Source organism: Schistocerca gregaria, chromosome 1, assembly GCF_023897955.1.
Source record: "Schistocerca gregaria isolate iqSchGreg1 chromosome 1, iqSchGreg1.2, whole genome shotgun sequence".
Lineage (NCBI taxonomy): Eukaryota > Metazoa > Arthropoda > Insecta > Orthoptera > Acrididae > Schistocerca > Schistocerca gregaria.
The window spans coordinates 314284245-314428423 of record NC_064920.1 but is presented as its reverse complement, the minus strand read 5'-3'; the positions used below and the strand labels follow the sequence as shown (position 1 = coordinate 314428423).

The 144179-nt window shown below is 42.4% G+C and overlaps 1 protein-coding gene across 1 annotated transcript; it reads left to right on the top strand.

Moving 5' to 3' along the window:
- Window positions 1-25814: 25814 nt before the first annotated feature.
- On the top strand, window positions 25815-128838 carry LOC126343224 (uncharacterized). Its single transcript, XM_050001921.1, has 9 exons — window positions 25815-25919; window positions 39763-40178; window positions 57982-58101; window positions 68415-68497; window positions 68577-68613; window positions 75631-75684; window positions 91652-91737; window positions 118882-119038; window positions 126401-128838. Exons 2-9 carry the CDS (start codon window positions 39806-39808, stop codon window positions 126625-126627), a joined length of 1137 nt encoding a protein of 378 aa, XP_049857878.1. The 5' UTR covers window positions 25815-25919; window positions 39763-39805; the 3' UTR covers window positions 126628-128838.
- Window positions 128839-144179: the final 15341 nt, after the last annotated feature.

Genomic DNA, 144179 nt, shown 5'->3' with positions numbered 1-144179 from the left:
ATCGTTTGTGACTAATCATGAAATTGTTGCGTTGGTAATGTGTATTGTTAAAGGTAGGTGCATGAGGTAGAAGATGTAACATAATCAGCTAGAATAACACATTAACTCTTAACTAAATACCATTGTAAATCTTACTGTTTTTTACCCATACAGGAACAATACAGGCTAAGTGCCCTTGCTTTATGCAAGTTATATTTAACACACTATTTGAGTAGAATGCAGAGTCCCCTCAGGACGATTAACATCTGCATCACTCTAACTGGGACATACTGACTGGGAAAGAGTTCATGCTTTCCACTCAGGGAAGAGTAGCAGGCTGAATTGCAGCGTATGACACGAGTTTGCCGTTGCACTAATTTGTAGTGGATACCTTTGGTGTTGGATGTGGGTTGCAGTAAATACTGGGAGATGAAGAAGCTTGCATAGGATGGGGTAGCACGGAGAGCTGCATCAAACCAGTCTCAGGACTGAAGACCACAACAACAACAACCTTTGGTGGCTATACCTCTTGCGGACCAGCAACGCGCGCAGATATAAATGCTAGTGTAGATGGTCTGCATTCACTCAGGCCATAAGAGTTGTTGACTAGGAGGACAGCAGTTTGGATGTAAGCCCACAGTGTTACCTGGAACGGAAGCAGACGAGGCGTCTGCTGGAAGGCAGCTTTGTGCGTGCGATTTCTCGAGTCACTATACCCAGCATGCTGCGACTTGCACCACCACCCCTAGCGCTATCAGGCGCCAGCGCAGGGGACTGCGTTGACCTTCACTTGGCCTCTTTATAAACCTCCACTCTCGACTGGCAGACAGGATACGTACCCAGCGCCCACAGTCGCTACCGTGTGTGCCAGAAGTCGTGCGCCAGGTGCGCAGTTGCCAAAGGCCTCTGCGTTGCCTGTTCAAATGCGACATCTCCACAGATCATACAATCAACTACCAATTATAACTATGTCATGCGTCGAAACCTTCCTCAAAATATTGGTATTTTTCGACTTTGTGCCTGTCTCGTGGAACCGCTGTTTCTGTAAAGTCTCTTTACCAGAGAGGCTTGTGGTGCGAATGTGGTGGCGTGAGACAGACAGCGACGGGAGTCTTGAGTGGCAGCGGCACGAGGAAGGTGGCGAGCAGAGTCCTGTGCTGGGACGAGCCCAAGTATTTGCCGGAAAACGACTTGGTCATATCTGCAGTGATAACGTGGTCTAGTTGTAGTTGACAGCCGTCGCTTGGAAAGATGTAATTTGGAAATGATCTCTCCTTTTGCTTGCAAGAGCGATTCGGTTGCAAAATACTGCTGTTGCCTAAACGACGTCGGCAGGTAAAGCAACAACTGGAGGTATGTAGAGCCATCACTATACTGTCACAGTGGCCTGGTCGCATTTACGACGAGTGCTGGATAATTTCACTTGAAGTTGAGTAACTTTATTATTGAGAAGTCGTACTTGCCCACCTGAGAGTTTTAGTTGCTCATCTTCCAAAATTTTAAGTGAATTTGCCCTTGGGGGGTGCCATTACTTCCACTGTTCAGTGACAGGTCATTTGTTTGTTTTCACTAATCACGTTGCAAAGTTGTCATTGAGTTTGCTTTGTTGGTAGAGGGGGGGGTGGGGGTGGGGGGACATTATCCTCTAAGCACGAGTGGGGCCTGGGGTACCTGGTTTATGTTTCAGGTCTATTCACACCAATTTAATGATGTGTAATATACTGCCAGCAAGTGTGTGCAAAACTGACGTGCGAAATAAAATAAGACTGCAAGATTACAGCTTTCTAAATCCACTGAGGTAGCAGTGGATGAATTATAATGCAACAGATTTGTTCTTGAGTTAGGTAATAACCTTCTGCAAATGAACAGTTCATGTCTCTTAATTTGAAGTTTATCTGATGGAGTTTTGCACCTGAACTTGTTTTGAAATTATGTGGTACTCCTGTGCAGTAAATTACCAAATTTTAACAAGTGTTCTTGTGTGTGCCCCATGTGCAGAGTACCACATAAGGTGATCCTTGAACCAGGTACCATGGACAGAATAACGCATAATGTGATTCCTGTTCCAGGCGCCCTGAAAACATTAACTTGCGGCCCTGTCATAGCAAAAAGTAGAACTAAACTGAATTGTGCAGTGATATGTGGTGTACTGTCATTTAATACAGTCGGCCAGCAAGTCATTCCTTGTGGAGTAATAAACAACTCGTTTATGAAGCTCGGCAGTGCGAGATGCTATCCATTTGCCTCGTGCCTAATGAGGCAAATGTCGATGGTACAGCCTCCCCCCTAGAGGGCAGCCGGCAAGGGCAACAGTGGACCGTCACTACGCCAGCCGGATCGAGCTCAACGTTATGGCGTGGACCTCAAGTGGCTTCGGATGCAGTCGCCTTCCACGGGAAGCAGCTCCATCCCTTTCCGCCGAACGAACTGTCCTAGGCCGGCCGGTGTGGCCGAGCGGTTCTAGGCGCTTCAGTCTGGAACCGCGCGACCACTACGGTCGCAGGTTCGAATCCTGCTTCGGGCATGGATGTGTGTGATGTCCTTAGGTTAGTAGTTCTAAGTTCTAGGCGACTGATGACCTCAGATGTTAAGTCCCATAGTGCTCAGAGCCATTCTAACCATTTGAACTGTCCTAACTCCGCACGTTATCTTCTGCCAGCGCCATGTGTCGGTGTTGTGTGATGATATATGACGCCGTATTATATGTACTATGGCATATCCCTCTTACGTGATATGTGTTAATGGAGAATTCAGTTATTTACATGTAATCTTATTTTTCGCTGTGTAAATCGTGTAAAATTTTGTGTTTAATGTTATATTCGTTTTGATTTCAATTAGTCTTTCGCATTTTTGGACCCTCATTTTGTCGCCAGAGACTTCGCATTTTACAAATGATATATTGATTCATTTCATTACTCAAAGTAAATTTTTTATGTAATTACATAGGATTTTGCTGGAATTCATTTTTTGGGCAAACTTTTCTTCATGACATTTTCCTTTTGGTAGCTTGATGTTGTTTCACCTAAAATAGTTTATTGAACATTTACAATCATTTGAGAGGTGTCCCTATGGCTCATTAAGCGACCGTTTGGTCACCATGTTAAACATACTTTGTAATTACTTTTACTGGTACTGTCTCATTCAATTCCACACACGTTCTGTAACCTTGGTGCTCACATTTTAATTAGTATAGTTTAAAACTATGAGAATTTCCATTGAATTGCTGTGATGTGCTATAATCCCATATGTGGCTGTGTAATTTTTAGTATGAAGATTTTGTTACGAAGAGTTAGACTATTCATGTACTATGGAATATGTGCATGGTGATTCAGCTGCCCACTACATGATCTGTTCGTGATATCCGACCTTTCTTGGTCTCTCTTGATTGAGCTACTACACTACCAGCATACACGGATACTTCGCTAAAATAAGTAATTTAAACGTGCCTGTGAGGGTAATGAAAGGAAACAAGTTTTGTAAACATTACGCTAAAATACTACATTGACAATTCGATTCAGACTTAACCCTTAGAAGCACATCAGTTTCTTAGTGAGAGGGCGTGACGAATGCAACGACGTAACTGTTTATTTCACGCTGTTAAAATTCACAAAACTGTTAGGTAAAATTTTTTACAAACGTCAGTTTCACTAATTTTACGTTCTCAAGAAAGCCGATAACGAGATACGGCCATTCAATGAAGACCAAGGAAAGGTCGAATGTGTGAAATAATTCGTGTAGTCGTAAATCTTTTACAGTGGTATGAAGGAATGCCATGAACAACACACTAGAAGTTCGGACTACGTGGGTGCTGAGTGTGGGAATGGGAGTACATCTGAAGGTCAATTTTGTACTCATTCTTGAATAACTCGGAAACTACTGGCTCTGGCGACAATATATACCAGTACTAAATTTACTACAAAAAGGTCTGGTTCATTTTTTCTGTAGGCCTGACTATTAACGCCTAGAAAACGAGAGAATATTAAAATCTTGTTTGTGGTTTTTGAAGGCCAGATACAACATTGTGGGCTGCATAAAGCAACATCGGTAGGAGCAACTGAATCATCCTGTTGGAAGTATTGAGTGCTGTTGCTGACGAGGTAACGCTATCGAACTGCGTGTCTTACGATCTGGCCGACCAATAGGGAGGCTTGGAGGCTGTCAAGTGGGGGTGGAATCGCGGCCAGCTGCTGGGAACGGACACGCTGCTCGTTCTCTTTTGCTGGCAACTTCCGAACCGTTCAGACGCCCTCCTCTCCTGCTCTCTTGGGCGCTAGCCCATTCAGTCCCGGCGGCTTCTCTATGCCTGCCTGTTTACGGCATGAAACTTTCATGCACATAAAAAATGTGGAATTCTTCACGGGTGCCTACAGCTTTCACCTCCCGGCCAATCCTGACTCATTAACAGTGCTGTTGCTGGTGAACCATCACTTAATTTGCATGAGCGTGCGTTTTTTCGTCTTCAATGCTGTCAGAATGTGTTGTTGCGCAGGAACGTTTGTGCCATGGGACTGTTTTGAACTAGATCCTGTGGCAATGTATGTGGTTATGTTACTGCCTAATTTTTGATTGTATGCAAAGTAAAATTTGCACCAACTGTTGAATGTTAGGGGGTGATGGATCGACCCACATGACTAAGTCATTACAGCAACAAATAAACTTCTCTGGTAACGAACGATAGGGGGGTGGAGGCACAAAAATTTACTTAATCTTGCCGTGCTGCAAATAGTCTGAATAGGATAACGTAGGTACAAATGTTAATTGCCTGGTTAGGTGTAAGAGAAGGCCCTAATCTTTCCAGGTAAAATAAATTCATAAATGAATAAATAATCCGGATCGGTAGCTGACGAAATGTGTCAGGCAGTAGCAGGCCTGGCGCTTCTTTCTAATTAATCACGTTAACTGAATCAGTAGCATGATAGGCGGTTTTTGTTCTCTAGAATGTAGCGTATAAAGTGAGGTGACAAAACCCTTGGGATATGCCTCCTAATGTCGTGCCCGACCTCCTCCTGTCCTGCGTAGTGCTTCATCGGTAGGGGCAGCTGAAATCACCCTGAAGGTGAACCATCACTTAGTCTGCATGAGCGTGACTTAGCAAGGAAGTCCCATGCAGAAACAGTGAGCCATGCTGCCTCTATAGCCGACCATAATAGCGAAAGTGTTGACTGTGTAGGATGTTGTGCACGAACTGACGTCTCGATTATGTCCCAGAAATGTCCAATAAAATTCATTTCAGGCGATCTGGGTGGACAAATCATTCACATGAATTATCCAGAACGTCCTTTAAACCAATAGCAAGCAGTTGTGGCCCAGTGAAGTGGCACATTGTCATCCATAAAAATTGCATCGTTGTTTGGCAATGGTCTCCAAGTAGCCGAACATAACCATTTCCAGTCAACAATCGGTTCAGTCTGACCAGAGGACGAAGTCCACACCACATAAGACAGCCCACATCATTACTGAGCTACCACCAGCTTGCACAAAGCCTTGTTGACAACCTGGATGCCTAGCTTCGTGCGGTCTGAGCCACACATGAAAACTGTCATCAGCTCTTACCAAATGAAATCTGGTTGTGTTGCTGTCCAGATCACGGTTTTCCACTCGTCTAGGGTCCAACCGACAAGAGAGACGCTGCAGACGGTGTCGTGCTTTTTTTCAAAGGCAATCGCGTCTGTCGTCTGTTTCCCTAGACCAGCGCTTCCCAGCTGTGGGTCGCGACCCATTAGTGGGTCACCGGACAATAACTAAGTAAAATATTTTATCGACTGAAACTATGAAATCTTATTCCAAATATTAAATTTTATAATCTGAACAGTTATACACAGAACCATTCTAAGGAACAAACTGCGGCTTTATAATGTGCTCTGGGCGAAACGAGAACAGCGCAAGTGTAGGACTCATCGGTAATTGCGATAATGCAAGACCACTTTATCTTCACTTGTGACAATGCGACTCATGACTGTGAGAGCACGTTTTGTTTCTTTGTTGGTATAGTTTGTGCATGCGTGTTTATACAGGGTGTTTCAAAAATGACCGGTATATTTGAAATGGCAATAAAAACTAAACGAGCAGCGATAGAAATACACCGTTTGTTGCAATATGCTTGGGACAACAGTACATTTTCAGGCGGACAAACTTTCGAAATTACAGTAGTTACAATTTTCAACAACAGATGGCGCTGCAAGTGATGTGAAAGATATAGAAGACAACGCAGTCTGTGGGTGCGCCATTCTGTACGTCGTCTTTCTGCTGTAAGCATGTGCTGTTCACAACGTGCAAGTGTGCTGTGGGCAACATGGTTTATTCCTTCGAACAGAGGATTTTTCTGATGTTGGAATTCCACCACCTAGAACACAGTGTTGTTGCAACAAGACGATGTTTTCAACGGAGGTTTAATGTAACCAAAGAACCGAAAAGCGATACAACAAAGGATCTGTTTGAAAAATTCAACGGACTGGGAACGTAACAGATGAACGTGCTGGAAAGGTAGGGCGACCGCGTACGGCAACCACAGAGGGCAACGCGCAGCTAGTGCAGCAGGTGATCCAACAGCGGCCTCGGGTTTCCGTTCGCTGTGTTGCAGCTGCGGTCCAAATGACGCCAACGTCCAAGTATCGTCTCATGAGCCAGAGTTTACACCTCTATCCATACAAAATTCAAACGCGGCAACCCCTCAGTGCCACTACCATTGCTGCACGAGAGACATTCGCTAACGATATAGTGCACAGGATTGATGACGGCGATATGCATGTGGGCAGCATTTGGTTTACTGACGAAGCTTATTTTTACCTGGACGGCTTCGTCAATAAACAGAACTGGCGCATATGGGGAACCGAAAAGCCCCATGTTGCAGTCCCATCGTCCCTGCATCCTCAAAAAGTACTGGTCTGGGCCGCCATTTCTTCCAAAGGAATCATTGGCCCATTTTTCAGATCCGAAACGATTACTGCATCACGCTATCTGGACATTCTTCGTGAATTTGTGGCGGTACAAACTGCCTTAGACGACACTGCGAACACCTCGTGGTTTATGCAAGATGGTGCCCGGCCACATCGCACGGCCGACGTCTTTAATTTCCTGAATGAATATTTCGATGATCGTGTAATTGCTTTGGGCTATCCGAAACGTAAAGGAGGCGGCGTGGATTGGCCTCCCTATTCGTCAGACATGAACCCCTGTGACTTCTGTCTGTGGGGACACTTGAAAGACCAGGTGTACCGCCAGAATCCAGAAAGAATTGAACAGCTGAAGCAGTACATCTCATCTGCATGTGAAGCCATTCCGCCAGACACGTTGTCAAAAGTTTCGGGTAATTTCATTCAGAGACTACGCCATATTATTGCTACGCATGGTGGATATGTGGAAAATATCGTACTATAGAGTTTCCCAGACTGCAGCGCCATCTGTTGTTGACAATTGTAACTACTGTAATTTCGAAAGTTTGTCTGCCTGAAAATGTACTGTTGTCCCAAGCATATTGCAACAAACGGTGTATTTCTATCGCTGCTCGTTTAGTATGTACTGCCGTTTCAAATATACCGGTCATTTTTGAAACACCCTGTATTAGCGGCTTGTATCATTTTATTGCACTAAGCACGTGTGTATTAAAATACGATCGTGCCTTAAAAGACATACTTACGTAATTACAACTAACCTTCCACATCCAGTACCAGCGCTTCATGTAATACACCTAAAGGTGACTGTGTTACTGCAGTTAGTGAACTGAACTCCTTCCAGAAGAAGGCAATATTTTGCTTTCGTATATACAACGATGATTATTTGAAATATGCATTTGGGTTTTCTATCACAGATCAAGAGCCGCTTCTTGAGCGTGTTTTGTGCTTTGAAGTACTCGCTAACGAGAGTATGAAACCCTAAAAACTGTGAAGATATTTATCAAAGAAATATCCAGAATACGTACGTAAGTCAATCTATTTTTTTCCAAAACAAAGAACGAGATTTTTTGAAGTCAAAATCAGTTATCACAAAATCGACTTCTTGGGAACAAAATAAGCAAGCTACAATCGCTTCGCATGGACTTTCATTATTGATAGCCAAAATGGGAACAGCTCACTCCGTAGGAGAGGACATTATTTTACCAGCGGTCAAAATAATTTCTGATTCTTTATGTAGCGAAAAGCACACAAAACTAATTGACGAAATACATCTATCAAACACAACGGTAAAGAGAAGCATCGATGAAATGTTAGAGATTATAAAACAGTCCATAATAACAGTTTCCCAGCAAAGTGACTACATTTCACTTCAGTTTGATGGAAGCACAGGTATATCAGGCGAGGCTGTTCTTTTAGCTTTTGTTAGGTTTGAATTTGATGGGAGTATAGAAGAAGAAATGCTCTTTCGTAAACGTTTGCCAATGACAGTAGCAGGGGAAGAAATTTTTAAGTGTCTTGATGGCTTTATGGTAGAAAGTAAAATAGAGTGGACAAAATGTGTTGCACTGACGACTGATAGTGCCCGTGTCATGTCTGGCGTATAGTCAGGTTTGATTGCCAAAGTTAGGGCAGTTTCCCTTTCTGTTCAATGGACTCACTGTAGCCTGCACCGAGAGGCCATTGTATGTAATGGTTTGCCTGAAAGCCTAAAGAAAATCATCAATGACGCAGTGAAAATTGTGAATCTCATTAACACAAGATCTAAAAAATCAAGATTGTTTGCCAGACTATGGGATGAGATGGGCAGTGAGCACAAAACACTTCTCCTGCATTGTGAAGTGCGCTGGTTGTCAAGAGGGAATAGTGCTATCAAGATTATTTGAGCTTCGAGATGAGCTGAGAATCTTCCTATTGGAGCACAAAAGAGATGCGAAACTACTGAGAAGTTTCTTCCACATGTTAAACGAAAACTGCCTAATACGTCTTTCGTATTTGGATGATTTATCGCTGCAAGAGAAGGTTGTCCAAATGTTCTATGTTCAAGATGGAATAGAAGAAACTATTAAAAAACTTGAAAGTTAGTCCAGTAATGTGAAAGAGAGCTGTTTTGGTCCCACACAGCGAACTCAAAAGAATCTGATGTTCCACGTTAATCCAACTGATAGTTGTTTGCTTATTCAAGAGTGTTACTTAACATTGATTTCTAGTTGTAGGAATACTTTCCAAGAATTCCTGACGAACTGCTATGGATAAGACACCCGTTTGAAGACGATGGTGGTGAGGTCCCACCCTCCGAGGAGCGTAGGGGGCGATGCGGGAGACACGCACCGCCGTGCTAGGCAAGGTCCTAGCAGAGGTGGTTTGGCATTGCCTTCCTCCAACCGTAATAGGGATGAATGATGATGATGAAGACGACACAAAAACACCCAGTCATCTTGAGGCACAGAAAATCCCTGGTACCGCCGGGATTCAAACCCGAGTCCCCGTGAGCGAGAAGCGACAACGCTACCGCATGACCACGAGCTGCGGACCGTTTGAAGAGGACAACCTTAAAAAGTTAGAACTATCGGCATCTGCGGAAGACACCCTAATAGAACTATCGTGTGATTCTTCTTTGAAATCTTTATTTCAAGAATTAACAGTAGGCGCTTCAGTCTGGAACCGCGCGACTGCTACGGTCGCAGGTTCGAATCCTGCCTCGGGTATGGCTGTGTGTGATGTCCTTAGGTTACTTAGGTTTAAGTAGTTCTAAGTTCTAGGAGACTGATGACTTCAGATGTTAAGTCCCCTAGTGCTCAGAGCCATTTGTATCACTTTTGAATTAACCCTAATCCCATTTTGGATCAAATTAAAAGGAGAGTATCGAGTGCTTGCAAAAATAGCTTTGAAGGAACTAATGGCATTATTTACTTATGTGAAAGTGCATTTTCTACCTTGTTTAAAAAAAAAAACAAATGTAGAAACACACTTTGCTTAGAAAACGATATACGATTAAAACGCCGGCCGAGTGGCCGTGCGGTTCTAGGCGCTTCAGTCTGGAATCGTGTCACCGCTACGGTCGAAGATTCGAATCCTGCCTCAGTCATGGATGTGTGTAATGTCTTTAGGTTAGTTAGGTTTAATTAGTTCTACGTTCCAGGGGACTGATGACCTAAGAAGTTAAGTCGCATAGTGCTCAGAGCCATTTTAACCATTTGAACGATTAAAACTAATGAGCTTCAATCCAGATGTAGGAAGTGTCAATAACATGAAGACTAAACAATAACACAAATCTCATTAAGTTCAGATTTAATTAACATGAAGTAAAATTCTTATGGTCCAATATATAGTTTCATTTCATTACGCTCCCTTCACCTTTTTCAAAATTATTACTCAGCGCCGGCCGCGGTGGTCTAGCGGTTCTAGGCGCTCAGTCCGGAACCGCGGGACTGCTACGGTCGCAGGTTCGAATCCTGCCTCGGGCACGGATGTGTGTGATGTCCTTACGTTAGTTAGGTTTAAGTTGTTCTAAGTTCTATGGGACTGATGACCACAGATGATAAGTCCCATAGCTCAGAGCCATTTGAACCATTTTATTACTCAGCAAAGCATTTTTTCATGTAATAAAAGTTCAGTTTCATATTATATGTAATTTTTATATTACTATTAGTACTGCGTAGTGACTGTAGTGGTGGAATATACATAGGTATATACTGGGTCGCGAAAATGTTTCCAGAAAAATTGTGGGTGCTATTGCAAAAAAGTTTTGAAGTCACTGCCCTATACTATTAACGCCACATTTCGCCGCACTGTCCTGATGGATACGTTCGTCCTATGTCCCATACTGATTTCTGCGGTTATTTCAGGCAGTGTTACTTGTCTGTTAGCACTAACAACCCTAATCAAACACCACTGTTCTCGGTCATTAAGTGATCGCCGTCGGCCCTTCGTTGTCCGTGGTGTGAGGTAATGCCTGAAATTAGGTATTCTTGGTATTCTTAGCGCATTGTGGACCCTGTGGATTTCGGAATACTGAATTCCCTAACGATTTCAGAAGTGGAATGTCCCATGCATCTAGCTCATACAAAAATTCCGCATTCAAAGTACGTTAATTCCCACCATACAACCATAATCACCCCGGGAACGTGTTCACATGAATCATCTGATTACAAATGACAGCCCACCCAACGATCTTTTGTACCCTGTGCACGCGGTATTACCAGCATCTGCATAAGTGCATATCGTTATCCCATGACTTATGTCACCTCAGTGAACATAATGTAGGGCTTAATTATCAAGGAGCTTTTGTGCTGAGATTACCCAGTCCTAATTATAATCCATCTTCTGTACTATATCTCTGTGTAGGTAGAAGGCAGGACAGCACAGCGGTGGTCATGGGATATCTTTAGAAGGCCTGAAGGTCAGATCAGCGTCTAAGGAACCAGTCGCTCGCAAGCCATTTTATAAGTTTTATAAGTTCTTTTCGCCATTGTCCTTTAGGTGGGATCGCAGTTTCTTTGTTTGGGGGGTTTAACGTTTCCTCGCCTGGACTGACGTGGTTCGACAGCCGCTCTCGCAATTCCGAGAGGACGAGATTTTTCCGTAGAGCCTCTTCACGCTGCTATTACCCACCCACCCGGTGGGCGGAGTCGTTCAGTGTGCAGGCAGTAAAAGCGTACGACTCTGATTCTCCGATGCCTTGCAAAAATCAGATCGCTTAGTAACGCGCGAAGCGCAAAACGCCACCATTAGGACCGGGTCTGTAGTTTGCCGGTACCTCTCTGGGGCGCTATCAAAACACAGCCCACGTGGAGTGTAGGTGCAGAAGTAAGGATGAGTTACAACTGGTCCGCGTTCGGAAACTGTGAGAACGCTGGATTACTATTCCATTGACATTGACAATTTCCTGGAAAATATCGCACTATTTTTCATGATGAGTACACAAATTTTGTGGTAAAGTTGCCCGTTGGAAGACCTTGAGGAGTTCGTTTAGATTTCCTTACAAGAAGTTTTTGGCAGGAACGTGAGATCAGAAGTGAAGAGCGTAAGAGGGGGATTACATTACTTATTTTTGTCCTGTGATAATTTACTTGCGATTAGAGAGAACTGGGACAGAGTCTTCTAAAGAGAACATTCAGACAGGAGTCTTGTTGAAGAGATATGAAGGTGGCAGCCTTCTTCAGAGACACTTGTGGACAGCAGATGGCAAAAGCTGATGCGTCACATACTTGGCGGGCCATCACCAGCAGCACTTCTTGTTTACGAATCATTGCGACAAACAAGTAACACTCGCGACGGAATAGGCGCCTTTTGACTCCGTGATATTAATGTGTCACTCTCTGTGCTAGACCTCTTGGCCATTGCTTTGTTGTAGGATTTTCTCGCACGTTTATCCAACACACTATCATATTGATGCAATCATCAAATTAGTAAAATTTCGCTTGTAAATTCTATTAGATTCTGAGTGAAGCTTTGATACCAGAATAATGTCGATTGTTTTATGAGCCATAAGTTAACGTGATTATTTCATGAACTCTTGTTAGGCATGTATTTCTTCCCAGAGAGAGAGATAGAGAGAGAGAGGGAGAGGGGGCTGGGGAATTTCATTACTTATTTTTGTCCAGTGATAATTTACTTGCGACTAAATTCTCATTGTTTTTGAAATCCGTATGTCCCCAATGCTTCTCTTACATTTCTTAATTTCAAACCAGACCCACAGCTACTCATCATGTCAGAGCTATCCTCTCCTTCCATTTCCCTAGGCTTCCATCAGTTCCATTCATTTTGAATCGTAGTGGGGTGGCTTGCATATTGAACTACATACTCAGTGCATATGAAAGGCTCATTTAGTGCAATGTATCATAACTCCAGTGGCATCTTGCAATGTTTTGACCCAAATTCTATCATTCTGAACGTTCTTTTAGTTTAGCTACTCCACATATTCCGTTTATCGTCGATTCTATAGAAAAACCTCTGATTTCTTACCAGTCCCCCTAATTTTCTACATGCGTCTGTAACATCACATCTGAAACACGTTGATTTTATTTCTTCCTTTTCTTACAGTCCGCAGTTCACTACTAAACCAACATTATCAACGATTTCTTTCTCGAATGGAGACCTATGCTCGAAGCTGAATTTAATTCCTAGTTCGTCCTTGCAGACTGTCAAGACGGGTCATACTAAACATTCTACTATCGTGTTTTCTTACGATGTTTTACATCGAGGCGTGTACTCTGTTGCTTACACACCGTTCATACTCGCATCGTTTGGCACTAACGGCTATGTTAATACCTGTGTGCATGTTTCCATTTGAGATTTCTGTCTGGAGGTGATAATTCATGAAATCACAGACGTAATAAATTATTGTTTGACAGCTGTAGCTAAAAACAACCATGTTTAACAAACGGAAATGTTAGAAATAAGGTGATGTTGCTCTCGTAAAACCCTTCACGGCAGAGAGTGCAGGGCGTCTACGGTTTATATCAAATTACTCGTTAAAGCTGTCCTCACCTGGGAAGTGTCTCTCATCGCGAAGCGCACCACACGCGTTGTCGATCCTGGTTGCTGCTCCTCTTTAAACGACCTGCTACGTCTCTCGGAACATAACATGCGTTAGCTGCATTTGGCCTCGAGAATCACGCACTTTCCTTACGAAAATGAATGCTTGTAAAATAGTTGTGTGAACACTCTTAGAGCTTGCAGAGGAAGAGTAAAAAAAAATGGCGAAGAAGATTCTGGACTCGTCTACGGCTTGAACAGCGATTTGCTGGGAGAGGCGCGCTACATAACGTTATACGGCAGTGTGAGATGCGTACTACTGTAAGTTACTCGTTAAACCAATTGTGTCTCCATCTCATTTTTGCTTTTAAATCGAATACAATGGAAATGTACTGTCTAATATCAGTCTGTGCATTCATAATATCCATATCTCGCTGTTCTACTGACTACCATTCGCTCTGAAGTAATGTAATTCATATAGGTTTCAAACTCAGGATTGGTTTCGTAGTTACATTCGAATGGAAAAGGAGGAATTTTTCTTAGCTCCTCACCATATTTGAGAAAAAAAATATTTGCTGGGAACATACAAATGTGAGGCAGACCGTACAACCTAGAGATATACATTATCTTCAGAATGTTTCGTAACAGTACGAACTTCCAGTGTGTAACTTGTGTTTAGTTTTTTACGTACAATGACAGTCATGTTAAAATTTCTGGCCTAGGGGGAAACTTTCCAGACAGTAGCCAATGCAACAAGATTTGCAGCATATACATTGCTTGTAATAAATAACATCAACTATGGCAGATAATATTTCTATTAAAGTAATAAGAAAGACGCAGAATCTTTTAGAAAAGAAAAGATGAAAAAAATTGGAAGTAGCTTAATGCAAATCTACTACTTTTCTCTCTGAAGTTCACAGCACTATCAGCTACACTTTACTTAGCGCCTCCGTTAGTGAAACGTGGAATTCCACACTATGACGTGATAAGCTCTTCGTCCAAGTACGTTCCACGTCCCGTGAGGATGTGGCTTTGGGGATCACGAGAATAAAACAAATTACTGCGCATCTGGAGGCCACTTTCTCCGTCGATCCACAAACAAATGCAACTGTTTAATGACTAGGTAACATTGGTAACAAGTACTCTCTCATCTTGTTTCATGCTGGCAGCTACGGAGAACGGGATCTAGCCTTCGTAGGAGAGGCAGAAGCGCGCAGCACAAGAAAGCTGGCCCAGTAATGAGGAAATTGCGACTCAGTCGCTCACACGCTAATAATTACAGCAGATAAAAGAAGACAAAGACCTCTACCATGTTAAACCGACCAGCCTCTGCTTGAAATATTGGTGGACATAGCCCCCACGATAAATTAGGCAAATAAAATTAGGGACTCATTCTAACTGATTAATATATTTTTCATCTTAAAACAGGTAATCGACTGAATTCTTCCTTTGTCAGCAATAACTGCCATCAAAATAGGAGGCGCTCTTTACATAACTAAACGTGCAGCAACGTATCGACTTATTATTACCAAGTACGCAGCTCGTGGTCGTGCGGTAGCGTTCCCGCTTCCCACGCCCGGGTTCCTGAGTTCGATTCCTGGGTGGGGGGGGGGGGGGGGGGGGGGTCAGGAATTTTCTCTGACTCGTGATGACTGGGTGTTGTGTGATGTCCTTAGTCCTTAGATTAGTTAGGCTTAAGTAATTCTAAGTTCTAGGGAACTGATGACCATAGAAGTTAAGTCCCATAGTGCTCACAGCCATTTGAACCATTTATTATTACTAAAGTATCTTCTGACACCAGGACCAGACCCAAGCTTGTCATTGCTGAAATTGACTTTTAAGTACCAGCCGTCTAATAAGGAGTGTCAACACTACAGAGCTTATACTGACGGCGGTTGAATTTTATTAATGGCCGACGCTAAGTTCGTAATGTCTCTTGACAAAGCCCATGTGAGAAATTCAACACGCAGTTCCAAGCTGAATGAACGGGAAAAGTGTTGCATAAACACTTAAATGGGTATAAAGATGAACGTCTATTTGCCCCGGATGGTATAACCATAAAACGAACATCACCTTTAAGGCTGTACACATCATCCTTCCCACATATTTTTACAAAATTATGTAAAAAATATTTAGATTTGTTTACCAAAGAGGGAGAGTATTATAGCCTGAACAATTTCCTTACCCGAAGTTTCCTACAGGATTAAAACTAATAATATTAATGATAAGATTCGTTAATGACATAGCCAGCATCTCGAATAATATGAACTGGAATGAAGCTCAGAACATGAATCTGGAGTAAACAAAGGCGAAAGTATTGAGAAGTAGCAGAAACGAGATTAGGAATAAATGTGTATCATACAGTAGATACAGTTAGTTAGTTAGTTAGTTACATGTTAGATCTTTTAACGGAGTCTTTTGTCGAAATTTTATGGAACGAGTCACTTCACAGGATGCGTGTGCATGATTAGTGTTAACGTTAATTATGACATTTTAGGCCTATTGGTGCCAGTAAACGTAAAAACTAGTGAGTACTTTGTTGAATATTTAACGTCTTGTTGAGCCACTGACAGCTTTAATAATTGGCAATAAGGGTGATTTTTCCCATGTTTCTGTTAAGCATTATTCTCATATAGTGACGGGTCATTTATGACGAAATTCATCAGTGATTATAAGCAATGTGATGGTGCAGTTGAAATGTCAAACTGCTTGAAGAAGTCCACGGTAGAGGGTACTTCAGCTTTTATCATTTAATTATTGGGTCTCCTTCTCGTTCCATTGGCATATGAGAAGCGGCAAGAATGACTGCTTAAACGCCTCTGTGCGTTCTATTAGTAGTTTACTATGCGTTCTGTAGCTAGTTTAATGTTCCCATGATCTACAGCAATGATTGTACGGTACTTAGCATACTCCTAGATTCCTCACTTAAAGGTGGTTCTTGAAACTCCCTAAGAAAACTTACACATGACAGTTCGCTTCAATTCTCAAACGTCTGGCAGTTAACAACAAACCTGTAGAAGTTCGTGTTGCTCCTCTGTGTATATACACTCCTGGAATTTGAAATAAGAACACCGTGAATTCATTGTCCCAGGAAGGGGAAACTTTATTGACACATTCCTGGGGTCAGATACATCACATGACCACACTGACAGAACCACAGGCACATAGAGACAGGCAACAGAGCATGCACAATGTCGGCACTAGTACAGTGTATATCCACCTTTCGCAGCAATGTAGGCTGCTATTCTCCCATAGAGACGATCGTAGAGATGCTGGATGTAGTCCTGTGGAACGGCTTGCCATGCCATTTCCACCTGGCGCCTTAGTTGGACCAGCGTTCGTGTTGGACGTGCAGACCGCGTGAGACGACGCTTCATCCAGTCCCAAACATGCTCAATGGGGGACAGATCCGGAGATCTTGCTGGACAGGGTAGTTGACTTACACCTTCTAGAGCACGTTGGGTGGCACGGGATACATGCGGACGTGCATTGTCCTCTTGGAACAGCAAGTTCCCTTGCCGGTCTAGGAATGGTAGAACGATGGGTTCGATGACGGTTTGGATGTACCGTGCACTATTCAGTGTCCCCTCGACGATCACCAGAGGTGTACGGCCAGTGCAGGAGATCGCTCCCCACACCATGATGCCGGGTGTTGGCCCTGTGTGCCTCGGTCGTATGCAGTCGTGATTGTGGCGCTCAGCTGCACGGCGCCAAACACGCATACGACCATCATTGGCACCAAGGCAGAAGCGAGTCTCATCGCTGAAGACGACACGTTTCCATTCGTCCCTCCATTCACGCCTGTCGCGACACCACTGGAGGCGGGCTGCACGATGTTGGGGCGTGAGCGGAAGACGGCCTAACGGTGTGCGGGACCGTAGCCCAGCTTCATGGAGACGGTTGCGAATGGCCCTCGCCGATACCCCAGGAGCAACAGTGTCCCTAATTTGCTGGGAAGTGGCGGTGCGGTCCCCTACGGCACTGCGTAGGATCCTACGGTCTTGGCGTGCATCCGTTCGTCGCTTCGGTCCGGTCCCAGGTCGACGGGCACGTGCACCTTCCGCCGACCACTGGCGACAACATCGATGTACTGTGGAGACCTCACGCCCCACGTGTTGAGCAATTCGGCGGTACGTCCACCCGGCCTTTCGCATGCCCACTATACGCCCTCGCTCAAAGTCCGTCAACTGCACATTCGTTTCACGTCCACGCTGTCGCGGCATGCTACCAGTGTTAGACTGCGATGGAGCTCCGTATGCCACGGCAAACTGGCTGACACTGACGGCGGCGGTGCACAAATGCTGCGCAGCTAGCGCCATTCGACGGCCAACACCGCGGTTCCTGGTGTGTCCGCTGTGCCGTGCGTGTGATCATTGCTTGTACAGCCCTCTCGCAGTGTCCGGAGCAAGTATGGTAGGTCTGACACACCGGTGTCAATATGTTCTTTTTTCCATTTCCAGGAGTGTATTTAGTAGCCACTCTTTATTTCGTATGGATCCCACAGACATCAGCAATATTCTACAATGGGCAGCACGAGTGTTCTGTAAGCAATCTCTTTCGTAGACTGATTCATTTTACAAGGATCTTAGCAATGAACCGCCGCGCGGAGTGGCCGCGCGGCTAGCGCCGCCATGTCACGATTGCACTTGCCCATCCCACCGGAGGTTCGAGTCCTCCCTCGGGCATTGGTGTGTGTGTGTTGTTCTTAGCGTAAGTTAGCTGAAGTAGTTTGTAAGTCTAGGGACCGATGACTTCAGGAGTTTGTTCCCTTAGGAATTCACACACATTTGAACATTTTTACCAATGAACCTACATCAGATCTACAGTGTGCAGGGTGCCCCAGGAGGAATGGACAGTATTCACGGATTTGACAGGAACGATCATTCGAAGCAAAAATGTCTAGTAAACATGGGCCATAAATCGCATACCTTAAGAGATATGATCACTGCTTCATTTTCATTACTGTGAAGCAAATGTCTTCTGCTGCAAACTTTCCGTATCTCTAGCGGACATGGGCTCTAAAATGCTTACTTTAAAGGCTATGAGCACGTGTTCATTAGAAGAGAGGTGTTTGACAGTAACAAAGATGAACAAGTGCTTATAGTTCTTAACTTAAGGTAAACATTTTAGAGCTCATGTTTGTTAGACATTTTTACTCCGAATGACCATTCCAGTCATCTCTGAACATTCCTCTTGGGACACTCTGTATCATGACTGAAATGAGGGATAACTCAACTGAAAATTCTATACAGAATCTTACCACGGTACTATTGAGCTCTGGATATTTGCTAAATTCTGAGAGGTGTTCAATTAGTAATGCAACACATATATCTGAAAATAGATTGGTTTAATTCAGGATTCCAATACACTCTAGTTTTCGAAACTCTTTTGGCTACAAAACTCAGCCTCCGATGAATGAGGCGGCCTCACACCATCTTACCGAAAGGCCCTGTATGTCCGCTTGGTACCACTCCACTGGTCGAAGTCAGAGCTGACGTCTCGCTGCATCAATAACCTTCCCATAACACATATACTGTTTCATGGACAGCGCAATCTTCATTGGGCCAAACAGATGGAGGTCGGAAAAGTGCGACATCCGGGCTGTGAACTGGATGAGGCAGAACAGTCCAATGAAGTTTTGCGATCACCTTCTGGGTTCACAGACTTGTGTGCGGCCTCGCGTTGTCATGGAGAAGGAGAAGTTCGTTTGCATTTTTGTGGATACAAACACGCTGCCGTCACTTTTTCAGTTTACACTTCAAAGTCGATCGTTGCACCACGAGGGAGCACATCAAACAGAATAATACGTTCAGACTACCAGAACACGGTCGCCATGATTTTACCGGCTGAGGGTGCGGATTTGAACTTTCTACGTAGATGTAGAGTAGGCTGAAGTTCAAGACATTAGTCAGGAAGAATCAATACGCAAAGAAGTGGGACACGGAAGTTCTAAGGAATGATGAGATACTTTTGAAGTTCTCTAACTCTATAGATACAGTAATAAGGAATAGCGCAGTAGGCAGTACAGATGAAGAGGAATGGACATCTCTAAAAAGGGCCATCACAGAAGTTGGGAAGGAAAACATAGGTACAAAGAAGGTAGCTGCGAAGAAACCATGGGTAACAGAAGAAATACTTCAGTTGATTGATGAAAGGAGCGAGTACAAACATGTTCCGGGAAAATCAGGAATACAGAAATACAAGTCGCTGAGGAATGAAATAAATAGGAAGTGCTGGGAAGCTAAAACGAAATGGCTGCAGGAAAAATGTGAAGACATCGAAAAAGATATGAAGGACAGACTCAGCATACAGGAAAGTCAAAACAACCTTTGGTGACATTAAGAGCAACGGTGGTAACATTAAGCGTGCAACGGGAATTCCACTGTTAAATGCAGAGGAGAGAGCAGATAGATGGAAAGAATACATTGAAAGCCTCTATGAGGGTGAAGATTTGTCTGATGTGATAGAAGGAGAAACAGGAGTCGATTTAGAAGAGATAGGGGATCCAGTATTAGAATCGGAATTTAAAAGAGCTTTGGAGGACTTACGGTCAAATAAGCCAGAAGGGATAGATAACATTCCAACAGAACTTCTAAAATCACTAGGGGAAGTGGCAACAAAACGACTATTCACGTTGGTGTGTAGAATATATGAGTCTGGCGACCATCTGACTTTCGGAAAAGCATCATCCACACAATTCCGAAGACGGCAAGAGCTGACAAGTGCGAGAATTTTCGCACAATCAGCTTAACAGCTCACGCATCGAAGCTGCTTACAAAAATAATATACAGAAGAATGGAAAAGAAAATTGAGAATGCACTAGGTGACGATCAGTTTGGCTTTAGGAAAAGTAAAGGCACGAGAGAGGCAATTCTGACGTTACGGCTAATAATGGAAGCAAGGCTAAAGAAAAATCAAGACACGTTCATAGGATTTGTCGACCTGGAAAAAGCGTTCGACAATATAAAATTGTGCAAGCTGTTCGAGTTACTGAAAAAAGTAGGGGTAAGCTATAGGGAGAGACGGGTCATATACAATATGTACAACAACCAAGAGGGAATAATAAGAGTGGACGATCAAGAACGAAGTGCTCGTATTAAGAAGGGTGTAAGACAAGGCTGTAGCCTTTCGCCCCTACTCTTCAATCTGTACATCGAGGAAGCAATGATGGAAATAAAAGATAGGTTCAGGAGTGGAATTAAAATACAAGGTGAAAGGATATCAATGATACGATTCGCTGATGACATTGCTATCCTGAGTGAAAGTGAAGAAGAATTAAATGATCTGCTGAACGAAATGAACAGTCTAATGAGTACACAGTATGGTTTGAGAGTAAATCGGAGAAAGACGAAGGTAATGAGAAGTAGTAGAAATGAGAACAGCGAGAAACTTAACATCAGAATTGATGGTCACGAAGTCAATGAACTTAAGGAATTCTGCTACCTAGGCAGTAAAATAACCAATGACGGACGGAGCAAGGAAGACGTCAAAAGCAGACTCGCTATGGCAAAAAAGGAATTTCTGGCCAAGAGAAGTCTACTAATATCAAATACCGGCCTTAATTTGATGAAGAGATTTCTGAGGATGTAGGTCTGGAGTACAGCACTGTATGGTAGTGAAACATGGACTGTGGGAAAACCGGAACAGAAGAGAATCGAAGCATTTGAGATGTGGTGCTATAGACGAATGTTGAAAATTAGGCGGACTGATAAGGTAAGGAATGAGGAGGTTGTACGCAGAATCGGAGAGGAAAGGAATATGTGGAAAACACTGATAAGGAGAAGGGACAGGATGATAGGACATCTGCTAAGACATGAGGGAATGACTTCCATGGTACTAGAGGGAACTGTAGAGGGCAAAAACTGTAGAGGAAAACAGAGATTGGAATACGTCAAGCATATAATTGAGGACGTAGGTTGCAAGTGCTACTCTGAGATGAAGCGGTTAGCGCAGGAAAGGAATTCGTGGTGGGCCGCATCAAACCAGTCAGTAGACTGATTGTTGTTGTTGTTGTTGTTGTTGGTGTGGTCTTCAGTCCTGAGACTGGTTTGATGCAGCTCTCCATGCTACTCTATCCTGTGCAAGCTTCTTCATCTCCCAGTACCTACTACAACCTACATCCTTCTGAATCTGCTTAGTGTACTCATCTCTCGGTCTCCCTCTACGATTTTTACCCTCCACACTGCCCTCCAATGCTAAATTTGTGATCCCTTGATGCCTCAAAACATGTCCTACCAACCGATCCCTTCTTCTAGTCAAGTTGTGCCACAAACTTCTCTTCTCCCCAATCCTATTCAATACCTCCTCATATTTTCAGAAATGGCTTCCTGACACATAAATCTATATTCGATGTTAACAAATTTCTCTTCTTCAGAAACGCTTTCCTTGCCATTGCCAGTCTACATTTTATATCCTCTCTACTTCGACCATCATCAGTTATTTTACTTCCTAAATAGCAAAACTCCTTTACTACTTTAAGTGTCTCATTTCCTAATCTAATTCCTTCAGCATCACCCGACTACATTCCATTATCCTCGTTTTGCTTTTGTTGATGTTCATCTTATATCCTCCTTTCAAGACACTGTCCATTCCGTTCAACTGCTCTTCCAAGTCCTTTGCCGTCTCTGACAGAATTACAATGTCATCGGCGAACCTCAAAGTTTTTACTTCGTCTCCATGAATTTTAATACCTACTCCAAATTTTTCTTTTGTTTCCTTTACTGCTTGCTCAATATACAGATTGAATAACATCGGGGAGAGGCTACAACCCTGTCTCACTCCTTTCCCAACCACTGCTTCCCTTTCATGCCCCTCGACTCTTATGACTGCCATCTGGTTTCTGTACAAATTGTAAATAGCCTTTCGCTGCCTGTATTTTACCCCTGCCACCTTTAGAATTTGAAAAAGAGTATTCCAGTCAACATTGTCAAAAGCTTTCTCTAAGTCTACAAATGCTAGAAACGTAGGTTTGCCTTTTCTTAATCTTTCTTCCAAGATAAGTCGTAAGGTCAGTATTGCCTCACGTGTTCCAACATTTCTACGGAATCCAAACTGATCCTCCCCGAGGTCCGCATCTACCAGTTTTTCCATTCGTCTGTAAAGAATTCGCGTTAGTATTTTGCAGCTGTGACTTATTAAACTGATAGTTCGGTAATTTTCACATCTGTCAGCACCTGCTTTCTTTGGGATTGGAATTATTATATTCTTCTTGAAGTCTGAGGGTATTTGGCCTGTCTCATACATCTTGCTCACCAGCTGGTAGAGTTTCGTCATGACTGGCTCTCCCAAGGCCGTCAGTAGTTCTAATGGAATGTTGTCTACTCCGGGGGCCTTGTTCCGACTCAGGTCTTTCAGTGCTCTGTCAAACTCTTCACGCAATATCGTATCACCCATTTCGTCTTCATCTACATCCTCTTCCATTTCCATAATATTGTCCTCAAGTACATCACCCTTGTATAAACCTTCTATATACTCCTTCCACCTTTCTGCCTTCCCTTTTTTGCTTAGAACTGGGTTGCCATCTGAGCTCTTGATATTCATACACGTGGTTCTCTTCTCTCCAAAGGTCTCTTTAATTTTCCTGTAGGCAGTATCTATCTTACCCCTAGTGAGATAAGCCTCTACATCCTTACATTTATCCTCTAGCCATCCCTGTTTAGCCATTTTGCACTTCCTCTCGATCTCATTTTTGAGACGTTTGTATTCCTTTTTGCCTGCTTCATTTACTGCATTTTTATATTTTATCCTTTCATCAATTAAATTCAATATTTCTTCTGTTACCCAAGGATTCCTAGCAGCCCTCGTCTTTTTACCTACTTTATCCTCTGCTGCCTTCACTACTTCATCCCTCAGAGCTACCCATTCTTCTTCTACTGTATTTCTTTCCCCTATTCCTGTCAATTGTTCCCTTATGCTCTCCCTGAAACTCTGTACAACCTCTGGTTCTTTCAGTTTATCCAGGTCCCATCTCCTTAATTTCCCACATTTTTGCGGTTTCTTCAGTTTTAATCTACATGTCATAACCAATAGATTGTGGTCAGAGTCCACATCTGCCCCTGGAAATGTCTTACAACTTAAAACCTGGTTCCTAAATCTCTGTCTTACCATTATATAATCTATCTGATACCTTTTAGTATCTCCAGGGTTCTTCCACGTATACAACCTTCTTTCATGATTCTTAAACCAAGTGTTACCTATGACTAAGCTGTGCTCTGTACAAAATTCTACTAGGCGGCTTCCTCTTTCATTTCTTAGCCCCAATCCATATTCACCTACTATGTTTCCTTCTCTCCCTTTTCCTACACTCGAATTCCAGTCACCCATTACTATTAAATTTTCGTCTCCCTTCACTATCTGAATAATTTCTTTTATTTCATCGTACATTTCTTCAATTTCTTCGTCATCTGCAGAGCTAGTTGGCATATAAACTTGTACTACTGTAGTAGGTGTGGGCTTAGTATCTATCTTGGCCACAATAATGCGTTCACTATGCTGTTTGTAGTAGCTTACCCGCATTCCTATTTTCCTATTCATTATTAAACCTACTCCTGCATTACCCCTATTTGATTTTGTGTTTATAACCCTGTAATCACCTGACCAGAAGTCTTGTTCCTCCTGCCACCGAACTTCACTAATTCCCACTATATCTAACTTTAACCTATCCATTTCCCTTTTTAAATTTTCTAACCTACCTGCCCGATTAAGGGATCTGACATTCCACGCTCCGATCCGTAGAACGCCAGTTTTCTTTCTCCTGATAACGACATCCTCCTGAGTAGTCCCCGCCCGGAGATCCGAATGGGGGACTATTTTCCCTCCGGAATATTTTACCCAAGAGGATGCCATCATCATTTAATCATACAGTAAAGCTGCATGTCCTCGGGAAAAATTACGGCTGTAGTTTCCCCTTGCTTTCAGCCGTTCGCAGTACCAGCACAGCAACGCCGTTTTGGTTAATGTTGCAAGGCCAGATCAGTCAATCATCCAGACTGTTGCCCCTGCAACTACTGAAAAGGCTGCTGCCCCTCTTCAGGAACCACACGTTTGTCTGGCCTCTCAACAGATACCCCTCCGTTGTGGTTGCACCTACGGTACGGCCATCTGTATCGCTGAGGCACGCAAGCCTCCCCACCAACGGCAAGGTCCATGGTTCATGGGGGGGAGTAGACTGATGACCAATAAATAAATAAATAAATAAATAAACGGAGATGAGGTGGTGTGAACACATGTCTCATCACTTGTAAAAACAGTTTTTCGCAATCAGCATGGTAACGCGCTAGCAGTTCCACACAGATGGTCCCTCGTTGCTCTCTAAGGTCTTCTGTTAGTCGGCGCGGAACCCAGCGGGCACACACCTCTGAGAATCCCAACTGGTGGACGAGTGTGTTAGCACTACCAACAGAGCCGACGAGTTGTGTAAGGAGGTGTTTGTTTGTAATCCTTAGTTCAACTCAAAAGAGAGTTTCCGTACGTTCCAACATCGTAGGAAACACAGTTAGGTACGACAGATCGGCACGTGGGAGATAGGGTAGGTTTCCCCGACTTTGTAACGCCCAACGACTCCCCGTGCTTTTGTTCACTACCAAGTCTCCATAGACATTCTGCAATCACCTATTAATGTCTGCGCTGCTGTTATTTTCCGCCAAAAGAAACTCAGTTCTCTGCCTACAACGAACCTACGTTACACACGCCATTTTGAAGGCCATCTATCTATAGCACCACCATCCGTCGAAACTTCATCAAACTATTGGGACTGAAGAGAGACTATTCCACGATCTTCCAAAAGAAATTCCACATTTTTTCCAACCGAAATTTACCGAGAAAAAAATGCGTCGCATTGCTAATAGAACGTCCCTCGTTGCCATTTCAGTTTACCCAGCGCCATTAGCACTAACAATCTGTTTCACTCATCATTGCGACTGTACCAGAAGTGGGACACTACCTGTGGACTTTTATTTGTAAAGAAATATTTCAGAACGAGGTGCAGCATTTCTCTTTTTGTTTTGCTGCCGTCAATTTCACATCTCGTATCTTGGTTTAATTGCCAAAAACACAAAAATGGCTCCGAGCACTATGTGGTTTAACTTCTGAGGTCATCAGTCCCCTAGAACTTACAACTACTTAAACCTAACTAACCTAAGGACATCACAAACATCCATGCCCGAAGCAGGATTCGAACCTGCGACAGTAGCGATCGCGCGGTTCCAGACTGTAGCGCCTAGCACCGCTCGGCTACTCCGGCCGGCCCATAAACACAACAAATAGTTAAGGACGTAAGTGAAGAAGAGACAGCAGCAGAAGAGCAAACGGTGGCGAGTCGCACCAAAGCAGCCAGAAGAGTAATGAGCCAAAAAATGAAACAAACACTCTGAGGTTCTTTGGCGCAACCTTCCCGGAGAAAACGGGTGGACGTCATCCGGCTGCGTGGCAGGATGTGTGCAGGAAACGTCGGTCTCACTGACGCAGACTGTGGCCGCCGCCGGAAGAGGAGCTGCGAGTGTCCCAGTCAGCGCACAGTAGTAGCGGCTAAGCTAACGTTTGCCCCTCGCGCTGTAACACGCTCGCAAACAGGTAAGCGTAAGCACAGCGACCAGGGGCACTAGCCGCCGCGCTGCACCGCCTGTGACACTTCTGACAAGACATCACGAATCCAGTCACGCACAATCCGGGTAGAAGCTGTTTGTCTGGAAAGGCGTCAGAAGCCATCCACAAATAAGGAATCGACAGCATCAGTCATATCGTGTGTACGAAGTGCCAGTCGTGTTTCATGAGAACTATATTTTCTGAATTCATGTCGGTTGTGTGTTAAGAGATAGTGTTTTTTTCTTTCCCAACTATTTCAGATATGAAACTTGCTGGCAGATTAAAACTATGTGCCCGACCGATACTCGAACTCGGGACCTTTGCCTTTCGCGGGCAAGTGCTCTACCATCTGAGCTACCGAAGCACGACTCTCGCCCGGCACTCACAGCTTTACTTCTGCCAGTATCTCGTCTCCTACCTTCCAAATTTTACAGAAGATCTCCTGCGAAGTTTGGAAGGTAGGAGACGAGACACTTGCAGAAGTACAGCTGTGAGTGCCGGGCGAGAGTCGTGCTTTGGGAGCTCAGATGGTAGAGCACTTGCCCGCGAAAGGTAAAGGTCCCGAGTTCGAGTCTCGGTCGGGCACACAGTTTTAATCTGCCAGGAAGTTTCATATCAGCGCACACTCCGGTGCAGAGTGAAAATCTCATTCTGGAAACAACCCCTAGGCTGTGGCTAAGCCATGTCTCAGCAATATCCTTTCTTTTAGGAGTGCTAGTTCTGCAAGATTCGCAGGAGAGCTTCTGTAAAGTTTGGAAGGTAGGAGGCGAGATAGTGGCAGAAGTAAAGCTGCGAGTGTTGGGCGTGAGTCGTGCTTCGGTAACTCAGATGGCTGCCGGCACGGTAGCTCAGCGTGTTCGGTTGGAGGGTTAGCTGCCCTCTGTAATAAAAAAACTGAGTCCATCGATCAACAACGAACTTCAGCGGATGTCTTACGATGTCCGCCCCGAGCAGATGCAATGAACAAAAGCGAACAAAATGAGATTTAAAAAAAGATGGTTAGAGCACTTGCCCGCGAAAGGCAAAGGTCCCGAGTTCGAGTCTCGGTCGGGCACACAGTTTTAATCTGCCAGGAAGTTTCATATCAGCGCACTCTCAGCTGCAGAGTGAAAATCTCATTATTTCTATTTCAGATATGTTCCAAAATTCTGCTACACAGTGACGTCAGTGACATTGCTCCATAATTCATCGCATTACTTTTATTTCCTTGATGACTGGGTGTTGTGTGATGTCCTTAGGTTAGTTAGGTTTAAGTAGTTCTAAGTTCTAGGGGACTGATGGCCATAGATGTTAAGTCCCATAGTGCTCAGAGCCATTTACAGCATTTGAACTAATTCCACTTTATACACGATGTCGTCGGTAACATAACCATCGTTATCACGTATTGAACTGTGTTTTCCCGATAATATGTTTTTGAAGAGGCATCGCAACAGTGTTGCCTTGAGTTTACGGAACACCTACTTATGCTTAGCTGTTTATGAGAGCGATTCAAATATTTTTAAACCATCTCTCATTCAGCACCTTCTTCAGCATTACTAAATTAGAAACTCCGTGCCAGTATCTCAACGGTAGAAGTCATGATGGAGATGCATATATTGCTGTGTAAATTTAGGCTGGCTGCGTGCAGTATGAGATTTGTACGGCCGATACTGCTAGACTTAGCGAAGTCCGCATCTGAAAGGGAAACCGTACCGTCTGGAACTAATGGAGGTGTTGTTTGTTCACGAAAAATTGTTCAAATGGCTCTGAGCACTATGGGACTTAACATCTAAGGTCACCAGTCCCCTAGAACTAAGAACTACTTAAATCTAACTCACCTACATCACACACATCCATGCCCGAGGCAGGATTCGAAACTGCTACCGTAGCGGTCGCGCCGTTCCAGACTGTAGCGCTTATAACCGCTCGGCCACAACGGCCGGCATTGTTCAGGACATTCGTGTTTCTTTTTGTTATTTATTACTTCTACATACATATTAACAGCAAGTAATGTGTCACATTCCATCACAGAGGGCCGGAAACTTTTCCCATGCGAAGCAAGACGTGGCACAATGCTACTCTCTGTCCACCTGGTCGAGCTTTTGACGTCATTCAGTCCATGAACACGGTGCGTCCTAGATGAAAAATTCACAATGCCACATAACCGAACTCCAAAATACACTGAAGAAAAAGTTCTAAGCCACAACGTTGTCTAAACATACGGTTTTCAGAAATTTTGCATCACGTCTCTAGTTACGCTGTAGTGCCATGGGTCTAACAAGAAAGAGATTTATTATTGCAATATCTTATTTATACAGTTCTGTTTCTTCTCATGTATTGTTATCATGTTTGTTGTGCGATATACAGGGTGTCCCAGCTATCTTGTCCACCCAAAATATCTCTGGAACAATAACAGCTATTGGAAAAACCACTTTCACCGGTGTCAATGTAGGGCTGGGGCCCATGAATGTACATATTTGGAAACATTCTAAAATGAAAGCATTTGTGTTGTTTAACAGAAACTTTTTTTAAATGGACCTCCTATATTTTTTCTTCAGCAATCCATAGCATGACAAAGCACATACACAATGGCGTTAACTGCATCGCAATATTCCCATTACATCCTGAGATATTGAGACGCGAAGTTGACGCTTGAAACACCCGACATGGCGATGCTAGGGCACGTCCTGAGGCTCAGGCGTGAACCCCATGCTGCCCGAAATCGCAACGCCATTGTGTATGTGCTTTGTCATGCTATGGATTGCTGAAAAAAAAGAAAGGAGGTCCATTTAAAAAAACATAAGTTTGTGTTAAAAAACACATTTGCTTTCGTTTTAGAATGTTTCCAAATATCTACATTCATGGGCCCCAGCCCTACATTGATACCTGTGAAAGTCGTTTTCCAATTGCTGTTATTGTTTCAGAGATATTTTGGGTGGACAACGTAGCTGGGACACCCTGTATATAGAGCGTTACTAACTAAACCAGGAAAAAACTTTGAGATATTGTGAAAAGAGCATGGAGCAAGAAACTGAGGATAGAATAAAACTTTTGTACTTATACTGCTACGAACGCTTGCATTGTGGTGATATGAAATCCTCGAAATCCTCATCGTCGTCCTCCCCGTACACTGGTGGGGATCTACATGAGAATATACGACTACAGGCAGCGAAGGAGGATCAAATATCTAGCAGAGTGTGTTTGTCAGTAGTACACACATGTTAATCGGGGTACTACGACGATGTACAGCACTTCCAATATTGTCTTTAATTATATCTATTTTGTCCGCAACTGACACAAAATCACTGTATGAGTCTGCAGTCATTATCACTAGTCACTGTAGCAGACAGTCTTGATGGCTATTATATCTTTATATTATGAAAAACACACCTTAACGCCTTTCTGCCACAGCCATAATCAAATCATGTTACAACTCTACACGTGAACTAACGTGACATCGAGTATCGAGGTTTTTTTCTTTCATTTTTTTTTTGTGATTCTGATGATGACTGTGGCCGAAATATATATTTAGTTAGCATTTGTTTGCATACTTAATGTCCATCTGTACTTTATCAAATACGTTTCGTGTACGGAAGAAACTGCAGTGTGCGCTTTGTGTTTCCTCTTGTCTTGAATTTGGATTTTTCTATTTTTTTACTGTAACGAAAAAAAGTGCAACTCTTCAGTTTTGTTTTATCACTTACCGATCTTTACTGATAGACACAGTATCCGATAGAAGAGAAATAACTGTTCTTTGGATGAGGTTATGTTAAACACTGATCTCTGTTTTTCGAAGCTGTAATGTCGGATTCCGTTTACGGGTATCAGTTCTTATTCCCAGTCTGTTCCTCCAGACAATTTATGAAATGATTGAAACATTTTGCAAATAGTAGAACGTTGTTTCGTTTGTGTCGACGCGTCTTCGTACCCGCAATTCTACCCTTTCTCCTTACGCAAGACAAAGTGTACTGCTCCTCCGTCAACTGTGTTAAGTATTCCTGTAGGTTTTGGCCATCGAGTTGTTAAATTCATGTCCATTCCCGCTACCTTGAGTCATTCCTAGTTCGGAATGTCCCAGAGGAATGAATAACACTGCACAACTGTCCAAATGTCACTGCAGGTCGACTACCTGTTGCTGTCGAGTTCATTAAGTAAGGAAGTACAAGCCGACCACTAACAGAGTGTTTGTTTAGTGTTTATTTATGCGACTGTAACAACAGAATAGTCAATTATATTGTATAAACATAGCTACAAAGCCAGTGCTCAGGACAACGATGTACAATTTCTCTGGTCTTCCACGACCTCCCCAGCCTTGTCGACTTCCAGAGGGCCTGGTAACATATCTTCCATCCAGGGTAACGGGGTTGACAGTAGGAGACAGTCTGTCTCGACCTTTTCGTACACCTTTAATTCTAGTCTTCCACAAGCGGAAGGGAAGTACATCGTCTTGAAGAAGTATAATATATCCAATCCAGACCTTCAGAGGTTTGAATTGTTATTAATTTGGTGAAAGGTCCGAAGGTGTAATAAAAGCTCCTTGCTCCAACGTTTCCAAAAGCCAGCAGCACAAATTGTCTTAACAGACATGTTTAACAGATGTGTTGCTTTTGTTGTTAGGCCAGGGCCTGTGGGTTGGGTTGTAAGTCCTCCTCCCACGGGAAAATGAGAAGGGCAAGCATTTGGTCCCCAGACCTTGTGATGAGTCTTGAATTGAGGGCAGCTTTTTTGTCCACAAGAGTAGTTTGTAGGACTTACTCGTCAATGCTGCAGCGGTTCACTTTCTTGTGAAGGCATAGTTTAACTGAGCCGACCAACCGATACCGCCATCCTTCCCATCGTCCATCGTCGCGTTATGAACTTCCATGAGATACCCTTTTGTGCGACGAATTGGCGTCTCCTGTCAGCAGAGACAGCGATCCACATTTGTGTTATCTGTCCGTTAGCTGGATGGGCAGTTTGGGTTGGGGGTCGGGGTGTTTGGGGGGAAATACCAAACTATGTGAAACACTGCGGCACCTCACTCGGAGTGGAGTTTCGGTGTTATCACTATACATAGTATGTGGAATACCACGCCAATCTATAAACCTTTGAAAGAAGGGGTCCATTGTCGAAGGGGTCAGTTGTCTGCACACCCTAAAAATGAGAAGCTTCTGCTTAGCTACACGGAGGCTTACGTCGGAAAAATGAAAACCATATCCCAAAATAAAATTTTTTGGAATACCGACTATGGTGCCGTGTGCTAAAAAGGCCACGAAATATGTAACCCACTAATATGAATTGCAAGTAACTCAACGGTAGAGAGGAAGTATTTTGAGGAAAACGGCACATGCGCCGATGTTAGCGGAGATCGGTAAACGCCTATTATGTGACCGTGAGCTGCAGTTTAAAGTTGTCAAGGAAGTTTTCATTCGCGAGCTACAACTGATCGTTGAAAATGGTACCGTCTCTCTTAGCAAGAGGTTTATAAATTGCAGTTCTTCTAATAAATGTAACTTTCAGCTTTTTACTCGCTTACGTAAAATAACGGCTTCTTCTAATTCCCCCGGAGAACGGTCTGAAATAAGTAAATGTTAAAAAACAAGAATTATGAACATTTCCCCTTTTCTTATCCAAGAGATTATTCTTATACCTGGCTTTAATAGCTCCACCAGTCTGCCTCTTTACAGACGATTTTATAACACCTGAATTTATGAAAGGATCTCGTTCGGTTTTTAATGTATCTACTAAATTTTTCCTTAAACTATTGTTATTAGAGCAGTAATTTTACAACCATATTTTCTAGTCAGGAGACGGCCAATCCTGTCCGACATATTAATAACATTGGTATCGTAATGAAATTGGCATTTCGCACTTCATTAATGCCAATCCTGACTGACAAAATGAGTCTGGAGAACCGCAAAAGTCGGAAAACAGGTAGACACATCATTTGGATTAATTACAAAAACTTCTTCGACTCACTCCCACATATGTGATCATCAGTTGTCTGAAACCCATCTGGGTCAGAAAAAATATCAGAAAATTCACAGAAAATGCGGCGGAGCACTGGAAGGCAGATTTATTTATGGCAAAAGAAATTCACAGACTAATCAACAACGTCAGAGACACCTATAGTCCACACATCTGTTCATCATCGCCTTGATGCTACTGCCGATTACTTCACAGAAAACAAACTTGGGCTATCAGACAGCTAGGAATTTTCAGAAAACAACCGAACTGCTGTGCTTGGATGACCTGAAGCACTACGGAAAATGTGAAACTGAAACCCAGTCTCTCTGAATATAGTCATAACTTTTAGCAATAACATCACCATGGAATTCGACTCCAAAGAAGGGTAAAAAGTCGTAAAGCAGGGACACCTACATCCTCTACATCTACATCCATACTCCGCGAGCCATCTGAAGTCTGTGGTGGAGGGTACCTTGAGCACCTATATCGGTTCTCCCTTCTATTCCAGTTTCGGACTGTTCGCGGAGAGAAAGATTGTTCGTATGCCTCTGTTTGGGCTCTAATCTCTCTGATTTTATCCAGATGGTCTATTCACGAGATATAAGTAGGAGGGAGCAATATACTTCCTGACTCCTCGGTGAAGGTATGTGCTCGAAACTTCAACAAAAGCACGTAGCTAGCTACTGAGTGTCTCTCTTGCACAGCCTTCTACTGCAGTGCGTCTCTCTTGCACAACCTTCCACTGGAGTGCGTCTCTCTTGTACAGTCTTCCACTGGAGTATATCTGTCATTTCCGCAACGCTTTCGCGATTACTTAATGATCCTGTAACGAAGCGCGCTGGTCTCCGTTGGATCTTCTCTATTTCTTCTATCAACCCTATCTGGTGCGGATCCCACACCGGTGAGCAGTAATCAAGCAGTGGGCGAACAAGTGTACTGTAACCTACTTCCTTTTTCTTTCGGACTGCATTTCCTTAGGATTCTTCCAATGAATCTGTCTGGCATCTGCTTTATCGACGATTAATGCCAAAATATTGTGGCACGTATGATCGACTTAAACCTATGCGAAAATTAACATATGTCGATAGCAAGGAACTGAAGGGATCACAAGCCAGGAAAAGTTGTCGAAAATTAACATGCCAAATTAGTATACACCTTACGACTTCAGAGAAATCGAATATTGGAACTCAGTGCACTGGATCACTCAACTGCGGAGGAAAAAAGGGCAAGATCATCGGAACTGCCATGGCTGATGTTCTTAGGTGTTGGCTAATTACTTCTCTTATATGTACAGAATGGTCGATCCATTTCTAAGAAATAATGGATAACTTCGCATAACACGCATGTATGTTTATTCACAGTGTATGTGTCATCGCATTTCATCATGGCTTCTGTCCACTTCAAAGTACTGCTTTCATGGTTGAAGATCAGACATGAATACGTTCTGAAGCATCTCTTGTGAAATAGACGACGCTGCATCCAGGATTCGAGATGGTACATCCCGGACATCCAGTACCTTCGTTTTGTACACGCTCGGCGTTATGTACTCCCCATACGAAAAAATCCAGGGACGTCAAATCGGGTGAAAGCCTCGGCCACTGTCTAACACGTGTCTATCCATCTGTTGGCGAACCTTCGATTCAGGTACTCGCAGAGTAGGACAGCAAAATCGGTTGCTGATCCCCGTTGTGGGAACAAATCACTGCAGCAATGCCTTTTTGCTGAATCCTTGGTTCCAGGAATTGATAAAGTAAATGGTTGCTATACTTGAGTCTTCTGCAAAAATAAATGGTCCATAAACTATTTTCCTCGTGAATCCAAGCCACACACTCACTTCTGGAGCGCCAATTTGCCATTTAGTAGTAGCGTGAGGTGGATTGTTACCCCATATGAGGCAGTTGTGCAATATGGCCTCATTAGCAAAGAATATGTGATCCATGACGTATTTTTTGTGCGCAGATTTTGTTAAACTGTAACACACAGTGTGACAAGCTGAGTAGCCTTCATCGTCTATTTGTGAAGCGCCTCAACATGGTATGCTTTTCCCTTTAGCATAAAGTATAAAACTTTGAAAATCGTTCATTTTGGCACAACTAATCATTTAAACGACTGTATGATGCATTCGGATTTTTTTCAGTTGCTCCTCCAATTCTCCAAAGAGTCTCTTCTGGTACAGGAGTCTCCTAGAACTTTATTCACAGCCAATGTTTTTAGTTCTCTTGAACATATTGCCAGTCAACTGGATGTTTGCTCCTGTTAATACTGGCTTGCACCATCAGATAAGATGAACCATGCAATAGCGCACTAACAATAGCCACAAGTTCTTCTACGTAAGCACTTTTCTTGACTGTCCTGAAATAGAAACAATAGGCCTCCCGTCATGACAGAAACGTATTTCAATTATATATTACTCAAATGCATCCATAATTTCTTAGAAATGGGTAGAGACTTTATGATCCTTCTGTAATAAAACAGCTGATGGGTGAATAATTTTCATGGTTTTTGGCAACGAGATCATGAATTCTTGGAAGCTCCACGGTACACTAAACAATTAACGCAGTGTTTCGTAACACGATGTCTCGTGCGACAACGCCTATAATATAGAAGAACGAAGGAGCCAAGATTTGGCTCGTTGGAAATTTAGAAGAAGGTGTATTTGAAGAGGTATTTGCTTAACAGACAGAAATATCGAATTTGGTGGGCCAAATAGGAGGAACGCCACCTATTACATTGTTAACGATATTTGTTTTGTTGTACATATATGTCAAATTCCACCATACAAGAAATGCGAGGAAAACGTATGTAGGACAGTTTAATAATTTCACAGGAGGACCATATACGTGCGGAAGCAGTTCAGTAAAAGTATATATGGCAATCAACGTACTGAAAAAAAAAAAAACCTTAGGTGAAAGTCAGGCCAAGTTGTCGCAGGCCAGATGTAAAACACGAAAAATAAACAAAAGGTATGAGTATGTGTCTGAGCGGTGCGTGTAAGTCTCAAAGCTTCAATGTGAAGACAGAGATAACAAAATTTTACTGTGACGTTGGTTGTGACGAGAAAGCTGGAATTTGCCTGAAATGAACCTATTATTCCCAGTGTTACTATAGAAAACTAAAAAAAATTGTCATAAAATAATAAATTTAACAGTGGATCATTAGGACAAGCATTTCCAATAGGGAACTCATTTTGCCGAACTCTCAGCTTGTAGAAAGGAATTGAGACTTCCGTAAGTGCCCTCCGCGTCGTCTTGCATAAGGAAGTTTGGTCCAATCATATTTAGGTGATATCAGCTTCTTTGCCTGGTAACTGTTGGTGCTATTGGTATGATGCCGCATTCTACCAGAAAGTCCTGATTTCTGACAGCTATGTTGTCGCTCGGCATCTTGAACATGATTTTAGCAGGTATCATTGTTATAGGTTGGTTCGTCTGTATTAAATATGTTTTCCCAGGCATTGGCCATTCAGTGATGTTTGCTGTCTGTACCACTACGATACACATTGATGGCCATATTCACATGCAGACTGGTCAGGTGTTTGAGACAGAAGTCATGCACTTGTTCGTTGCCAGGAGTGTCCATTTCTTGAATTTGTTCAATTTTTTTCGATTATTTCAGGTATTATCTCCATCTGCTGCACTTTTCTCTGTTTTAATATTTTTCAGAATCATAGAGATCTCTACAGAACTGTATTGTTGCCTTTTTCTCACACTTCTCAACTTTTATGTCTGGTGGTGGTACAGGCTCTGGTACAACTGCATCTGATTGTACTGGATAGTTTGATTATTACTATTATTCCATTTCAGATTTTCATATTACCTTGTTCTGGTGTTTTGTTTTGTTCTTAATCAGTATCTTAGGATTATTATGGAACATGAGATGTAACATTTTGCTCTGACACTTCTGTCCAGCTGAACATGTAGAAACACACTTGGGGAGACGTGTTGTATCAACAGCAATCATTTTCGTTATACATTACTTATTTCTTAAGAGATGACGATGTGGTATATTTATTCCCAGTTTGATTTACATTTTTCTGAAAATAAATACTGATCTAGTTAAATAAACGCCACAGCTGTTCTGAGAATTACGTAACGGAACTGTGAGGTAAAAAAGATACCTACAGCAAGGAACCAGTGTCCACTGTGTGTTTTCTGCATCGTAAAAGTTGTGGAGAGTTCAAAATTCATGCAGTATCATAGTTTTTTTTTACTCCAGTAGAAAATGCACCCTAATAAGCTTTTTAAGTATCGGTGATCCAAAACACCTGCACATTGGAAGTGAAAATACTGTGTTATCAAGGGAGGTAACGCAGTGATCAGACAGCAGATTCGTATTCGATGAACGGCGATCCAAATAGACGCCAGCTCATTCAGTTTAACGCTTTGCGCCATTTTCCCAAATTGCTTCGTGAATTCGGTAGCGAAAATGGTCTCAATAAAGTCTGAATACTTCTACATTTCCTACAGTTTGTATTCACTGATCGTATCAGTAATAAAATTGACTCCGCTAGGAGTTTCGACCGGGCTTGAAAACTACGAGAGAGAGCTGAAGAGTAATGCCTCCATAACTTTCAGTCTCTCTTCAATATCGGCTGATGTAACAGATGTCTCGTTCGACGCTCCTACTTTGCTGACGCAGACTGCAACCTTCTCCCGCTCGAGTGCTCCGAATTGTAGCGTGGAACGTGGTGGCGCGTAAAGTAACTACGTCGGTACATGATAGACCCTCAGAAAACTGAAAGTACATAATCGATGAGTTCATCGCCACACAGAGCACCCTCTCCTTCAGCATCACAACAACAGACCACACACATGTGCGCTGCGACTTCTGGAATAATTCGACGTATTGGGTTCATTGTTACCGCTCATCTTCCGTGCAGTCCCACCTCGGCTGCATCAGATTTTCATGTTTCCGAAACTTAAATAACGCCTTCGTGGACATCATTTTGAAGAGGTGCAAGCAGTGATGAGATAGGGTATCCGTCAACAAAGTCAAACATTCTACAGTGACGATATCCACAAACTGGTCTCTCGTTGGGAAAAATGTGTTCGTCACCATGGTGACTATGTTGAGAATTAAATATGTAGACTTGAAGAATAAAGACATATAATGCTAATAACGTTTGTTTTACTCCAAAAGCTTTAAGAATTTTCACATACCGAATGCGCAGGCATTATTTTTCAGCACACCTTCATAATTCCGATGACCACTGCACTGTCGAAATTCGCGACAGAATGAAATTGATTTGTGAATATGTTGCTGAAAAAAGTGAGCATTTACCAATCAGGCAGTCTTCATTACGACATTATGTTGTTTATAGCTAAACTGTTTAATTTATTTGAACATGATTTCAATAAAACGAATTTTGCTCACAATTGTTATCATACATTCCTAGAACCCACGGAAGTCTCACGTGCTTAACTCACAAAGATAGGTCAAAAGCATATAAACACGTGTGTGACCCAAAGTTGCTGTGACTTTTTCTGTGGGGTCCTCAGATATCTTATATATGCTAATGTTTCTTCCTGCCTGTATCACCGCTTGATGGCGGCGCTGCACGATTACTTGTACTGTGACCTAACAACAGCGAAAAACCAATAATATGTCTATTTCACAGACTCCTCGTCGCGCAAGCACCCCAGTACCTTGCTTCAGAGATTAAACACCTTTCATGCCATCATAATCGAAACACGAGGTCAGTCTTATTTGGTATCCTAACTGTGCCCACTCACAAAACAAAAACTTTTGCAAACTCCTTCTCAGTTGCCACTGTCCGCCTCTGGAACAAACTGCCCCTTGCCTTCTGCAAAATTGAATCACCTGCTGCTTTTAAGAAGAAGCTGAATCATTTACTACTATCATCCTGATAACATTTTCCACAAAGTTAATGTACAAGGCCAATCCTCTCCTCTGTCAAATAGCAAAGCTAGCGTCTCCTATTTTGCTCCTGAGATGCCTTCTTCTTCATCTATCTCTATTAACCACGCAATCTTTTTTTCCTTTACATTTCCTTAATTATGTTACATCATGTCTCTGTTCTTCTCCTCCCTTCACTATGAGTCTCCCTCATACTCCCTGCTGCCAGCACTCCTATCTAAAATCTGCCTCTTTCATGATATCTAATTATAGCAGTACTTATCATCTACGAATATAAACGCTATGTGTATGCATTTTTCACGTGTGCCTTTGTAATTGTTTATTTCAATTTTTGTACTAGATGTAGTTTAACATGCCTACTAAAACATATGAATGTAAAATAAGTAGAATGCCTGGTTAGATGTAAGCGAGGGCCTGATGGCCCTAATCTTGCAAGGTTAAATAAATAAATTAAATAAAAGATGAACATTAATAAAACTGCAAAACTGCATGGACGAATTCCTGACTGGAAATGGAGGAAAGAAGGTCCATTGAACATGTGTTCTGAAATGGACGGTGTGCGTGCGACGACAATAAATTGTTCCAGAAGAGAGCTGGATCGCGTCAGCGTCACAACAGATGTTCTATGTGGCCTCCAATGGATGCAATACACGCTCTCACACTTTCCTGTCATGCAGGATACGTATAATCGAACTTTGGCGTTCACCATCTTTGCAGGCCACTTGTCTGGAGTTTATATTAGGGCTCATCTCAATACTCGTATCCTGCAGAACCCGGGCTTCCAAACCTCATGTATGCACGGTGTGCCGCCTCCCTGAACCTTCCCCTCCCTGAAAGGACCCAAGATCACACAAACACCCAAAAATGACTTGAAATGTTGTGTGATGTGATTGGCGTCAGTGAAGGTTCTTGGCTTGGTATAGCGGTGCTGCCTCTCGACCATTTCCATCTACTTGGCCATACATAGAGACATCATCTCGGCTTGTTCCCGACATAAATACCTTACCATTCTGCTGCTTAGAGTACGCTACGTCAATCACACAGCCTGCAACGCACAAGGAACATCCGCCACACGATCCTGGGAACTTTCATTACCCAGGCCCATCTAGCTTGGCAATGATGCACTTCCGGACACTCATTCATAGGACCTTTCTTCCTCCATTTCCGGCCACGAATCCGCCCCTGCAGTTTGTCAGTTTTATTAATGTCAACACAGTACATACAAGATGGAACGGTTCTGACCCCACAGAAAGTAACGCAGACCTGGTGGTTAGTTGTATAAAAAGCCAAAACTTTCATCCACATTTCAATAAGATGCTTTCAGGTTAGCCGAGCGCGATACCGCGCTGCTTCCTGGACTCAGCTAGCCGCAGGCTCCGGATAGAATCCGCCCGGCGCATTAACCACGACGGCCGGTGTGCCGGCCAGCCTGGATGTGATTTTTAGGCGGTTTTCCACATCCCCCTTGGTGAATACTTGGCTGGTCCCCACGTCCCGCCTCAGTTACACGGCTCGCAGACATCGGAACACTTTCGCGCTATTCCATGGATTACACTAGTCGCAGACAGTTGGGCTACACTAATTCCGTCCCGGGGGTTATGGGGCGGCGGCAGGAAGGGCTTCCGGCCACCCCTTCAACTAACATTGCCACATCCGATTTACCATGCCGACCCTGCGTATCTGCGGGAAAAACGGCACAAGCAAAAGAAAGAAAGAAAGAATATAAGGTAATGAAACCAACCTTTACCTAGGTTTCATTACTGCAATCGAGGCTGATAGTTTCTTATATATTAGATTATAACGATTGCTCAGTGTGCTCCAATGTTGAAAGTACAAAAATATTAAGAAAAAGTTGGTTGAAAGTACTAACTGCAACAGAAGCCTATGATTCTAAACATTTCACTCCAGTTTCTGAGCTTTTAGTACAAAATATTTTTGTTGCAGTTTATTATAATAAACTCTGATGTTATCGTAATCTGTCAGAAAACTATAAAATGTTAGCTAATCAAAGATAAAATTTTTTCAATAGGTTATCCAGAATCTCAAGAAAATCGAGCTAACGAAACTAAGCAATGCCAGCCAATTTTCGAGATGAAGAACCAGACAATCCCGCTTCAGACGCTACACAGCCAGACATGATGACTAAAGCAGCGGTGGTACATGAAGAAGATAGACTGTACCCCCCGTACTCAAGTGCAAGCAGTTCAGATGCCGGGAGCAGCACCTCTATAGTATTTGGACACGAGCTGACTGGAACTTCGCTGACACCTGCAGCGAGCTCAGAGGCGGAGAGCAGGAACTCAGCTACATCTCAAGATGAGGAGACGGGATTTCCAGCAACATATGCGGCAGAATCAGACACCGAGGATAAGGTGACAAACGTATTTGATGATGATGCGTCGTCAACTACAACTTCAGAAGATTCGGAGGCTGATAACTATTGCTGTAAGTATCTGCTTCTCTTTGCTGTATCGTAATTAACAGTACAAGCTGACAAGTGTAAAAGTATAAAATAAGAGAAGCAAAAGTGTACTAGTGAACATAGCTCCACAAACGAGCTGAGTGTGAAGTGATTGTTTAGTTAAGAGCAAACACTGACTCCAGTATGAAACACTGTCCAACACAGTACAAGTTAGGCGTGCAGAGCAGAAGTGGTGCACGTCCAAAAACTGGTTTGGAGAATAACAGAAGTACGAAAAAATGAATAATAAAAACTGTGCCATAAAATTTCGGACGCGCAGCTGCAAAAATTTAACTTTTTCTAGTACTTATACCGTACAGCCACTTCAGAGTGAGCCGAGGTGACTGACACTCCAGCACTTGCTCCGTCCCTTTAAACCCACAAGACTCTGAAGATGACTGGACTGTATAAAGCCGAAATATTAGAAGAAGAAGTGAAATTTATTCGGCCGCACGATCGAAATTTTACGAAGAATCACTGCGCCGTGAAAATGTGAGGGGGAAAGATAAGAACTGTTTGTCAACTACACAGTTTTATCTTTGACACCGCTGCTTATAGAAGCAACATACATAATTATATTTTAACTCCCCAAATATTCAAATCTATGCTAAATTACTAGGCAGTTACTATTAAACATTAAAGCTGAGTGGACTTACAGGGTTTCTGCACTGAATATTACAGTCATTCCAAGTTAGACTACAACGTGAACACGAAACGAGAATACAGTTCTTTACATATTAAACGCCCTAGGGTGGTTCATCATCGTCATCATCATCTTGTCCACTGCTGCAGGTATGGACTAGTTTTCCTGATCTGGTATTTAAAATCACGTTTTGAGAGAAAACATATCGGAGAGATAAAAGATAATAGTTAGATCAAATCTTTCTCTTCTCTTCTGTCACTGGTCCTCTAACAGAATATATTTCTTCACGTTGAAGAACACTTTAGAGAACTCATAGGACGACCCTGACACTTTTCGAGAATTGCCTAACAGCAACCGATGTCGATTTGTGCGTTTCTGGAAATTTACATCCTTTCAACCAATGGCTTTTTCCCGTTCTGCTACAGATTTTTCAAGCGCCCTAGTAGACAAGAACTCTTAATGCTACATCACAGTCAGCTGAAACGTCTTTCAGCGTATCAAACCAATCACCAATCACATTTTAGTTTTTCGTTTGTGTAGGGTTTTCCACAATTGTGACATGCGGTTCTGTTATTCCTTGCTCATACAGAAGCGTTTCTACTTCTTTCATGCCTTCGTGCTATAATCTTATCAATTTCACCTGATATATGAATCAAATTTAACTGTTCTAATTGCACTTATCATTGAATGTAATTAAACCATAGTTCCTTAATTAAGTATAATTGATTAAACAAATTAGGCTTAGCTTCAATTTTGTTTCCTGGTTTAGCTATTACAACCGATCTCAATGGACAAATGTATCTCTATACACATTTTGCGTTTTACCTTCATTCCGTGAATGTTAGGCTGATTTGTGCAGACTCCGTTTTTCATGTTGCGCCAGTTCAAGAAGTTCAGTATTAATATCTTCACTGCTTAAAGCCATTTTTCACAAGAGTATGTACTTTTTTTTTTTCACCAGTCTAGACTGGTTTGATGCGGCCCGCCACGTATTCCTTTCCTGTGCTAACCTCTTCATCTGAGAGTAGCACTTGCAACCTACGTCCTCAATTATTTGCTTGACGTATTCCAATCTCTGTTTTCCTCTACAGTTTTTGCCCTCTACAGTTCCCTCTAGTACCATGGAAGTCATTCCCTCATGTCTTAGCAGATGTCCTATCATCCTGTCCCTTCTCCTTATCAGTGTTTTCCACATATTCCTTTCCTCTCCGATTCTGCGTACAACCTCCTCATTCCTTACCTTCTCAGTCCGCCTAATTTTCAACATTCGTCTATAGCACCACATCTCAAATGCTTCGATTCTCTTCTGTTCCGGTTTTCCCACAGTCCATGTTCACTACCATACAATGCTGTACTCCAGATGTACATCCTCAGAAATTTCTTCCCCAAATTAAGGCCGGTATTTGATATTAGTAGACTTCTCTTGGCCAGAAATGCCTTTTTTGCCATAGCGAGTCTGCTTTTCATGTCTTCCTTGCTTCGTCCGTCATTGGTTATTTTACTGCCTAGGTAGCAGAATTCCTTAACTTCATTGACTTCGTGACCATCAATCCTGATGTTAAGTTTCTCGCTGTTCTCATTTCTACTATTTCTCATTACCTTCGTCTTTCTCCGATTTACTCTCAAACCATACTGTGTACTCATTAGACTGTTCATTTCGTTCAGCAGATCATTTAATTCTTCTTCACTTTCACTCAGGATAGCAATGTCATCAGCGAATCGTATCATTGATATCCTTTCACCTTGTATTTTAATTCCACTCCTGAACCTTTCTTTTATTTCCATCATTGCTTCCTCGATGTACAGATTGAAGAGTAGGGGCGAAAGGCTACAGCCTTGTCTTACACCCTTCTTAATACGAGCACTTCGTTCTTGATCGTCCACTCTTATTATTCCCTCTTGGTTGTTGTACATATTGTATATGACCCGTCTCTCCCTATAGCTTACCCCTACTTTTTTCAGCTTTTTACTAATGCACTGAAAAAGGACGTAATTTTTAACAGCAGTACGAGAGTGCTGGATTCGCTAAGAAAAAGAGAGAACTATGGGATTACTTTGACTCAGGAAAGAAGACGTCATGTAGAGTACAGACATGCAGTTATATCAAACGCCTTAATTTAGGTCTTACACCATGCTCTGTAATTATAAATGTGAGAAGCAAACTTTTCGACTGTGTGAATATATAATGCCATGGAAGATATAACCATACGCTGACTAGTGTCACCACTAACGACAACAGAATGTGTTAGAGCAGTTCGAAACTATTCTGGCGTTTGGCAATTTTCTCATGTCAACACGAACGGTCTTCACGAATTTACCTTGGAAAAATTGTGAATTTCAAGTTTCGTCATTGCAGGTGGGCGCTGAGTTACGGGGGCTGCATGTTCGACTTTGTGATATGTAATGCTGTTATTTGTCAGCTCTCTGTCCATAGATATTCTGTACTTTCCCAGCCGACCCATTTCGCTTAGAGTAGGCCATTTCACTGTTCTTGGTTTCACTGTCCTGTGTAATATGGCAAGTGTTATTGAGATTACATTCGTGCCTCTTACGGTTTCCACTGTTGCCGATGATGTCCTATTCTTTAATATAAACTTATCCAGAGAGTTCGGAGGAGGATGCTGCTGTACAGAACTTTCTTTGCACCCACGCTGCTCAGCATAGAGTAGGAATACACTCTTATATTCACCTTTGCGTTTAGGGACCAATAATTTGTATAGGTCTGTTGTATCAGTCAGATAACTTGCTAGTAAAGCTATTCATTCACAATGCATACGTCAGTGGAAAAATTTAATATCGTTTATGGCGGATGTTGACCAACTGTTAGAGCAGCGGTTCAGTTGTACGCTGAAGTGTGTTCAGATCATACCAAGCACATGATTTGTCATCGCAAACATTATAAAACGAGCTTCTAGAAACAGGAAATGTGCAGAATAAAACACTCCAAGGGAAAATAAGGCCAACTAGCCAATAAAATGAAACTAACATTTTAGCACCAGTGAGACATTCCAGTGGACATGGTGAAATTAGTCTAGTACCAATATGCCAGACGTCCCTCTCATTTCGCACGGGTAATGACAGAACATCTTAAGAGAACATTTGCAGAGCATTTAAACACGATGGCCGCTGTGGCCGAGCGGTTGTTGGCGCTTCAGTCCTCAACCGAGCTGCTCCTACGGTCGCAGGTTCGAATCCTGCGTCGGGCATGGATGTGTGTGATGTCCTTAGGTTAGTTAGGCTTAAGGAGTTCTAAGTCTAGGGGACTGATGACCTCAGATGTTAAGTCCCATAGAGCTCAGAGCCATTTGAACCATTGCAACACTCGTATAGGGAACGTACACTCACCAAGCGTAACATTTCTTTCCTTTGTTGTGTGACGAATATTAAACGAAGTGGTTTATTAAGAAACACCAACGACTGCTGCATGCATAAAATGCCTTGTAGCACAGGCCTGTGTTGAGATCAAATTCAACGTACAGTATTTTGTCCTTTGGAATCACTTTATATCGTGCAGCGATACTCGACGCCAACATTTTGAACACTTGTATTGACTACCATGGGAATACACACAAGAGCCGTACCTGAGTTACGTGTTTGCTTACATTTGGTGTAAAAGGGTAGATGTCTATAGAGCTCCTCCTAATGGTAGGGCAGTGGTTTGCGAAGATCTTATATTGATACTTTTTGATCAAGTCCTATACCTCTTACGTCGTTGCAGTTCTCTTAAGGGCTTCTTTCAAATTCCACAAAAAACGTGTATAGTCGTATTAGAAACAAACAAAATCTCTGCCTTAATTAGGCGACTATAAACCATAAAAATTAAATGAGGACGTCTGTAAATTCGCCATATTGTCTGCTATAACGTGGCGAAAACCACATCTCAATATATATATTTATTCTAGATATATTTTGGATAGCCTGTCTTAGCTGCCTCACCCTCTATGTCAGGGCCGGTCACAGCATGCCAAACTTCACGCTTCCAGAGTGTGCATGCCGCGAGCAGTAGGGCAATAACGGTGTCACGCCACATTGTGGCAAGCATAAATTTAGTGTCAAATTTATTGTTCTCTTTTGCCTGACTGGGCACTGCTAAGTGAAAACCCGCTCTTCACCCCACCCCTCCCCCCTCTCCCTCTATCTCTCCCCTACCACTTCTTCTCCCATACCCCTCTGAGAACTCTCCTCACCAATACCAGCTCACTTTTTATATCAATTTGAATGAGTGATTCATTAAATGAATAAATTAGTTACCCCATCCCACCCTGGGAAACGCCACAGTCTTCCCGTTCCTTCTCCCATTTGAAAATAGAATCAGTTGACTGGTCGTTTTGCAGGATATCGATTGCAGTATATGAAATATCTTTTCAACAATTTCTGGTAGAAAAGGCAATTCGTGGAATATTGTTTATTTAAACAATTATTGGACACAAGGCAGTGTGTGGAATATAGTATATTTATTCAGTTAAAGAATTTATTGGGACAATGAAAGGAAAATCAGAACAATTACATATCTAAAAGGTCATGACATATTTCGAAAACCACAACAGATCATGAAAAAAACACACACATACGAAAAGGAAAAAACTGTCCTCCAGACGAGAAAAATGGTTGGAATTTTCGGTGAATTTTCGATGTCCCACAAATTCTGTCCGAACCAAAGGAGCCTGGTCTGCTTAGGTTTTTTTTTTCTGAACACTCGAACAAAGGAGATCAGGAAACTGTCTATGGATACGTTGCTCTGCCACCTATCTTATTTGGACCAGTCTGTAGAGACTCCACACACACACACACACAAACGCACACACACATACACACACACACACACACACACACACACACACACTTACAAACACAAAGGATGTCTTGTGACTCTTGGACGTCATGGAACGTCCTGTGAAGGAAGCATTCTGATTGGTTCTTATTGAATTTACTCACCAAATTGCTGCTGCTGATGTGGGAGCGCTGTACACCAATTTCTTCAGATGCACAAATTACGAGAATGTTAGCGACAGACTATTTTGTACCGATCGAGAAACATACAGTAGTCATATTGTACTGACAAACTTTGCAAAAATGTTCTACAGATCACGAATGGAATGAAGTGTGGTACAGCAGCCACTATTTGGGTCGTCACCTGACACCAGACCAGACCAATTTCACCCCGACACAGAGCCCCGAAGTTTAAAAAATCCGGTTTCCACAATCCAAGGCAGCGATGTTATTGACCATACGCCTCGAATTTCTCAAGTGAAATGTACATTTCTCCCTTCTATACAAGTTGTTTTCAAAGACAAAAGAAATCGGAGAATACACACAATTTCAAATCACTAAAGTATTGTCACATGTTTTGAAAATCCTGTCACAGTATGGCATAGGCTATATTTCCGCTAAGTATTTGCTCAATATCTATAATGTCCGCATCAAGGGACTAGTATATTAAGTTGATTTTTGGTTCATGACGGAGTGCTAAGATTTATATGTGTCACACGATGCCTCCTCGCTTTCCAACTCCATAAAAGTAACGAAATGCCTCGCCATAAAAGAAATCTCTTAAGGTAGCAGCACATAAACATCGTAAATATCAGCTTTACACTACGTTTCACTTCATAAATTGGGTAACACATCTGATTATGTTACGTTGGTAGTCTCTCCCTGTGTGGATGGCGGACTGAAATCTTGTTACAAGATTATCGCTCCAACACAAGAACTATATCCAAGGTACCCTAGCCATCGCTAACACCCAACGGGCGGCATATCATTGATATCAAATTGATGGCTAGTTAATCAAATTCATCATGAGAGTCACTTTGCATGGCAAGTAATTTTTTCTGCACTGTTATTACACTCACCAGCGTCTCAAATGAGAAGCCCTGGAAGGAATACGATATTCTTTTCGAGGAACACTATTGAGAACCGAGATTTGAAAGTGACCACAAAAGGACTCTACCCCTGTCAACATACATTTTGCGTCAGGAGCGTGCTATTAAAAACACGATCACAACGATTATGTTACCATCACCCTTTATAAAAAACGGTCTTGGTTCACAGACACACCCAAGAGTCACTGATAGTGTTACGTTTCCTGGTAGAAATTCCGGTTGGGGTGGCCGAGCGGTTCTAGGCGCCACAGTCTGGAACCATGCGACCACGCATGGATGTGTGTGATGTCCTTAGGATAGTTAGGTTTAAGTAGCTCTAACTAAGTTCTAGGGGACTGATGACCTCAGACGTTAAGTCCCATCGTGTTCAGAGCCATTAGAACCATTTTTGAACCTTGGAAGAAATGCTGTCTGCGATTTCGATTTAAGTCCATCCATATACTTGCTTTGGACTCTATGGAAGGAATTTTTTTTTTTATTGCAGCCAGTTGTGAATCAAATTCGCAGCACTCTCATATTTTTAAACGAGTCACCTATTTTGAAACAATGCGCTAAGGATCCCATACAGCAAAAATCCAGCATGGCCGTTTTAGACAGTACTTCTGTATCTTTTAAATGTTCCTCCGTCTCTACCAACCCCCCCCCCCCCCCCTGCCCATGTGATACTCATAATTTAAGTTGGAACCAAATGTCTCTAAGACCTTCTGCATCCCATGGGGAAACAGGATGAGCTGAGTTAATGCCACGTCTTCACCACTTGATGTAAATGGGAACATGTCATACCTTCGCTAACCATGTACAAAATGTAAGGCCATCACCAAACGAAGCCACAACACAAGGTAGTAGAAAAGATAGTATGAGCAATAGGATGGTTTTTGTTATTGGGAAAATTAGGAAGACTACACGTAATATAGGAACTTGAAGAAGGACAAGGATTTTGCTACTGCATTGCAATGAGTCTCTGCACTACATACAGCTACTGCAGTCTGAAGGAAATCTACATCTCTCAGGGATCATCCGTGTCTGTCTCCCAAACTCCCAATAACTTTCCTTACCTATACAGTAGGAGGCCCACATTCCACAGATTATTAATCACAAGGGAGCGTCCTGTGTTGTTCTTTTATAAGCAGTTTGATGCATTGATTTTTTATGCAGTAAAACAGCCAAGGAGAGTATTACTACAGCTTTGTACACTTCCATCATTTTGTTTTTTCCTCCACGACTTCGAGGTCTATGCCAGATGGTAAACTGATGTTACCACGGCTCAACCCATTGGCTCTCAGTGAAAGCTACTCATCTCAGGATGTAAACTATGCTGCTCCCACAATGCACAGGGCAGTAGGAATAAGACGCACAAAAATGTGGAAGACATCGTGACATATGGGCACTTGAAGAGTTTGTGGCATTGGGGGAGGCAATTCAAAACACCCCCTGAAGGTGACTGATGACCTCTATTTAAATACGTATTCCACAGTGACGTGGCAGCAGATGTATAGGTGTCCAGTTCGATTGATTCGTCATACTGCAGCCATGTCCATGATCATGGTTTCATGCAGGCCATCCAAAGAATGTGCTGTTCCCTTTAAGTCTTTCCCCATATCAAACCAGTGGCATCAGTCAAGCATTATTTGGTAATAGGCAGCTTATCAGTGGACAGATGGTATAGAAAAGAAACTATCTATATACTGTAATGAGCACCACAGTTGATAGTGCGATCCATTTTAGTAACTGTCGCAGTTTTTCTGCAATTTTAATGCTGACCAATGACATGACAACATGCTTCCCAATTTCTGTATCACTGCTAAACCACCCGTCCACTACTTTATGTTTATCATGTAGTAGATTGCGAATGTAGATTGATATCTGTGCAGTATGTCCATTCATGGTTAATGCTCGAACCTATACATCAAATTATACCACACAGTGGCTTTGCGTTTAGGTCATCTATATATTTGTAGCACTTCGATCATAGTGTGTAATTTATGATTACAATCGTCCATCTTTTCCTGTGTGGCTGGGAGACACAGAGCATTATCACATTCTTAGGGTAAAATTGGTGATTGAAGGACCTCACTGCATTGTCGTTGACCAAACCTCACTACAACACTGTCCTTGATTTAATTTACAGCTCATCTGAAGTACATTCTATGTCTTGTGAAGGAACAGAGCGAGCAATGTCTGCAATTGCTGTTCAACAAATACTATTTCACACCAGTCTTACTCATGATGCCCATCCAAGTGCACAAGATCTCCCCAGATGGCTGCATGTTAAGCAGATTAGCACCTCTTATCAATATATAGTAGATATGAGAGTGTTGTGATGATATAAAATACGGCTAAGAAGAAACGTGTGGTTAATGTGTGATGGAGCTCCAGATGGACATTGTTCAAAACATTTTATGTAAATCAACTGTGCTATCAATTCTGAGGTATTGCTCCTGTGTTTGGTGTCCGTACCAAGAAGGTATCAAAAAAAGGGAAATGTTTGTGGTACATAGACACCTTCCCAAGTCCGAATGGTTCTGCACTTAAACATGTTATAATGCCAGAGTGGTGCTTTTTCTCTAATTACAACGTTGTCAATATTACAATCTAGGAAAAGTACTTCCAGCACATGACATATATTTTCCCTGCAAGTTTCTCTGTGATAAACTATGGTGAGAACCTGTAAAGCGATAAAATTACTACCTTGCACATAGAGTCTTTGTAATACAAACACCAATGGAAGAACTGAGACATAGTAGCTACCCATCACCTGTGCCCGGACATACCGAAAACAGAGCAAACTCATTGCAACTGTAGAATATATGGTTGGATGTGGCTCGGTGCATTCAAGTACAGTGCTATATTACACCATCTGCCCAGAAAAATATTGCATTTGATCTAGGTGTTGACAGCTGCACTACATTTACAAGCAATTTCAGAATACATGGTGAAATGTGACCATATCCATATGCAAAACTGTGGAAAAAATGTGAATATGACTTACAATCGGTAAAATTCGAGGAAAACCTTGAACTATCACGAAAAATTGATGTGATGTACGTAAAACATGGAGGGAAATGCTATTAAATATGTAAAATACTGAATACCTAGTAAAATCATGAAAACTAACTGAGAATATATAAAATTAGATAAAATACCATGAAATGAATACTGAATAAAATAAATAAAATTATGTATTCTGGAGGAGGACAGTAGACTGATGCTACATATACAGGCCTTAATAGTGGAGAGAGGAGGCACTCTGCAGATGTGGCATCAACGCAAAATGGCAATATTATCCTGCACATGAGCATTACAACCTAGCATCTGACTATTTTTTCTAAGTGCAATAAGAGGGTTAGTACGGCAATGGTAAACTGCAATAAGACTGTTGCACATCCTCTGGCTACTGATAGTGGTGTCTATTTCCTAGAATGATGTCACTGTTTCCTTGTACGTATTTTTGTCTGCCAACGATCATTTTATACGACTTTTGTGAACATATCACAATTTATGAATCATAGTCTGGCTTGAAATTCTTAAACAGCAGGCATCATATACCTCTGGAAAACTATGTAGTGTTTATGTTGCATAGAATCGATGATATCTTTGGTGAGCAAGGTAGAAGTTTTATCACTTTACAGTTTATCACCATTGTTTACCATAGAGAACTTGCTGGGAGAATTTATGGCATGCACTGAGAATGCATGTCTTACATTGGAATAATGATAGTGTTGCCACGTCTAATTAGTTGGAAACTGCACTGCTCTAGCACTACAGCATGTTTACATAAAGAACTGTTTAGCCTGGTGCATGTGTTTATGTTCTCTCTTACCAATACCTTCTTGGTATTGACACTAGAACAATACTTTAGAATTTATAGCACAGTTGATTTACGTGAGATATTTCACACTACATCTGTCTGGAGGTCCAGCATGCATAAGCCAAACATTTCTTCTTAACTGTATTTTATATCATCACAACATTCCATCGTACACCGATAACGGGTGCTAAACTTTTCAATATGTGCACATCTGGAGAGATCTTTTGAACTTGAGTAAGATTAATACAGACCAGGCTTCGCTGAACAGCAATTGTGGACGTGGCCCACTCTCTTCCTTCACAAGACATGAAAGGTAGCAGGTATAGTAACCCATTACTTCTGATCAGTTGCAAATTAAATCGAGGACAGTGTCGTAGGGAGGGTTGGTCAAAGACAATGCTGGGAGATCGTTTAATCTCAGACTTTATCCTAAGAATGGGAGAGTGTTTGTCGCTCCCATCCACACAGAAAGATGAGCAATTGTAATAATAAATTACATACTACAATCGAAGTGCTACAAAAAATTAGATATTCTGTAGGGCACCGTGTGGTATACTTTGATGTAAATGTTCGAGAATTAACCATGAATGGACATACTGCACAGTCATCTATCAACATTTGCAGTCTTCTATAAGGTACACACAAAGTAATGGAGGGGTGGTTTAGCAATGATGCAGACATTGGGAAGCATGCTGTTGTGTCATTGGTCAGTGTTGAAATAATAGGAAAAATGGTGAAATTGCTAAAATTGATCACACTATCAAGTGAGGTGTATATGACAATATATCGACAGTGTTTTTCCATCCCATCGATACCCTGGTACACTGTTGATTACCACATAATGATTGACTTATGCCACTTGTATCGGATGAGAAGAGTCTTAGCAGGAACAGTGCTTTCTGCAGATGGCCTCCACGAAACAGAGATCGCGCAGATGACTGCAATATGAGGAATAAATTGAAATGGAACATCTAGACATTTGCTACGACGTCACTAAGAAAATGTGTAGAGGTCATCAGTCATCTTCGGGCAGCTGTCTGGAATCACCCCACAATACTGCAGACTCTTCCAGTTTCTATGTGTCATAATGTCTTCCACGTTTTTGTCAAAAAGAAACGCTGCCTGTGTCTTTCATTTCAACCATCTCGTGTGTTGTAGGATCAGCATAGTTTATACCCTGTGATGTCCAGCTTTCAGTAAGAGCCAATGGATCAAGTCATGTTAATGTCTGTTTAGAGCCTCACACAGATCTTGAAGTATTGGTGAAAAAAAAAGAAGGCAATGTACAAGGCTGTAATCATACACTGCTTGGGTGTGTTACAGCAGAAAAAAAACAATGCATCAAACTGTTTATATGAAAGAACTACACAGGGACGCTGTCATGCAATTGATGATCTGTGGTCCTCCTACAGTACAGGTGACGAAACTTTACAATTACATGTGGAGGTGACTTCTATTTCAGGCCACTGTATCTTTCTCCCAACAATTTCCATGTGAGGGATGGGAGAGGGATGGTGGGAGGTTTTCCAGAGGGGGGAGTAGTTAGTTAACTGATCGATTTAATTAATTAGTCACTCAAATTATGCTTATATTGGCGAGGAATTTCTCTGCTGGGTGTGGGAGGATGAGACGGAGGGGGAGGAGGAGGAGGGGGGAGGGTTTTTGGGAAGGACACATTATCTTCAGGTCGTCATCATTCACTTAGCATAACTAACTCTGAAGGAGCATTAACATCGTAATTTCGTCTTTCTACTGTTCTAATAATCCACTTTGCCATTTATTGTGATATTTAAACTTAATTTACTTTGGAGAAGAGGATATGTGTTTAAGGTACAATAACTTTACTGGGTGGTCCATTGATCGTGACCGAGCCAAATATCTCACGAAATAAGCGTCAAACGAAAAAACTACAAAGAACGAAACTTGTCTAGCTTGAAGGGGGAAACAAAATGGCACTATGATTGGCCCGCTAGATGGCGCTGCCATAGGTCAAATGGATATCAACTGCGTTTTTTTAAATAGGAATCCCGATTTTTTATTACGTATTCGTATGGTACGCAAAGAAATATGAATGTTTTAGTTGGACCACTTTTTTCGCTTTGTGATAGATGGCACTGTAATTGTCACAAACATAAGTCGCACAATTTTAGACGAACAGTTGTTAACAGGTAGGTTTTTTTAAATTGAAACACATAACGTAGGTACGTTTGAGCATTTTATTTCGGTTGTTCCAATGTGATATATCTACCTTTGTGAACATATCATTTCTGAGAACGCATGCTGTTACAGTGTGGTTACCTGTAAATACCACATTAATGCAATAAATGCTCAAAATGATTTCCGTCAGCTTCAATGGATTTGGCATTCCTCTCAACAGCGAATAGTTCGCCTTCCGTAATGTTCGCACATGCATTGACAATGAGCTCACGCATGTTGGCAGGCGTTGTCGGTGGATCACGATAGCAAATATCCTTCAACTTTACCCACAGAAAACAATCCGGGGACGTCAGATTCGGTGAACGTGCGGGCCATGGTGCTTCGACGACCAATCAAATGGTTCAAATGTCTCTGGACACTATGGGACTTAACTACTGTGGTCATCAGTCCCCTACAACTTAGAACTACTTAAACCTAACTAACCTAAGGACATCACACACATCCATGCTCGAGGCAGGATTCGAACCTGCGACCGTAGCGACGACCAGTCCACATGTGAAATATGCTATTCAACATCGCTTCAGCAGCAGGCGAGCTATGTGCCGGACATCCATCATGTTGGAAGTACTTCGCCATTCTGTCATGCAGTGAAACATTTTGTAGTAACATCGGTAGAACATTACGCAGGAAATTAGCATACATTGCGCCATTTAGATTGCCATCGATAAAATGGGGACCAATTCCTCTTCCTCCCATAATCCCGTATCATACATTAACCCGCCAAGGTCACTGATGTTCCACTTGTCGCAGCCATCGTGGATTTTCCGTTTCCCAATAGTGCATATTATGCCGGCTTACGTTACCGCTGTTGGTGAATGACGCTTCGTCGCTAAATAGAACGCGTGCAAAAAAACCTGTGTTCGTCCAGTAATTTCTATTGTGCCCAGTGGAAGACCTGTACACGACGTTCAAAGTCGTCGCCATACAATTCCTGGTGCATAGAAATATAGTACGGGTGCAGTCGATATTGATGTAGCATTCTCAACAGCGACGTTTTTGAGATTCCCGACACGCTCGCAGTTGGTCTGCTACTGATGTGCGAATTACCCGCGACAGCAGCTACAACACCTACTTGGGCATCATTATTTGTTGCAGGTCGTGGTTGACATTTCACACGTGGCTGAACACATCCGGTTGCCTTAAATAACGTAACTATCCGGCTAACGGTCCGGACACTTGGATGATAACTTCCAGGATCCATTTTAGCACGGGTAATACGTCAAGAAGCAAATACCGTCCGCACTGGCGGAATGTTACGTGATACCATGTAGATATACGTTTTTGACTATTACAGCGCAATCTATCAAAAAGCGAAAAGAGTGGTCCAACTGAAACTTTGATATTTCTTTACGTAGTACACGAATATATAATAAAAAAGGGGGTTCCTATTGTAAAAAATGCAGTTGAAATCCGTTTGACGTATGGCAGAGCCATTTAGCGGGCCAACCATAGCGCCATCTGGTTTCCTCCTTCAGGCTAAATGAGTTTGTAGGTTTTCGTTTGATGCTTATTTCGTGAGATATTTGACCCAGTCGCTATCAATGTCTACCTTGTATTGTTCCTATGGTGATCACAAACTGACATGTCAGACTGGCGGCTTCTGACCGTATCTGAAAGTTACTGAACACCAGTTTTCTGCCTTGCCTTTCGTCTTCACGAGTTGAGAGGCCGTAGTTGAGATGGACAGGACGAGAGGATAATGACTTCACGTCTCTGTACTGGTAGCCATTGTTACATACACGCCTTCGTACATTTCTACGCCGTAGCTCCTTGGTTAAGTACACGTCAAGTTGCCATCTTGATGATCAAACATTCCTGCACTCCGACCATTTGCGTCATTACGGAGCGACTTTTCCTATTATCCAACCCCGCTTCCTTTGTCTTCATGCCACCCACGTTAACAACTGTACTCCTGACATTTTCGCCAGGACGGATCTCACTCGCGTTCGCACACGTGCGCCTGCCGTAAGGACTCTGCCTCGTCTCACCACTGCTTCCTACTCCGTCTTTGCCCGTGCTTTTTGCACGCAGCACTACCCACATGTGAAGCCATTCGACCCTAACGCTTGTACAGTGTTTTATGAACTAGAATTATGAACTAGAATACAGTAAAAATAAGGAAGCACCACTCTATTACTTTATCAACGAGTACGTATTGAGCATGTCAATATAAATAATAAATAATGAAGCAGACCAAATGAGTTAAAATTTGTGCTATGGCTGGGATTCGAACCCGGTTCTTCTTGCTGTTTTTTTTTATTTTTAGTCTCACTTCGTTCGTTTTCGTTCGTTGTATCTGCTCGCTGCGGACGTTTCAGTTCGTAGTTGATCAATTATTTCAGTTTTTTTTTATTACATGGGGCAACTAACCCTCTGACCGAACACGCTGAGTTACCGTGCCGGCTTGTTAGGCAGAAATGCTACCATTACACCACCACAGCACGGTGGTCAACCTTGCTGCACGAACTACCTAAGCTGAGGGCCCTCGCCAACACAAACTTCAAATAATTTTTCCTTTGCATGTTGTCGCTATGACTCAGGGAAACGTTTAATTATAAATAAATAACAAAATTTAGATTTTGCACATGGGCACTTTGACATATGGTACATCTTACATTCAAGTGTTATGGCTTCCACAGGTTCGAGCATATCGACAGTATGAAAAATTTCTCACATTTTAAGTCACATACGATGACAAATTTACACTCAAAGCCAGGTTACGTTACATGGAGACGACCTGGACTGACTCTAGCCCACCATACAGTCCAACAACCGGGAGAGATTGTCTGGGTTGCCTTTTCTTCGGACAGAATAACCCCTTTGGTTGTTATCAGCGGCACGCTCATTGCACAGCTGTGCGTCGACGATATTCTACGCCCTGTTTTGTTGCCCTTTATGGCGAGTGATCCTTTGTCTGCATTTCGGCAAAATAATGTCCTCTCACACAGGACGAGAGTTTCTATTGCTTGTCTTCGTCCTTGCCAACACTACCTTGCCAGTAAGATTGTCAGACCTCTCCTCAATTGAGAACGTTTCGAAAATTATGACCAGGGCTCTCCAACCAACTCGGGATCTAAGCCAGCAATTAGGCAGAATTTGGCACGACGCCTCGCAGGAGGACATCCAACAACTCTATGAATCAATCCCAAGCTGAACAACTGCTTGCATGAGGGCCAGAGGTGGACCAAAGCGTTATTGACTCACTCAGTTTGTGAACCACTTGCCCTTGAATAAATTATCCTTGTTGTTGTTGTGGTCTTCAGTCCTGAGACTGGTTTGATGCAGCTCTCCCTGCTACTCTATCGCGTGCAAGCTGCTTCATCTCCCTGTACCTACTGCAACCTACATCCTTCTGAATCTGCTTAATGTATTCATCTCTTGGTCTCCCTCTACGATTTTTACCCTCCACGCTACCCTCCAATACTAAATTTGTGATCCCTTTGATGCCTCAGAACATGTCCTACCAACCGATCCCTTCTTCTAGTCAAGTTGTGCCACAAACTTCTCTTCTCCCCAATCCTATTCAATACCTCCTCATTAGTTACGTGATATATCCACCTAATCTTCAATATTCTTATGTAGCACCTCATTTCGAAAGCTTCTATTCTCTTCTTGTCCAAACTATTTATTGTCCATGTTTCACTTCCATACATGGCTACACTCCATAAAATACTTACAGAAGTGACTTCCTGACACTTAAATCTATACTCGATGTTAACAAATTTCAGAAACGCTTTCCTTGCCATTGCCAGTCTACATTTTATATCCCCTCTACTTCGACCATCATCAGTTATTTTGCTCCCCAAATAGCAAAACTCCTTTACTACATTAAGTGTCTCATTTCCTAATCTAATTCCCTCAGCATCACCCGACTTAATTCGAATACATTCCACTATCCTTGTTTTGCTTTTGTTGATGTTCATCTTATATCCTCCTTTCAAGACGCTGTCCATTCCATTCAACTGTTCTTCCAAGTCCTTTGCTGTCTCTGACAGAATTACAATGTCATCGGCGAACCTCAAAGTTTTTATTTCTTCTCCCTGGATTTTAATAGCAACTCCAAATTTGTCTTTTGTTTCCTTTACTGCTTGCTCAATATACAGATTGAATAACATCGGGGAGAGGCTACAACCCTGTCTCACTCCCTTCCCAACTACTGCTTCCCTTTCGTGTCCCTCGACTCTTATAACTGCCGTCTGTTTTCTGTACAAATTGTACAGCCTTTCGCTCCCTGTATTTTATCCCTGCCACCTTTAGAATTTGAACATTCAACATTGTCAAAAGCTTTCTGTAAGTCTACAAATGCTAGAAACGTAGGTTTGCCTTTCCTTAATCTTTCTTCTAAGATAAGTCTTAAGGTCAGTATTGACTCACGTGATCCAACATTCCTACAGGAATCCAAATTGATCTTCCCCGAGGTCGGCTTCTATCAGCTTTTCCATCCGCCTGTAAATAATTCGTGTTAGTATTTTGCAGCTGTGACTTATTAAACTGATAGCTCGGTAATTTTCACATCTGTCAACACCTGCTTTCTTTGGGATTGGAATTATTATATTCTTCTTGAAGTCTGAGGGTATTTCGCCTGTCTCGTACATCTTGCTCACCAGATGGAAGAGTTTTGTCAGGACTTCCTCTCCCAATTGTTCTGAAACTATAATCATTTGTTTGTCTGTACAAGTATTGCACATCTACCGATTTTTGTACCACTCGGATAATTAAACAATGAAGGCTTTCACGACCAGATGTTTTAGCTGCTGAGAATTTTTCCGGGTTGTACGGCCGTGGTCCATGGGACACTTCAATCCCTGACGTTTCGTCAAGGCTACGTTTGACATCTTCGGAGGTGTTCCTGGTCATTCTGAGTCTTTCCGACTGACTCAGCACAACCAGGAGCACCTCCGAAGATGTCAAACGTAGCCTTGGACGAAACGTCAGCGATTTAAGAGTTCCACGGACCACGGCCATACTACCCGGAAAAATTCTCATCACTCGGATAATTCCATTAAAGTGTTTCGTTTTTTCTGCCTTAAAGTGTATGTAGTACGTATGTATGGGGTGAATGTGTTCTGTGTTGCCTGTGCATGAAAAGTTTTTTTACCGCCACAGTTTACATAAAAATCGGCGGAGAGATACAATGCTTCCATGCACATTCGGCTGCGTGTGTGCTTGTATGAATAAATATGTTTGAGGATGTTTTGCACCGACTGTTTCCTGTTACATACACGTTTATTTTTGTCCAGACGGTGGCACTTCCCGCAAGCCGCAGTCAGACCGTCCACCGCCGTACATCGATCTCCTACAGGAAACAAAGCCGAAGCCCCCACCGGCGTTTGAAGCGGACCCTGTGCGTTACATCTTAGGTAAACAGAAAACTGCAGTCGCTACACTTTGAAATTTTCAATAGAGTACATATACTGTTATCTTGTCAAAATTAACTGCTTGTTGAAAATAGCACTTCGAACATTCGACAGAAATGAGTTAAATAGCCCACATCAGTATTTATTATTTCCTGAATATATCATTTATTATTTCCCGAATATATCCATGTGATGCAATTACGGGCAGCCTTTTCGAAACTGTATCAGTAACTGCAGTACCGCACTCTGCAATGCCTGAATTAGAGACGAACCAACGAATAGTATCCTTAAACGTAGAGCTGAGCAGACACTTGGCACATGCTGCATCATATATCTGCACAGATGAAAATATCGAGAACGTACGTAGAGTGAACTAGACGATCGGTCGTAACATTACTGGTTTTTTTTTTTTTTCAATCATATGATACATCTTGCCAGGTTAAACCATTTGTAAAATGCTGGCAGGAATTGTGCGGTGTTACATCTTAAAATACTAATTTGACTGGATTCTTCTTGTGTCAATCATTCCACTCGTACGAATCATGTGAGTGTAATCTGTACGGCATGCAAATCTATATTAATATACGGAAAAGCAAATAAAACAGGATACTGCAAATTATAAGCACACGTGGAGAGGCGACTTGATTCCGAATCAAAGAAATGGACTGCAGATGCTCAGTTGATCCACTGCTAGCTGACTTACTTCGTAGGCCTGAACATTACAAGTAATTAAAATACTTAGCTGCGTAGCTACTAATATAAGACATTTGGAAAGCAAGGTTCACTTAAATGCTATCTTACGCATAACACCACCTGTTGTAAGCTTTTGATAATATATTATAAGTGGTGAGGACGAGATCAGATTTAGTTTCTAGCATTTTTTAAACAAGTCTGATATGTAAGGTTGACTCGCACATTAAAAGTTTACAAAGTCTATCAAGTGGATGTGAAAGGTTACTAACAATGGTGACATTAACAGGTAAGAGCGTATGTTATTCAAAAACTTTATTTTAGATGAAAGTAAGTAATTGTGTAAATATTCGTATACGTGGGCTTCAGTTTCACGAAGAAAAACAGTCGTTTAGTACATATTTCTCACCACTCGGGGTAACGCTTGACAGATAGCTACTAAAGATGTAGGTGACATGCTTACCGCCGAGAGAGGCCACGTAAACTGATGAGATATTGAGTGGATATCCTCACCCATACGCGTAAGAAGATCAAACCCATTCACAAAACAAGGAGTTCTGCTTCACACGAGACGTCACTAAAATAACTGACTTTACTGGCATTAAAATAACTGAAGTAGACAGAAATCAGTGCAGAAAATTATAACACCAAAGCGTTCCTTAATCGACAGAGTGTCATGCGATCTCACCATTTAACCCTGCACATGCTTCCGTATAGGTCTACTTCTGGTCAGCTTTGAAATCACCATCCCAGTCCTGATAGGCCTCTCTTCGAAGAACTCCTCGGAACATAACTGTCGCTCTGCCACATGTCAGCTCGAACATTGGTGTGCAAGACGTAGGTCAAAAGACTCCTCCACGTATTTCTAGAACACATCGCGTACAGTAACTTATGATGAGCAGTGAAACGAAGGGAAATGCCACCTACGTTTCACAGTGATTAGTGCATAAAACTGCATAAGTCACTGGGGTGTGATAATAATGAGTATGGCGCATTATACGCAGAGAATTAATTACCAATAGCTTTGTGCAATCTATGTGCATCATTCGTTGTATACGACAACGTGAGATTATGGGTCTGCATTAATGCAAAACATTTTTATTATTCATTTATTTATTAGCAAAGTAGTTTCAGTGACAGTGTCGCCGTCATCAGTAGGTTCTAGGACTCTAAAACATGCAAAAATAGCGTTCTTATAAACATTTACACATTATTTTATGTCCACTGTTTGGTAACAAATATTGTTTGCTGTGAATAGTTTCATAATACTGTATTTACACGGCACGGTTTTTTACGATTGTTGCCGCTGTTTCCGGTATATTTTCTCTGTTTCTTGTTGTTGTTTTTCAAGGTATACAATCTGCAACAGTATGAGTGGCTGTCAGTAAACAAATACAGAAACGTGTACTGATGTATGTGAGCGTTATACAGTTGGGATTATGGTAGCGCCGTTGATACGGTTTTGTATAAGGTTGTTACTTAGTGTGGTATGTACTCATGTTCATTGGACATCTTGCAGATACTTTTAGATAGAAAAACATAACTTGTGCACCTTGCTAATAATCGAAAACATTACGCCATCTTGCTGTTCGTGTCTGTAGAACGAAAATTGTTTCGGGAGTTCTAAAGACTTCTGTTCCTTATTTATGCCTCTATGACTCTGTGAGTGATGGGGGATTGGTGTTGACTGTGTGTGTGTGTGTGTGTGTGTGTGTGTGTGTGTGTGTGTGTGTGTGTGTGGTGTGTGTGTGTGTGTGTGTTTTTTTTTTTTTTTTTTTTCCTGTTCTGTGTGCTGAGTCAGTTCTCTTAAAGCGGAAAAAGGGTGCTGTTGCAAAGTATTGCGTTTTCGTTTATTGCGTTTTTCCCTTACCCTATGGCCGTTTGTATGTCACATACAAACACAGATCAATGTAAGAGTTTAAATTGTTATCCGTTCAGTAGTAACTAAATTTAAACACGAAAAATAGTTCTCTGCAGTCTTTGGACCATTTTACAAAGGAGCTAACTGATTCTGTGCACTGATTTAATGTTATGGATGAGAAGTGAATATCTCCCTTCACGCCAGAAACGAAACAGAAAAAGACTCCTTGCCAGTATCCATTTCAAACTAGCCATCTCCTCTGTGGTCTTTCGTGATTTCGTTTTCCTTGTGTTTCACAGTTCATTTCTTCTTTTGCTACACATATTCCTGGTACCCAATCAAAATATTCCAGTCATTTTACTCTCATTTGTTTCATTAAACCTTATTTTAATAAATTCCTAACTCACCTCTGAAGTCTGAATTTTTTATCTGAACCGGCAGAATGCAACATTTCGTTTTCTCAGTAATTATAGTTCAGTGGCTTGTACATGCGTTTTGTCTCACTTTCTTATCCACGAGTCTGAGCTACATGTCAAAACAGCTGTACCCATTTCTTTCTAAAACTATCTTTTTGCTTTCTTTCCGAACATTGTTGCGTAATGTTGTTTGTATTGTATCACGCATGATCTCATATTTATTTAACTTATTTTCTACGTCACTTACAAGTTGGTATGTCACGCCACAAACTAAGTGGTTAAACAGTGACTCTTTTTATTAAAACGTAATCATTGTGCAATATTTTGCAGCGTTAAGGCTCTATTTTTCTTCAGAAGCCATAATATTATTCTTTCTATGAGAAATGTTAAATTCGTATCCCTTTCGTAACTGCTATAGGCAATGTATTTCTCTTTGCAGATACTCCTAATTCTCTTGTAACTACATTGGGTACTGAGTGAATATCATGGTGTTTTCCATGGGGAAATAGCTTTACTCATAATTCTCAGTCAGATTCGGATATACTCAAATACGACGATCAAAGCATAAGAAAGCAAAAATATCTTGAATTTGGGGTGTGTTGAAAATGCTCACATTGACTGTACGAAGTTAAGCGAACGACGAAGAATGCTCTAATACAACCCTGAAACAAAACACTAACTGCTGTAGGCTGCGGAAGTCTCTTGCACCAACTGGATAAGAATACAAATATCAGAACGGGCCTGAAATGTAAATGAAGAATGTCATCTTTGATTGCAAGAATAAAAGTGCTTTCATAACGAGGGACTCGTAGTACTAAGTCCTGACACATCCACCCTATTCACCACATTTAAGATATCGTGACTTGCGCCTGTCCGCTGCATCTGTATAAATTTCTAGGCGTCCGGAGCCATGCGCCTGTTGCGGTCGCAGGTTCGAGTTCTGCCTCGGGCATGGATGTGTGTGATGTCCTTAGGTTAGTTAGGTTTAAGTAGTTGTAAGTTCTAGGAAGCTGATGACCTCAGATGTTAAGTCCCATAGTGCTCAGAGCCATTTCATTTGTATAAATTTCTGGATGGAAAACCGTTACGGTCAAGTAAGGAGATTGTGGCAGCTGTAGCTCGATGTTTAGTCTTTCCAGAATCGATATTCAGAAATGAGATCTACCCAGAGAAAAATCCTTGAGCAAAATGAATTGATCTAAAATCAAAATGGGGGCATATTAACCTGAAAAATACAGTTATCATATGCAGTACTGCAAAATTATCCAACGCCCTTTCGTTTGAATTGGAGGAATTTAACTTCACATTATATGCTGGAACGTCCGCTACTGAAGCTTTGATTTTTGGCTACACATTGTTCCACAGAAATGGGTAGAATGAGAAAGTTTTGGATAGACATGGGTATGTTTGTCTCCATAATCCTGCCTCTATAATCCCCGATCACACGACAACGTTGAATACTGTATGTAAATTTTTTGAAATATTAATTTATTAATTGTGTATGTTTCTTCTGACAGTTTATAACCTCCCCCTCACTTACCGACCTTAATGTCAGTGAAAAATTAAACCGCGTGTACCTAACGGATATTTGGGAAAAGCAATCGTCACCGAAGTTAATCTGTCGATAAAGAGGGAGGAAAGGGTTACATCTAAATGAAAGGAAAAATGCAAATGAAACTGATGGAAATTAATTTTGCAAAGGGGTAAAGTTAATAAAGAAAGTAAATGTGCGGCCGTTACGTTAACAATTAACTAGTGGCAATTAGATATTTGAGTTTTGGGGGAAATTACGGTCGCCAGTCCTATTACTATAGTAACTGAAAAAGAAAGGTTATTAAACATATAATTAGCACTAGAAGCGTGACAACTGAAGGTTGACACATGGTGTGTGAAAACTGAAAATTTATCAGAAGTAATAAGTTTCGCTACACTCTGACTTAATTTAACAAATGAATTAATAAAACTGGAAAATTGAAAGTTAATTTAGTGACTGAAATTAATAGTGAGCTTTGTTTCTGAAGCACATCGAAATAGAGTAAAATTCAGTTAGTCTTGGGCTACCTCAATAATCATTTCAAAAGCTACTTGAATCTACGCAATTTAGAAATAAGAAATTTAACTTTGAACTTTAATTAAATGATTCTGAACAATTAACAATAGTAAAATTTAGTATGTACCAAGCTGAGCTGCAGTCACAGATAAGCTAAAATATGGTAACAAAACTCGCACTCTTAATTTGTGCTTGTGTGATCTAAATATTGTAGCCACCTATAAATACTTAAACTGAACTTTGAAATTAACACAGTGAAATCGAATGAAATTACTGTAATGCTGGAGTTTGAATTTCAACGACACTTGGGTTCATTCCGGAAAGGGAAGGGACCCTGCTTGGGAACGCAATTGGGGCCATGAGCAACAAAGGTTCATGCTACGTTGCTGTAATTTTGTGATTTGAACAGTTTTAAAAGCTGAGGTCTGCCATACAGTTCTAAAACTTTACGTCCTCCCAGTCTACCTTGTTGGTTGATTGAAGGTTTGAAGCTGTCGATCGAGGAGGTGGCGGCAGTCACTCATTGTCGGCCGTAGCTGTTGCAGAACCTGGATTTTGGTGTGCCTCCTTCTCGACACGGTCACCAGGCGAAACGGGCTCTTGATGTGCGCCAGCTAATGCATCCCGTCCGCGACACCGTGCCAGAAACTAACATAGCAAGTCGACCGTAATTACATGCTGCCGAACCCCGAAAGCGCGACAACTCGCGGGAATGTCACACAACACACCTGCTCCACCGCCCTACTCCAGCCAGACTCCCTCTGCCCGCGCTCCACGCGACAACGTTAACACTACCAAAGATCCTAAACACTTTGGTTCTCCACACGACCTATCGATATATTCGTTCAATAGCATAGTTTTCCCTAGGCCAGACCCAACGTATAAATACATATAATATTCACAAAACAATTATAAATCGACATAAATGCATATATATATATATATATATATATATATATATATATATATATATATATATATATATATATATATACAAATAGTGAAACGATTACAATATACAAAGACACAGAAATGTTATATCTTCAGGTAACAAAATAAGGAAAACAATTTGCAGTGCAATAGATGGAAATAGGAGGATATGCATTTCCAGCGTTACAAGTTGTAACTGATATCGTCGTGAAGTAAACCTTATTCAGTTCATTAACAGGACAGTTACCATGTTACAATCTAATAGACAAAACGAAGTGAACAATGAACCAAGTTTACAATTTAACAGTAAGTTTAGCGTCCTGGGCCCTTTGCATGAACTTTTCATGTGGGAAGAAGAGTAGGTGGAGGGAAAGGTACTACGTAGTACGTCTGCCAGGACGCCACTGAAAAGAATGGCACTCTCATTTTTCGTAAGTGGTACTTGCAGTTTAGTGTTACTGCCGTTGAGTTCCTGTTGGCAAGACAAGCATTTTTTTGCGTAGTGGGAGATCGTCTCCATTAAAAGCAGATTTCGAAGATTTATACTTACGTATAAAATTACGGTTTCAATACTGAGAACTGAACAAGTATCCCGCACGAAGCTCACAGCACCGCTCCGCCGATGCTCTCCACTCACCTACCTTAATATCGGGACACACACACACACATTCCGGTTCAAATGGAATGTTTAGCTACTAACGGTCGAGAACTTGCTTTTGCAATCGTGTTTATTGTAGATTACTCTTTTGCAGGAATCTCAATAACTACACTACTGGCCATTAAAATTGTTACACCACGAATATAACGTGCTACAGACGCGAAATTTAACCTACAGGAAGAAGATGCAGTGACATGCAAATGATTAGCTTTTCAGAGCATTCACACAAGGCTGGTGCCGATGGTGACACATACAACGTGCTGACACGAGGAAAGTTTCCAACCGATTTCTCGTACACAAATAGCAATTGACCGGCATTGCCTGATGAAATGTTGTTGTGATCCTCGTGTAAGGAGGAGAAATGCGTACCATCACGTATCCGACTTTGATAAAGGTCGGATTGTAGCCTATTGCGATTGCGGTTTATCGTATCGCGCCATTGCTGCTCGCGTTGGTCGAGATCCAATGATTGTTAGCAGAATATGGAATCGGTGGGATCAGGAGGGTAATACGGAACGCCGTGCTGGATCCCAACGGCCTCGTATCACTATCAGTCGAGATGACAGGCACCTTATCCGCATGGCTGTGACGGATCGTGCAGTCACGTCTAAATCCCTGAGTCAACAGATGGGGACGTTTGCAAGACAACAACCATCTGCACGAATAGTTCGACGACGTTTGCAGTAGCATGGACTATCAGCTTTGAGACCATGGCTGCGGTTACCCTTGACGCTGCATCACAGACAGCAGCGCCTGCGATGGTGTACTCAACGACGAACCTGGATGCACGAATGGCAAAACGTCATTTTTTCGGAAGAATCCAGGTTCTATTTACAGCACCATGACGGTCGCATTCGTGTTTGACGACATCGCGGTGAACGCACATTGGAAGCATGTAACATCTGGCGTGATGGTATGGGGTGCCATTGGTTACACGCCTCTTGTCCGCATTTACGGCACTTTGAACAGTGGACGTTACATTTCAGATGTGTTACGACCCGTGGCTCTACCCTTCATTCGATCCCTGAGAAGCGCTACATTTCAGCTGGATAATGCACGACCGCGTGTTGCAGGTCCTGTACGGTACTTTATGGATACAGAAATTGTTCGATTGCTGCCCTGGCCAACACATTCTCCAGATCTCTCACCAATTGAAAACGTCTGGTCAATGGTGGCCGAGCAACTGGCTCGTCACAGCCGGCCGCGCTGGTCTCGCGGTTCTAGGCGCGCAGTCCGGAACCCTGCGACTGCTACGGTCGCAGGTTCGAATCCTGCCTCGGGCATGGATGTGTGTGATGTCCTTAGGTTAGTTCGGTTTAATTAGTTCTAAGTTCTAGGGGACTAATGACCACAGCAGTTGAGTCCCATAGTGCTCAGAGGCATTTGAACCATTCTGGCTCGTCACAACACGCCAGTGACTACTGTTGATGAATTGTGGTATCGTGTTGAAGCTGAATTGGCAGCTGTATCTGAACACGCCATCCAAGTTCTGTTTGACTCGATACCAAGGCTTATCAAGCCCGTTATTACGGCCATTGGTAGTTGTTCTAGGTACCGATTTCTCAGGATCTATGCACCACCGCTGCGTGAAAATGTAATCACATGATAGTTTTAGTATAATATATTTGTCCAATGAATATCCGTTTATCATCTGTATTTCTTCTTGGTGTAGCAATTTTAATGGCCAGTAGTGTACATGATTGAAACTAAAGACCATGAACTGTGTAATAAAAAGGAGTTCGCTTTAGGCAAAAGAAGTATTTTATTGACTATTCTGGGTTGAATTTTCATAGAATTCCGTGTGAAGGCAACTGTTTAACGGACAGTCGCCCATTCTGATGAAGACGCATGATGTCTCCGGCTTTTGAAGATGGGTTTCCACACAAAGCGCGCACTGACAGCTCGCTGCCCATGAGAAAGGTTTCCATGCTCACGACTCAGAATTTGAAGTTGGCTGTACCCTAATTACTGTGTAAGGTTTGCGACGTATTATTAAGCATATAAAAATGAATAAAAGTCTCTTCATCCACGATGTGCTCTTCGGTACCATACAGTATTCTTTGGGTAGATGCAAGGAATACACAAACACTGTCATGATCTTCATCCCGAGACCGCTAAGTAAAGAATGATAAGGTGGGAGCGCCATCGTTGCGACAAAAGAAGTATTTATTTCACGCTCACACTGACACAAAATGCCATACATATACCCAAAGATTAACAGAAATTACAGAAATCAGCATCTCTAGATCTACATACATACTCCGCAAGCAACAGTACGGTACATGGTGGAGGGTACCCTGTACAACTACTAGTTATTTCCTTTCCTGTTCCACTTTCAAATAGATCGAGGGATAAACGACTGTCTATGTGCTTCCGGACGAGTTCTAGTTTCTCTTATCTTGTCTTCGTAGTCTTTATTCGTATTGTATGTTGGCGGCAGCCCCGAATAACTCCGCCGTCAACTGCAAATGCTGGGTCTCTAAATTTCCTCAGCAGTGTTTCGCGAAAAGGCTGTCGTCTTCCCTACAGGGATTTGCAGCTGAGTTCGCGAAACATCTCCGTGATACTGACGTTTTGATCAAACCTACCGTTAAGAAATCTAGTAGCCCTCCTCTCAGTATCTTCGATCTTTTCCTTTAATCTGACCTGACAATGATCCAAAACACTCTAGCAGTACTCAAGAACAGGTCGCACCAGCGTCCTATATGCTGTCTTCTTTACAGATGATATTCTCACAATAAAAAGATGGCATTCTCCCAATAAACCGAAGACGATACATTCACGTCCCCTACTACCGCTCTCATGAGCTCCTTTCGTTTCATATCGCTTTGCAATGTTACGTCTCTGTGTTTAATCGGCATGACAGTCAGCACACCACTAATGCTTCGAATGTCACAGTTTCATTTTCCATGCTCATCTGCATTAACTTAGATTTTTATATATGCACAATAAGGCGCCAGTGATCACACCAACCATAAATTTTTCATAATTCATTTGTATTATACTACAGGCACCTAACTAAGAAAACTTCACTGCAGCAAACAGCCGTAGATTGTTGATCAATCTGTCGGTGGTAGATCATTTACGTTATGTGGAGAAAAAGAGGGGTCGTATCACACTTTACGGGGGCACTCGTGATAGTGCCCTTATCCTGAACGATCACTTGCCGTCGATGACAACGCACTGCGTTCTATTTCATAATGAATCATGGAACCTCTCAAGTATCTTGGAACCAATTTCGTACGCTCGTACCTTCGTTACCAGTCTGTAGAGGGACAGCGTGTCAAACGTTTTCCGGAAATCTAAGAATATTGAACCTGCCTGCTGCCTGTTGCATATTGTAAACAGTCAAGAAGCTCCCGAAGCTTATAAGACCTGTGAAGTGCATGGCCGCGCGGAATTTGCCGAGCGGTCTAGGCGCTGCAGTCATGGACTGTGCGGTTGATCCCGGAGGAGGTTCGAGTCCTCCCTTGGGCATGGGTGTGTGTACTTGTCCTTAGGATAATTTAGGTTAAGTAGTGTGTAAGCTTAGGGACTGATGACCTTAGCAGTTAAGTCCCATTAGATTTCACACACATTTGAACTTTTTTTTTTTGTAAAGTGCATATAGTTCCGTTCTGATTGCACAGCATGAAAGTTCAGACAGACTTCAGTTTATAGCAGTGTACTTCCCTACAGCTTGAACGTCGGCCGTGGCTTCCTGTGTTTCAGGAATGAAGCTGCCTATCGCCGACAGCGGGTTCTGCGCCTGCAGCCACCTGTCCTCCGCCTACTCTACGGTCTTCTACATCATTGTTAGTGTGTCTTCTCACCTTCCTGCAACACATATCTGACACGTTTTTACGATTTTTACTTATGATCATTTCTTTTCAGTGTTACGCCTCTTTCCTGATAGCTGATGCCTATCATGGTAAGTACTACAATGCCCAAACCGTTTTTCTCCTTTTCTATATTTATGCCAATCAGAGTCAAATATGCTGATGAGTCTTCCGGGCTGTATGGCCGTGGTAGAAGTAGCTTTACGGTTTCTAACGTTTCCTCCGAAGCAACGCTGGACACCGTCAGAAGTGTTCCTGGCGACGTTGGGTCTTGCCGACAGACGAATCGGATGTCGGAGAACGAGATAAATACTGTGTAAAGTGGGCATAACAAGCAACAATCAATAGTTAAGTTTTATGTCTGACAAAGGCTATCTCTGCTGATGCCGCGCGAACTCGATCACCATCGCTTTAGGAAGTATTTATCTCGTTCTCCGACATCTGACTCGTCAGTCGGCATGACTCAGCGTCGCATAGAGCACCACATCCGGTGCATCTCTGGACGAAACGTCAGGAACCGAAAAGTTTCTTCGAACACGGGCATACAGCCGGGAAGACTCGCCAGCAACCATGATGTCCGGCCTTGAATGACTTCATTGCATGAACAGTCCGGATTATTTCCAAATATTAAAAGCTTCATCGATGTCAACTAACGTGTGTGACTAGTACTCTTGCCTCTTTAATAATAACTGAGTCAGCGATCAGGCTCAGAAAATAGTGCGATGCCTACCGGCCGTCGCGTCATCCTCTGCAGTGTTCCTTTGTTTAGCAACGGTTTAGAGGGTCATTGGGTTAGCACAGCGCTCTCCAAGACGTTGTCGATTTTTTGCAACTTGGAGCCACTACATTTCATTCAAATATTTGCTCATTTCACATCAGGAGTCTAACTAAACCGCGTTTCACTACTCCCACCAAGGAAAAGTGCCTGGCAGTGCTGGAAATTCAACCCAGCTCCTCCTGATGGCAATAGGTCGCACTGACCACTCAATTACGTGTGTGGAGTTTTAAGCTAACTGCGTCTTTTACTTTTCAAACCGCTGTACGATATTTTTCCTCTAGAAAATTTAAGAAAGTTAAATTGACGCTTGTGGGAAAACACACCATCATCAACACTAGTCTCCTTCACAAAATGTGCTTAGTTCTCCATTATGCAAGATAATATTACATGAATCGCAAGAACATTGTTTTTGTAGCATCTTTATGAATCATAAACTTTTATTCTGCACAAACTCACAGAAACCACCAACGTCCCTTACTCGAAGAATAACATGTGAAAAGGGTTGCAAGCATGGAACTGGGAGTGGTACGCCAGAAAAAACGTAAGACATCACTCAAGAATAAATTGATTTTGTTTCATAAGTTGAGGAAACTGTCACGTGGAATCTACTTAACACGTGAAATTTCACAAATGCAAATGAATACAATTATTTATAACAGCTCAATCAGGTCGGCGACAAACATTTGGAGATTAAAATTCAATCAATGTTAATTTAAAATTTCAAATCGTGTCATTGCGTCGAGCCTCACCTCACTCAGCTGGTTCTGTCTCAAAATAAATTCAGCTAACCACAGTATGAATTAACATACAATTACAACAGACAGGACATATTTCAACTACTGGTGTCCAAATTTAAAGCAGCAAACGGAAATTTTGCAAGTTTACTTTTTTTGCCACAAAACAGTATAAACAGGTTATGTTGTTGTTGTGGTCTTCAGTCCTGAGACTGGTTCGATGCAGCTCTCCATGCTACCCTATCCTGTGCAAGTTTCGTCATCTCCTAGGACCTACTGCTACCTACATCCTTCTGAATCTGCTTAGTATATTCATCTCTTGGTCTGCCTCTATGATTTTCACCCTACACGCAGCTCTCCAATGCTAAATTTTTGATCCCTTGATGCCTCAGAACATGTCCTACCAACCGGTACCTTCTTCTCGTCAAGTTGTGCCACAAACTCCTCTTCTCCCCACTTCTATTCAATACCTCCTCATTAGTTATGTGATATACCCATCTAATCTTCAGCATTCTTCTGCAGCACCACATTTCGAAAGCTTCTATTCTCTTCCTGTCCAAATTATTTATCGTCCATGTTTCACTTCCCTACATGCCTACACACCATACGAATACTTTCAGAAACTAATTCCTGACACCTAAATCTATACTCGATGTTAACAAATTTTTCTCTTTCAGAAAGGCTTTCCTTGCCGTTTCCAGTCTACATTTGATATCTTCTCTTCTTCGACCAGCATCAGTTATTTTGCTCCCCAAGTAGCAAAACTCCTTTACTACTTTAAGTGTCTGATTTCCTAATATAATTCCCTCAGCATCACCCGACTTAATTCGACTACATTCCATTCTCCTCGTTTTGCTTTTGTTGATGTTCATCTTATATCCTCCTTTCAAGACACTGTCCATTCCATTCAACTGTTCTTCCAAGTCCTTTGCTGTCTCTGACAGAATTACAATGTCATCGGCGAACCTCAAAGTTTTTATTTCTTCTCCCTGGATTTTAATAGCAACTCAAAATTTGTCTTTTGTTTCCTTTACTGCTTGCTCAATATACAGATTGAATAACATCGGGGAGAGGCTACAAACCTGTCTCACTCCCTTCCCAACCACTGCTTCCCTTTCGTGTCCCTCGACTCTTATAACTGCCGTCTGCTTTCTGTACAAATTGTACAGCCTTTCGCTCCCTGTATTTTATCCCTGCCACCTTTAGAATTTGAACATTCAACATTGTCAAAAGCTTTCTGTAAGTCTACAAATGCTAGAAACGTAGGTTTGCCTTTCCTTAATCTTTCTTTTAAGATAAGTCTTAAGGTCAGTATTGACTCACGTGATCCAACATTTCTACAGGAATCCAAATTGATCTTCCCCGAGGTCGGCTTCCATCAGTTTTTCCAGTCGCCTGTAAATAATTCGTGTTAGTATTTTGCAGCTGTGTTTTATTAAACTGATAGTTCGGTAATTTTCACATCTGTCAACACCTGCTTTCTTTGGGATTGGAATTATTATATTCTTCTTGAAGTCTGAGGGTATTTCGCCTGTCTCGTACATCTTGATTTTAATACCTACTCCGAATTTTTCTTTTGTTTCCTTTACTGCTTGCTCAATATACAGATTGAAGAATATTGGGGAGAGGCTACAACCCTGTCTCACTCCCTTCCCAGCCACTGCTTTCCTTTCATGCCCCTCGCTCCCTGTATTTTCCTCCCGCACACCTTTAGAATTTGAAAGAGAGTATTCGAGTCTACATTGTCAAAAGTTTTCTCTAAGTCTACAAATGCTAGAAACGTATGTTTGCCTTTCCTTAATATTTCTTCTAAGATAAGTCGTAAGGTCAGTACCGCCTCACGTGTTCCAATATTTCTACGTAATCCAAAGTGATCTCCCCGAGGTCGTCTTCTACCAGGTATAGTAAAGTAGTAATGTAGAAACAATGTAAAGAGTACAAAACGTTATTAAATGCAACATGCATAACGGTAGACAGGTGCCCAGACGTCATTGTTGATGTGGTTGTCCGTTGATCGAATGCCATCTTATGTGCAGAACACGATCGTAATGACATCTGCTGGCAGTTTGTGTGGTTATATCGTGAATTAGACAAATGACGGTGAAATAGAAATTTGTTGCTTTGATTTTGGACACCAGTGTGCATTGGCGGCAGTAGAATCGTTCGGCAGTCGTCTTCAAATGCCGGTAATCGAAATAGCCGCAATACTGCGTAGCGAAAAGAATATCAATAAACATTTGGTTGATACCAGAAGACAACGGGCAATATGCAGCTGTAAAAAAAGATATGTGAGCTATTATGTGATGTATTCCCAGCGTAGTGCCGGCCGCGGTGGCCAAGCGGTTCTAGGCGCTGCAGTCCGGAACCGCGCGACTGCCACGGTCGCAGGTTCGAATCCTGCCTCGGGCATGGATGTGTGTGATGTCCTTAGGTTAGTTAGGTTCAAGTTGTTCTGAGTTCTAGGGGACTGATGACCTCAGATGTTACGTCCCATATTGCTCAGAGCCATTTGAACCATTTTTATTCCCAACGTAGTAACTGGTGATATTCATGCCGAGTCTGCAGACGGAACATATCGTCATCTGGACACAATATTTCGGCGGTCCCCCTGGCCGGCATCTTCAAGTGAGTAGGCCATATATTGTGTCCAGATGACGATATGTTCCGGCTGAGGCCCAAAGTGTTTAACGTGAACTGTTATACAACGTAAATCAGAAGAACACTGTTAGAACTCTCATAAATTGGAAGCGGCTGTCTCATTAAAGTGCCCAAGATTCAAACAGATAGCCAGACATGGAGTTAGAAGAAATATAAATCTCAGACGTCTGGATAGTTCAACAAAAGAATATACAAATAAAATTCAAACAACGGCCACATGGCTTAAACAAAAACACCATGCTGTACCACTAAACTTAAAGTAACCCTGAGTACAAAATAAATCACACATAACCAGCTCATACAATGTTCATACACTCCTGGAAATTGAAATAAGAACACCGTGAATTCATTGTCCCAGGAAAGGGAAACTTTATTGACACATTCCTGGGGTCAGATACATCACATGATAACACTAACAGAACCACAGGCACATAGACACAGGCAACAGAGCATGCACAATGTCGGCACTAGTACAGTGTATATCCACCTTTCGCAGCAATGCAGGCTGCTATTCTCCCATGGAGACGATCGTAGAGATGCTGGGTGTAGTCCTGTGGAACGGCTTGCCATGCCATTTCCACCTGGCGCCTCAGTTGGACCAGCGTTCGTGCTGGACGTGCAGACCGCGTGAGACGACGCTTCATCCAGTCCCAAACATGCTCAATGGGGGACAGATCCGGAGATCTTTCCGGCCAGGGTAGTTGACTTACACCTTCTAGAGCACGTTAGGTGGCACGGGATACATGCGGACGTGCATTGTCCTGTTGGAACAGCAAGTTCCCTTGCCGGTCTAGGAATGGTAGAACGATGGGTTCGATGACGGTTTGGATGTACCGTGCACTATTCAGTGTACCCTCGACGATCACCAGAGGTGTACGGCCAGTGTAGGAGATCGCTCCCCACACCATGATGCCGGGTGTTGGCCCTGTGTGCCTCGGTCGTATGCAGTCCTGATTGTGGGGCTCACCTGCACGGCGCCAAACACGCATACGACCATCATTGGCACCAAGGCAGAAGCGACTCTCATCGCTGAAGACGACACGTCTCCATTCGTCCCTCCATTCACGCCTGTCGCGACACCACTGGAGGCGGGCTGCACGATGTTGGGGCGTGAGCGTAAGACGGCCTAACGGTGTGCGGGACCGTAGCCCAGCTTCATGGAGACTGTTGCAAATGGTCCTCGCCGATACCCCAGGAGCAACAGTGTCCCTAATTTGCTGGGAAGTGGCGGTGCGGTCCCCTACGGCACTGCGTAGGATCCTACAGGCTAGGCGTGCATCCGTGCGTCACTGCGGTCCGGTCCCAGGTCGACGGGCACGTGCACCTTCCGCCGACCACTGACGACAACATCGATGTACTGTGGAGACCTCACGCTCTACGTGTTGCGCAATTCGGCGGTACGTCCGCCCGGCCTCCCGCATGCCCACTATACGCCCTCGCTCAAAGTCCGTCAACTGCACATACGGTTCACGTCCACGCTGTCGCGGCATGCTACCAGTGTTAAAGACTGCGATGGAGCTCTGTATGCCACGGCAAACTGGCTGACCTGACGGCGGCGGTGCACAAATGCTGCGCAGCTAGCGCCATTCGACGGCCAACACCGCGGTTCCTGGTGTGTCCGCTGTGCCGTGCGTGTGATCATTGCTTGTACAGCCCTCTCGCAGTGTCCGGAGCAAGTATGGTGGGTCTGACACACCGGTGTCAATGTGTTCTTTTTTCCATTTCCAGGAGTGTAGATTAGCAATATGGTTCGAACTCGATAGAGCGAAAGTAGAAAAACCGCCCCGGATAACTCCAACAAAAACAATTTTAGCAGTGTAAAAAAGCCAGGTTGGAACTAGTAAACTTTTTAAATAAAACTGCGATTAACTCAATCATTAAACAACACAGGACGTTGCAACTTTGAAATTATACAGAAATTTACTGACGCAACTTACAGAGTCGGCATTTGCGTCATTTTGTAGCAAACAACATCAAGATTGATTCACGCAGTGGATCAGTAGTCCATTCAGCTAACAAAAGCGCCAGAGTAGAGCTTTACAGATCTGTGGATTGTCCATAAAAGACCTGTCGTACGGCCGTCTCGCTCCCCAGACTTCACACCACTGGATTGCATCCTCTGGGGTTTCATTAAATACCACGTGTATGTTCCTTCTCTACCAAACAATTTAGCCGACATCTAATCTACGCTGGCATTACACAAGATACAACCGATTTGCCTCAATGAGGGTGGGAAGAATTTCATTATCGGTGGAATGTTTGCCGCATCACATATGCAAGTCACATCGAACCAAAAGGACACTTTACGCTTTTATGTAAAACTTGAGGTTGTGTTCAACAAGATGATACACCTACCTATTCTATATCATTCCAAAGCTATAAAGTCCTTTTGGACTCACTATGTATATTACGCATAGTATAAAGAATCTTGCAGCACAGCGTGTAGTTTTTACAAACATTTCGTACAGTCTGTACGTTAAGGTGCTCACCAGATAACTCCAATAATTGCCTATGACTGTGCCTCGTGGGCTGTTCGCAAGGAGGGAAGAAACAACACTGAAAAAAGGAAACTGGAAGATTTTCCTAAAGACAAATTAATCTGAGCTACGTTTCCGTACCTTCTTACCTTATTATACAAGCAGTGCAGTAATAGATTTTTTTGTGTATAATAATTAAGTTGCAGCCCATAAGCCGACTCGAGAATAATTCTTCCGCTTTTGCACCGGAATGTATGACACAATAAACGTCCCAAAATTAATGCTTATGCTTTATCGGTAATGGAACTCAGAACCGTATCAGTCGAGCAGGATGCATACTATAATTGCTCTTATACATCTGAGTAGCTTTATGCTGTTTCTAACACTTAAATATTACACTTTTGTTTGTTGTGCACATGTTGCATTATGTATCAAATATCTGTCATTCTTTTTTCCTTTCAGAGATAACGCCCATTGTTCGATGTCTCTACGCCTACAAATTCCAACTTTTCCTCTGTAAGTATTTTCTCTGCAACATAAATCTCTAGTCTCAAATTCTCATTGTAAAATACATTCGAGCAGATTTTGATTAACAAAAATTAAATTTGTCTAGTAAGTTCAACGTATCATATAGACCATGTTTCGGCGTACAAGGTTACTTTAACTGAAAGCCATTGCTTCTTTATTTAAATTCATAAAGATAAAAGAACGTGTGGCTATTGCTTACCAACTATCGCCAATAATTTCTACAGATCATTAAGTTTTGAGAAATGGCACTACACTCTTCCATGTTGATCACAAGGGTACAAAGAATCGCAGCACGCTAACAGTTTGAGCCACGTTCTATGTACAGTTGACTTAGTGAGGTATACGAAATGTATAATAATGAACAGCGAAAAATGACCTATACGAATAAATAGAATAATAGAAGAAAAACCTTTCCAGTAAACATCGATTCAGATTTGAGCCGCTTGCGAAACGATTGTGATTGTCTGGCTAGAAATCTGAAATTGGAATATATCGAACATACACTAGACGATATTTGATCTAAAAATAAGATGAAGAGATCACATAGAAGAGGAATGCATAGTAGGGAGTATCAAATTAGTTAGAACGATGACGCAAAATAAAAATAAAAATTGGATAACAAGTAAAAAGCTTCACCTTTAAAACGCTTTTCAAAAACCAGCTGGCGCCCAGAACTAGTCAAATTATGCTCTTTGGAAGAAGAACACGGTTTAACGCAGAATTAATATGACATCTTTACCGAAAGTTCGCAGCCGCAGAGAATAGAACACACTGAAAGGCGCTAAATGTGTTCAGCATTCGATCTTTCTTGGAACGTCGCATATCAGTTGCTTCCACCGGACAATACAATGTACAATTCAGAATACCCATTCATAAACATCATTACCTGTCCACCATCCTACTCGCAACCCAAAACCTGCAGCAGCTCGAGAAGTGTCTGACCGGCCTGATATGCCTTCCTCCTCAGCCGCGAAACTCACCGCAGACACTGTGGATCCGACACCAGTGGCACCAGCATACGACTGTAACTGTTCTGGGTCGCAAATTTTCTGAAGTTCTCAAACATGCTGATTGCTGTGTGTCACAGCATTACGTATAGTCAGCCTCCATTGATAAAAATGGCTTTGTAACTGGCTGATCCTTCACTGCAGGAAGAGGTGTACAAACATGAAAAAAAGTTTTGCGTCACCTCGTTTGCTAGACTTTCGGAACCTGTACAGAAAATTGGAATAGAGATCAACAAAAATGTCATTTCCGCCTTATTTTATTGCTAATGAAAACCACGCATTTCATGTTGTTACACCATACAGTGAGATCTTCAGAGGTGGTGGTCCAGATTGCTGCACAGACCGGTACCTCCAATACCCACTAGCACATCCTCTTGCGCTGATACATGCCTGTATTCGTCGTGGCATACTATCCACAAGTGCCTCAAGGCATTGTTGGTCCAGATTGTCCTACTCCTCAGCGGCGATTCGTAGTAGATTCCTTTGTGTGGTTGGTGGGTCACGTCGTCCATAAAGAGCCAGTTTCAATCTTTCCTCGGCATGTGCGATAGGGTTCATTTCAGGAGAAAATGTTGACCATTCTAGTCAAGCGATGTCGTTATGATGAAGGAAATCATTCACAAAATGAGCGAGACTGGGGCGCGAATTGTAGTCCATGAATACAAATGCCTCACCAATATGGATGCACTATCTGTCGGAGGACGGCATTCACGTATCTCACAGCCGTTACTGCGCCTTCCATGACCACCAGCGAAATACGTCGGCCCCACATAATGCCAACCCAAACCAGCAGGGAACCTTCACCTCCACCTTGCTGCACTCGCTGGACAGTATGTCTAAGGCGTTCAGCCTGATCGGGTTGACTCCTAACACGTGTCCGACGATTGTCAGTTTGAAGGCATATGCGACACTCATCGGTGAAGAGAATGTGATGCCAATTCTGAGCGGTCCAATCGACATGCTGGGCCAATCTGTACCGCGCCGCCTGACGTCGTGGTTGCAAAGATAAACGTCGCCATGGACGTCGGGAGTGAAGTTGCGTATCATGCCGCCTATTGCGCTCAGTTTTAGTCGTATCACTACGTCCTGTAACTGCACGGAAAGCATTATTCAAAATGGTGGCGTTGTTGTGAGGGTTCTTCCAAGCCATAATCCGTAGTTAGTGGTAATCCACTGCAGTAGCAGCCCTTGGGCGGCCTGAGCGAGGCATGTCATCGACAGTTCCTGTCTCTGTGTATCTTCTCGATATCCGAAAAATATCGCTTAGATTGACTCCGAGACGTCTGGACACTTCCCTTGTTGAGAGCCCTTCCTGGCACAAAGTAACAATGCGGACGCGATCGATCCGCGGTATTGACCGTCTAGGCATAGTTGAACTACAGACAAGACGAGGCGTGTACCTTCTTCCTAGTGGAATGACTGAAAGTGATCGGTTGTCGGATCCCCCTCTGTGTAATAGGCGTTGCTCATGCATGGTTATTTAAATATTTGGGCGGGTTTAGTGACATTTTAGAACAACCAAGTGGCTGTGGCTCAAATGGTTCAAATGTCTCTGAGCACTATGCAACTTCTGAGGTCATCAGTCGCCTATAACTTAGAACTAATTAAACCTAACTAACCTAAGGACATCACACACATCCATGCCCGAGGCTGGATTCTAACCTGCGAACATAGCGGTCGCTCGGTTCCAGACTGTACCGGCTAGAACCTCACGCCCACTCCGACCGGCCTGGTGACTGTGTCTTTGGTACAATATCCACAGTCAACTTCTATCTTCAGGAGCCCTAGGAACTGGGGTGATGCAAAACTTTCTTCTTGTGTGTTTTCTTTATGTGTGTTTATTGGCTGGCACGCGTGACAGGAGGTTACCTTTTAATGCCCCCGTTCTTCGCAAACTAATTGGCACAGAAATCCCGATGCAAAGAAGAGAGGACGTGAAGAAATCAAAACTGTCTTGCTCTCATATCACTTTCCTGAAACGAACTTTGATAAGTTCTAAACTACAGGCAGTCTGTGCTATTGAACCCAATACAGTTCAAGCATTTTACCTTAATTAATATTAGGCATCACAAAATGAAGCTCGTCTAAAACAGTTCTTGCCTCTCGATTAGCTATTCACAAAGAATGATACCCCATATTGTATAAAATTTTACCGCCGTCAAATATATACTATCTGCTCAAAAATATCCTAGCATTCCTATGCGAAGTGAAACGGAGCTCTGAGTGTCACAAGAGGCGGACCCGCCAGTATAATAGGAGGCGTGCGGCATTGTCACAGCAGTAACTGCAGAATGGGTGGATCAGGAGACCTCATTGACTTCGAAGGGGAGTAGTCATTGGATGTCACATGAGTAACAAATCCTTTATAAACATTTTAACCCTCTGAAGCTGCCCATGTCGACTGTTGATCGTTGGATTGTGAAGAGGGAACGTGGAGGAGCGACCACCTGGCAGACCTCGTGTACTGTCGGGAAGAGACCGTCCGGCGTTGCAGGGGGTAGCTGTAAAAAATCACATGATATCAGTGGGAGGAAGCTCTCGTGAGCTCCAAAGTGCTTTCGGCAGTCCAACTAGCACACGGACTTTGGGGAAGGCACTATGGTCGAGGAGCTCCTCATAAGTCACAGTTTTCTGTAGTTCAGAGCTAGGTGATGGTTGAGTTAGAGTAAAGAGTGACACCCCTGGACGGTATATGAATGGAAATGAGTAATGCCTGGGGAACTTTGCCTGCTGTCATGTGTACTGCGAACAGTGAGGTATGCTGCGGTGGAGTTACAATATGGGGTTTGTGTTTTGTGAATAGTGTGTTGTCCCGTTACTGCGCTTGAGAAAACGCCAATTGCGGAAGTACGTGAATACATTTTGCAGCATGTGTACTGTGTACAAAAGAGGAAGACGTCGGAGATGATCGTTTTTTGTATCAACTGCATAGTGTACCCTGACATAAAGCAGAATATGTGCTAATTGTTTGTGGACAACAACATTGTCATGTGCAGGAGAGGGTGCTCGGTGTGTGGACGAACGCTGCGAATTCGAAAACTCGATTACAGCACGCTGCTTCTCAGGCACCGACATAGATACTTTACACACTGCCATGCTACTCACTACAGCTTGGAGCTCTCTAGCGTCAGAGAGTTGCAAATATATAGACATGAAGAATAAAGATATAGAATGTTTATAACGTCCGCTTTAAGAACTTTTACATAAAAAAATATAGGGGCATTACTCTTCAGCATGGCCGGCAGGTGTGGCAGAGTGGTTCTAGGCGCATCATTCTGGAACCGCGCGACCGCTACGGTCGCAGGTTTGAATCCTGCCTGGATGTTTGTAATGTCCTTAGGTTAGTTAGGTTTTAGTAGTTCTAAGTTCTAGGGGACTGATGACCTCAGATGTAAAGTCCCATAGTGCTCAGAGCCATTTGAGCCATTTTTTTCTTTAGCATGCTCTCATACATATGTGCATAAACACGAAGTTGTGTGTGTGTGTGTGTGTGTGTGTGTGTGTGTGTGTGTGTGTGTCTACATGTATATATGTAAAGACGTGTATGTATATGTACACATATGTACATATTTGTGTATGTTTCTACACTGGGTGGAACAGTGTTACATCTGTATTTAGTTCATTTGCCGACTAACAACTGCAGCCATCGTCAGTATTGTGCTTTTAGGTTGGCTAGTACATCCAAGTTCAAGCAAACTATGAGGTGTGATTGGAAAGTTTTAAGAATGGTTCCGCTGCTGCTTACTGGTTTGGCGGGAAGGTACACGGAGGGTCGGGAGTGAGTCATTGCCTTGTCCTTGAACGCCCTCTGACAGGAAACTGCATTTCCTTTATTCAGTTCGTTGGGGCAGCTGGTTGAGTGCGGGTATGTTAGGGCTTGTTGCCGGATTCTGTCTGCGTGAAAATTGACATAAAAATTGAGCAACGTCTTTGTGTGAAATTTTGGTTTAAAACCGGGATATCAGCTTCTAAGACTTATGAACTATTAAAAGCAGCTTTTGGAGATAATTGGATGAACCAGGCTAATGTTTTTTTTCTGGTTTAACAGATTTAAAAATGTCCGTGAAGATGAACCACGGTCGGGCTGTTGTTCCACCTACAACACGAATGAAAATGTTGTGAAAGTTCACGACTTAGTGTGCTCTGCTCGTATATTTACCAATTAGGGAGATGGCTGATGAACTTCATTTAAGTTTCTATGCAGTTCAGTCAATTTCAACTGAAGATCTGGACATGTGTCGAGTTTCCGCAAAATTCATTCCAAAAGTGTTGTCAACTGAGCAGAGACAATACCGACTTGAAGTGTGCCAACAACTGATTTATCTGACTAGAAATGACCGAGATTTTTTAAAAGGGTAATTACATTTGGCACATCGTGTGTATATGGATATGATCCTGAAACCAAAGTGTAGTCTTCGCAGTGGAAGACTCCAGGTTCACCACGACCGAAAAAAGCACGACAAAGCCTGTAGAAGGTGAAGCCAATGTTGGCAATTTTTTTCGATTCTACCGGTATTGTGCATCATGAATTTACCCCTGGAGGACAGACAGTTCACCAGGAATACTAAAATTGTGTCCTTGAGCGTTTGCGCGAAAGGGTGCAGAGAAAAGACCCGCATTGTAGAGAGACAGGAGTTGGGTGCTACACCATGACAATGCTCCAGCACATCGTGCCTTCCACATCGTTGAATTTTTCACCAAATTCAAAATTCCTGTGCCTCCACAACCACCATATTCTCCTGATTTGGCCTGAGCGGACTTCTTTTCTCTAAAAGGGAAGCGATTTGACTCCACTGAAGACATCCAGGCAAATTCGGAGAACGTCCTTAACATGCTTCAGGAAAAAAATTTCCAGGAATGTTTCCAAAAGCGGAAACACTGTTGGAGTCGGTGTTTTCAGTCAGAAGGGGACTATTTTGAAGGAAATTCATCATAGTATCATGTGAGTACCACCATTGTAAAATTACAAGCCCATTCTTAACACTTTCCAATCACACCTCGTATTAGTCCCACAGAAAAAAATGAACATGGTATTTTTGTAGGAAATGTAATGTAGTTAAGTTTCCTATTGGCATACGTTTTCGCTGGAGGCTACAATTTTCCAGTTAGTAAAGAAGAACATATTTATATAGGTCACCTTTCCCCGTTCTTCTTGAATAATTCGAAAACTACGCCCTCTAGCGAAAATGTATCACAGTTCAAGATTAAACTACGTTACATTTCCTACAAAAAGGTCCTGTTCATTCTTTTTGTGGGATTAACCTTCAAGCGCTCGCTCTAGAATTAGTCACGCGACCGATCGCGCGGGCGGTCGGCCGACCTCCCGAGAGTTTTCGTCACTCTCTTGAGGTTTTCCGTTTTTAAAGATCATATTTCCATAAAATATCGACATAGGATACCTCACGCAATATTCCAAACACATTTTTAATCAAAATTATTTATTTAACAATAAAATATATAATGGAATACAAAAAGGAAGCCCAATACCCAAATGAAATATAAGAACATTTTTTGTTTAGTTGTTATGTTTTGGGACTATATAATGTAAATCTTAAGACTACAATTATTCACTGCCTTAACTCTTCACAAGAAAAGCTAATTTTGCTTTGAAAAAAAGAATTTTTAATAGAAAACGTCACAATCACTTCTGTCAGATGAAAAATGCTGATCAGTCTGTATCCATTTCATTTCAGTTTTGAGGCTGACAATTATTGCACGTAACTGTCGTGGTTGAATGTCGTAGACATACGTTTCTTCCACATTCACCGCATTGTCGCTTTGTTTTTACATTCTTTTTTGAGTCACATAAATAACATATTCCTCTCCTTGTGCTGGCCGCGGTGGTCTAGTGGTTCTAGGCGCGCAGTCCGGAACCGCGGGACTGCTACGGTCGCAGGTTTGAATCCTGCCTCGCGCATGGATGTGTGTGAAGTCCTTACGTTACTTAGGTTTAAGTAGTTCTAAGTTCTAGGGGACTGATGACCACAGAAGTTAAGTCCCATAGTGCTCAAAGCCAAGCCTCTCCTTGTAGGGGTTGATACAGCTGGATAAACTACGTCACTCTCTCTGTAATTTTCCAAAAATACTGACAAATTTTTGGTAAATTCTTCAATTTAGCTCTTTTCTTCAGGTTTTCGCTCATCAGTTCCAAAGATAACGCATGTAAGGATTGTCTTCTCGTCTTTTCTTTCATATTACCTGTGTTGAATTGAAAAATGCGTAACGAATTTATTCTTGCCAAGTCAAGTATGCGGAAAAATATACATGCAGGCCACCTTTGTGTTCTTCTTGATGTTGAAATTCTGGAGCACATGCACATTCACTAGAGAATTGGAAGAGTCTATAAAACTGAATAGTTATACGGGAATTACAAAAGGAAATACTTACATTCCGAAGTATACGAGTAGAACGAAGTCTCGTAAGCGCTCGCAAGGCGGTAAACTGACTGTCGAAAGTGTTCGGACCTATTTGAACTTGTCCTGAGAGGCAGAAAGGTGCGACTTGGACGAACGTTGAACAGCATCTGTCGGAAAAAAGTGCAACTAGAGAATACATCTCCCTCCCTCCTCGTTACCTTTGTGGAGTAAGTATGGCGCGAAATTGCAAAAAGGCGGTCACTTCAGCGCTCGCTCGAGCGCGTTAAGGTTAATAGTTAGCGCGTAGCGAGCGAGTGAATGTGAAATTGTTGTACGTGGTAACAGAAGGCGTTGCGGGTTGCGTAGAACTCATATGTAGGACTAGCGAAATCACCCTGTGTACAGCGCGTAGTTGGCATTACTTCTGACTGTTATGTGCCGTTACGTTGAAATGGAAATATACGCACCTGCAAGAAAGTACTACGCTTCACACCTGTTTGAAGTCTGTTGCATGCCGTTTGATGGTTTGCACCTTTAATGGCGAGCAGTGCACTAGAAACAGTAAGGGCTCATTCATAGCTCTCATCTGCCTTACAATTGGGGCCGCTGGAGAACGCCCGAGCCACAGCTGGGACGCTGCGACGTAAACAGCGGAGCGGAGAATGCGCGAGCAGAGTTAAGCGGGTATGGAGTGTCGGCTGCGTCCGCTGCCGGCCGCCTGTGTGAGAACGGGGTCAGGGGCGTGGCGCTGCCGAAACACAGCACTGTCCGTTTGCGACTCCACTGGCTGTGCGGTGCCACAGGGGCCTTAACACGGCTAGGTATTTAGTGCCGAGTATATACACTCCTGGAAATGGAAAAAAGAATACATTGACACCGGTGTGTCAGACCCACCATACTTGCTCCGGACACTAAGAGAGGGCTGTATAAGCAATGATCACACGCACGGCACAGCGGACACACCAGGAACCGCGGTGTTGGCCGTCGAATGGCGCTAGCTGCGCAGCATTTGTGCACCGCCGCCGTCAGTGTCAGCCAGTTTGCCGTGGCATACGGAGCTCCATCGCAGTCTAAAGCTGGTAGCATGCCGCGACAGCGTGGACGTGAAACGAATGTGCAGTTGACGGACTTTGAGCGAGGGCGTATAGTGGGCATGCGGAAGGCCGGGTGGACGTACCGCCGAATTGCTCAACACGTGGGGCGTGAGGTCTCCACAGTACATCGATGTTGTCGCCAGTGGTCGGCGGAAGGTGCACGTGCCCGTCGACCTGGGACCGGACCGCAGCGACACACGGATGCACGCCAAGACCGTAGGATGCTACACAGTGCCGTAGGGGACCGCACCGCCACTTCCCAGCAAATTAGGGACACTGTTGCTCCTGGGGTATCGGCGAGGACCATTCGCAACCGTCTCCATGAAGCTGGGCTACGGTCCCGCACACCGTTAGGCCGTCTTCCGCTCACGCCCTAACATCGTGCAGCCCGCCTCCAGTGGTGTCGCGACAGGTGTGAATGGAGGGACGAATGGAGACTTGTCGTCTTCAGCGATGAGAGTCGCTTCTGCCTTGGTGCCAATGATGGTCGTATGCGTGATTGGCACCGTGCAGGTGAGTGCCACAATCAGGACTGCATACGACCGAGGCACACAGGGCCAACACCCGGCATCATGGTGTGGGGAGCGATCTCCTGCACTGGCCGTACACCTCTGGTGATCGTCGAGGGGACACTGAATAGTGCACGGTACATCCAAACCGTCATCGAACCCATCGTTCTACCATTCCTAGACCGGCAAGGTAACTTGCTGTTCCAACAGGACAATGCGCGTCCGCATGTATCCTGTGCCACCCAACGTGCTCTAGAAGGTGTAAATCAACTACCCTGGCCAGCAAGATCTCCGGATCTGTCCCCCATTGAGCATGTTTGGGACTGGATGAAGCGTCGTCTCACGCGGTCTGCACGTCCAGCACGAACGCTGGTTCAACTGAGGCGCCAGGTGGAAATGGCATGGCAAGCCGTTCCACAGGACTACATCCAGCATCTCTACGATCGTCTCCATGGGAGAATAGCAGCCTGCATTGCTGCGAAAGGTGGATATACACTGTACTAGTGCCGACATTGTGCATGCTCTGTTGCCTGTGTCTATGTGCTTGTGGTTCTGTCAGAGTGATCATGTGATGTATCTGACCCCAGGAATGTGTCAATAAAGTTTCCCCTTCCTGGGACAATGAATTCACGGTGTTCTTATTTCAATTTCCAGGAGTGTATTTGTATAATTTGTTTAATAAGTATATGCATTTATTGTGGCGGTGTGTGGTTCCAGTGTTCTGCCAGTTCGACCATTTGTGACAAAACTGTATGCTGTATCTGATCTGAACACTTGCCGCTCACAGTCTATCGAATGACCCACCAGAACGTATAACACAGAGTGACTCAAGCATTGATCTTAGTGAAAAAGGCTCTTACTCATCACTTCCAAACTTACGGATGTCGGCAGAGATACAGTAAAATCTATCACTGCCACGGGAATGAATGGAATGAAATCTTTGGTGCCACGCATCTTATTTCATAGTTGAACATTTGATGATTATTAGTGAAGTTCAAAGCACTTAACATCTGATAACTGATTATAATAACATATCTAGGTAACAGGCGACAAATATTCTTTTGTTGAGCATAGAAAGGTGCAGAGTAGAACATGTAGAATAATTTGTTCTGAAACGAAATTGCTACGTAGTCTTCCTTTAATATTGTGGAGTCTGTAAGGTAGATATTAAGGGATACGTAGATCCTTACTGTAGCCTGACACGCAGTTGCATGGGAATATGTTACGGTCACAGTCTTCTTTTAGATAAAATAAAAATAGAATAACAGATCTTGTTGAATATCTAAGTTGCTGCACTTTATTATGCTAGTAGCAAATGTTTTAAGAACAAAATTACTTGCTGCTCACTACAGCACTCACAAGAGTTCCTCTGAAGCCTATGCTAATGAGATAACTGGGTAATTTTTCGTAGTAAAAGCGCATTCTTACGATGTGCGTTACGTATCGTCTACCGCTTGCAGAATCGATAAGCCACAACGTTCGGGAGTTATCATTCGTCGTATCGGCGGCCCCTTCGTCAAAAATGGTTCAAATGGCTCCAAGCACTGTGGGTGGGATTTAACATCTTAGGTCATCAGTCCCCTAGACTTAGAACGACTTAAACCTAAGTAACCTAATGGCATCACAAACATCCATGCCCGAAGCAGGATACGAACCTGCGACCATAGCAGCAGCGCGGTTCCGGTTCAAATCAAATGGCTCTGAGTACTATGGGACTTAACATCTTAGGTCATCAGTCCTCTATAACTTAGAACTACTTAAACCTAACTAACCTAAGGACATCACACACATCCATGCCCGAGGCAGAGTTCGAACCTGCGACCGTAGCGGTCGCGCGGTTCCAGACTGAAGCGCCTAGAACCGCTCGCCACGCCGGCGGGCCGCCGTTCCGGACTGAAGCGCCTAGAACCGTTCGGCCACAACGGCCGGCAGCCCCTTTGTCATTGTGTTGGCATTCACTCTTGTTCGTAGTCATTATACGCCTTTGGTGCGATTAGTCTTTGGCAAGGACGCCCATGTGTGGTTTTTTTTCTTTAATTTAGAATTTTTAGAACATAGACGTTGTCTGTCCATATTGTTGGGGTGTTAACATCCTATACGACTTAAGAAGTCACATGTGGTCAGCACCTCGTTCAGTCCAAGCAGCTGAAAGAAATGAAGAACTTGCGTAACTGCCACGGCCTATGCCAAAAATACTGATGTTCTGAGCTAGTGGTTGCCACCAATGTATCCCCGTTCAGGCCACACTATACGATTAAATTCCGTTTAACACAAATCCTCATTATTTGGTATAGTCATGACTTTATTAGAGTCCCGTCGCGAATTGCTCACCTAGGCCATCCTCTTCATCGCAAAGCAGCACTTGATGCCTTTGGGCACTATATCTCTCACTTCTTGACGTCTTAACACAGATGCTGTCATTCTCTCCTTCCTCTTTGGCAACGCTTTCCGTGTGTTTATCTCCTCACAGGTTCTGTGGAGAACTTCCCTCTGTAGTACCACTTCTTAAACGATTAGATTATCTTCTTTTCCTGCTTTCACAGTCCCTGATTCGCTTCCGTACAACGCTGGGGTTCGGAAGTACAACGTCTGAAATTTACCCTTACAACTATGACTCATGTGTGATACGACTTCTTTTGATCACCAATACCGTCTTTACTTGTGCTAGTCTTGTTTGTATATCCGCCATGCGCCTCCGTCACGTGCTGCTTTGCTTCCTAGATAGAACGATTCCTTCATTCCGCCTCCTAAGTGGCCCCAATTTCGATACGTTTCTCGCTAATCTCATTTCGGCAACTGTCAATGAGATTAATCTTTCTTACTCACCCCGACTATCAATGAAATCTAAAATAAGAAACTTTGCACTACAATTGCATCACGTGATTAAAATATTACTGGATTGCATTATAAGCATTTTAAATGATCGTTTGCCGTTGTAACACTTAACTGTTAACGAAAGGAATTATATATATTTCATAAATACTAATCTGATAGTTTCAGGTACCTTCCAGAAGGAAGAACGTAGGAAAAGTATTCTATATTACCTTTAAACATCTCCTTTTCTCACCGCTAGAGTTTTTCAGTAATAGTGATAACAATTATTACTATTATTATTATTATTAAACGACACCTGAGAGGAAACTCTTACAGTCAGAAACCCATCAGAGTCCCGTTTGGACTCATTGTTGGCTACGTCGTTTTTCTCTAATTCTGAAACCTCTAGAGAGTCCAATTCCGGTGTTAATTGTTGTTGTAAGTTTGGAGCAGTACAAAGCCATAGCCTTAAGAAAATTGTTTCCCCGCAACATATTCACACGCACACGAATAGTGAACTTTTATGAGACACTTTTCACCGTATGAGACAGCGTAGTGCTGAAGGTGCTGAACTGGCTCTAGTGAGTACCAGTATCGCACTCTACCTCCTGCCAATCCGCTTATGAGCTCTTCGTGATTTCTCCAAATCACTTAAGGCGAATGTCAGGATAGGTCCATTGGCAACGATTATTTCGACATTCAAAGATCAATGCGAGGTAAGGTCACGTCTTCCAAGTCTACACCGACGGGACAATAAATATTAATCACCCTTGCTTGCTTTCTTCCATCATTTTTCTACCTGGATACACCTACACTTCTTCCACGGTTTTTTTCGTCATTCCACCACTGTCTAGCATGGCTATTTTTTCGCTATGATTTGTAGCTTTCTTTAGTTTACCGTAGATCTGAAATTGAAGATGAATGTACAAAAAGTTAACGTACTTTAAATTACTACATTAATTATTAAATTAAAATTTATGAAACCATCAGCTATGTAACCCCGCAAAAAAAGTATTTAGGAAGCTGATATTTATAACCATATAATATTTCGAAATGGATTTTCATTTTGGGTCAAAATGTTATTTGTCTCTTTACACGAGAACTAACAGCTACGAATGTTGGCGTGAAAGTAGTCACTTCGTCATCAGAGAGGAATACGAAAGTTCGAGAGTACCCCAACTCAAGTAAGGGATCATAGGACACAGTCTGTCCAAGTCTGACAACCATCAACACGTCTGTAATGAATAAGTCGTGGTTCCAATACTGTAAGACAGTGAGGTAGGCAACTGAAGCAGAGAAGAAGAGGACTTCAGGCTCTTCCGTAAGTGTGATTGCATGAGTTCGCCAGCTGCAGTACGCTTGTCTAGATAGTCACTGACTGACAACAAATAAAAGTAAAACAGAAATTAGTACGTAGAAAAAATGGTCCTTGTTTGCCATCAACCGTTGTAGAAATGACTAGAGATGCATTAGTGCTGTGACCAAGTGACCATGTTGCCAGGCTTGAAAAAGTGCAATTATAAGAAGTATGCGTTGTCACTGAAGGTTGGCAAACACAGATAGGGACTACGAAGAATGAGATGTGCTCACATGAGACGTCCTTATCAGCATTTGACGGAATTTGAAAGAGTCAGCACTGTGTCTCTGTACGTGACATACAGATGTAATCGTGCAATACTCAGGCATGTTGGGCATTGGGGTGCGACACTGGCTCGATGTTGGAGTAGATGGAAATGTAAGGGAAGCCATAAGAGTCCTAATATTAATAGACAATAGCCATATGTAATGAAATTTTCACTCTACAGCGGAATGTGCACTGATATGAAACTTCCTGGCAGATTAAAACTGTGTGCCGGACAGAGACTCGAACTCGGGACCTTGCCTTTCGCGGACAAGTGCTCTACCAACTGAGCTACCCAAGCACGACTCACGCCCCTTCCTCACAGCTGTACTTCTGCCAGTACCTCGTTTTCTACCTTCCAAACTTTACAGAAGCCCTCCTGCAAACCTTGCAGAACTATCACTCCTGGAATAAAGGGTATTGTGCAGACATGGCTTAGCCACAGCCTGGGGAATGATTCTAGAATGAAAGTTTCACTCTACAGCCATATTGTGCTCCAAGCACATTTTAGCCCGGTCCGATGTGCACTCACAATTGACTTACATGTAACGGATTCACTAAGAAACTCTATATAATCCCACAGCGCTGATCTGAGACTAACAAAAACTATACTACCGTTACGTCTTTCCAAGCAACAGCTAATACAGAACGATGGCGTACCAAGGAAGCATAGACTGCTAGCGACAGGAGTCGCATCATTTCCAGCAATGAATATCATGCCCATACTGCCACGATTTACAATCACTTGCAAGTATCTAGGTACCATGAAGTGAGGACATCTTCTGCCATTGTTATGGAAAGATGTTTACTATCTGATCAAACATATTCGGACAGCCGTATATCAGGTGGAATTCACTAATAGATGTCACGAGAGGTGACCGACCAGTATGAAAGAAGGGGTCTATGTGTTTTCAGTAGAGACGCAGTAATAGCAGAATGGGTAGCTCGGAAGAGCTCAGTGACTTGAAACGTGGACTAGTCATTACACAGGGTGAGTCATTAACTACTGCCACCTAGAATAATTCCGAAAGTATGATAGTAGCTAAAACGTTTGTGAGACAAATGTTGCATGGGACAACGGGGGTCATAATAAGACGTTCGCTTTTTGTTGCTAGGTGGGGTCCCGTTAGAGATATGAAGGTCAACTTCGTTTTTTTAAAATGGGATGCTACAGTTTGCTACCTAGTTGCTGACAGCGGCTATCGAATCGAATCCAATGATGTGTAACAGTAAGGTCTTTGAAGGTCAACGAAGGTAAAAAAGGTGGCATGAACGTTCATTGACAGAAGGTGTTCGAAGTGATGACCATTGGTATCAGTGCAGTGTTGCACTCTTCTTATCATGGATTGAGTGGTATTCGTTATCACATCGGCATTTATCGAAGCACATTATCCGACAAATAGGTCTAAAATTGATTACATTATCCCTTTCTCCCTTTTTATAAAGGGATAACCCCTTCCAAATCAGTGTTCATCTTCTCCCAATGGTGTGTAAAACTCTATAAATACAGGACCACCTGTGTGCCAGTATTCCCAATTTAACTGTTCATTTAACTCAATTCCGTAAACATTTAAAAAAAATTACGTAATTTCTACGTGAAAGAAGTCGCGTTTCACTCTAGATCTCAGTCTAGAAGCTTAAGGTTTTTCTGTTAATGAGGATATTCGGGCAGGTTATCCATATCACTTACCAGACGGAACGCAAAACGAACAGTAACTCTTATAAATTATAGATTGCAGCGATCAGTCGTCCTTTTTAAATTTTACTATGCAGATTAAGATTTCGGCTAGAAGCTAGCCATTTTCAATGCACAATTACTTTCGCTTAATGCATGTAATGCCTGTTGGTCGGGCTTCATCCACAATTCATTGAATGCAGTATTCAATGAACTGTGGATGAAAGCATGGAAATGAGCGTTGGGCTGTTCAGGTACGGCCGCCTTGGCGTAGGTCTTATTACATTCGACGCCACATTGGGCAACCTGCGTGCCGAATGGGGATGAAATGGTGATGAAGACAGCATAATGCCCACTCCCTGAGGAGAAAATTCCCGACCCAGCAGGGAATCGAACCCGGGCCCGTAGGACGGCAATCCGTCACGCTGACCACTCACCTATCGGGGCGGACACGGTGGATGCAGTCCGACCAACAGGCATTACATGCATTGAGCGAAAAATAATAGTGCGTTGAGAATGGCTAGCTTCTAGCCGAGATCTAGATCTACGAAATAAAATTTAAAAAAGTATTGTTCGCTGCAGTCTATAATTTATAAGTCAGTATAACAGTCACTGAGTACAACAGCCTTCCGAAATGGAAGGTAACCTGAGCAACTCTTATTTTAAATCGAGAACACAAAGAAGAGGGAAAGCATAAAAACTGATCAGAATTTGTAAATTATCTATCCATTTCTCCGAAGGTGAGTTACTGTGATGTGTATGTTAAGTGCAGACTAGTGAACAAGCTCCTACTGTAATGCAATTTGTTTTCCCTCCTTTCTTCACCCAACACCTGTCGAGTTTAATAACGTATGCTAATTTAACGGCGTTTATTTTCAGCGAAGGAGCAGCAGTACGTCTTACACGGATGGACAGGAGTGTTGCTGATTATCTCCGCTTTTATTCTGTGGCTTGGTATTTTCCTTGTAAGTTTATTATCATTATTATTATTATTATTATTAAATTATAAAAAATTATAAATGCAAATATTTTTATCAAACTTACCGCACACAAGGCGCTATTTTCTTTTCAATAGTTCTTCACTGGACTTTGTATGGCTCTACATATTTAAAAATCATTCATTCAACTACTTCCGCCAAACTATTTATTCCAATCTCTGTCTTCTTCTACAGTTCTTACAATCTTTAACTCCCTCTGTTGCAATCGAAATTATTCCTTGCTTTACTAATACACGTCCTATCATCTTGTCGCCTCTTTCTTTCGGTGTGTGTCTCGTTCTGCGCTGATTCTGAAGAGAACCTCTTCATTCCTTATCGGTTCACTTCATTTTCAACATCCGTCCATGCGATCACATCACAGACACTTCTGATCTACTCCGTTTTGGTTTTTTCTCAGTCCATGATTCCCTATCATACAATTCTGGGCTCCACGCGTATATTACCAGACATTTCTTCCTCAAATTGAAGCCCTTGTTTGATACTAGTAGAGTTATTTTTGCCAGAAACGCCCGGTCTCCTTGTCTGTACTAGTTGACCTCTCATGTACTCCTAGCTTCGACGGTCATGTGTTATTTTGCTTCCAAGGTAGCACTAATTCTTAAAATGGTCTACCTCGTAATCACCAATTTTGATTCGAAGTTTATTGCTTACCTCATTTCAGCTACTTCTTACTTTTGACTCTCTTCGATTTACTTTCAATCTGTATTCTCTATTCATTAGAATTTCATTCCGTTCAATATGTCCAACAGTTCTTCTTCAGTTTCACAAAGGAAAGACATGTCATCAGCGAATCTTATCGTGGATATCACCCTGAATTTCATGACTTCAAACGTGAACTAGTCATCGGATGTCAGCGGAGTAATGCATCCATCAGGGACATTTCAGTCTCTCTAAAGCTGCCCAAGTAGATTGTTGGAGACATGATACACGAAGGAACAACCACAGGTAAGCCGAGACCAGTGAGATCTATTGCACTGGAGGACAGGGAGGGTAGTTCTAAGAAATCACATGAAATCGGAGGAATTACTTTTTGGCTATAAAGTGCTATCAGCATCCCAGGTAGCACGATGACTGTGAATAGAGAGTTTAAAAGAAAGGGGTTCGAGCAGCTTCGCAGAAGTGAATAATTTCTGTAGCCATTTCTTAGCGACGCTTGAATTGGTGTGAAGAGCGACGACTATGGATAGTAGACGACTGAAAATGAGTAACTGAGAGTGACGAATCATATTAGGCCCTGTGGCAATCCAGTAGAAGGGTTGGATTTGCCGACAGTCAAGTACAAAGTATGGTATGGTGGTGTCTTCCATGGTTAGGGTTTATTTCCCTTATTTAGTTTAACAGAACGCTAAATGTGGAAGCATATGAACAATTTTTGCAGTGTGTTGTACTGCATACAGTACAGGAACAGTTTGAAAGTAATAATTGTATCAGGATGGCATTGTACCTTATTATAAAGGAGCATCTGTGAGACGATGCTTTGTGGAAAAATAACGATCCTGTAGTGGATTGGTCTACCCAGATTCTTGACAAGAAAGTAATGGTACACCTTTGGGCTGGGGTTGAAAATCGACTTCACTCCAGACCCCAGCGTCCAACATAACTACCACTCCGGTTTCCACTCCTGAGGAAGGTGGGCCGCTGGCCCTTTTCAGAATTTCAGATACCTCATTGCAAGAGCTCCCAGTAAAGTTACAGTCATAAAAAAGATGAAGGGTGGACAGACACCATATTTATGTTCATTAATAAGTGTCTGGATACGTTTGGTCGGATAGTGTATATTATCCCTCATTCTCCATAGCTCACTCCTATTTTTCTCGAAACCTCTTGCAACTTTTCAACTTGTCGAACGGTTTTTCTGTCAACGTGTCTCTATTATTCTTATATCTTAGGAAGCGCCACGTCAGAATGACGGGTCAGGAAGGCCAACTGACCGTCATCTGTCAGATGCTTGCCCTTTTCTTCTGTATATTATTCTTGTTGGCTATTTGGACGATCTGTTAAACTGACAGAACAACAGCTCTGACACTTACCTGTCCTTGGTAACTTCGGACTTTTGTGGACGATGTTTTACCGAGAGTTTGATTGTATGTCCCCTTTATCATTCATTCTAAACACAAACCTTAATAGCCATTTAGATGCCACATTCCATTTTAGAGGTTCTGAAGGGATATTTTCTTACATTAATGCAAGTCTTTGAAAGCTCGGTTAATCTCTAGCCCTGGGTCTCCTATGTCTTCAATATCGACTCCCATTTCTGCATCTATCACGTCTTCATAGAGTTCCTGCCCATCGTAGAGACCCTCAATGTACTCTTTGCATCTGTCTGCTTTCTCCTCTGCGTTTAATAGTGGAATTCCGTTTGCACTCTCAGTGTTGACGCCTCTGCCTTTTCTATTACGCTGAATCACTCCTTCCGAACCATATCCTTTTCTGTCTCTTGCCATTTCTCTCACTGCCATATCGTCTTGGCTTCCCTGCACTCCCTGTATATGTAGTTTGTAACTGAGTTCGGCCTATATTGCAGTATTACTATCATTCTCTGCAAAGTTTTCTATTTCCCTCTTGCACCCGTCAATTGAAGTACTTCTTTAGTTACCCAAACTTTCCTCGTAGTTAAATTCCTTTTACCCATATCTGTCTGTTCAAACTTCTGCTTGCGATAATCCTTTTTTGAAGCGTTCATACCTCTTCAGATGAACTGTACACTAGATATTTTCAAACTTATCTCATCAATCCTTAGTACTTCAGTATCAAACACCTATCCACATTGATTCTTGCCACGATTCTCTTAAACTTCAGTCTAAGCTATGATTACTACATTATGATACAAGTCTACATCCGCTCCTAGGTGCACCTTGCAACCCAATAACTGACCTCGGAATTTCTGTCTTACCTAGATCAGCTGGACTCATCCTGTATCTCCAGCCATCTTTCCCAAATGCCTTGTCGTCTTTTGGTTTTTGCTGTATTCGCTGTTACTGGCTTAAATATACTGCAGAACTCTATTAGTCTTCCTCACCTCCTCACTCCTACTACGAATCCCACATTCTCCCCTAAACCTTTCTTACATAACGTCCCCTATTACAGCGTTCCAACCCATAATGGTTATTAGATTTTTACGTTCCTTATATCATGTGTAATTGTGAGTCATCAGTCTTCGGACTGTTTTGATGCGGCCTTCTTGAATTCCTCTCATGTGCCAACCCTTCATCTCAGACTAGCAGTTGAAACATACGTCGTCCATTACTTCCTGTATGTATGTGAGCCTGCCTTCCTCTACAAGCTTTAATCTCTACATATCCTCTATAAGCACGAAACTTATTTCCAGAAGTCTTAACAGATGACCTATTATCCATCCCCTTGTCAGTGTTTTCCATGCATTCCTTTCCTCTCATAATCTGCGCGGAGGTTCCTCATTACTTATCTTATCAGTCCACCTTATTTTCAACATTTATGGCACCACATCTCAAGTGTTTCGACTTTTTCTGCTCCGGTTTCCCCAAAGTCCATCTTTCAGTATCATACAATACTGTGCTCTAAACGTAAATTCTCAGAAATGTCTGCCTCAAATTAAGGTATATGTTTTATCCAGTAGACTTTTCTTGGCCAGGAGAGCCGCTTATGACAGGGCGAGTCTGCTTTTTATGCCCTCGTTGCTCCGTCCGTCATAGGATATTTTGTTCCCTAGGTGCCAGACGAGGTAGCCGATCGGTCTAGGCGCTACAGTCTGGAACCGCGCGACCGCTACGGTCGCAGGTTCGAATCCTGCTTCGGGCGTGGATGTGTGTGATGTCCTTAGATTAGCTAGGTTTAAGTAGTTCTACGTTATAGGGAACTGATGACCTAAGAAGTTAAGTCCCATAGTGCTCAGAGCAATTTGAACCATTTTGTTCCCTAGGTAGCAGAATTAACTACGTCTACTTCAAGGTCGTCAATTCCGATGTTACGTTCCTCGCTATCCTCATTTCTGCTACGTCTCCTTACTTGCGTCTATTTCAATTTACTTTCAGGCCACATTTTGTACTCACTATACCGTTCATTCCATTTAACACCTATCGTAATCCTTTTTCTATTTCACTGATGGTAGCGTTTCTGCTACGTCTCATTACTTTCTTCTTTTTGCAGTTTACTTTCACGCCACATTTTGCACTCATTATACCGTTCATTCCATTTCACAGATCCCCTAATCCTCTGTCACTCTCACTGATAATAGCAATGTCGTCAGCGAATCTTACGGTCCTTATCCTGTCAACTTGAATCTTAATCCCATTCTTGAAACTTTCTTTTATTACCGTCATTGCCTCAAATCTACAAGCTGAATAGTAGGGGCGAAAGGCTAAATCACTGTCTTATACCCTTTCTAATACGAACTCTTCTATTTTGGTCTTCCAGTCTTATTTTTCCCTCTTGGTTCTTGTACATATTGTATACTATCCGCCATTACCTACTGGGTATCTCTATTATTTTCAGCCGGCCAGGTGGCCATGCGGTTCTAGGCGCTGCAGTCCGGAACCGCGGGACTGCTACGGTCGCAGGTTCGAATAGTGTGTTGTGCCGTTACTGCGCTTGAGAAAACGCCAATTGCGGAAATACGTGAATACATTTTGCAGCATGTGTACTGTGTACAAAGAGGAAGACGTCGGAGATAATGGTTTTTTTGTATCAACTGCATAGTGTACCCTGACATAAAGCAGAATATGTGCTAATTGTTTGTGGACAACAACATTGTCATGTGCAGGGGAGGGTGCTCGGTGTGTGGACGAACGCTGCGAATTCGAAAACTCGATTACAGCACGCTGCTTCTCAGGCACCGACATAGATACTTTACACACTGCCATGCTACTCACTACAGCTTGGAGCTCTCTAGCGTCAGAGAGTTGCAAATATATATATACATGAAGAAAAAAGATATAGAATGTTTATAACGTTCGCTTTAAGAACTTTTACATAAAAAATATAGGGTCATTACTCTTCAGCATGGCCGGCAGGTGTGGCAGAGTGGTTCTAGGCGCATCATTCTGGAACCGCGCGACCGCTACGGTCGCAGGTTTGAATCCTGCCTGGATGTTTGTAATGTCCTTAGGTTAGTTAGGTTTAAGTAGTTCTAAGTTCTAGGGGACTGATGACCTAAGATGTTAAGTCCCATAGTGCTCAGAGCCATTTGAACCATTTTGAACCATTATTATTTTCAGAATTTCAATCATCATGCACATTTTATATTGTCAAACGCTTATTCCTACTTGACAAATCATATGAACATATCTTGATTTTAGTACAGTCAGAACTGACTCTTTTGTGTCTTTACCTTTTCCAAAGCCAAACTTCATCTAAAAGATATCAGTTTTCTTTTCCATTCTCATGTATATTATTCTTGTCAGAAACTTGAGTGCATGAGCTGTCAAGCTGATAATTGTCGCATTTTCAGGCTGATATTATCTTCGGAATTGTGTGGATGATGTTTCTTCGAAAGTCTGATGGTGTATTGACAGTCAAATACATTTTACACGCAAGCGTGAATGGTCGTTTTGTTGCCACTTCCGCCAATGATTTTAAAAATTCCTTTAAATATTTGTTCCATCTGCCTTATTTGATAGTGTACCTTCCAAAGCTCTTTTAAATTCTCATTCTAATACTGGATCCCCTATCTCCTCTCGTCAGCAGACAGGTCTTCCTCCTGGTAGAGTCCTTCAGTGGACTCTTCTCGACCATCCGCTCCACATCTGCATTTAACAGTGGTAATTCTATTGCACTCCTAGCGTTAGCGCTCTTTCTTTTAATTTCACCGAAGCCTGTTTTGACTTCTTTATTTGCTGCGTCAGTCTTTCGCGTATTTATTTCTTTTTCTATTCTTCACCATTTTTGTGCAACCATTTCGCCTTAGCTTCCCTGAACTTCCTATTTATTTAATTTCTAAGTGACTAATATTTTTTTCTTCCTGAATTTCACTGAACAATTTTCTATTTCCTTCTTTCGTCAACCAACTGAAATATTTCTTCTGTTCGAATGTTTCTTCGCAGCTGCTTTCTTTATACCCCTTTTTTCATTCCAACTTGGGTGATTTCAATTTTTAGAGATGTTTATTCCTCTTCAAATGAATTACCTACTGACCAGTTCATTGTGGTAGGACCTGTAACGTCATATAACATAAAGCTATTTCTCAATTTCTTTCTTTCTGTGTGTCACTTCTTTGCGAAGTGATTTTCCTGGCTTGTATCTTGAACTTCAGACTACTAATCATTAGTAAATTTTGATCTGCTCCTGTGTGCTCCTTACAAAATAATATCCGATTTTGGAATCTCTGACTGTCCGTGATGTAATCTAACTGCTATCTCTCCATATCACCTGATCGTTTCCAAGTATACTTCCTCCTCTTGTGATTCTTGAACAGTGTATTCGTTATTACTAGCTAAAATTTATTGCAGAATTCAATTAGTCATCTCATATTTCATTCCTGCTACCAAGTCTATGTTCTCCCATAAACCATTCTTTTATTCCTTCCTCTACAACTGCATTCCAAACTCCATGACAGATTTTCATCTCCCTTTACGTACTGAACTACCCGTTTACTGTCGATTCTGATGAGAACCACCCTGTCACTGAACTGTTCACAGTAACTCATTCCCTGGTCTGTCTTGCACCTTCCCATTCATAATGAATCCTATTCCTGTTATACCTTTTCCTTCTGCTGTTGATATTACCGTATACTCGTATGACCAGAAATTCTTGTATTCTTTCCGTTTCATTACACTGACCCCCACTATATCTAAACTGAGCCTTCGTATTTTCCTTTTCAGATTTTCTAGCTTCCCTACCACGTTCATACTTCGGACATTCCCCAGCCTGACTCGTAGAACGCTATCCTTTCGTTCGTTATTCAGCCTTTTTCCCATGGTCACCTCCTCCTTGGCAATCTCCTCCCAGAGATCTGAATGCCAGACTAGTCAGGAATCTTTTGTCATCGTGTATTCAACGTTCTCACGTACCTTATCCGTCTCTTCATAATCTGCTTGTAACTTCGGATTGTATACCTGGACAACTAACGGTGGCGCTTGTTTGCTCTCCATTCTGATGACAATAATCCTATCATTGAACTATTCAAAGTATCTTATTCACAGACCTTCATTCCTAATCATCAATAATCCTACTTCCCTTATACGATTTTCTGTTTCCATTGATATTACCGTACATTTGTCGGCCAGAAATCCTCCTCTTCACCGACCCCCACTATGTCTACTTTGAGCCTTTACCTATCCTCACTTTCTAGCTTTTGTGCCACGTTCAAACTTCTTACATGCTCGGATTAGTTGTATTTTACCACACTTCGATTAGTAGTATATTATCCATTCGTTGGTTATTCAATATTTTCTTCACAGTTACCTCCGCTTTGATAATGCCTTCCCAGAGATCCGAGTCAGAGAGTAATCCGAAATCTTTTGCCAATGAAGATATCATCACGACATTTTTTCCAATTACAGGTCACACATCCTGTGGATACACGTTACTCAATTTTAACATAGTCTCCGTTGCCATTTCCTTCTCTGTCTTTGATCATTGCTAATTCTTACACATTTTAGGTGCATTTTCCTAACTCAAAGGCAACAAGGTGCTTAAATCTAATCCAGTTCTCCACCCTTTTTCACAAAGTCGCTCTCAAAACAAGGGTTATTCCCTATCCTGGTGTCTGTGCGTATGAGGTTGTATCGTTGTAGACCGATTCTCATTTACAGCCATATTGACAGCCTTAGAGAAAATGAGGTTTTCGGACGGTGTCTTTAGCGGAGCCTACGTGATTTAAACTTTTCTTCCCGACCCGTAAAAAAAAAAAATGTTTCCTATCCCACCTTGCAATTCTTTCACCAATGAAGATCTACTAAGTTGACGTTCTTCTCTCAGTACCATTCAGTACACTTTTAATAAATCCATGGTGCTAATGGTGATAATTAGAGTAGGACTACATAGTACAGAACTCAAATTGTCAATATCCTTATATCCTTATCGTTGACTGGTTCCATGTTCTATACATCACCTAAATTTTTTACCGAAATTGTATAAAAGGATGACGACATGTAAGTGATTTCTATTTATGTATGTCTACATCGAGGCCATTTACTTGTCAGGAAACAACTCGATAACTTAAATATATACTAACATTACTTTTTGATATCATTCACATTTGTGAAACAAATTTTATAACGGAAATAAACAGTTTGTGTTGTGTTACGTTCACGTGCCAGTTTTTAACTAAGCTATAATAATAGAGGTCCTTAATAAATTCTCTCTGGGTTGGACATCTCCTTTGATATCCGTAAGATATTTTTATGCTATCTCATATATGACCAAAGATTTTTGTAATCTTGTATTGAGCGGCTTTCTTAGTCTCGGACAGGTTTGCTGAAAAATAACGATCTTAATTTTTCTCTTTAGTTTGCAGCTCTGGAACCAATTTGTGACGGTTTCATTTCGATAAACTTCATTAACAAATTTGATTTCTATTACGTTGGTGCAGTTATACTAACTTCTTAAATGGCCGCCTACATCATGACAGTGTTTGAAATTAATCTCAGTGCTGCCTTTCGTGCTATGAAAGAAACGACGCATCGCTTCCGTGTTATCAAAGGATGGAAGTAAGTGCACAGTGTTAGCATTTTGAGGTAGCATTGATTCGCGAACTCGTCCCTGAGACTGTTTATTGACACTGTGGCACTTGGTCCGCCACTCTCATACGGGATAGAAGCTAGTTACCATTCTCCTTCTGAGACTTTTCCCGAGGTAAACGCTCGCTTATATGTAAGAGGGGCTGATGGTCCTACTCTAGCCACTGTAAATGAACGTCTGTTGTGGTCTTCAGTTCTAATTGTACTAGTTTGATGCGACACTGCATTTCTGCCTGTCTTGTGCAAGCTTCTGCATATCTATATAACTGCAGTGAACTATAGCCATTTGAAACCGCTTACTTTGCTCAAGTGTCATTCAACAATTGTTACCAACTCCCAACCATACCCGTACCCCCACCGCCCACGACCACGTTTCCCTCTGTTGCCAAGCATTATTCCGCGCTTTAGAATTCCGATCCTTTATTTTAGTCAAGTTCTGCCATACATTTATTTTCTACCTTATTAGATTCAATACCTTTTCGTTAACTACCCTACCAACAAGCCTACTCTTCAGCATTCTTCTGCGACACTATATTTAAAATCTTCTGTCGTCGACTTGTATTGTTTATCGTCCACAGTTTCACTTCCGCACAAGGCTACACTCCCAAATACCTCCGGAAATACTTCCTAACATTTACAGTTCTATTTGATGTTTGATGATGTTTAGTTTTTGGGGCGCTCAACTGCAGTCATAGCACCACTACAAAGTCCCAATTTTTCCACAGTCCAATCTTTTCACAGCATATCGAGCCACTGTCACGAATGATGATGATGATGACGATTATGATGAAATGATGATGACAATACAAACACACAGTCCCCTGGCAGAGAAAATACCCCACCCACCCGGGAATCGAACCCGGGACCCCGTGATCCAGAGGCAGCAATGCTAGCAACTACTTATAATTCTGACGTTGCGGTTGATAATGAATGTAAGACTCAAGATAACATAAGACACGTTTGTAAGATATGTCGACATGGAAAAAGCGTTAGACATTGTCAGGTGGTATAAGATGCCTAACAATCTCAGAAAAATAAGGAAAAGATAAGTAATATACAGTATGTGTAAGAGCCAAGAGCCAACAATAACAGCCGAAGACCAAGAGTGAAGTGCTCTGATTAAAAAGGGGTGTAACGCAGGAATACTATTTCACCGTAACTGTTCAACCTATACGTCTAAGAAGCAATGACGAAAATAAAAGAAAGGTTCAAGAATGGAATTAAAATTCAAGATGAAAGGATATCACTGATAAGATTCTCATATGGCATTGCTGTCCTCAGTGAAAGTGAAGATTTACATGATCTGTTGAATAGAATGGTCTAATGAGAACAGAACATGGATTGAGAGTAAATCGAAGAAAGACGAAAGTAATGAGAAGCAGAAGAAATGAGAACAGCGAGAAGCGTAACATCAGGATGGTGATCACGAAGTAGATGAAAATAAAGAATTCTGCTGCCTAGGCGGCAAAATAACCTATGACAGGCCGAGCAAGGACGACATAAAAAGCAGACTAGTGCAGGCAAAAAGGACATTCCTGTCCAAGAAGTCTACTAATATCAGACATAGACCTTAATTTGAGGCAGAAATTACTGAGAATGTGAGTTTGGAGCACAGCATTGGAACGTCGGAAAACCAGAGCAGAAAAACATCGAAACACTTGAGATGTGGTGCTACAGACGAATGCTAATAATTAGGTGGACTGATAAGGTTAGGAATGAGGAGGTTTTGCTCAGAATCGCCAACGAAAGAAATGGAAGAAGAAAGGACCAAGATGGCATGGCATTTGTTAAGACATTAGGAAATAACTTTCATGGTACTAGAGGGAGCAGTAGAAAGTAGAACCTGTAGAGGAAGATAGAGATTGGAATACACTCAACAAATAACTGAGGACGTATGTAGCAAGTGCTCCACTGAGATGAAGAGGTTGCCACAGGAGAGGAATTCGTACCACGCCGCATCAAACCAGTCAGATGACTGATGCCTCAAAAAAAACAAGATCTTACACAAACGTAAACAAATTCCTCTTTTCCACAAAGCTTTTCTTGTTAATACCCATGTACAGTTTACATCTCCTCTATCGATACACCTTGCTCAGTACACAGAGTGAATAGCCTCAGGGATAGATTAAACTTCTTCTGAAATACTGCTTCCCTTTCATGTTCTTTTACTCTGATAGATTAATTAACTCAAATATTTCATGTCTTTCAAAACGTTGTACCAAAGTTCTTTATAACTGGAACAAAAATGAAAACTGTTGCAATTGGCAAAACTAAACAGACACCTGTCATTTAAAAATTCTTCCTAATGTTATGCCCTCCGAGTCTACGCTATGCAGCTTTGAAAATTTCAGTATATGAATAAATGTAGAAGACGTCTCATTCGTGTGCAATGTTTCAGATGATAGTTCTTGTAGCGGTGGCTGGATTTTAGGTCGTTCCATGCAGTACCTTACGAGATGGTAGATGTGACACTGTGCTGTATGCATGTTCCTGAGGGAAGTCCCTGGTCTGTTTAAAGTGTCACGATGTACGTATCTGGAGCTTCCTAAGAGAACGAAAGTTGACACGTCATATTTGTCATATAGTCGCAACACAAGTCGTGGTGATATGATTTTCTGATCACCTGTGGTTCGCATAGCCGCTAATTTTTAAAACAGGCGCCATATTTCTGACAGGACAAGACCGGTGGGTCTGTATTATCTTCGAGGTCTCTGTGACGTCGAGAATGTTGCACAAAGCAGATAACATGACATTTCCATCGTTAGAAGCTTATCTACATCTACATGTGCTCCTTTACTAGTCGGAAAACTTAAGATATTTGGCATTTAAACAAAATAAAAATTGGTGGAGATGTGGACTGGTTGATTCACAGACACATATATTGGACCTAATTCTGTGCAAGCATTCGTTAAGAATACTTTTAATAAAAAGTAGTTCAGATGTCTCTGAGCACTATGCGACTTAACTTCTGAGGTCATCAGTCGCCTAGAACCTAGAACTAATGAAACCTAACTAACCTAAGGACATCACACACATCCATGCCCGAGGCAGGATTCGAACCTACGACCGTAGCGGTCGCTCGGCTCCAGACTGCAGGGCCTAGAACCGGACGGCCACTCCGGCCGGCTTTTAATAAAACTCACATGACGCAGTTCTTTTAATGCCACATACATTGACGCGCTACCTCAGTGACAGCAATCTTCAAAATTTACGTAAGAGAGGAAATACAGTTTTTCATGAAAATTTATCAGTTCTTTTAAAAGGAACAAATGATGTTAAAATGGCCCATTAATAAAATACTGCTACTGTCTAACCCAGAAAACAAAACTCACTCTGATGAAAATAGGTAATTCAGTACACTCTTATTGTCTCTTCAGTTTATCCAAAAGATAACTAACTATAGTGGATAGAATTTTTTCATTAAGCGTAAAATTAAGTTAATCTTCGAAGAACCAGTGGAACAGCGACGGCTTGTTTTCGTATGATAAACCAGTTCAGTCGCAAACAATCAAACACGATCCAGCAAACAAATCCGTCACATATCACGTAGTACAGGCATTCGTCAAATAAATACCAGCTGGCAACTACTAGGACATAGACAATTATGACATTAATCCCATACTCACACCCCTCTTGCGTACTCTGGTCATTTCTAAAGGGGTGATGCGGTAGTCTAAAGCGGAGGCCGCCTGGTATGTGATTTCTACAGTTGACGCCCAGAAAACAAATACGATGGTTGGAACTTCAATAGTGGCAACAAGTCAGTAACAGCTTGCACTGTACGTCGTTGAGCAATGTCATGCAAAATGAAGGCCAGATCCTGCAGAAAGTGTCACCACTTCGGTCTCCAAGCTGGTCGTCGCTTGTGTTCCAAAACTGAACAGCATAGAGACAGAAGTGATGACACTTTTTGCAGTACCTGGACATCATTTTGCAGGATTGTGCAAGCAGTTACTGTTTTGTTTGACTGATAGGGCTGCTAAGTGCTATACCACCTACTGCGCTCCCCTGACTTAAGCCCTCGTAAGCTCAACTCGATTACTAAACTGAAGGAAACACTTCACGGCTATCGCTTCAAAACTGCTTCAAATTCGTCCGGCAATAGACCGCACCGCTCGAACTGTCAACACAACTGGCCCTGCTAAGAGTGTCCTACGACTCCCGCATCGCTGGCAACGGGTTATACACAATGCTGGTGACTACTTTGAAGGTCACGAAAACTTTGAAACACGTATCTACTTTGTACGAGCAGCCAATAAATAGTTGCCACGAGTAAAGTTTCAACCCTCGTACATGCGGAGCCGGCTTTCGTATCCAGAGTATAGAGGCATTTAGGGGCACTTCTCATGCAACAAAGAGTCCTCGTCCCCTTGAAGAACAGCGATTATCCGCCCGCAGTCTGCTTCACTACCGGCGTACACCCAGTGCGGCATCAAGACTCCATCAGCTGCACCACCGCCTGTGCTGTTAGTTTTTATCGCCGTTCCTCCTCTGCACGCCGACAGCGTCCGTTCATGTGCCGCGCGTCCGCGAACCAGGTCACCGGCCCAGCACTCCGTTTCTCTCTCCTGCCCCGCACGGCTGTCGTGTGCCGGCACCCACAAGCTACCCATTCACACCAGGTGGCGCGGAATCGAGTTTCCAACAGCCGATCAGCCGCGTGGCGAATTCGAAATGTGCGGACAACCGGCACAGTCTGCATCTACATGACTACTCTGCCATTCACACTTAAGTGCCTCGCACAGAGTTCGTCGAACCACTTTTGCACTACTCTATCGTTCCACTCTCGAACTGTGCGCGGGAAGAGCGAAATCTTAAAACTCTCCGTGAGAGCTTTGATACCTATTTTTTAACGATGATCATTTCTCCGTATGAATGTGGACTTCAACAAATTATTCTCGGGTTCGGATCGAAAAATTGGTGAATGAAATTTCGTGAAAAGATTTCGCCCCTGCTCGCGTATCATATCAATGACACTCCCTCCGTAATTGACTGCAGCACAAAGAAAAGAAGCTGCCCCTCTTTGAACTTTTTCGGTATCCCCTGTCAGTCCTATTACCTACCTCTCTCTTTTTCATTAGATGCAGTTTGGCATACTGTTGCTGTGTACCTTTAGTGTTATCATGTTTCAACTTATGTCGAACCGACAAACAGCAAGCAGTTTTGTAAGAAACCCATCTGAATTGCTACCATCAGTTTCGTTACCGACTATTACCTGCTTCGGCGATCCCTCCCGGCGGAGGTTCGAGTCCTCCCTCGGGCATGGCTGTGTGTGTGTTTGTCCTTAGGATAATTTAGGTTAAGTAGTGTGTAAGCTTAGGGACTGAAGACCTTAGCAGTTAAGTCCCATAAGATTTCACAAAGATTTGAACATTTTTTTAGCCGATCCTCGACGTCACACATGCTGGTATTGCTCCCACCACTTACCAGAATAGCAGGCGCATTAAAATCTCAGCCAGATGACCTCTAGAGGGCTGTATCCTTAGACTACTGCACGCCACTAGACAGCAACGTGAAAAATTATAATTCTCTGGCCTCAGTAGCAAAGAAGTGTAGCGAAAGTGGGATTGCCTGATACTTCAAGCAAACAGATCTAGATAAGATCATTGAGGGCTTGTAAATAACAGAAAAGCGTACTTAAATATCTGATGACAGCGTGCATGTAATTACAGCCACGAGAGGCAGGAACTCCACATTTCAGTCATTACAAAGCCAACACTTCGGTGTGCAAACATGTCATGCAAATGTTTACTGTCACGTGCTGTTAACTGCATACTGTGGGAAGTTGGTCATTAGTTGTAGAACTGTGGGTCATGCTCACAAATTATGTTATTAGCACGCAGTTTATGTACAGCAACTCTCGTAGCCGCGCATTCCTCTTGAAACACATTCACAAACGGTGTCGAGATATAGTTAAAAAAATGGCTCTGAGCACTATGGGACTCAACATCTTAGGTCATAACTCCCCTAGAACTTCGAACTACTTAAATCTAACTAACCTAAGGACATCACAAACATCCATGCCAGAGGCAGGATTCGAATCTGCGACCGTAGCAGTCCCGCGGTTCCGGACTGCAGTGCCAGAACCGCACGGCCACCGTGGCCGGCGAGATATAGTTATTTTTATTATTTTCAAGTCATTGTGTCTTATTACGAACTTCTTGCAAAATCCTTTCTCAGTTATGTTTATACTTTTCACGTGAATGTTATTCAGGTAGGGCATGAAGTCAACGAAACTTGAAGCGCCGAAATAATTTAAATATCGTTTAAAAAGAGAGTTCTTAATGTGACCTACGTGTTCCATAGGAGAAGCTATTTCAGCATAAGGAAACACAAAATTCATAGAAAATTCAGTATAATTCACAATAGAATTCCGGTATTAATATTACTGGTTTAAAAAGTTTAATGCAGAAAGTACATATAGTTCATTCCTTCAGTTCTCAACATACGTTTCTGGATTTCAAGAAATACGAAGGTGTGTTAGCAAACACCAATCTTTAACACATAAGAAGACAGCGACGAACCATGTGTATTCCGTGACGAAATACCTCTAGTTTGCTTAATATACACTGCCAACAAAAAATGCAAGACCCTGCTGAAGACGAAGGTCGTTTTATTGAGAATTTAGGTGACAGGTAGTTCATCATTAAAGGAGTATATGATAACACATTCAGACCAAATGGAACACTCACGTCACAATAAACGGTGCAGAAGTAATCACATCGAAATACAGTGTGCCAAATCCCTGTCGGTAACACAGACGTGTATTCTTGCATGCAGACTATCATAAAGGTGCCCAGTGGAACCCTGCGATAGACTCCGAAGCATCTTGCACTTTTTCTTGCAACCCGATAATAGTTCTTGCAGTCCCAGAACAACGAGATAGATCCCACTTCATTGTGTCTCACTCACGTTCAATTGACGAGAGATCTGGGAAATCTTGCTAGTCAGAGCAGTTGTACTACACTAGGAGTACGTTGCGAGGCAGCTGGAAGCAGCAGGAAGTTAATGTGTTTTTTCAGCAGGACAATGCGAGGCCGCGAATTGTCCTGCTGAAAAAGCACATCAACTTCGTGTCGAAGTAATGGCCATAGCACGTGAAATGTTGCGGGCACTGGCCCTGCGGAAACAGCTTATGTGACCGCGAGATGTGACTGTAGTGACTGATGGCGCCCCACACAGTGAAACCTGTGATATGTTCAGTAGATTCTGGACGAAATTTGGAGGCCGATTGAGTAATCTCCATTCATTATACAATGAAGGCTACCACGACAGAATGTTTCAGCTGCCGAGAAACTTTCCGGGTTGTAAGACCGTGGTCCATGGAACTCTTTTATCCCTGACGTTTCCTCCAAAGCTACGTTGGACATCTTCGGAGGTGCTTAATGTTGTTATGAGTCTTGCCGACTGACGAGTCGGACGTCGAAGAACGGCCTAAATACAGGGGAAAGAGGGCATGGTCTCGATTTCACGTGATAGCAGATATACTTGACAAGGTTTATCTCTGCTAACACGTGAAATCCAGACCATGCCCACTTTCCACGGTATTTAGGCCGTTCTTCGACGTCCGACTCGTCAGTCGGCAAGACTCATAACAACCAGGAGCACATCCGAAGATGTCCAACGTAGCTTTGGACGAAACGTCAGGGATAGAAAAGTTGCATTGACCACGGCCATACAACCCGGAAGAATTCTCGGCAGCTCCATACTTTAACAAGAAAGCGAAAATTACATTCAACATATTTTCTGTCACTACAGAGACTGTACCTGAAAACTGTACTGAAAAGAAACTGTCTCTGTATTAACGCAATAAGAAACATGACATACCTAAATATAATCACCAATGATTATAAGAGGAAAGTAATTAAGCCTTCGTACAACTGCCTGCTTACAAGAAATTTAATTTTATTGTCAATTAACTTCCTATGAGGCAATCGGTTATTGAACACTGATCGATTCAGCCATCTTCTACTTGCTCCAACGTCAATGACCATGGGCCTGTGTTGGGGATCACTCCTGACCAGCAACAATATAAAAAAATGATTTGTTATTATAATAAAGCGATCCACAGCCAGGTGACACATTCATGTTTACCATTTTTACCAGCCTTACAGTTCCGTAAATTGTCTGTCTTCTTACTAAAATTTTAAATATTCTTCTTTCAAGGAATAGTTGCACCTATGATTTACTTTTAAATTACCTCTTTTTCTTATTCAGTAACAGAAGTAAAAGAGAGGCATTCTGGTCATAAGACTCCTAAGACGGGACAGAAACACGGAGGCGCGATAGCAGCGACAGATGAAAGCGATGACAAAAGAACGGCTTCTCTTTCCGGCAGCGCCGCGCCCAGCAGCGGCGTGTGAAGGCTCGGTGCGCTGCAGAGATACGGTGACGGCGGCTCGTGTGAAGCGGCCCTAAGCCGGCTCTGTCGGACTCCCGTTTGCCTTAGCAAGGCCGCCTTCGCCGCCAGCCACTGTCGCCCGAGAATCGTCGAATCGTGAAGGCAGCACTCTTAACGGTACACTGGTCACGGAACTTAGAAGATCCCATTTCCACGTCATCGCTGACGTCACTCTGGAGGCAGAAGTGGCCATCGTTCCACAGTGGTGTCCGTGCAGCAATCAACTTGAACGTGACACCATTAGGATTTTTTTGTTTTGTTTTACGTCACCATATATATATATCATATACTTTGCAAAACAAAATACATTTTCTCAAAATTTTATGTGATTTTGCGTTCGTGCCATATTGCTAAGGAAGGCTCCTGGAGTTCCAAACATAGACACCTTAGCAAAAGATCTGACAGAGAACCCGAGAAAATTATGGTTCTACGTAAAATCTTTAAGCGGATCTAATGCTTCCATTCGGTACCTTGTTGACCAGTCTGGTGTGGCAGTTGAATGCCGAACTTTTAAATTTCACTTTCAAGAAATCGTCCACCTAGAAGAATCATACAAACATACCGTCATTTAACCATTGGACAGACTCCGGTATGGACGACATAGTAATAAGCATCCCTGGCGTATAGAAACAACTGAAAGATCTGAAAGCAAATGACTCGCCAGCTCATGATGGAATCACAATTCGGTTTACAAAGAGCACTCTACGGCATTGGTTCCTAACCTAGCTTGGATTTATCTCTCGCCCAGCAATAAATTCCAAGTGACTGCATAAAGGCGCCGGTGACGCCAATATGTGAGAAGAAGAGCTGACCCTCGAAATTACAGACGAATATCTCTAACCTCGGTTCGCTGCTGAATCCTTGAACATACTCTCAGTTCTTGAGAAGAGAAGCTTATACCCAAGAATCAGCATGGTTTTAGGATGCAATCCTCGTGCGAAACTCAACTTGCCCTTTTTTCACATGACACACTGCGTAGTTGAAGGGCAACAGACAGATTCCATATTTCTAAAATCCCAGAAACCATTTGACACAGTTCCCCATTGCAGGGTGTTAACGAAGGCACGAGCATATGGAATAAGTTCACAGATATCTGAATGGCTCGAAGACTTCTTAAGTAACAGAACCCAGTATGTTATCCTCGACGGCCAATGTTCTATACAGACGAGGGCATCATCGGGAGTGCCCTGGGAGAGTGTGACAGGACCGCTGTTGTTCTCTATATACAATACATAAATGATTTGCCGGTCAGGGCAGGCAGCAATCTGCGGTAGTTTGCTGATGCTGTGATGCACGGTAAGATGTTGAAATTGATTGACGGAAGATACAAGACGACTTAGACAAAATTTCTAGTTGGTATGATGAGTGGCAGCTAGCTGTAAATCGGGAAAAATGTAATTAAATCGGATGAGGAGGAAGAGCAAACCTGTATTGCTCGCTTAACGTATTACTAGTGCCCTGCTTGACACAGTCAAGTCATTTAAATATCTGTGCGTAACATTGCAAAGCGACAAGAAATGGAACGAGCATGTGGGAACTGTGGTAGGAAAGGTGAATGGTCGGCTTCAGGTTATTGGGAGAATTTTAGGAGAAAGTGATTCACCTGTAAACCAGCCAGGGCAGCTGAGAGCGCTAACGCGCCGCTTCCTGGACTTGGGTAGGCGCGCCAGCCCCGGACGATCCGCCCAGCGATGTGCCGGTCAGCCTGGATGTGGTTTTTAGGCGGTTTTCCGCATCACGCTAGGTGAATACCGGGCTGGTACCCATGTTCCGCCTTAGTTGCATGGCTCGCAGACATCTGAACGCATTCGCACTATTCCATGGATTACTCTCGACGCAGGAAGCAGGCAGTTGGAGAACACTAACACCGTCCCAGGGGGAGGGGGGGGGGGGTACCGGGTTCTGGCAGGAAGGGCATCCGGCCACCCCCTAATCATTAACATGCCAAATCAGATTAACGATGGCTGACCCTGGGTAACTGCGGGACAAGGCTCAAGCGATAGAATAGTGATTCACCTGTAAAGTGTAAAGGAGGCCACATATAGGACGCTGCTGAGGCCTGTTCTTCAGTACTGCTCCAGTGTTTCGAATCCGTATCGGTCGGATTGAAGGAAGACATCGAAGTAATTCAGAGGCGGGCTGCTAGATTTGTTACCAGTAGGTTCGAACAATACGTAAGTGTTACGGAGATGCTTCGGGAAGTCAAATGGGAATCCCTGGAGAGAAAGCGACGCTCTTTTCGAGAAACACCATTGAGAAATTCTTGAGGGTATTTTCGGTCTGTCGTAGTAACTACAAAAAATGCGTGTTTCTTTCAGCAGACGCGTTTCGCTCTATTGAGGTAAAGCATCAACAGAGGTCTGAAATCAAATTATTTAAGTATTGATTTACTTTAAGATCGAAAAACAGTTTGTTAACAATATATAGGTTTTTACTTGATTTCTCGCCTACATACCACTGATGATGCTTTACCTCAATACAGCGAAACGTATCTGGTAAAAAAACGCATATTTTGTAGTTGCAACACAATACGGACAATACGGCCATACAATAAAGAAACTTTTGAGAAAATTTAGAGAACCAGCATTTGAAACTGACTTTCGAATGACTCTACTTCCGACAACATACATTGCGCATAAGAACCACGGAGATGAGATTCGAGAAATTAGGGCTCGCACGGAGGCACATAGACAGCCGTTTCGCCCTCGCTCTATTTGCGAGTGGAACAGGGAAAGAAATGACGTAATGCTACAGGGTAACCTCCGCCATGCACGGTACGGTAGCTTGCGGAGTATCTATGAAGATGTTGATGTATTTTATTTATTCGTTAAACACTCGTCATAAAAAGAGCTGCACACAGATGGACAACGCGAACTGTGATCATTGTTGGCAGGTAGGCAGAGAGCACCACACATACGAAACGCTTACACATCCATTTTGGAAGGACCAACAGGTTTTGTGCTTCTGGACCACAAAAAGTACGTGCCAGTATGTTGTCGGGCTCAGACAGTTGTGTAAACATCAAGACGTGGAGTACGGAGTTGTACAGTCCTGTGATATTCCATCCCATGCCGCTTGCGCATTAGCAAGCAGATCCTACAGATTGATTAGTGGAGGTACTGTACAAGAGTCAAGGAAGTGCATTCCACTTGCAGATTGAATTTCTGCCTAGTATTAACTGAGTGAAAGCTGCTAACTCTTGGGAATAGGGTAATATTGCTAACAACAAACGACATTAAAGAAAATATATACTGTGAGGGCAATGTCAGGATTCCCAGGCTATTGAATAGGGGTCGACAAGAGGTACTCGAACATATACCACATATAGCTCGAACAGCCCGTTTTTGAGCCAAAAATACCCTTTTTGAATCAGAAGAATTACCCCAAAAAATAATACCATACCACATAAGGGTATGAAAATATGCGAAGTAGACTACTTTTCGTGTTGAAGTGTTACTTATTTCAGATACTGTTCTAATGGTAAATAAAGCAGCATTTAGTTTCTGAACGGGATCCTGGACATAGGCTTTCCACAACAGCTTACTATCTATCCGAACGCCTAGAAACCTGAACTGTTCCGTCTCGCTTATAATACGCCCATTCTGTCTGGTCAAAATATAGGTTCTTGTTAAATTGTGAGTGAGGAACTGTAAAAACTGAGTCTTACTGTGATTTAGCATCAAATTATTTTCCACAAGCCACAAACTTATTTCATGAACTACATTATTTGATACTGTTTCAATATTATACACAAGATCCTTCACTACCAAGCAGGTGTCTTCAGCAAACAGAAATATTTCCGAATCACGTGTAATACTAGAAGGCATATCATTTATATAAATAAGAAACTACAGTGGCCCCAGCACCGACCTTTGGGGAACGCCCCAGTTAACAGTACCCCATTGGGACTTAATATCACTACCACTCTCAATATTACGGAGAATTACCTTCTGCTTTCTGTTCTTAAAGTAAGAGACGAACCAATTGTAAGCTACTCCCCTTACTTCATAATGGTCCAACTTCTGCAGTAATATTTTGTGGTCAACACTGTCAAAAGCCTTCGTTATATCAAAGAAAACACCTAGCGTGCGCTACCTTTTATTTAACCCGTCCAAAACCTCACAGATAAAAGAGAATATAGCACTTTCAGTTGTTAAACCATATCTAAAACCAAACTGAACATTTGACATCAAATTATGTGAATTTAAATGCTCCAGTAACTTTGTGTATACAACCTTCTCGATAACTTTAGCAAACACCGATGGCATAGAAATAGGTCTAAAATTGTCAACATTATCAATGTCTCCCTTTTTATAAAGTGGCTTCACTACCGAGTACTTTAATCGGTCAGGAAACCGACCACTCCTAAAGGAAAAGTTACAGATATGGCTAAATACTGGGCTAACATACATAGAACAATACTTCACTATTCTGCTAGATACACCGTCATATCCATGAGAGTTATTGGTCTTTAGTGATTTAATTATTAACTCAATGTCCCTCTTGTCAGTATCATGGAGGAGCATTTCAGGTAGCAGTCCCGGAACACTTTTTTCTAAGAGCGCTATATGATTCCCTGTTGGGACTAGGTTTCTATTTAGTTCACCTGCTATATTCAGAAAGTGATTATTAAATACTGTTCATATATATGCGACTTATCAGTAACACGGACGTTCCCACACGCACTGATTCTATATCCTCGACCTGTCTCTGCAGACCAGCCACTTCCTTTACAACTGACCATATGGTTTTAATTTTATCCTGAGACTTAGCTATTCTATCTGCATACCACATACTTTTTGCCTTCCTAATAACTTTTTTAAGCATCTTACAATACCGTTTGTAATGGGCTGCTGCATTTAGATTTTGACTGTTTCTAACGTTTTGATACAATTGCCACTTTGTTCTACTAGATATTCTTATCCCTCTAGTCAGCCACCCAGACTGCCCATTTGTGCCTGTACCCTGTTTTGAACGTTCTAACGAAAAGCACGAGAAAAGTCTTGAGAAAAGCATTATATCTATCGTCTACTGTATCAGCGCTATAAACATCTTGCCACTCTTGTTCCTTGGTAAGGTTTACAAAGGTCTCTACAGCAAATGGATCAGCTTTCCTAAACAGCTGATGACTATATTTAACACGTGTTGCAGCACAAAAATCTTTTAGAGTTAAAATTTGTACATCATGATCTGAAAGGCCATTCATCTTTTGCCTTCTAGTAATGAGGAATGAACAAAAATGTTGTCTATGGTTGTTTATTACTCGGATACCTAAGCTTTGTCAAAAGTGGTTCCTTTGCTAGAGAGACTTCCCTTAAGTAGGAATACCTATCAGCTGACTTCAATCTAAAAAAGGTGCAGATCTAACACCCACTACTGCAGAAATTTTCCCATGAGTGATCCCACCAACCCCACCTATGCTGTCACCTATAAGTTTGTAAACCTCCCCTTCCTATACCTGTTGAGGTGCAAGCCATGTCTAGTGAAACCCGTCCTGCTGATAGACTCCACCGACACCACTGAAATGTGACCCCTGCTTTCTGTCATCAGCGCACCCACAAGTCTCATGTTATTACGCCTGACGGCTGTATTAAGATGAGACAGATCGTGACGCTGAAACAGTTCCACGAAATGCACATTCGTGTTGTCAGTCTGAGTGGCTATCTTTTCCAGGTCACCATCTATGTCATACTCCCCATCGCTATCAAAACTATTACCAGCGCCACCCACAATCACTACCTGATCCTCTTTGGATCACTGTTCATATTCACGACTATGTCGCAGCTGGTGAGAGATGAATATTATTGTAATTTCCATGTATCAAGTGCCTAGTTCAAAGCTGTTGTTGTGGTCTTCAGTCCTGAGACTGGTTTGGTGCAGCTCTCCATGCTACTCTATCCTGTGCAAGCATCTTCATCTCCCAGTACACAATGCAACCTACATCCTTCTGAATCTGCGTAGTGTAGTCGTTTCTTGGTCTCCCACTACGATTTTTACCCTCCACGCTGCCCTCCAATACTAAATTGGTGATCCCTTGATGCCTCAGAACATGTCCTACCAACCGATCCCTTCTTCTTGTCAAGTTGTGCCACAAACTTCTCTTCTCCCAAATCCTATTCAATACTTCCTCATTAGTTATGTGATCTACCCATCTAATATTCAGCATTCTTCTGTAGCACCACATTTCGAAAGCTTCTATTCTCTTCTTGTCCAAACTATTTATCGTCCATGTTTCACTTCCATACATAGCTACACTCCATATAAAAAATTCTTTCAGAAATGTCTTCCTGACACTTAAATCTATACTCGATGATAACAAGATTCTCTTCTTCAGAAACGCTTTCCTTGCCATTGCAGTCTACGTTTTATGTCCTCTCTACTTCGACCATCATCAGTTATTTTGCTCCCCAAATAGCAAAACTCCTTTACTACTTTAAGTGTCTCATTTCCTAATCTAATACCCTCAACATCACCCGACTTAATTCGACTACATTCCATTACCCTAGTTTTGCTTTTGTTGATGTTCATCTTATATCCTCCTTTCAAGACACTATCCATTCCGTTCAACTGCTCTTCCATGTTCTTTGCGGTCTCTGACAGAATTACAATGTCATCGGCGAACCTCAAAGTTTTTGTTTCTTCTCCATGGATTTTAATACCTACTTCGAATTTTTCTTTTGTTTCCTTTACTGCTTGCTCAATATACAGATTGAATAACATCGGGAAGAGGCTACAACCCTGTCTCAGCCCTTCCCAACCACTGCTTCCCTTTCATGTCCCTCGACTCTTATAACTGCCATCTGGTTTCTGTACAAATTGTAAATAGCCTTTCGCTCCTTCCACCTTCAGAATTTGAAAGAGAGTATTCCAGTCAACATTGTCAAAAGCTTTCTCTAAGTCTACAAATGCTAGAAACGTAGGTTTGCCCTTCCTAAATCTAGCTTCTAAGATAAGTCGTAGGGTCAGTATTGCCTCACGGGTTCCAACATTTCTATGGAATCTAAATTGACCTTCCCCGAGGTCGGCTTCTACTAGTTTTTCCATTCGTCTGTAAAGAATTCGCGTTAGTATTTTGCAGCTGTGACTTATTAAACTCATAGTTCGGTAATTTTCACATCTGTCAACACCTGCCTTCTTTGGGATTGGAATTATTATATTCTTCTTGAAGTCTGAGGGTTTTTCGCCATCTTGCTTACCAGATAGTAGAGTTTTGTAAGGACTGGCTCTCCCGAGGCCGTCATTAGCTCCAATGGAATGTTGTCTACTCCAGGGGCCTTGTTTCGACTTAGGTCTTTCAGTGGTCTGTCAAACTCTTCACGCAATATCGTATCTCCTATTTCATCTTCATCTACATCCTCTTCTATTTCCATAATATTGTCCTCAAGTACATCGCCCTTGTATAAACCCTCTATATACTCCTTCCACCTTTCTGCTTTCCCTTCTTTGCTTAGAATTGGGTTTCCATCTGAGCTCTTGGTGTTCATACAAGTGGTTCTCTTATCTACAAAGGTCTCTTTAATTTTCCTGTAGGCAGTATCTATCTTACCCCTAGTGAGATAAGCCTCTACATCCTTACATTTGTCCTCTAGCCATCCCTGCTTAGCCATTTTGCACTTCCTGTCGATCTCATTTTTGAGACATCTGTATTCCTTTTTGCCTGCTTCATTTACTGCAATTTTATATTTTATCCTTTCATCAATTAAATTCAATATTTCTTCTGTTACCCAAGGATTTCTACTAGGCCTCGTCTTTTTACCTACTTGATCCTCTGCTGCCTTCACTACTTCATCCCTCAAAGCTATCCATTCTTCTTCTACTGTAGTTCTTTCCCCCATTCCTGTCAATTGCTCCCTTACGCTCTCCCTGAAACTCTGTACAACCTCTGATTCTTTTAGTTTATCCATGTCCCATCTCCTTAAATTCCCACCTTTTTGCAGTTTCTTCACTTTTAGTCTACAGTTCATAATCAATAGATTGTGGTCAGAGTCCACATCTGCCTCTAGAAATGTCTTACAATATAAAACCTGCTTCCTAAATCTATGTCTTACCATTATATAATCTATCTGGAACCTGTCAGTATCTCCAGGCTTCTTCCATGTATACAGCCTTCTTTTATGATTCTTGAACCAAGTGTTACCTATGATTAAGTTGTGCTCTGTGCAAAATTATACCAGGCGGCTTCCTCTTTCATTTTTTTGCCCCAGTCCATATTCACCTACTAGTTTTCCTTCTCTCCCTTTTCCTACTACCGAATTCCAGTCACCCATGACTATTAAATTTTCGTCTCCCTTCGCTATCTGAATAATTTCTTTTATTTTATCATACATTTAATCAATTTCTTCGTCATGTGCAGAGCTAGTTGGCATATAAACTAGTACTACTGTAGTAGGTGTGGGCTTCGTATCTGTCTTGGCCACAGTAATGCGTTCACTATGCTGTTTGTAGTAGCTTACCCGCATTCCTATTTTCCTATTCATTATTAAACCTACTCCTGCATTACCCCTATTTGATTTTGTGTTTATAACCCTGTAGTCACCTGACCAGAAGTCTTGTTCCTCCTGCCACCGAACTTCACTAATTCCCACTATATCTAACTTTAACCTATCCATTTCCGTTTTTAAATTTTCTAACCTACCTGCCCGATTAAGGGATCTGACATTCCACGCTCCGATCCGTAGAACGCCAGTTTTCTTTCTCCTGGTAACGACATCCTCTTGAGTAGTCCCCGCCCGGAAATCCGAATGGGGGACTATTTTACCTCCGGAATATTTTACTCAAGAGGACGCCATCATCATTTAATCATATAGTAAAGCTGCATGCCCTCGGGAAAAATTACGATCGTAGTTTCCCCTTGCTTTCAGCCGTTCGCAGTACCAGCACAGCAAGTCCGTTTTGATTATTGTTACAAGGCCAGATCAGTCAATCATCCAGACTGTTGCCCTTGCAACTACTGAAAAGGCTGCTGCCCCTCTTCAGGAACCACACGTTTGTCTGGCCTCTCAACAGATACCCCTCTGTTGTGGTTGCACCTACGGTACGGCTATCTGTATCACTGAGGCACGCAAGCCTCCCCACCAACGGCAAGGTCCATGGTTCATGGGGGGAGGTAGTTAAAAGTATCTTTCGTATTAAGGACGTGATTGTTTTCACATATGGGTTTATTTACGTCAAATAGTAAAAAATTATACATGTTGAAACGTCCCCTTAGAAGAATTAATGAGTTACTGTGCTGGTACGTACTCAGACAGTTCTCTCTTTACTTATTCTTATCAACACTAAACTGACACACAATATTTTTTGCGCAACGCAATCCGACTTTCAATAATCCCTACAAAAGAATGGCCCTGACGAACAATAACTTATACCTTTCATGAATCACCTACCTCAAAGATCTTCATAACTCGAGCTACTGCAATACGGCGAGCGCCACTACTGCCAGTTAAATAAAAGATTCTAACTCCTGAAGGCACTAACTACTGATAGGCGTAGTTAGCAAATGAAAGACTTTGATAGAGAACAAACAATGTATTTACCTTAATAGTGTGCAAAAGTCAATATGTATATCAGTTCATGACATCCAGTCTTACAAATTTACTGTCTCTGATGGACACACGTCCAGATCATCCGCTCTCAAAACTCCGCCATCTCTCTTCCCCCATCCACCACTGCTAGCGGCTCGCCTCCAATAGCGGAACGCTACGCGCTGTTCACATCCAACTGCCCAACACTACAATACCGAATATTCCAACAATGCCAAGCAGCCACCGACTGCACACAGCACAGCTAGTGATTTTCATGCAGAGCGCTACGTGACGTTACCAACATAAAAACCTAAACAGCCTGCTTACAATGTTTGCACTTTATTTTTCGACTAGACTGTAGATCTGGCTTATTGTGTCACATAGAGGTTTAACTGCAATAGTATGCCGCTCTGTAACAGAATACTCTGCCGTCGGTGTGTTTTGCGGAACATACGTCAGCTGATGGGCGCAGCGGCTGTGCTCTGCCTGCGGCGCTCTTTCTCCTGTTTGGAAAACGCGTTTGCTGTGTTGACAGAGGAGCCGCTCGACGCTGATGGTGTGGCTGCTGGTGATGCTGGTGTACGTGGTGATGGGCCTGGTGGTGTGGCTGCTCGGCATGCTGCTCAGCTTCGCGGCGGACGGCTGGAACACGCACTCCACCATCGCCATCTCCGCCGGCTTCCTGGATATCGGTACGGCAAACTACCAGCACAGTTGCTCGCCTCTGTCCACTATTTTCCTCACACTAAACCTGCGTCGTTGCGTACATTATATGCCATTATGGATGCTCTTCAACCATTCCCGTCGGTCACGTCCTCAGAATGAAGGAATTCAATTTTAAAAGTTCAGTGCCATTTCTGGATCTGACTATTTATCAGAGGTTTACGTGGTTACTACGTAGGAAGGATTTAAACCCAAATGTGTAAAGGCATGAAATGTATAAGCCCATTCTAACATGTCTGTTCGAGTGCTACATGGCTTTTGTGTAGTTCCACTCCGACTGATGATCGGTTCAAGCTTCAGTTAGACTACCACACATAATTATAGGCAAGCAGCAGTGGCATACAGACCAGTCCAGTTCACCACTTGTTATTCGGCGACAGATCATTATGATGCGACATAAATCCAGTCTATTCTAGACGCCACAGTCATTGGAAATACCTACTGTTGCTCACCCTCCTATGGAGCGAATATTCATAAGCAGATTGCGACTAACGCTGTCAATCGGGATTTGCTCTAAGCAGGACCTACTAGCACTAAATGCAAGCCACATAAGTGCAGGAGGGTACATTTATCACCACAGTTAATATGGAGACACCGAATAATTTTAGAGTTATCGGGATACAGAAAGTATTTAACAACGGACTAATTTTTAAATTCATGTTTCCCAGAAATTTATCCGAGCACTATAATGGTGTTATTCTTCATGCAGGTGCGTCTAAGCAGAGGAACTCTAACAGCTGCGCTATTATTTCCTGAATATTTCCTTAAGATTCGCTTATCTAGAGTATTCGGCTTGAGAGAAATTTGGAAATTTGTGATGAGGTTCAATGGGACCAAACTGCTTAGGCTTACACACTAATTAAACTAACTTACGCTAAGGACAACAAATACACCCATGCCCGAGGGCGGACTCGAACCTCCATCGGGGAGAGCAGCACAAACCGTGGCAAGGCGCCTGAGACCGCACGGCTCCCAACCGCGGCGACTTCAGGAAGGATGATACACATGTAGTCCATTTGATTCAAATAGAAACCACATTGACTACGTTTCCATACAGGAAAGAGAAAATGTTTGAAAAATTATAAGACATTGCCAGGAGCGGATATCAATTCATGTCCTGTTAATAAAATTATAATTACTCGACTAAAACAATAGAAGAAATAAAGAGAAAATTTCATGTACAAGGCAACGAAGTAAGTACAAGAGTAACTCCAGGAAATTGATATACAAATACACAACTCACCAGATATCAGCGACGATTGTGGGATCAGTCTTAAAAACTGTACATCGAAAGCATCAGTACAAACAACTGGCTTCAAAGACCAGGTTGGAGAAGATTTCAAGAAACAAGAAAATATACACATTCCTTTACCGAAGAAGGTACAAAAAGTTATATAAGGCTCTAAGTAATCAACTACAAAAAAAACTGATAAATACAGGGAAGAATGGCTACAACAGGAATATTGAGAAATTTAGGCGCTAGACAGGAAAGGGCGGTATTGTTTGATGTACAGCGATAAAGTAAGTAAAAAATTCAGAAGGGGAAAGAGAAACAAAATGTGGATGATGAAGGATGAGAGTGGTAATGGACCTGTAAAAAAGAAAGGAATGTAGAGTTAATTATATGAGGCAAAAGGGCGTCCAGATGCTTTTAATACGTGGAACAAAAAATAATTACTGGAAGAGAATAGTTTTCCTATCATTAGCAAAGAAAATGAGATGGAAATGAAAGGAACTCAGATGACAGTTAAGGAAAGGAAATGTGCAACGTCTACGTGGGCTTCAGATTGAACTGAAGCAAATGTGGGTGTACTGCATTTGTGTTATATTGATGAGGAAGATGAGTGGCCAGATGATTTCACAAAACCAATTATGCTGCCAGTACCAGAACTATAAAAGAACCACAAAATACTCGGGATATAGGACAATGAGTAATACCTAATCCGCCAAAGAATTGCAATCTAAAGTTGAGAGAGAACTGAATGAAGAACATTTCAACTTTAGAAGCGGAAAACATACAAAACTGCGGTTCAATGCTGCGAATAAATGGGGAAACATGTGTAGAAAAACCTAGAGAAGATTTTTCAGCTTTTGTTGACTTCGAAGAAAACGTAGTGTACGTGAACTAATCGTATGTATGCCATGAAGAAGATCGGTAGTAACTGGTAGGAAGGATACTAATGAGGGACACTAGTAAGTGAGACTAACAATCCATTTCTACAGGCTGTTTGATTATTAAAAGTACAAACGAAACTAAAGAGCAGTGAAACAAGCCGTTAATCCTAGTAAACACAGACCTATAAACCAATGGTCTCCCTCATACGACTCACGCACCTCTTAGATGAAACCTCAGAGACCCTGAGGATCCATTGCTGCAGAGCTGTACTTGAACGCGTTTCAACAAGATTTCCATATGGTCACCGTACACGTGAAGGTAGGCTACAGGACGTCTGGCTTCGGAAGAGTACCTGAAAAGTTAAAAGTCTTACATTTCAGAAATACCAAGATTGTATGTGAGAGCAGTTCCCAAAACATTTCTACATTTTCATCTACATACCATGGTATTTCAAAATCTTCCTGACTAACGTCTGCCAGTGATATATTACGTCATGAGGAACAACTTTTGCTAGAGACGAAATGTTGTTTTTTTTTCGGGAGGTGGTGCACCACAGCTCCTATACTTTATATTTGAAAAATGTCGTATTATCGCCTGCTAATAAAATTATTTATACAGGGAGTCTCAGTCGTCTGACCATCACCAGGGTCATACAAGTATTCACAGCTATTTGTTAGGCGATATGTAAAATCGTTACCTCCAGGTGATAAAACTGATATCAAACCATAATATGCATAAATTATGTACTCAGTGATAGCACAATTTTTAGATCCCGACGTCGTAATTTATATTACTGAAACCTGGTAGTCAAGGAAGGCAGAATTCCGTTACGAATGTGGACGGGGCCGTAATCAGTTGCTATTGGTTCCCTTTTAAAATTAAACACATTTATTTTAAAACGGTAGTTCCAGACTCAGTAATAAATCAAGATATCACACTTTACTCATGAAGTAATAAACAACTTTGTAATTAATACCGCTTTCAGTGAATTACAATTTACCAAATGGTCATAAAATACACACACAGCATATAATGTTTTGAAAACAAGCCAATGTGATCAAAATTAGAATTTTAAGGCAACTAACCACAGTCACGGCTGAAGGCCTGTAACGCCAAGAACGGAAATTATTAAAAATTTAAAAAACATATTGTACAACAGCAATACAATAGCAAAGGTTAATTTAAAAAGGCAGGTGACTGATCACGAACGGGTGAGACAAAATGATGGCAAACTTGGTAGCACAATCACTTAAACCTGCTGAAACGCCAAGAATGGCAGTTATATAAAAAAATCTTGAATCAATAAAACAGCAAATAAAATAATAAAACACAACGGCCAGTCACAGACGGTGCACCAGGAATCGACCTCCGAGTAGATCCAGCAAAAAACAATTTCGAGAGCCGTGAGATAGGCAGCCATGAGTTGAAATCATTTCACAAAATGGTAACTCATGCCAGTGGCAGTCTAACAAATGACTAACGAAAATCTTTCTGAGGCTACCTGACGTCCAATAAACCAAATGCAAAGATGTAAAAATACGCCAAAGCTGGAACCGGCGATCGGGACTCCGCCCGCAGAATACTGTGCTTAGAGCGCCCGGAACGAGAAGGGAATCACTACCACCATGGTAGAAGAATCACCAACCAACCTCTTCGCCTCGGCAACACTACGAGCAGCAACACGAACCCAAGTCACTGGAGAATCGCAAGATCTCGCAATGATCCAGGTTTCTCTACTTGGATCCAAATGCATTCAACTTAAATTTTGCAGGATCCGGTTTACGACGAGGTTGTGCCTCTCGTGACCACAGGCCTTCGATATGGCAGCCCATGTACTCTGCCAGCGGTCCCAGAATGTACCCACACTGCGCGGACCTGGCTCCTGCTGAGTCCCCAACCGAACTGCACACTGACACGACCTGGAAGAACGACGTCGCCCCAAAGACATGGCGACAGTTACTACATATCAATAACCGCCGCTGAGGCCACTAACGGGCAAGCAAGGCTTGCAAAACCATGCGGCGCCAGTTAACACGAGAAGAATACCAACAATCGCAACCATGTCAGCTAAGCTATACGGTCTGGCCTCCAACAGAGGACAGAAACCTATAAACAGAACCAACGTGAGCCACAGCACTGCTCAATTACGCTATAATAACAGTGTATTATTCATGGTTTCTCCATCTGACAATAACGATTTTATGTTTCGTCTAACATGACGCTGTAAATATTTTTTATGAACCTACTTATTTTCGCCGTTTCAATTAATTATTAAAAACTAGTGTATGCCGGCATTAGCGACACCTGTTGAACATACAACACAAACATGTTGTGGCTTCTGTACGGCAGCTTGTTTTAAACAATAGTACTACTGACAACATGACTCGTGCATGTGATGTTATTTGTATGTATTTGACGATGCTGGTGCTGATTCGGCATTTAACATTCGATGATGCCACATTGGCTGCAGTACATTAGGACTTTGTTTTTATGAAACAGGTATTCCTCTTCATATTTAAAGCGCACAAATGTAAATTTTGTCGGCACTACTTTTCATTATGCTCTATGTATTGTTCTTAAGCTGTATACAGTTTGGGAGTGTATTCAGATTTTTCCCAATTTTGCTACAGATCTGATGATGGTCATTAAAGAACGAAACCAGTAATCTGTTAACAAAAAGTTTGACTTAAATTAAAGGAAACTTAGTCATGAAACTGGTCATGATTAATAAATAATTGCGACGCAACTTTTGCGGTTTTCATCATTTGACATTTGTCTTCCATTAGCTTTACTGATACAAATTTTAGATCGTTTTCTAATATAGATGTTCAGAAGTATTATTGTAATCGGACGCTGTTGAGTTCTTTCCCTTTTTTATAGGGTCTGTCTTGTACTGAATGAACTGTAAAACTGCTGTTCATTACGCCACACAGAAATTTTCCCCAAGATCCTCTCCATTTAATTACAATCGTCCCTCGACGTTTTTCTGTATATTATACCAAATAAATTAACAAACGACGGAGCTGATCCTCCTTGGTGCACAAAACGGGTTAGAACACTATTGCAGAAACAACGAAACAAACATGTCAAATTTAAACAGACGCAAAATCCCCAAGATTGGCGATCTTTTACAGAAGCTCGAAATTTAGAGCGGACTTCAATGCGAGATGCCTATAACAGTTCACACAACGAAACTTTGTCTCGAAACCTGGCAGAAAATCCAAAGACATTCTGTTCGTATGTAAAGTATGTTAGCGGCAATAAACAATCAATGTCTTCTCTGCACAACAGCAATGGAGATACTATCGAAGACAGTGCTGCAATTGAAGAGTTACTAAACACAGCCTTCCGAACTGCCTTCCCAAAACAAGACGAAGTAAATATTCCAGAATTCGAGTCGAATCAGTAACGTTGAAGAAAAATATCCTCGGAGTAGTGAAGAAACTCAAATCACTTAATAAAAGCAAGTCTTCTGGTTCAGACTGTATACCAATTAGGTTCCTTTCGGAGTATGCTGATGCATTAGCTTCATACTTAACAATCATATACAACCGTTTCTCGACGAAAGATCCGTTCCCAAAGACTGGAAAGTTGCACCGGTCACACCAATATTCAAGAAAGGTAGTAGTAATCCATTAAATTAATGGCCCACATCGTTAACGTCGATATGCAGCAGGATTTTAGAACATATATTGTGTTCGTACATTATGAATTACATCGAAGGGAACGGTCTATTGACACACAGTCAACATGGGTTTAGAAAACATCGTTGCTGTGAAACACAACTAGCTCTTTACTCACATAAAGTTTTGATTGCTATTGAGAAGGGATTTCAGATCGATTCTGTATTGCTGGATTCCCGGAAGGCTTTTGACACTATACCACACAAGCGGCACGTAGTGCTTATGGAATATCATCTCAGTTATGTGACTGGATTTGTGATTTCCTGTCAGAGAGGTCACAGATCGTAGTAATTGACGGAAAGTCATCGAGTAAAACAGAAGTGTTTTCTGGCATTCCCAAAGCTAGTGTTATATGCCCTTTGCTGCTCCTTACCTATATAAACCATTTTGGAGACAATGACCGGCCGGTGTGGCCATGCGGTTCTAGCTTCAGTCTGGAACCGCATAACCGCTGCGGTCGCAGGTTCGAATCCTGCCTGGGGCATGGATGTGTGTGATGTCCTTAGGTTGGTTACGTTCAAGTAGTTCAGGGACTGATGACCACAGACGTTAAGTCCTATCGTGCTGGGAGCCATTTTTTGGAGACAATCTGAGCACCAGTCTTCGGTTGTTTGCAGATGACGCTGTCGTTTATCGACTAATAAAGTCATCAGAAGACCAAACCAAACTGCAAAACGATTTAGAAAAGATGTCTCAATGGTGCGAAAAGTGGCTGTTGACCCTAAATAACGAAAAATGTGAGGTCATCCACGTGAGTGCTATAAGGAACTCGTTAAACTTCGGTTTCACGAGAAATCAGTCTAATCTAAAAGCCGTAAATTCAACTAAATACCTAGGTATTACAATTACGAACAACTGAAATTGGAAAGAACACATAGAAAATGTTGTGGGGAAAGGCTAACCAAAGACTGCGTTTTATTGGCAAGACACTTAGAAAATGTAACAGAACTGCTAAGGAGACTGCCTACACTATGCTTTCCCTCCTCTTTTAGAATACTGCTGCGCAGTGTGGGATCCTTACCAGATATGACTTGCGGAATGCATCGAAAAATTCCAAAGAAAGGCAGTACGTTCTGTATTATCGCGAAATATGGAAGAGTGTGTCACAGAAATGATACAGGATTTGGGATAGAAATCATTAAAACAAAGGCGTTTTTCGTTGCGACGAAATCTTTCACTAAATTCCAATCACCAACTTTCTCTTCCGAATGCGAAAATATATTGTTGGCACCGACCTACGTAGCGAGGAACGGTCGCCACGATAAATCAGAGCTCCTACGGACAGATACGGGTGTTCATTTTTCCGCGCGCTATACGAGATTGGAATAAAAGAGAATTGTGAAGGTGGTTCGATGAACCCTCTGCCAGGCACTTAAATGTGATTTGCAGAGTACCCATGTAGATGTCGATGTCCTGTAGATGACTTCAGCGCTCGCGAAAACTCCCGTAGTGGTGCTAATGTTGTGTTATTGATGCTGTGTAGCACAGTGCGGTGACGCACGCGACTGAGCGGCGGTCGTCACTTGTTGCAGGCCTGGAGTTCTACCTGCTGCACATGGTATACAGCTACAACCGCTACATGCACGACGAGGCGCCGAAGGTGCAGTACTACGACCCACAGGTGGCAGCCGCCCGCGAGGTGGAGCTGGCTCGCCTCGGCTACCGCGAGGTGCACATCCTGGGCATCCCCATCACAGCGCCCATCACCCCCACCGAAGAGCCCAGCTGGCGGCGGGGCTCGCAAGTGACGTTCGTCTGAACACACGTCCTACTTCCCGCAAGATCTCGCCAGTCTGCTGCCACAACGCACGAGCTGTTTAGACCTCCCGCAGAGACTGTATCTGATTATGAATCACAATTTTTGGTCTTAAGTTCTGCATTTCTTCCCCACTTTCACTGAGGGTGGATATGTTCCCAGCGAATCGTATCACTAATATCCTTTCACCCTGAGTCTGAATCCCACTCCTGACCTTTCCTTTTTCCTTCAACGTACAGACTGAACCTGTCTAATCCGAGCGCTTCGTTCCTCGTCTTCTATTTCTCTTTTTTCACCACAGTTCTCGTACATATTATGTATTAGCCGTTTTTCCCTGTAGCCTACACCTGATTCCCTGATAATATCAATTTACCTGCCATATGTGCTACCAGGCCACGAAAACTTTGCTGCAAATCAACTTTCAGTTTCTACCCTCCCTCCCACACACGAAGAGATCTCTCTCTTCCACTTACGTTTTAGAGACGGCGTCTCGAGACTTACAGAGAACAATGTGCAGCAATGTGCAATGTGAGACTGAAGGTGAGACCACCCCTTAAAAAAATATTTAAAAAACAGAGAGAGAAAGAGCGAGAGAGAGAGACAGAGACTCTCCTGTTTCGGTAAAATTTTGCCTTTTACCAAAAACAAATATAGCAGGTTTGGAGGCAGAATGAGTCTCCATCAAATTGCTAGACTTGAGAAATGAGTTCGAATTTTGACTGAATATATTCAATGGTTCTCCAATGAGAGCAGACTTCACCATCGTACGGAGTAACTTCCGAAAAGGAAATGACGTTGTGCGTCATCTGGATATTGTTTCTCCTAGTTCGAAATAGTTGTAATCTTCCTGCAATCTCCAGAGGTTTATACTCTATCGAAAGTAAAGTAATACGAGTAAAAGTATCCATAAAAGTAGTTCAGATTCCTATGTCAGTATGTGTGTAATCTTTCAACCCATTTATGAGGGCACAGTTCATGTATTCTATAATTGTCAATATTTCTCATTCATTCGACATTTGTATCCTCAGAAAAAAGAAAACTTATATCTGGACTTTCCCGACTGATACTGACTTCGAAGCTGCACTTCAAAACTGTAACCTCCTCTCTCCTGTACCAGTTAACCTACTACAGCTCCACACATCGATTTACCAGAAATTTTAATATGACTATCAACCTGTGCTGTTATTTTATGTCTACGATATGCGTTCTTACTGTTAACAGAGATAAACAAAGCAGAGAGAATATACAGAAAGAAATACGTAAGGCACTGGCAAATGAAGCGATCACTGTGCCTTTAGGTGTTTCTTCAGTCGTTCAGAAAGTGGACTCGGGCTCCCAGTTCAGCTTCGAAATACAGCTCTTTAAAAAGAACTGACAACGCATTCCACCGCATTGATATTAATGTCGTTAATACTTTTTTTAAATTCCGTATACTAAAATAACAAAAGAATTGTATTAAACATTACTCAATTACATATTAAGTATTTTATTATATATTAATTATTTTATTGAGATGCTTTTAGTGATTTACTATTGTATAATTGTATGTTAATTGAAAATTGGCTTACTTCTTCTCTTATAAGTATGCATCCTGTATCTTCACTTTATAATAATATGTTCCCATCACATTTAAAGAATTTATGACGCATTACGCCGGTCATACACATTTTATTCGCTACTGGTTCGAGCCAACACATTCTTACTTCGTATAACAGGAGAGAGTAACATCAACCGGTAATGCAGAGGGCTCGTCTTCGATTCTCACTATCTGTCTCCAAATTACCTGTATCAGAATTGTGATGGCTCGAGAAGTAATATTTATGTTGAACTTCCTGGCAGATTAAAACTGTGTGCTCAACCGGCACACAGTTGTAATATGCCGGGAAGTTCCATATCAGCGCACACTCCGCTGCAGAGTGAAAATCTCATTCTGGAAACATCCCTCAGGCAGTGGCTAAGCCATGTCTCCACAATATCCTTTCTTTCAGGAGTTCTGCAAGGTTCGCAGGAGAGCTTCTGTAAAGTTTGGAAGATAGGAGACGAGGTACTGCTGTGAGGACGGGGCGTGAGTCGTGCTTGGGTAGCTCAGATGGTAGAGCATTTGCCCCCGAAAGGCAAAGGTCCCGAGTTCGTGTCTCGGACCGGCACACAGTTTTAATTTGCCAGGAAGTTTCATATCAGTGCACACTCCGCTGCAGAGTGAAAACCTCATTTTGAATATTTATGTTGTTTCGTGAGTTGAAACGTGATCATTAGACTACCAAAGCTAGCTGCGTCTCATGACAAAAAGTTAATAAGATAGTTAATTTCTACATTATGAATTACACTGCCAACCTTTAAATTTACAAAATACAACTGTTAGGCCCCGTTCGGACATCATATCCCGTCTTAGATTTCACGCTTATCGTAATATTTTTCTGAGGAATGTAATACTGTTTCTCTTAAACTGTAAATTTCTCACGGTCAGAGATAGGGAGTTAAGTATAAATTCGAGTCAGCTTGGTCAGTTATTGATAAGTCAATTCAAGAATACCGTCTTCCACTTCTCGAGACGAAGAAACACATTTCTTGCAATCAAGAACATTGTAGTTCATGCCTGTGTTAGCGTTGAGAGTTTGAGACGGACGAAAGTATATACCATTATTACTATTAATTAAAAAATAATATTATCTAACATCATACTAATACCACAGATTATAATAACAAGATACAATACTATGTTTAACCTTGATTTCACAGCTTTCCTACACTAACACTAACATTACATTTGTAAGTGTCAGGATTAACTAACATCACGTATTATTTTATACTAGATTGTGCCCTTTTTTCCTTACAGAATGCATAAATTTAACATCTTGACTGTATTTACACTACTGTTCTGTTGCATCACTTCTGTTTACGGCTTCGTTAATGTTTACTTATGAATTATTTGCAAGTTACCAATAAAACAAAAACTTACCTAAAGAATTTATGGGTGCTGCAGTATCAAACCTAAGCGTCGTAGTACATATCTCAGAAGATTTTACAGCCATTACTTACTGCTGTGCCTCTCGTAATAAGGAGATAGCGAAGAAACCTAACTGATAGACGCTAACAGAAGATGTGTGCCTCACCGGGCATCTTCAGTCGCCCATTTGCTGAATTTCAGATACCGTTTTTAATTAGTTTCTTAAATGAATTGATTTTGTATGAATAAGGAATGAAAAGGCATAATAAGATAGTACAGTTCACAAACAGGGATCCGCCCTAATTAATTAAGCCAGCACGACTTCCATCTTCCGTGCGAGTAGATGGTGCAACCTTCTCCGTCTTATAGTGAAAAGAGTGATTTTTTTTAGTCAAAATGTTCTTATGTCTTAGCGTAACCCACTTTTAGCCTACTGCACTTTTTCGGAAGTTTCTGCAGTGAGTAAATTACATTCCTATAACACGCTTCTAGAAAATCTGTACAACACCCGCAGCTGCTACGTAGCGCCTTCGTAGCACTGAAAACATTTTCCAGCAGCTGAATTCTTTACTCAAGGGGATAGATGAAAGACAGAGAGAACGAGAAGATAAGGACTTTTGCGACGAGTTTCGTGCACCTGACGATAAATGGTTGTTTTCTTCTCAGTATGTTCGTCCAATCAACCCGAATTATGTATTCGTCAGATATATAACGATTAATGTTAGAGTTTTAATAATCAACTCCAAAAAATATACATAACTAATTTTTTCTTTGTCTGTAGTTCTAGTGCACGCTGAAATCCATCTGCCATAGGACTGCAGCACGCTTCTTGAGGTGCGAAAACAAAACGAGGTAGCCAAATCATAATGTGCAATAATCCTTTTTCGGCATTTGAAATTGAATGACGCTGCAACAATCCACGCTTCGTTGGTGCAAGGGTAAGTTCAGATGTCCCTTCACGTGATGCTGTTGTTAGAAGGCGTAGGCGATTCGGTAGTGATTAGACAAGTCCAAATGACGAAAAAAAATATGGTTGACCATCACTCACAATGCGACTAAATGCCAATGGGACTTTGTAAGCTTTTATATTTATGGTATGTGAAGTTCAGAACGCAAATATCTACACCACTGGCCGTTAAAATTGCTACACCATAAAGAAATGCAGATGATAAACGGGTATTCATTGGACAAATATATTATACTAGAACTGAATTGTGATTACATTTTCACGCAATTTGGGTGCATAGATCCTGAGGAATCAGTATCCAGAACAACCACCTCTGGCCGTAATAACGGCCTTGATATGCCTGGGCATTCAGTCAAACAGAGCTTGGATGGCTTGTACAGGTACAGCTGCCCATACAGCTCCAACACGATACCACAGCTCATCAATAGCAGTGACTGGCGTATTGTGACGAACCAGTTTCTCGGCCACCATTGACCAGACGTTTTCAATTGGTGAGATATCTGGAGAATTTGCTGGCCAGGGCAGCAGTCGAACATTTTTTGTATCCAGAAAGGCCCGTACAAGACCTGCAACATGCGGTCGTGCATTATCCTGCTGAAATGTAGGGTTTCGCAGGGATCGATTGAAGGGTAGAACCACGGGTCGTAACACATCTGAAATGTAAGGTCCACTGTTCAAAGTGCCGTCAATGCGAACACGAGGGTTGGCCGAGACGTGTACCCAATGGTACCCCATTCCATCACGCCGGATGATACGCCAGTATGGCGATGGCGAATACACACTTCCAATGTGCATTCACCGCACTGTCGCCAAACACGGATGCGACCATCCGAAAAAATGACGTTTTGCCGTTCGTCTACCCAGGTTCATCGTTGAGTACACCATCGCAGGCGCTCCTGTCTGTGATGCAGCGCCAAGGGTAACGGCAGCAATGGTCGCCGAGCTGATAGTCCATGCTGCTACAAACGTCGTCGAACTGCTCGCGCAGATGGTTCTTGTCTTGCAAAGGTCCCCATCTGTTGACTCAGGGATCGAGACGTGGCTGTACAATTCGTTACAGCCATGCGGATAAGATGTCTGTCATCTCGACTGCTAGTGATACGAGGCCATTGGGATGCAGCACGGCGTTCTGTATTACCCTCCTAAACCCAGCGATTCCATATTCTGCTAACAGTGATTGGATCTCGACCAACGCGAGCAGCAATGACGCGATAAAATGAACCGCAATCGCGATCGGCTACAAACCGACCTTTATCAAAGTTGGGCACGTGATGGTAAGCATTTCTCCTCCTTACACGAGGCATCACAACAACGCTTCATCAGGCAATGCCGGTCAACTGGTATTTGTGTATGAGAAATCGGTTGGAAAATTTCCTCATGTCAGCACGTTCTAGGTGTCGCCACCGGCGCCAACCTTGTGTGAATTCTCTGAAAAGCTAATCGTTTGCATATCACAGCATCTTCTTCCTGTCGGTTAAATATCGCGTCTGTAGAACGTCACCTTCGTGGTGTAGGATTTTTAATGGGCAGTAGTGTACCTATTAGCAAAAGTTGTTAGATACAAGTCCAAATGATTCTCCAGAACATATATTTTGAAGTTTCTAAGTTTTCCGAGTGTCTTTAGTACTCTGAGATAAGGTTGATTTTTTTCGACAAGCAGTGTGGCTATGTGATATGGTGCTCGTCTGCCACGTGGTCGCTCTGGGATGCTTCCCAGGTGATACAAATGTTTGAGCATAAGTGTAAGTTCTACGAGCATTGCCGGCCGCGGTGGTCTCGCGGTTCTAGGCGCGCAGTCCGGAACCGTGCGACTGCTACGGTCGCAGGTTCGAATCCTGCCTTGGGCATGGATGTGTGTGATGTCCTTAGGTTAGTTAGGTTTAAGTAGTTCTAAGTTCTAGGGGACTGATGACCACAACAGTTGAGTCCCATTGTGCTCAGAGCCATTTGAGCCATTTTCTACGAGCATTCCATGAAGCGTAAAATAGATGGTAAAAAATTAGCAGCCCTCCATACTAGTAATAGCTGATTCGAGTCTCCTTTCGATTAATTACTTTATTCGTCTTTTTCACGTTCATTTCAATCTAAATATAAAAGTGGTCAAATATATGATTGTTGACATATAAAAAATGCACGTCTTCTTATTTATATTACATATCAGACACAACAATCGTGTTGTAGTTGCAAATATTAATTCTTAATTACAAACTTTTTATAGAAGATGCTTAATTAAGTTTGTTTCAACAAAAGAAAAATGACAAATAAATATTTTTCATCATTATGGATTTAAGTCTTATGAAATGCACATAGAACATGCATCTTCTTTTAAAAATTTACCATGACCGCGAATCGAACCAGAGCCGCCCATTTGGTGGGCAAGTACTCCATCAAAGCACCATACTGCTTGTTGGAAAAAAATCGATCTTACTTTAAGGATTAACGACACTCAGAAAAACTTCAAAGTAGATTTTCTCGAGAAGTTTTGGCAGTTGTACTTAATTGCTTTTCTAGATTGATACTATACTTGATTTCTGAACTCGACGTACTATAAACATACGAAAACTACAAAAGTCCGATTGCCGTGTGGTTTCTTCGTCAGTGAGGAACCGAGTATCGCAAGAGAAGTAAAAGATCTGGTGCTCTATGACAGGCATACCACAGTCTAGGTGATAGTGTAAAGGCTGAAAATTAGTCATGGATCAGTTTTCAACACCTTATGTCAACATGACAAAGTTTGTCGCCCGCTGGGTTACACGACTGCTCTCTCCCATTCGGAAAGCCTACCGTGTCAGGCCAGCCGAAACTTCTTTAGCCACGAAACCGTCTTCAGGCGAGGTGCTGCTGACTCTTCTTTGGGGCTTTCAGGGCGTGGCTACGCTCGTAAAGAGCAAACCGGCAACTGGGCGGTATTACCGGAGTCTCCTGATAAGTTTTAACACGAAGCAGCGCTGGAAGCTGTCCAAAACGAGTCTTTCTGATGCCAGCTCATTCTCTGCAGGACTCGGTACGGTCGCAAGAAGACTGGGCTTCAGACATACACGGCCTTCAAACTTCAAGTGGCGTCAAGAAACAGCTCGCTAGAGGGCATGGTGGAGGTCTGTTATCTTTTCCGATGAAAGCTGGTTCTGCCTCTATGCAGTGATGGCAGTGTGTTGGTTAGAAGGAGGCTAAGTAACAACCTGCAACAGACTTGTCTGCATGCTACACACGCTATAACTACACATGGAGTTACACCATATAATCAAAACTATCCGGACACCTGGCTGAAAATGACTTAGCAGTTCGTGGCACCCTCCATCGGTAATGCTGTAATTCAATATGATGTTAGTCCACCCTTAGCCTTGATGACAGCTTCCACTTCGCAGACGTACCTTCAATCAGTTTCTGGAAGGGTTTTTGAGAAATGGCAGCCCATTCTTCACGGAGTGCTGCACTGAGGACAGTTATCGATGACGGCCGGTAAGGCGTGGCACAAAGTCGGCGTTCCAGAGCATCCCAAAGGTGTTCATGTCGTGTACTATGAACGGACAGGTATCGTGTTGAAGGATGCAATCGCCATCCCCGAATTGCTCTTCAACAGTTGGAAGCAAGAAGGTGCTTAAACACCAAAGTAAGCCTGTGCTGTGATAGTTCCACGCAAAACAACAAGGATAACAAGCCCCCTCCACGAGGAACACGACTACGCCATAACACTACCGCCTCCGAATTTTACTGTTGGCACTACACAAGCTGGCAGATGACGTTCGCCGGGCATTCGCCTCACCCACACCCTGCCATTGGATCGCAACATTGTGTACCGTGATTCGTCACTACACATAAAGTTTTTACGCTGTTCAATCGTCCAATGTTTACGCTCCTTACACCAAGCAAGGTGTTGTTTGGCACTTACCGGCGTTAAGTGTGGCTTATGGGCAGCCGCTCGACCATGAAATCCAAGTTTTCTCACCTCCCGCCTAATTGTCATAGTAGCTGCAGTGGATCCTGATGAAGTCTAGACTGCGTGATGGTCTGGATAGATGTCTGCCTATCACACATTAAGACCCTCTTCAACTGTCGACGGTCGCTGTCAGTCAACAGACGAGATCGGCCTGTACAGTTTCACTTCACTATCACATCGGAAACAGTGGAACTAGGAATGTTTAGAGTGTGGAAATCTAACGTACAGACGTATGACACAAGTGAGACGCCATCACCTGACCACGTTCGAAATCCGTGAATTCCGCGGAGTGCTATATTCTGCTCTCTCACGATGTCTAATGACTACTGAGGTCTCTCAAATGGAGTACCTGGCAGTAGATGGCAGCACAATGCAGCTAATATGTAAAACGTATCTTTTTGGGGGTGTCCGGATACTTTTGATCACACAGTGTATGATACGGGGAGCGATACCGTTTGACGGCAGGAGCACTCCCGTGGTTATGCCACGCACTCTGAACGCAAATTTGTACATCATTCTGGCGATTTGATTTGCTGGCAATCATGAGCAGAATTCAATGGAATGTGTTTTCAACAGGATAACGCTCGTTCAGATACCGCTTTTGTAACCCAACATACTCTACAGAGAGTTGAACTATTACCTTGGTCTGCTCAGTCACCAGATCTCTCTTTAGTAATTGCGGGACATCATCGGACGACAACTCCAGCCTGATCCACAAACAGCATTAACCGTCCCTATATCGACCGACCAAGTGTAACGGGCATCATACGATTTTTTTTCCGTGAATGTATTTACAATCAATTTTTATACGAGGCCCTGATCATGTGCAAGTTCTCAGCATTTTCTATGTGACTCAACTGTTAGCGGTTGGAACCTTCCATCCTCTTAAATAAACCTACTTGCCCGCGCTCGTTCGTATTCTGTGGAAATATTTGCACCTGGCTTATACAGCTTTGGTAGCTCAATTAGCAGTACATTTACATCTACATTTATACTCTGCAAGCCACCCAACGGTGTGTGGCGGAGGTCACTTTACGTGCCACTGTCATTACCTCCCTTTCCTGTTGCAGTCGCGTATGGGTCGCGGGAAGAACGACTGCCGGAAAGCCTCCGTACGCGCTCGAATCGCTAATTTTGCACTCGTGACCTTCTCGGGAGGTATAAGTAGGGGGAAGCAATATATTCGATACCTCATCCACAAACGCTCCCTCTCGAAACCTGGACAGCAAGCTACACCGCGATGCAGAGCGCCTCTCTTGTAGAGTCTGCCACTTGAGTTTGCTAACATCTCCGTCACGTTATCACGCTTACCAAATAAACCTGTGACGAAACACGCCACTCTTCTTTGGATCTTCTCTATCTCCTCTGTCAACCCGACCTGGTACGGATCCCATACTGGTCAGCAATACTGAAGTATAGGTCGAACGAGTGTTTTGTATGCCACCTCCTTTGTTGATGGACTACATTTTCTAAGGACTCTCCCAATGAATCTTAACCTGGCACCCGCCTTACCAACAATTAATTTTGTTTGATCATTCCACTTAAAATCGATCCTTACGCATACTCCCAGATATTTTACAGAAGTAACTGCTACCAGTGTTTGTTCCGCTATCATATAATCATACAATAAAGGATCCTTCTTTCTATGTATTCGCAATACATTACATTTGTCTATGTTAAGGGTCAGTTGCCACTCCCGGCACTAAGTGCCTATCCGCTGCAGATGTTCCTGCATTTCGCTGCAATTTTCTAATGCTGCAACTTCTCTGTATACTACAGCATCACGCGCGAAAAGCGGCATGGAACTTCCGACACTATGTACTAGGTCATTTATACATATTGTGAAAATCAATAGTCCCATAATCTTCCCCTGTGGCACACCAGAGGTTACTTTAACGTCTGTAGACGTCTCTCCATTGACAACAACATGCTGTGTTCTGTTTGCTAAAAAGTCTTCAATCCAGCCACACAGCTGGTCTGATATTCCGTTGGCTCTTACTTTCTTTATCAGGCGATAATGCGGAACTGTATCCAACGCCTTCCGTGTCTTTTTAAGATTAGTGCTATTCCACCGAGCGTGCTGAGGTCGGCACTCTAGGCAGTAGGTCGCGGAGGTAGGTATGCACTATCACTCATACTTTAACCTTCTGGGAACACAAGTGTTTCTAATAAATCCTGCTCTGAATACTTCCTCCAAAATGTTTGGTTTGTAAAACGTTCCAAAACTTTCCGATAATTTCTTTAATGCAATTACACACTAGGCCAGCGAATGCCAACGAATACCTGGCCATGGACTCGGCAGAAAGTAGGTCATCACCGCTTTGGCTTTCGGCCTCTCACGCTCACCAAACCAAGGGGTTAGAGACAAGGGATTCGGCCATATTGAACCGCAGTTGAATCAGATTACGTGTCGAGATTGCTTCCGTTTTGTTATTCTTATAAAGCGTCGAGTCAGTTGTAATTTCGGCGGCCGATATTATGAGCGAAGAAGAGAATTCAGCAGTCGTAGCATGTGCAGCATTAATTTTACACGTAACGTGTATCCGCAGGACATGTGGCCTGTAGTTGAAGAAGTGTCATGATGATCTCTCCATTGGCAAAAGATTCCGGAATAGTCCCCAATTCGGATCTCCGCGAGGGGACTGCCAAGGGGGAGGTTACCATGAGAAAAAGATTGAATAATCAACGAAAGGTAAATGTTCTACGAGTCGGGGCGTGGATTGTCAGAAGCTTGGACGTGGTAGGGAAACTAGAAAATCTGAAAAGGGAAATGCAAAGGCTCTATCTAGATATAGTAGGGGTCAGTGAAGTGAAGTGGAAGGAAGGCAAGGATTTCTTGTCAGATGAGTATCGGGTAATATCAACAGCAGCAAAATGGTATAACAGGTGTAGGATTCGTTATGAATAGGAAGGCAGGGCAGAGGGTCTGTTACTGTGAACAGTTCAGTGACCGGGTTGTTCTAATCAGAATCGACAACAGACCAACACCGACAACGATAGTTCAGGTATACATGCCGACGTCGCAAACTGAAGATGAACAGATAGAGAAAGTGTATGAGGATATTGAAAGGGTAATGCAGTATGTAAAGGTGGACGAAAATCTAATAGTCATGGCCGACTGGAATGCAGTTGTAGGGGAATGAGTAGAAGAAAAGGTTACAGGAGAATATGGGCTTGGGACAAGGAATGAAAGAGGAGAAAGACTAATTGAGTTCTGTAACAAGTTTCAGCTAGTAATAGCGAATACCCTGGCAAGAATCACAAGAGGAGGAGGTATACTTGGAAAAGGCCGGGAGATACGGGAAGATTTCAATTAGATTACATCATGGTCAGACAGAGATTTCGAAATCAGATACTGGATTGTAAGGCGTACCCAGGAGCAGATACAGACTCAGATCACAATATAGTAGTGATGAAGAGTAGGCTGAAGTTCAAGACATTAGTCAGGAAGAATCAATACGCTAAGAAGTGGGATACGGAAGTTCTGAGGAATGACGAGATACGTTTGAAGTTCTCTAACGCTATAGATACAACAATAGGGAATAGCGCAGTAGGCAACACAGTTGAAGAGGAATGGACGTCTCTAAAAAGGGCCATCACAGAAGTTGGGAAGGAAAACGTAGGTACAAGGAAGGTAGCTGCGAAGAAACCATGGGTAACAGAAAAAATACTTTAGTTGATTGATGAAAGGAGGAAGTACAAACATGTTCCGGGAAAATCAGGAATACAGAAATACAAGTCGCTGAGGAATGAAGTAAATAGGAAGTGCAGGGAAGCTAAGACGAAATGGCTGCAGAAAAAATGTGAACATTAGCAGCAACGGTGGTAACATTAAGAGTGCAACGGGAATTCCACTGTTAAATGCAGAGGAGAGAGCAGATAGGTGGAAAGAATACATTGAAAGCCTGTATGAGGGTGAAGATTTGTCTGATGTGATAGAAGAAGAAACAGTCGATTTAGAAGAGATAGGGGATCCAGTATTAGAATCGGAATTTAAAAGAGCTTTGGAGGACTTACGTTCAAATAAGGCAGAAGGGATAGATAACATTCCATCAAAATTTCTAAAATCATTAAGGGAAGTGGCAACAAAACGACTATTCACTTTGGTGTGTATAATATATGAGTCTGGCGACATACCATCTGACTTTCGGAAAAGCATCATCCACACAATTCCAAAGACGGCAAGAACTGACAAGTGCGAGAATTATCGCACAATCAGCTTAACAGCTCATGCATCGAAGCTGCTTACAAGAATAATATACAGAAGAATGGAAAAGAAAATTGAGAATGCGCTAGGTGACGATCAGTTTGGCGTTAAGGAAAGTAAAGGCACGAGAGAGGCAATTCTGACGTTACGGCTAGTAATGGATGCAAGACTAAATAAAAATCAAGACTCGTTCATAGGATTTGTCGACCTGGAAAAAGCGTTCGACAATATAAAATGGTGCAAGCTGTTCGAGACTCTGAAAAAAGTAGGGGTAAGCTATAGGGAGAGACGGGTCATATACAATATGTACAACAACCAAGAGGGAATAATAAGAGTGGACGATCAAGAACGAAGTGCTCGTATTAAGAAGGGAGTGAGACAAGGCTGTAGCCTTTCGCCCCTACTCTTCAATCTGTACATCGAGGAAGCAATGATGGAAATAAAAGAAAGGTTCAGGAGTGGAATTAAAATACAAGGTGAAAGGATATCAATGATACGATTCGCTGATGACATTGCTATCCTGAGTGAAAGTGAAGAAGAATTAAATGATCTGCTGAACGGAATGAACAGTCTAATGAGTACACAGTATGGTTTGAGAGTAAATCGGAGAAAGACGAAGGTAATGAGAAGTAGTAGAAATGAGAACAGCGAGAAACTTAACATCAGGATTGATGGTCACGAAGTCAATGAAGTTAAGGAATTCTGCTACGTAGGCAGTAAAATAACCAATGAGGGACGGAGCAAGGAGGACATCAAAAGCAGACTCGGTATGGCAAAAAAGGCATTTCTGGCCAAGAGAAGTCTACTAATATCAAATACCGGCCTTAATATGTGGACGAAAAGTCTGAGGATGTACGTCTGGAGTACAGCATTCTATGGTAGTGAAACATGGACTGTGGGAAAACCGGAACAGAAGAGAATCGAAGCATTTGAGATGTGGTGCCATAGACGAATGTTGAAAATTATGTGGACTTATAAGGTAAGGAATGAGGAGGTTCTACGGAGGATCGGAGAGGAAAGGAATCTGTGGAAAACACTGATAAGGAGAAGAGACAGGATGATAGGACATCTGCTAAGACATGTGGGAATGACTTCCATGGTACTAGAGGGAACTGTAGAGTGCAAAAACTGTAGAGGAAGACAGAGATTGGAATACGTCAAGCAAATAATTGAGGACGTAGGTTGCAAGTGCTACTCTGAGATGAAGAGGTTAGCACAGGGGAGGAATTCGTGGCGGGCCGCGTCAAACCAGTCAGTAGACTGATGACAAAAAAAAAAACTCATCATCGGAGAAAAAAGAACGACTCTGGTAGACGTTCTCTATTTCGAAAAGTAGGGAGCAGTTGGTGTGGCAAAATTAATGTCTGACCTCAAAGCTGAACTGAAATTTTTCATAATTTTTCTTGAATGAAAACTACAGACTTCGGACTTTGATGGAATCGTGTAGGCTATAGAATTTTTAAAGATGACATTTCTTTCAGGAGATCTGTACATGCAGCAGAAAGGTTAATGGTCACTCTGAGTTATTTAGCCACAGAAGATTTAGATGCTAGCTTGATATATAGCTTTAACATATCAAAACAGGGCAACTGCAGGATTGTACCTGAAATCAAATCATGTGGATTTGTAGGTTTCATTTGTTTACGTCTCTTTGTCCTTCATAGAGAAGAGATGCTAATAAAGGCAGCATTTTATTTTCTGCAGCATGGGCATTACTTCCCAACTGCTCATTTATTTCCACCCAGATAGTTCATCTTTCCAATTTCTTCTTATAATCGCAGTTCGTTGGATCCCATAAACATTCCAGTCCAGGATAATGCTATATATCATCTTTGATGCTGTCGACATACTATAGTTTTTTTTTTTTTTTTTTTTTTTAGTACACACCAGCTCAACAGACAGCAAATAGCAAATGAACGAACGACCATTAAACACGATCTCTTCACTAGGAGACAGGTTGCAAGACCAATCCAGTGCCAACGCTTTTCTGTTACCGACGATAGTTTGAACCGCAACCAAGACCACCCGCTTCATTGCCTACAGTTTGCCAGCCGTACACACTAAGCATATCTCTGCCAACAAATCGGTTTGTTCTCGTTCATTGGCCTTCGTTGGCCTAGTCTGTACGCACCTTTAGAAGAACACAAAGCTTTTCTGATGCAATTAGTGTTTTATTTGGCAGCACCGTACAAGTTCCTATCATTAACAGCAAATACCTGTCATACTTTACAAAACGCCACACAGCGGATCATTTCAAACTACAATTTTATCTCCAACAGACGACAACCGTCATAATACTGGAAATAATTACGTGATGTATCAAATGGTTGAATAGAGACAAAACACATAGGGAACCAAGGACCTGCCTAACGTGCTGCTTACAGAGCGGGAAGGCGTGCCGGTCCCCGCTACGAAACCGCCCGGTGGATTAGTGTCGAGGTCCGGTGTGCCGGTCAGCCTGTGGATGGTTTTTAAGGCGGTTTTCCATCTGCCTCGGTGAATGCGGGCTGGCTACCCTTATTCCGCCTCACTGTGTCGGCGATTGCTGCGCAAACACTGTCTCCACGTACGCGTACACCATAATTACTCTACCACGCAAACATTTGCGGTTACACTCGTCTGGTATGAGGCGCTCCCGGAGGATGGAGGGGGGGGGGGGAGGGGGGCAGAATGTCCCGTTGCGGAGTTGCGAGCCACTAACAGCTACGGCAGGACGAAGACTCTCCACCGTTTCTAGGTTGCCGGTTCAATATACAAGGTACCTGTCTGGTTGATATTACTCTAACGATCGTTTAGTCATTCTGTATCTTGTGGTTAGACGCTGATAATGAATAACATTAATTATTCAGATTTTAATACGTAAATGGGGCAACATTAACAATGTTCTCCGAGAGGCCTAACTGTTTATTACGATAGGAGACAGTATAAGAGAGCATTTTCTATGTGCGCCATTCGTGAGTGGAACGACGAAGGCCGGATCAGTTAGTGGTACTCGAAGTATCCTTGCGGTGTACTGATGAAGATGTAGATCTAACCACTTTATTATTTGTCTTATTTTCCATCAAAAGAATCACAATACATAATCAATTTAATAAAAGGCTGTACCATATAGATAATTTTTCAAAATGTTGCATTTGACTCAAAGTACAATGTGGTCCTGTACCATGAGCCCACAAGCCACAGCTTAAAATAAGTTTATTAAGTCATATATTATGAACAAATTTTGTTGAACATAAGCATAGGGGTAACAAACCGAATATACAAATAAACACGCATAAAAGTAATTTTTCTGGTTAACAAACTAGGCCTAAGAGTTCATGTTATTAAACATTTAAAAGTAACATATTACTTGTATTCTTAAGAACAGGAAAACTTACCTTCGGGTGAAAAAAACAGTGATGTATGTAGGAAATTAAAATATTTGCTCCTTTATTTTGTAACAACAACAGCCAACACTTATACCAAACTAGGGAACGTTTGATGTAAAAAAGACTAAACGTAGGGAGTAAAGATCAGAAATACGTATAAGACTGACTGCAGGTAGGTGCCCGCTCGAGATGCACCCTGTTCCCAACTATTTCCAAGCCAAATCGCTACCTCATCCCGATGTTGTCCCACAGATGGGAAAAAAACACTTCACATGACACACCATTCATTCTCTATATTTATTAAAAGGACAAAGATACTCTTTACATAGTCACGAAAAAATGGATATTATCTGCTACAGGGGATAAAATGCCGTTTCATTTGTAGCAGTATGAGAGGAAGTGGAAATCATCTTCCCTTCGCTTCCTGTTCTCTTTCATTAGCTCTCCTTTCTGTTTCTTTGACATTACGTGTCTCTTTCCTCTAGTGCACTTCCTTTTTCATGCTTAACATGCATTATCAAAGTGGGAAACGGTACTGTTTGAGATAGAAAAACATATTACAGTTTTCATCGCTTTGCCACGCCGCTAAAAATTTCATGTGACTTTTAAGAGCTCAAGCAGCCGCGGAATTAATGTTTTTTAAGTGCTTTGCTGGTGGGGCAAAAGCGTCGGTGACCTAGGATTTTCATTTGTAACGTTCATTCGTAACTGAAAATTTTCATTAGTAATATTCTGTGTGTGGAAATGACGGCATTTTTATTTGAAAAGTCCTCTTAAAACCATTAATAGTTTTGTATGTGGTGTCGAAAGGCCAAACCGTCAACTATGGTCAGCTGCTTTCATTTCCGCCCCAATTTTATACATCAGTACTCGTGCCGGTGTTATCACAGAGCAAGGTAATTTTATTGACAGATAGTCGGTTGAGCTGAATGGTTCTTTTATTTAAATCTTTACTAGTCCGCCTGTGTCTTCAGAACGACTGCTTCCTAGTTATTGGGGCCAGATATGGGGCAGCTGCAGAATGGCTGCTGGCGGAATGCAACCAGGCACGACGAACAGTGTACTATGGAACTTAAAACTGTATAAATAAAATGTGACAAACTCCTTACATCACCATTGCGGATATGGCAGTTGGAAATATTTCCAGACTGTAGTGCCAGCATTAAACAAGAAATGTCCCATGAATAGGAACGATTTAAACCATTCACTAACATCATTCAGCATCGTCTAAAACAAGCACGTTTCGCCAAAACACCGAACTGACTGCACACAATAATCTCACTCAAGTCTCTGATGGACCTGAAGTCGTAACAACGGATTTACAATATCTCAAAATTTTCCGATCTGCAAGAACCACCTGACACACAGAGAGGCTAGAAGAATGCAGCACAACGGGATAATCAACGGAAGTGACTACCGATCAAACCATTCATAACAATATTCATTATATCAAACACAATAACTCTACAGTGACTCCAGTTATTAAAGTTACTTGTAACGTAACCTTACTGCCACAACCGTTTGCTATGACATCACTAGTGCAGTTTCTATACCATTCATCGGATGATTTGTAACTTAGCACCAAGTATCGCTAAGAAGACGTCAATGGCTGTTATTACTAAATTTTACTTAAGCTATCAGGCACTAATCCGTTTATTCTAAGGCGGCACTACCCACGATACTAAATATACTTTAGTTAAATTTGGGGAGTAGTCCTTTCATCACACACTGATATTAGGTAAGACAATTAATTTTTATAATACAAACTTAATTTGGTCCTAGACCTTGGTGAGTGTACTAATGCTATTTTCCAATGACAAACAGTCTGTGCCACCGCTCCTACCCCTTTAGATTCACTTGGAATTAAATACGGTGAGTATACCGCACTAACTAACGTATGTTGTGCGTAACAACCAACCCTCACAGGTTGACAAAATATCCACCCAGGACGAAATGGCTGAAATACACCAAGCAGTCACACAGCCAGATGACCAAAAACAAATTTTCCACCCACATGTTTGCGACACTTTCTCAAGGATTCTCAACAGAGACAAAATTAGATAACCACCGTAGATGAAGCAGAATCCAAGCATTCACGTCCTATAGGCGTAGCTTTAACAATGGGCGTT

Excerpts from the sequence above, each read along its gene's own strand:
- LOC126343224 (XM_050001921.1), top strand. The coding sequence starts at position 39,806 with ATGCCAGCCAATTTTCGAGATGAAGAACCAGACAATCCCGCTTCAGAC. Across the intron at positions 68,614-75,630 it reads GATAGCTGATGCCTATCATG|AGATAACGCCCATTGTTCGA; the intron begins GTAAGTACTACA and ends TTTTCCTTTCAG. Across the intron at positions 75,685-91,651 it reads CAAATTCCAACTTTTCCTCT|CGAAGGAGCAGCAGTACGTC; the intron begins GTAAGTATTTTC and ends GTTTATTTTCAG.